Raw genomic sequence first — 112,064 nt, 5'->3', positions numbered from 1 at the left:
GTGTGGCACATTTTTAGATTTACACTACATTTTTTTTGTTTAGTGTCACTGTAAAAGTGATAACGTGCAATTGTAACATTAAGAAACTGTTTACATTGTTTTGTTAGTGTAACCTAATTTTTGTTGTTGTTGTTGTTGGATAATTCAGTGATGTTAATATTTTTAACTAAAATAAATTAATTGTCTTGTCAGCTGCTTTGAACGATAGAAATGTATGTTTTGCAGAAGTACCACTACTTTACCATTGAATAATAATAACAACAACATCAACAATATTAATAATATTGCATTATTGGCTAATCTAATTAATTTTGTTTTGTGCGGCAATTCGTACGAATTTTACGAGGTGGCTAATTCGTACGAATTTTTTCGATTTTTGCTAAATCGTACATATTTTACGAGTTGCCCAATTCGTATGATTTTGTACGAATGACCTACCTCTGACCCCGCCCCTAAACCTACCCATCACGTGGGTTTAGACAAATAGTACAAATTCGTATTCGTACGAATTCATACGAATTAGCCACTTTTTAATCACTCGTACAAATTCGTACGAATTGGTCGTGAGATAGCGTTGCGTACTGTGCAAAAGTCTTAGGCACATAGTTTTTTGTTTTACTCCACACAGAGATCTGATCTCACCATCATAGAGTCTGTCTGTGATTACATGAAGAAACAGAAGAAACTGAGACAGTCTAAACCCAGAAGAACTGCAGCATCGTCTCCAAGACGTTTGAAGAAACCTTCCTGTAAACCTGAAAAACCATGTGCAAGTGTAGCTGGACAACAGCTGTTTTAAACACAAAGAGAGGTCACACTAAATATTGATTTGATTTAGTTAATAGAAGTTAACTGATTAATAAAAACGATTTATGACCTTATTTTTAAAAGCATCCTGACAACTCTCCACAATACTGTAGTTTTGCAGGAAGGTTTATTCAAGTGTCTTGGAGACGTTGCCACAGTTCTTCTGGATTTAGTCTGTTTCTTCATGTAATCACATGGACTCGATGATGCTGAGATCAGATCATGCCAGCTGTTGTCCGACTCCTTGTGCATACAAAAATATCTCTGGATTATTATAATAAGTGGCAAAAGGAATGTTTGGAAATGTAAACTGATATTTCCTACTGACACACTACAGCAAATGATATAAATAACTGGCTTTAAGTAAATAAATAACAAGACTTTTGTATAGTACTGAAATATATATATGCAGTGTAAATATATTGTGGCCTCATTGATTTAGTCATGCAGTATCCCAGTATTTGTGATTAATTCAGTTAAAATAATCAGTTAAATAAATCTGGCCTGTGATATCATAATATCTATCTATTATCTATTAAAATCTCAATATCTATTATCCCATATATGCAGCACTTTGTATTTAAATGATTTAATTATCATAGTTGGACATTATAAGACCATAACTAACTAAGATTAACATGCCTAAGACTTTTGTATAGTACTGATATATACAGTATATGCAGTATAAATATATTGTGGTCTCATTGATTTAGTCATGCAGTATCCCAGTATTTCTGTTAAATAAATATGAGCTGTAATATCTCAATATCTATTTTCTATTATCTATTAATATCTCAATATCTATTATCCCATATATGCAGCACTTTGTATTTAAATGATTAATTATCATAGTTGGACATTGTAAGACCATTGCAAGACTTTTAAAAAGAACAGCAAATATTGGGTGAGAAGTGTCAATGCTTCATCCGGTTGGTGCTGTGTCTTTGGGATCTGATGACTGTGAAATGGAGAAAGAAGGAGGAGTTCAGCATGAATTCTGAGTGTTGGATCGCCCAGCTGGAATATTGAAGATCAGCACCACGGACAGCAACTGTACTTATAAATGCATCACTCTCACAACACAGTGAAATTGAATCCTAAACCTATCGTCACAGAAAACTTTGCATTTTCACATTTTCAACAAAAAAAAAACATCAGCATGATTCATAAGCTGTTTTCCAAAAAATCCAAAAAATTACCAAGGGTACAAAGATTTAGGATAATTGCCATTTTTGTGGGGACATTTTGTCCACATAATGTAGGGTTTATCAGGACACACACACACACACACACACACACACACACACACACACACACACAATTTGTCCTTTTTTTTGAAAGATGCTTATTGTGCATGCATTCTAATTCTCTGTCAGAAGCAATAGATATTGCCTGAGTTCTAATTCAAGTTAGCTTTAGTTTTACTCAACCCAATACACTTTGTAAAGCCTTCATTTATGAGGCGAGACCAATTAGAGCTGATTCAGACATCTCAGATTCAATAAGGGGTCTGTTTGTTTTCAGTTTGAATATTGATTCAAATTGTGGTTGGCCTGCATAAAACATTTGATCATTTTACTTTAAAGCAAACGACCTGAAAATGTATAAAACGGATCATATCTTGTAAATATTGGTGAGCTATATGTGTGAGTATTTACATACAAATCATTGACCCCTGTCAGTGGGACTCGTTTAAAGCATTCTGTGTTAGTAAGATGGAAACTAACACACTGCTCTTGAATTAGTGCAGTAACAGCTGTCAAGAACATTACCGTGCTACAAGATCACTACGCGTGCCATGTGCCAATGAAGGGTACAATAATTGTATTATTTCTTAGAAATACGATTCATCTGCGAAGTGTGATGTCATTTCAGGTAGTAGAAATGATTCGCAGCTTCAAGCCTCGTGGCGCGCGCCTGATACGAGCTTTTGCGCGCGATACATTTTCGCTGTTAAGCATTGCCAACTTTCCACAACTCGCAGTCCATTTCATTGCATCTAATTAAAAACAAGCTACAGTTATTATTGCGACGAAAAAGGTTATAATGGCGCCGTGCACGATGCTGTACTGACGCTCGTCAGGAGAGATGTAGGCCTTTTATCAGGCGTTTATGCCCAAGTCTGTTGAAATGAATCTGACAATGGGTTAACTTTTTGGTTAATTAATTAAAGATATACGGAATAAATGAATGGGGCTGATATAATATGCGTTGACAGTAAACAACTGTGTTTGCTACTTGCAACTGCCTGTCAGATTTCAACGGGAAAGGAAAGCAATAGGCGTGAGCGTTTTCTGCACATCATCAGACGAATTCAGATCCGTTCCGGAATGCATTTGCCAGGTGACATTAACGCTGTGATGTATAGGTGCACTTGCCATAAATGCACGAAATGCTCTGTTCGTTTTCGATAGAGATGTTGAGGTGAGTTGACAGTTTCTCACTGAAACGGAGTCTGAAAATATACATCGGCAAAACGTGATATAATGAACGTGTTATTTTTTAAAACTATCATGTTTTGACCCCATTTTCTCTTGCAAACCAGACCTTCTCATTGGCAGCAATGAGACAGCCCAGCCGTTAAAGCGAGTGAAGGCAATTTCCAAGGATAATTGCGAACATGTTTTAATACATATGCATGAAAAACATGTTCTTTTTTGAGAGAGAGGGAGAGCCTTCAGGTGCTTATGCAGTTGATTGAGGGGATGACCTGCAATTCAGAATGTTATTTGAGCACTATCAAAATGTGCAGACTTGCAAATTGCCCAGCTTGTATCTGAATTACTACCCCATTCATCATCATTATGGGTTGATAAGTTAATTTAACCATTTCATTCCGTCTTAATGAGCTATAGTTAAATTAATGTCACATAATATATGAAAGCAACATTTGAACAGAAGCGTTCATTTGAGACAAACAAGGGTGGCCATAGTTTCAATTGATGCATAAATCTCCTCATCACAGCCGGCGCGAACCTTTTCCCTTCTATTCCCTCGCTTTTCTTTAATGGTGACATCAAAAACCAAGCAAATAGCTAATAAAGCTAAGCCGAAGCTGTTTAACAAACTCAGTAGGCGCGATATTGTTTGGTGCATTTTCTTATTTAAATCACGTTTGGTTTGATCTGATATAATTGATCACATTTGTGAAACACCAAACACTAGGCCTACTTGGTTTCTCTTTTTTTATGACTGCATGTTGTGTGTAATACTGGGTACAACAGGGTTAAAGGTGCACCGGGGTAAAAGGACCACTTGACTTTATTCTCTTTTAACCACTAGATGGCACAAATTCAGCTTAGCACTTTTATTAACAACCGCTTTTCATTATGCATATGGAAATTCGGCTGATACCATAGACTGTAAAAATATATATATAATACAATTATTGTAGGATACCCTTCATTGACTGATACTTGACGCGATCGCGCGCAGCAGCGGTTCTAATCTAATTTGATCTAATATTTAGATCAAATAGAATTGATCAAATTATTGAATACATTTTAAGACTAATGTTTTTCTTTTGAATTATTTTCAGTTTCGTTCAAGGAATTTAAAGCAACAGTTTTTCAATATTGGAAGCATGTAAAAGTATGGTATTTGGGGCAAAAGGCGCAATAATTAACTTATTCAATAATTAATACATATAATCAATAATTCATACATTTCTTTCTTTATTTACTGATTTATTATTGTTGTAAAGCTTTATTTAATTATTATGGGATCTCATTCGATGCTTTCAGAATCTTTACTTTTCTATATTTTTGTTTCTGTATTTTAAAAATGATAATATTGTCATAACAGTATATTTATTGAATAAAAATGGTTTCTTTTATTTTTTTACTTTTATCCAAATAAACCGCAAAATTTGCTAAAGTGATTGTTTTGAAAACTTTTAGGCTAACTTAGACATTATTAAAATATATATGTTAAATTGCTAAAGTATTTGTATCAATAGTCTCTTGCCCCGTGCTGGTTTTGCCCCGTATTGGGGTAAAAGGCCTTCCTCGCCACCTCATATATTTGTAAGATTTTTAAACGGAATAAACCACTTTTATGGTTAATTTCTGTTGGTAATCTGGTGTAATGGTTAATCTGTTGCTCCATCAATGTTCAACACAAACAATCATTTTTCTGCAATTATAAACTATGGGAGTAGTGAAAAATACGGTTTTCTTAGGCTGTGCATTTAGCCCCGTTTTACCCTATAGCCTATAATATCATCCGGACTGAGCAGAACAGATTTAATTTATACCGCGGTATAATCGTTATTGTTTTAGTTCCATCGCAACCACTGGATGGGAATCATGAGATCACCCTCAAAATACAATCTGACAGCGTTTGGGAGGCTTTGCTAAATTCTTCCGTTTATTTTATTAAAACTATGAGCTCTATTTCTCTCTCTCTGTATGGCATCATTCTTGGCCGGACACAATAACAACAATAGTTTTTTTTCTTCACTGAAATCTAATCTTCAGTTCAGTGCACCGTTTCAGTATTTGTGAAGTTCCACCTTAAAACAACAACAGTCTTTTGGCCCCACGTGCTCCCTGTAGTTGTGATTTTGTCCTCCCCGCAGCAGCTGTCACCTCGCATTACTCGCAGTCAGCTAAATGAAACATTATTCTAAACATATGCATCGTAATCAGTTCGGTCACACTTACAAGAACACGCGTTAATAAGGCAATCAATCACGGTGGAACAAGCGAGTTGTTCTGCAACAGCTCATAAACAGTGCGTAATGAAGAATTGGAGGTTAGCATGACACGCGCTGATCAGATAATCAATGTCAAAGATGCGATGAATGTCAGTAAATGTGGTTTTTATGTCGTTTCTATAAAATCTTCAATTTACAACAAGCAGTTCAATTACCCAGAAAATACAGTCAATTAAACGGGCGTGATTGGACAGTAGCGCGAGGATCATCGATCTTTGCATTTCTATCTTGGTGGTGGACATTTAATTTGGTTTTTCTATTAGCACCGAAATAAAGGAAAAATAAAATATATTAAACAAGCCGCAGATTTATTTTCTTGTCAAAAGCAATTCGGCTGAGGTGACAGACAGTTTGCAGCATTTTATGATGAATTCTTTTTTCAGTCTATGCGCATTGGATACAAAACTGATGGCGTTATTCTGGCCAGTGTTTTTCTGCCCTCTGTCTTCTCCAGTTTGCCTCTCCATCTATCTCAATGCCTTTGTTGTATGGGTTGTAACCCTCGCCTTGGTAAAGAGCATAACGAAACATGGCGATACATCACACTCTAATCCCATTTCTTTAATGGGGACGTTCAGAAAGAAAGCAACTTATCTCAAAGTCCCCCGGGAATATCCCGGTATATATTTAACCAGGCTGCAATTAACGACAGTATCAGCTTGTATCATTTAGAGGTAATGTAAAAATAATGGTAAATTATAGGGCCGGAATGACCCGTGATCGCAGACTTCATATTCCCTATAGTTTTAGTGTCGTTTTAATTAATGCCAGACTCACTTTCTAACCAAGGAGAGAAGAGAGAGAGAGAGAGAGAGAGAGAGAGAGAGAGAGAGAGAGAGAGAGAGAGAGAGAGAGAGAGAGAGAGAGGTTAACAGAACAGGATCTCCGCTATTGAATTCTTTTTTCTTTTTCATTGAAATATTATATTTTAAAAGCAAGATGAAAAGACATCAGTTGACTTAAAAACACATTTTCAAAATTTAGCTACTTACAATAAATTGAATTTTCTTGTGTTCATTATGTTTATAGACCGAACAAAAAAACTAAAAAAGAAAAACGAAATCATAATTCGAAGTGAGTGAAAAGGCATAGGCTAGGCCACATGATTCGATTTTGAATTTGCTCGACTTTGATGCGTTCCGTTGGTTTAATTTGCTACGTGCACAATGATAACGATATTAAAAATTTGCGTTTTAAATATTTATTTTCCAAGAACAACACCATCAATAAATAACATAATATACATTTTTTATATTGCACATTTTTCTCAAGTGAAAATATGAAAATTCATACAGCCGGCAATATTCAAAATACAGAGACGTAATGTACAGTGTCGTGTATCACGGCAAATCCCTTGGGAGAGGAGCAAAACACTGGGATTTTAGTATTGTCATTTATTGAACAGACGGCAAACAGCCCCGGGAAACAACTCACTAACCTTTTTTTTAAATCTTCTTCCATTTGAAAATGTAACAGCAATGCAATATGCTTTATTTACAATGAGTCTGATCATTTTGGTTTGCAACATCATTTGAGGCCTAATATTTCTTCGCTTTCGTCAGATTGTTTTAAGTACCTAAAACAATTGCGTAATCCTAACATTAAATGAACAGTCAACAAAATAAATTATATATTTTAAAAAAATGTAAAAGGGTAGGCCTATCTATGCCGTTAATAATTTCGGATGGCAGTCAACATTTTGGTTTAATACAAACGTGACTATATTATGTGCTATGGCAAAATATCTCACCATTTGACCTGTACAAGTGCTATTTTGTTATTTTTAAAATGTGGTTTTATATGAGGCAGAATTGCGCACAGTGACAAAAAATATGTATGCAGACAGAAATGCATGAGCAATTTGTCTGAAGTTTGGGGTTGTGTGGATAATCCCATTATATTGTGAGTGAAGAGTCTCTACTGGGAGTATTATGGAAATATCGGTTTGGATTTAATGAGACTGCTCGCATCAGCGGAACATCTCTGAGAGAAAAGCCTGCCCAGGCCGGCCAACCTTCCAATAAGAAGATCGGAAATAGGACTCGGTGGAAAGGGGATCTTTTTCTTTTTTCTTTTTTTAAATAAAAAAAAAAAATCTCAGGTAACGAATACCACGTTTAATACTGTACAATCTACACACCGAGAGCAATGCGTAATGCTCAAGGTCTTTTATCTATCTTGTCTAATGACTTCCCACAGCGGGTTGTTATGCTCTGACAGCGAGTCTCAGAACGGGAACTTTCTTACATTTCCACATTCAAAGGAGGTCCATCAAGGTACATGATTGGCAATTTTCGTCATAATCTTCACATTATTAACAGCAGAATTGACATTGTAGCAGTAGTGCAGATTTTATGCGACACACTCCTATCAGGGAGAGAGTCCCTCGAGCAGCAACACTTTCAGAGTAGCATCATTATCTCGCGCCTGGTCCCTTAACCGATGCTAAAGTGGCACAACCAGTGTATATATTCTCTTTACTGCACGATCTAAAACAAAATAATATTTGCAAACACTCTTAAAAAAATAAAGGTTCTTTATTGGAATCGATGCTTCCATGAAGAACCTGTAACATCCATGGAATCTTTCCATTCAACGAAAAGGTTGTTTCTATTCAGATTTTTAGAACGATTTTTCTTCACACTAAGGGGAAAAAAAGGTTCTTTTAAGAACTGTTGACTGAAAGGTTCCTTGGGGAACCGAAAATGTTTCTTCTTATGGCACTGATGCTAAAACGCCCATTTGGAACCTTTATTTTTAAGAGTGTTAATTTATAATAATAATAATAATAATAAATAATAATAATAATAATTAAAAACGAAAAATTAAAAGTAAAATTAAGTGTTAGTGTAAATTTGCTTATTATTCAATGCTGTAATACAGTGTGTTCTAAAGGCCTTATTTTAAATATATTTTTATAATTCTTCTGAGCGTTATAGGCCTAATTGGAATGGAAATGCTGTCCTTATACACTCTAAAAATGCTGGGTTGTTCAATTTTGAGTCAAATATGGACAAACCCAAACGTTTGGTTAAAAATTTTAATTTAAAAAATTTAACCCAACGGCTGGGTTTGTCTACATTTTACCCAAAGTTGAGTTGAAACAACCCAGCAGTTTTTAGAGTGAAAATTTAAAAATAACATCAATAATAATACAAATAATTACATGTCCTTCAAATAAAAGAGTGTATGCCAGTTCTAAGCTATCTATTGAGCGCGCTCTCCTCTCTCTGGTCCGGTGATGGCACCGAGGTTTTGCTGAGAACCGCGGCCGAGTATGGCAGAAATCCGCTCTCGGACCTCTGACCGCTCGCAGTGCAGGTGAAGTCAGAGCTGGAGCTCCTGGAGCCGAGGGCACTGGCAGCCTGGCTGCTGTGGCAGCTGAGACACGAGCACGGACCCGCCGCTGACGGCGCACCGACCGCCGCAGCCGCAGCCGCCGCCGCCGCCGCTGCCGCTGACGCCGCCGCGGAGCTGTTCAGACCCGCGGGAGACTGGTACAGTCCTGGGTGACGGAAACTACACAGCAGCTCCGGGCGCGAGTATGGGTGAGAAAGCGCACGGAAAGTATCGAGGGGGCGAATAGAGGTAGCGAAAGGTGAAGACGCGGCTCCTGACGCGGCCGCCGCCGCAGCTGCTGCCGTGACACCGACATGGGGGTAATAGTGTAGTGGCATGTGGGAATGGAAAGGGTAAGGCAGACTTCCGGTGGCGGCCGCGTGCGTCATCATATAGGTGTAGAAACTGGGATCCGCGGGATGTGGCCAGGACATGGCGAGCCGCTGCCGCTTGTCCTTCATTCGTCGATTCTGAAACCACACCTACACAGAAACACACAGGTAACAATTAGGGATGAGCAGAACAAGAGAACTAAACAATTAAACAGTAGGTCAGTATAACTAGCAAACAACCTCAGGAAAAAGCATCTGAAATAATATTGGTTAAAGCTTTTTCATCAGAGAATAATTTACCCAATCCATTAATTCAAATAAATTCTGTAAATGCAACCCCTTTGGATAAGCTGAAAAGAGGCATGTTTCTGCATCAGACAAAATAAAACATATCTTATTACATATGGTCTAATGTGTGTTTAACAGTATACCCCACACATTTTTTTGTAAACAGTACCAGAATTAGCATTAGCACGCAGACATATAAACTTGCCAATTAATCTACTCCTAAACACCTGTGCTGTAAAATATAGCTGAACATTTTAAAAACATTATGAATTAGCAGGAACATATTCGATCTGCTCTGGAAGAGGTGAACCAAATCATCACCATATACCTTTATTGTTGTTTCGGGTAGATTTAATGCTGCGGCCAGTTCACATCTTCTGGGTCTTGACACGTAGTTTTCCCTGTAAAATTCTTTCTCCAGTCTCCCAATCTGTTCCCGGGTAAACGCAGTCCGATACCTCCTCACTTGGTCCGAGCTCGAGCTGGAGTTTCCCATGGAATTACCGTTCAGATTCGAGAGAGACGAACTTGAATTGGAGGCCCCTGAATTACTGTCCGAAAAACCTTAACCGGATAATGAAATAAATAAAACAGAAATGTATACATTTAATTTTTCTTTTATCACGCTAATTTACACATTAAAATAAAAAGACACATATTTGATCTGTGATTTATTTATAAAATGTAGCTATACAGTTCAACGGGAACTTGTTCGGATTACATTTAACTTCATTTGTCACAGAGATGTAGCGCGCAATTATTTTAAACCAAAAACAGAGAATAAACAATTAAAGACAAACGTATCAAACAATTCAAATGCATAATTTTAACATTGCAAAATGAATGCAGTCTACATAATGCAATCACAGATCATTTAATAAAAAGGCAAGGCGGACAGGCTTTAGAAAAATGCCACACTCTAAAAAAAAATAAAGGTTCTTTATTGGCATCAATGGTTCCATAAAGAATATTGGAATATTATATTCCTACAAAAAGGTGGAAAAATGTTCTTTAGATTATTAAAAATGGTTATTTTAAGAAATGTTCTTAGGGGGGACTAAAATGGTTATTCTATGGCACCTTTTTTGAGTCTTTTATTTTTAAGAGTGTTTGAAATAAAATATATAAAAAAACACATCAAATGGAATTTCAATTAGAGCTATACCTTCCAAATTCAAATTAGCATTCGAACGAATGTATAAAGCACAAGCTGAAAGTTTCCATGCGGTTTGTTTACCTTTGCTGTGGTTTTCCTTGTGTTGGCTGATGCTGCCCGGCGAGCGATGAGACGGGCATCCCACTTCCACATCACTGTTCATATCGGAGTCAGGAGAAACTTCGGGATACAGGTTTATTTTCTTCCTGCTTTCGGAGGACGACACTTCAGTGGAGGAGGTATTGTCGTTGTGGTGGTTTCCAAACAAGCTGTCTATCTCGAACTTGCCTTTGGTGGGAATATCCCCGAGCCCGCCGTGTATTCTCGGGCTGAGGCGACCGGCGTGCGGAGAGTTTTCCAGGGCCTCAAGCACCGCGTTCCCGGCAGAGTCAGTGAGGTTGGAGAGCCTCTTTCCCGCCACTGGACTGTGTAGTCCCCTTTCCATCAGAATCATCTCTTTTCTTATCCTCTCCATCATGAAGTCGTGCAGATAAAAAAAGAAAAGAAATCCAAAGTCCCAGGGCTGGTGCTCCGATGACTGGTGGCGGATCTAATCCGCATTCAGCTCAGCTGCCGCCTCTAAATAATATAACACCTTTATGAGCTGGAAGCAAAAAACAGAGGAATGCCAGTGTGGGCAACGAATGACTGCTCAAAATGACCCGCGCATCCTCTCTGGTCCAGAAAGTCATTCATCAAAAAGTGTTTTGCGCCTTCGTCGTTAAAGGTGCGCGTGACGCGGTTCGAATGATCATTTATTGTAACAGGTTTATAAGCAAATAAATAGGAGAGAGACTGTCATCGGTTGATAGAGTCGGCCCTTGATCGGCCAGACGCGTATATCCAGGTGGAGAGAGAGAGGAGAAGTGAGGAGAGCAGCTTCTGATCGGACTCTGTTTTAGATGGCTCCTGGGGTTGGCCTCTGGGGTGAAATTGACAGTCTGATTAATAAAATGAGCGCGGCAACATTTCCCTCTTCATTTAGGAATATCATTATGCTTTGATTCTCTATTGTTCCTTCCTTCTGTTCTGGCTCTCCCACTCCCTCTCCCTCTCTCTCTCTCTCTCTCTCTCTCTGAGCTCTGTTTCTTTTTTCTTTCTCTGTCGATTATTTCACAACAGACGTTTTCGAATGAGAGGCATTAGTTAAAGATTTTTGCATCCAATTAGAAGATCCCGTTGCGAATATTGTTGTTCGTTACAAAATAACGATATGGAGACATTCAATTTTGTGGCATTATTTAAACGCTGCGGTTTTCTTATCGCATATATTTGTTGGAGATAGATGACCCAAACGTTTGCGAATCTCATCTATATTATTACATGGTATTTTTGAATCGTTTGTTGGTAGAATTATTTATTATTTTGTTATTAGTAGACGTTCTCGTGTTACGTTTTATGTAGCCTATCTATGCTGAAATCACGAGATAGGCTATTTTCAAATGTCAAATGATTGATCCTAATTTAACACGAAACATGTAAAACTAAAAAATGTTATCGTTTATTAATTTGTTTAAAATTCATGGAATGAAATACCGAATCAAAAGTATGTAATAAGACGGGGGAAAAAAAACCTTTTATTTATTTTGTATATTTTGGGAAATGGAATCATGTAATCTTTAGGCTACTGTTTATTGCTACGTATTTATAATATGCAGATCTTAAAACTGTATAGAGGTTATAATTATGATCAATACCAATCTAGATTGCCAATCTCGTTGGTCATGCATGCCTATACACAAAAAAAAATCTGGGTAACATTTTTATTGTGACAGTGTTATTGTGACATATGTTACAGTAATTACTATAAATGATGCGAAATTACGTGCAACTAACCCTAAACCAAACCAAACCCTAATCAAAACCCTATAGTAAATGCATGTAGTTAACTAATATTACGCAGTACTTAAATGTATAATTACAGTGTAGAAAATAAATCTGATATCCTGAAGGGTAGGCTATTTCACTTTATACATATTTCTCACAATATCTCTCAAACGCTGTAAAATAGGTAGACTAAGTATTAATTCGTTTTAATATGTGATCCTGGAACTATAGTGTGTGCTCTCAAATCAAGTATCAAGGTGTGGGCGTGAGCGCTGAAAGAGCGCGCGTGACCGAGACGCGCACTCAAACCGTTTGCGCGTCCTCTGGCGCCCTCGCCAGTTTTTCATCAGATAATACAACAACTTGAATTCAGTGAGCCATCATCAACCTGCCCTCCCATTTTGTTCAAATAATTATTTAACCAGTTTGTTAATTTATTGTAACATATTAATAATTTATCAATTGTTACATCGGTAACATCTAATGACATGTACAGATCATTGTAAAAAATATTTGTGAAAAAGAATGCCTTTGATAAGATCGCTAATACGTAGACCGTATAGTATAATTTCTGCTAGACGCATAACTATAATGTCTTAGAGTATTATTGTAAACCGTTTAGGCCTCAATCTGCAAAAAGTATTTGATAGAAACAAAATCGCCTAGCATCTTGCTTGCTCTCGCCGTTAGAGGGTAAGTTCACCCAAAAATGTAACATTTAAAAAAAATCTGTCATCACTCTCAAGTTGTCCCAAACCTGTATGAGCTTCTTTCTTCTGCTGAACACAAAAGAATATATTTTGAGGAATGTTTGTAACCAAAAAGTTGGGGCACTATTGACTTCTATAGTTGTTGTTTTTTCCCTATATGGAAATCAATGGGCGCCATCAACTGTCTGGTTACCAACATTCTTCAAAATATCTTGTTTTGTGTTCGGCAGAAGGAAGAAACTCATACAGGTTTGATTTACAAGGTGAGGGTGAGTAAATGAAGACAGAATTTAGATTTGTGGGTGAACTATCCCTTTAAGGTGACAAACAATCAATGTAATTTGTTAATTACTATTTCAAAACTATTATATTCGAGACTAAAAAAAAGTATTGATCTTTATTAAAACTATACTCACAGTCTTCGAATTTACATGTCAGTTAATAACTTAAAACTTGGGAGACTGGGTGACTGTAACATAGAGAGAGTTGTGACATCACCATCTCCACCAATCAGGGATGAACTTTGAGTCCCATTTTAGTGTTTATCCAATTCCTCCCAGATCCTTTATTCTACTGTATATGATTTATTTGTTTATTTGTTTGTTTACCAAAACTGTATTGTGTTTAGTACTTAAACTTTTGCAAATAAAACCATATTACTTATTAGGGGTGGGAATTTTTTGGTAGGCTATACCACACGTTTCGATTATTAAGATCAAGATCATTACGTAAATGACTGGCAGTCATCTGTAATGAAGCAAGGCATGCAGCCCTGAGACAAATAGAAAAATTACTTAGCACATAAAATAAATTCTTTAATACAAAAATAAAAACTTTTGCCAATATAAAACTGGTAAATAAAATAAAAATAAACAAACAACAGGACACATACAGTACAATAGAAAAAAATATACAAATTAAATAACTTAAGTTTTTCAGGTACAATAACATGTCTTAAGAAATATACAGAAATGGAATGAAAATACTTAAAAACATTTTCAAAAAATACTGTATGAATTAAATATAAATTGATTTATAATAAAGTTACAAAAGTGATTGCCGTAAGCAGAGAGTTATTTTTTTTATTCACATCTTATCTTACAACCGTCCTCTTACATACAACTAAGAATGGTTTCTTTTTTAATAATTTTACATAATACCTAGACAGTGGAAAAGAAAGACAGATATATGTGTCCTGGCCAGTGTTTTAAAAAAAGGTAAAAACTGATGAGGTTTTAAAGTCAAGCTGATCAGTCAGATCAGTTGCAAAGAAAAGATGGTGAGGATTTTGAGACCTCAGACAGCAAACACTTTTATGTTGTTTGTATGAAGCCATTTGGCAGCTCAAAGCTAAATGAAGTGTGAGTAAAATGTGCCCTGTTCAATCTCTGGGCTGAAAAAAACATTGAATTTTCATCATTGTGGATCTGATTGAAACATTCACACATAAACACAGATTTAGATACACTGACAGTGTTTTTTTTTTTTGTTGCTAAATCTACATGTTCTTTACACAGGTACACTGGGGTCAAATGTTCATTAAGTATAAAAAGTTAACCCCTACCCCTGCGTGATTGCGTCTGAAGCACGTGGCGAGAGTGAACATCACGGGCGGGTGAGTCATTGTCATGAATTATGTGGCTGTTGTTCCTTTTTTTGCCATGTGAGGTCCGCAGTGTTTTTCTTTTGTTGTTTTATGCCTGCCACATGTTCTCATTATTGATTTATTAGTTTCACCTGAACCTTGTTAAGCTGCCTATTTAAAACCCTGTTGTCTTGAGTTCTTTGCTCAGTCTTGAGTTGACACCGTGCAGTCTTGTTTTGACTAAAACTGTCCGTGAGTTATTATTCAGAGCATTTCTTCCCCTGTGATTGCTGTTTGTTACCAACCTGTACATGCCTTTTTGGATTACAAGTTTGCCTCCTGCTTCTGGATTATTCACTGATTCTGACTGAGATAGTGGACTTTGACCTTTGCCTGGATTGCGCTTTTTGTTTTTGCCTGTTCCTTGTTGGATACTTTTGCCCTGCTTTTCAAGTAAAGCCCTTGAACTGAGTTACTCTCTCTGGCTCTACATTCTGAGTTGAATACACCACATTGTGGCACCGAGGTAGTGCTTCCCCCTGCTATGCAGGAGACCCGGGTGGATTCCCAGTCGAACATAACAGTCATGACCAGGGAAGGATAAAAGCACATCGGGAATAACTGGAGTTAGCTTCTGTGCCTCAGCTTCTGTCTTATTTATTGTATTGTTGTCTAGACCCAAAAACTTAAGTTGGCTATGATAAAACCGCTTGTTAAAAAAACGCAACTTGATCCTACAGGATTAGTCAATTACAGGCCGCTCTCGAATCTACCTTTTCAGTCAAAGATACTAGAAACGTCATTATCCTCACAACTATGTTCCTTTTTTAGAAAGAAATGGTATCTGCAAGGATTTTCTGTCAGGATTTAGACCGTAACATAGTACTGAGACCGCTCTCATCAGAGTCACAAATGAGTTGCTCTTATCATCATCCGATCGTGGTTTTATCTCTCTTTTAGTGCTACTCGATCTTAGTGCTGCATTTGATAACATTGACCACAACATTCTTTTAAATAGACTCGAAAATTATTTTGGCATTAGTGGAATTGCATTAGCATGGTTTAAATCATACTTATCTGACCGTTATCAGTTTGTTGCATTAAATGAAGAGATGTTTTATTGGTCAAATGTTCAGTATGGTGTACCACAAGGCTCAGTACTAGGACTGTTCACTCTGTACATGCTACCCTTAGGAGATATCATCAGGAAGCATGGCATTAGTTTTTTTACTGTTATGCTGATGATACTCAGCTAGCTCTATATTTCTTCACGCTCTGACCAAACTTACCAATTCACAAAATTAAAGGAATGCATAGCTGATATAAAAAACTGGATGACTAGTAATTTCCTACTACTTAATTCTGAAAAAACAGAGATTCTAATTATTGGACAAAGAACTTCCTTACGTAATAACCTAGAATACTGTCTAACACTTGATGGCTGCTCTGTCAAGTCTCCGCAGTCGGTTAGGAACCTGTATGTGCTCTTTGATACCAATCTTTCATTTGAAAGTCACCTGTCTAGTGTCTGTAAAACCGCATTTTTCCATCTTAAAATTAAATCTAAATTTTATGTCATATGCTCTCAATGACAAATGCAGAACAATTAGTTAATGCGTTCATGACATCAAGGCTAGATTATTGTAATGCTGTTATGGGTGGTTGCCCTGCACGCTTAATAAACAAACTACAGCTGGTCCAAAACGCAGCAGCTAGAGTTCTTACCAGAACCAGGAAGTATGACCATATTAGCCTGGTTCTGTCAACACTCCATTGGCTCCCTATTAAACATTGTATACATTTTTAAATATTGCTGATTACTTACAAAGCACTAAATGGTTTAGCTCTCCAGTACTTGAGCGAGCTCTTAACGCACTATAGTCCTTCACGTCTATTGCAATCTCAAAATTCCGGCCTGTTGATAATACCTAGAATATCAAAATCAACTGCTGGCGGTAGATCCTTTTCCTATTTAGCTCCTAAACTTTGGAACAGTGTTCCTAACATTGTCTGGGAAGCAGGCACACTATGTCAGTTTAAATTTAGATTAAAAACACATCTCTTCAACCTGGTATACACATCGAACACTATTCATTCTTATTATTCAAATCAGTTAAATGATTATTAGGCTGTATAAATTAGGTCAGCCGGAACCGGGAACACTTCCTATAACACCTGATGTACTCGTTACATCTTAAAAAGAATGGCATCTATGCTCATTTTAGTCTTTCTGTTTATTACGAATTTTAATGTAATCAGCTGGATCCGGGCCGTATCCAGATCAGTTGGTGAACCTGCGCCTAGACACGACCACAACGCATCCCTGAAGTGTCAGCAGAGCTTTTGTCAACTAGACTCTCCCTTGTGAAGGCCTCATCGACACGTCAGCCATCAGCACTGATCCTCAACAATCTCGTCCCCATACGTGCATGATGACTCCGATCTTCAACCAGATGAACTGCATAAAATAATGTTCCGATCCAATCTGACTTCTGACCAGTAATTCTGCCTGAATCATAATCATACACTGTTCGTTCGTTGGCCAGAGGAGAACTGAGCCAGGTTTCTCCCAAGGTTTTTTTCTCCATTCTGTCACTGGTGGAGTTTTGGTTCCTTGCCACTGTCGCCTTTTTCGCCTTTCTTTGCCTTTGTCACCATTGGCTTTTGGCTTGCTTTGTTGGGGACATTTAATTCTATATTTAACAATATTATTACAACATTATTTTCCTGTCTCTGGCTCTATCTATCTATCTTTACTGTCTCTGTAAATCAGCTTTGAAACAAACTGCATTGTAAAAAGCGCTATATAAATAAAGGTGACTTGACTTGACATGTCCCAAAATAGTACAGCTCCAATACAGAAATCATGGCGAACAAAGAACAAACATTCAGATTGTGTGTTTCTCCCTGCACATGAGCTGTGTTTGATGTGTTTGGGGGCGGAGCGTGCTCTGTTAGCCTTCAAGGGGGCTGACTGCGAGCATTGTGAGTGGCTGTCGCTTTGCACGCTCCGCTCTCGCCTGTCGCTCTTTGAGGAGAGTGTTCAGTTAGCGTTCCCTGTGGTTCAGGCCCTCAGATGGCAGGGTTCGCAAATGGATCTCATGGAGGGTTTGAGCAGGGGCCCTGTCGCTTTCTCAGCCTTTACCCGTGAGATCCAGTGCTCTCACTCCGGGATCGGAAGCCCGTGCTTTGGCTTCTTCTGCCCTGGAGAAGGTCAGAAGGCCAGGTGCTTCAGCCATCTAGTTCTGAGGAAGTGGATGTGTTAAGCATCGAAACGGGGCAAGAGGATTCGCCATCCCTTTCCCCTACATATGAGGAACTGGTGGAGGTAGTTTCTTAAAGTTAAATATCGAATGGCCAGCCGAGAGACAAGGCACTCGTCCTAAAAGCAAACTGGATGAGCGCTTTCTGATACCAAACACAGTAACTCCACCACAGGGCCTTCCATTTTTTCTCAACCTCCCCAAAGAGATAGAGGTTGTGGAATCAACCATACTCTTCACAAGTATTTAGTCCTCAGGTTTGCGTATATTCTGACATTAGAAGGCAAAAGAGTGTGGTTATGGGGCGATGCCGAAGGGGGAACAGACGCTTGCGAGCTATCTGTCCCCTAGCTCGGCATCGTTCCTGAAGGTCCCGGTGCTTCCCACTAAGCCCCTAAAAACATCATCTACATTAGTGGTGTCAGGGATCAGCCAGGCTCCACCACCAGACAATCACTGAGATCACTATCACCTGAGTTTTAATCTCCAGCACCTGCACGCCATCTGCTTATCACCACAAACACTCTGGCACTTTGTCTGGTCTCGTAAATGAGTAAGGACTTCCTATGTATCCTCGCTTACCTTACACGCTTCATTGGCAAAGTATCTTCATCTCCCAGAGTGTGTCTCTTAGTCTTCAGTGTCTTCCAGTTCGTTGTTGTCTTCATCTTCTTCGTCGTGCCTGCAAAGACTCACCTCTCTTCGAACACTGGTGTGTGCTCCATCATCCACAGTCTCATCTACCATCATAACAGAAAGGACAGTCAGTATCTCCGGTTCTTCATCCTTCATAGACATTCATCCACAACAGTTCCCGCCACTGCTATTTACTTAATATTTAATCAATCTGTTTCTCACCTCAACCATCTTGTTTAGAGTACCTGTTTCGTTACAGAAGACCAGACTAACACCGTTGAGAATGAGTTCTCCCGATTCATTCCAGAATCTCGTGGATGTGCTCAAATGAGCACTCACAGTACCCACTTCTGCATCGCCTGTCACCGCCTCTCCTTCACTACCAGTGGCTCCAGTCCCGTGGCGAACCCAGTGCCCTACTCTGGTTTGGCGGAGGATTGCGAAGGATTTTCTAAGGAGGTGTTTATTATTTCCCTGCTGACGGTGCGAGCACTCAATTGAGCGCCGGGACCCTTTGGAATCAAAATGCTGCCATTACACAGTCTCTGAGTATCTTCACCACTCACTTCCGTGAAGTTTTTGGGATTCCAGATAGTGAATCTTCCGCCGGTGAGCAGTTATATCATCTTCATCAAGAGAAGGATTCTGTTTCTGATTACACCATCAAGTTCCGGACTCTAGCGGCTGCCAGTGGATGGAATGAGCGCTCAGCCTCACCACCTATCGGCATGGACTTAATCCGCGTCTACGACTGCATCTCGCTGCGTACGACGATTCCATGGGTATAGAACGGTTCATGCAGCTCGCCATTTGTACTAATCGTCGTATGCAGCCCTGCATCGAAGATCTACATGGCCAGTCGTCACATTTTCTACCTCACCAACCAGAGTATACCAGCACTTTAGAACCAGACAGCATGCAAGTGGATAAAACCTGCCAAACACTCAAGGAGCGGCAGAGGAGGCTGACTCAGGGTATTTGCCTGTACTGCGGCTCTGGAGGACATATCATTTCAGCATGTCCCATTCGTCCACCGCGACCTATGGTGAGTGTCATTCATTCCTCCTCGGTCAACATAAAACCTCTCACCACTGAATTTCCCCTTACCACCAGTACACGCCCTTCTCAACTCTGGCTCAGCAGGAAACTTAATCTCTGACTCCCTCTGCCGCCAGCTCAATCTCCAGAAAAGGTCTAACGAAACCCACTACCAGGTACACTCGATAATTGGTAAACCTCTCAATAAAAAGAACGTCCGTTTTTCTGTGGGACCTCTCCACCTGCAAGTTGGACAACTACATTCTGAATCCATCACTCTACTGGTTCTGGAGAATTCCACCGCTGGTATTATCCTAGGGCGTCCGTGGTTAGTGCAACACAATCCCGTTCTCTCCTGGGTAACGGGAAAAATCATGAAGTGGGGCGATAGCTGCTTTCTTTGATGCTTCCCACATCTTCCTCAACCGGTGATTCCCCTTCCGATCAACTCCTCTTCCATCGATAGCCCCCTAGAACAGCAGTCTATCGACATTCCGACCTGTTACGCCCCCTTCAGTGATGTCTTCTGTCACAAACGGGCCTCATCGTTGCCACCACACCAGCCATAGGACTGTGCCATCAACCTTTTTCCGGATGCGCCAGTTCCCCACGGTAAAATCTATTTGCTGTCTCTTCCTGAACAGAAGGCCACGGAGGAGTACGTGGAAGAGGCCCTCCAGCAAGGTTACATCCGCCCTTCCACCTCCCCTGCTGCTTCAAGTTTTTACTTCATGGCGAAGAAGGACAGAGGCTTGTGGCCCTGCATCAATTACAGAGCCTTCAACAATATAACAGTCAAGTTCTGATACCCAGATCCTCTCGTCCCAGCAGCCCTGGAACAACTTCGTAGAGCAACCGTATTCACTAAGTTGGACCTCCACAGCGCGTATAACCTCATCCGGATACATGAGGGGGATGAGTGGATGACTGCCTTTGTGACCCCAACTGGACACTATGAAGACTTGGTCATGCTGTATGGGCTGGTAAATGCCCCCTCCGTATTCCAGGACTTTATGCATGAGGTGCTCCGGGAATTCCTCAGTCATAAGTTGATCGTCTACATCGATGATATTCTGATATATTCACAGAGCCTGGCTGAACATCACCACCACGTTGCCGAGGTCCTCCAACGCCTCCGTGAACATCAGCTCTTCCTTAAAGCTGAGAAATGCTTGTTCCATCAGTCCACCATCCAATTTCTCGGCTACAACATTAGTGAACATGGCATCCAGATGGACGAGAGGAAGGTGGAAGCTGTTTGAAACTGGCCAAACCCTTCTACCATCAAAGAACTTCAGCGTTTCCTTGGATTTTCAAACTTCTACCATCAGTTCGTTCACAACTACAGCTTCACTACAGCTCCACTTACCAAACCCCTCAATCTCTGCCTCCACTGAAGCTTTCCAGAATCTCAAGGATTCCTTCACCAATTCACCGATCCTAGTCCACCCAGTTCCCAATAAACCATTCATCGTTGAAGTTGACGCCTCGACCACCGGAGTAGGAGCGGTGCTATCTTAGCTGCAGGGGAATCCATCTCGTCTCGAGATGTGTGAGGTGGTACGACATCGGTAACCAAGAGCTACTGGCAATAAAGTTTGCATTTGAGGAGTGGAGACACTGGTTGGAGGGTACGTAGGAAAGATTCCAGATACTCACCGACCACAAGAATCTCCAAAACCTCCGTGAAGCCAAATGATTTAATCCCAGACAGGCAAGATGGGCTTTAATTTTCAACCGATTCCATTACACAATCTCCTATCGTCCTGGTACAAATTTTTTTAAAGCAGATGCTCTATCCCGTATCCATACTCCCGAAGAAAGACCCGAAAGAACCTGAGCCCATCTTGCCTCAAAAAATCATTGCGCTCCCAATCCAGTGGTCACTCGACCAATAACTTTCCTCCTCCAGTGTCTCCGAGCCATCTCCTGTCCTCCCGACCGCGCCTATGTCACCAGGTCTCAATGCACCAATCTCACTCACTCTACACATACATCAGTGGGCACAGGTCATCCAGGGGCCAACCGCACCCTCTCACTGCTACAAGATCGCTTCTGGTGGCCCAACATGGCCAGGGATGTGGGAAGGTTTGTACACGGATGTCATGACTGCGCCATCTAAAAGAGTCCACGCCACCTTCCATCTGGCAAGCTTCTTCTGTTGCACGACCCTGGTTTCACCTGGGAGTAGATTTCGCCACAGACCTACCTCCATCTGAAGGTAATACCTTGTAAGGGGTATACAGTTAAAGACCCAGAACCAGATATGAAGAATGAAGACCCAGAGTCAGAATTATAAAAACTTAAAGAAAATATTTACTGAAGATAGTTTGCAGTTTCATCAGCAGAAGTCAGCTTCAATACTCGCACAGGAGTTCGTAGGCCGCCCCGCTTACAGTTACAAAGATCACAGCAGTTATACGATTTCCAAGGTCTAAGCTACGTCATTGCTTACAGGATGAATGATTCTCATTGGCTATGAAATAGATAAACACAGTAATTTTACACACATATACAGATAGACTGAAGCATATCTCCATCGATTATGCAGCTGAAGTTAGGCACGTCATGACCTTCCAGGTCGCAGATTTGGGTTGCTGGGCGCCAGCATGTCCAGAACAACAACTCAGTCAATCTCCAATAATGCCAGTGGTTCCTTAACCTGTAACCAAGAAGACTAACACACACACCGACACACAGCTTTTCCAAGGTTGGATTTGGCCAGGCTCTCACTACAAACAGGAGAGTCCTCTCAAAACATCAAGATAATGCGTTCTTTCTCTCAAGGATAGCTAAACTTTAGTCTAGCTGGAAAGAAAGGCTTTAACAAAGAAATGGCCCCTTAAACTATTGGCTTCAATGACCCCTATATGTTTTAACACATTGAAGACCTTTCTCAAACACAAAACAATCCCTATTTCATTTCTGGAAGCTGGGTTAAATAAGCAAGCACTGCATTCAGATATCAAATACAGACATTAAAGAATACATGAAAAGAACATTTCAGTAATCACACTGGTAACTTATATAAATAAAGTAAAATCTCCAGAGAAGTCATTCAACTCATTTGATATTTAGAAGGAAAAATATTGATTAATACCTTAATTATAATCAATCATTACATATACATTGAAGCAGCAGTGGATTCCAATCCACCCCCTTGAACCTGCATACTCGTAATTATTGACAGATTCTCTAAATCCTGCCGTTTGAATCCCTCTAAAAGGTTTACCCACGGCCATGACCACTGCAGAGCTCCTCTTCAATCATGTACTCCAGTGCTATGGAATTCCAGAAGACATAGTATCTGATCGAGGTCCCCAGTTCTTCTCCCAGGTGTGGAGGGCTTTCTTTAAGCTCCTAGGTGTGACCGTCAGTCTTTCATCTGGATATCATCCTCAGTCGAATGGGCAAACGGAGAGGAAATCCAAGAGATTGGTCGCTTTCTACGAACTTTCTGCCAGCCAGGACAGAAGGTCTGGCTATCCACATGGGACATCAAGCTGCACCTGCAATGCAAGAAGCTGAGTCCCAGATACGTTGGCCCCTTCACCATCATCCGACAGATAAACCCTGTCACCTACCAGCTCCAGTTACCCTCACACTATAGAATCCACTCTACATTTCATGTTTCACTCCTTAAACCTTACCACTCATCTGGGGCCTGACGCAGTTCGAGAACTGCGTTGGGCCACAGATTTGTCTCTTCGGGCCACCAAAGAGACTGCTCTCGCCATTGGGCGGTCTATGGCAGCCTCTGTGGCTGCGGAGAGACATCTCTGGTTGAATCTGTCAGAAATAAAAGAAAAAGACGGACGCCGTTTTTTCTGGACGCCCCGCGGTCGCCTCCTGGCCTCTTCGGTGAAGCTGTAAACACTGTAGTGAAGAGGTTTCAGTAGGCTAAAAGACAAGCGGAGGTGTTCAAGCACTACCTCCCTCATTGTCCCCAGGCCCCTGGGGCTGCTGGGCATGAGAAGCCCCAGTCGTCTAGCTTTTCATATTGAGCACAAAAGAAGGAGGGTGTCTCATCTCGTGCCCCCCCCTCAAAAATCGTGGGGTTCAGGGCGACACTCTAAGCCCAAGCCTTCTAAGCAGAAGACCAATCTGAGGAACGTTCTTCCCACGAATTAATGGCGTCAGACTTCTGAGGACATTCCCCTCCGGAGTGGAGTGGTGTACACCTCATTACACGTTGCCTGTGCCACTTCGATGCCCTAAGGAGGCGGTTCTGCCCACCCCACCACCCTTGGTATCCCGGGGCGTAGCGGTTTCCAGCGAGCTTGTGATTCAATGATACCACGATGCTGCATCAGGCTTGCGCGCTCCGAGGTCAGTAGAAAATGTGTCAAATCGGTTGTTTCCTGCCAGTATGCTGCAGGTCACCGAAGTGGCTATTCTAACTACTTCAGAGGCCACCCTCGAGAGGCTTCTTCCCTTAGTAGATTATCTGGCAGAATGGAGGACTCTGCCCAACATATCTCAAAGGGTCCTGCAAATTGTAGAAAAAGGTTACAGAATCCAGTTTGGTTCTCTTCCCCCACAATAAAATTGGGTGTTACTCACACTTTTACATCCAGAGCAGGCTTTTGTGATGGAAGAAGTAGTGAAATCTCTTTTAGCAAATGAAACAATAGAACCGGTTCCTCCACCCTACAGAGACTCTGGGTTTTACAGTCGGTATGTCATTATTCCCAAAAAGGATGGAGGGTTGTGTCCTTTATTAGACCTTCGTTTTCTAAATCGTTCTGTCAAGAAACTCAAGTTCAAGATGTTAATGTTGAAGGAGATCATGACTCCAATCATATCCAAGGATTGGTTTGTTACGATACATCTAAAGGACACATACTTTCATGTCTCCACCCTTCCAAAAGACAGGAAGTTCCTGAGGTTTGCTTTCGGGGGCAAAGCATACCAATATTGAGTTCTTCCGTTTGGTCTAGTTCTATCACCCGCACGTTCATGAAATGCGTAGATGCAGCTCAGGCGCCTGTCCGACTGCAGGGCATACACATTCTGAACTATATTGACGACTGGCTTTTCCTAGCAGAGTCGGAACAGTTGGCAATTCAACTTCGAGATGTTGTTCTCACACATATGAAAAAGCTTGGGTTGGAGACTGAATGCCAAGAGAAGTGTGCTTTCCCCAGCACAGCCTTTGAGTTCTTCCATGTGCCAACAACTATTGCACACCTGGTCAGAAACTACTTGCAATTCTGCCTTACAACAACAGAATACACAACATCACGGCAATCATTGGAAGTGGGAATAACAGCTGGGTGTACCATCTCCCCTCTAGCCTTTACGATGGCAATGGAATTGATCATTCGAGCTTCCAAATGGGTTGTAGGAGGAGAACGTCTCCAGTCTGGACAGCGACTACCTCCCATTCGTGCCTAAATGGATGACATGACCATTGACCTCAGCCATTGCATGTACCAAACACGGGCATGGATGAAGTTAAAACCCAGCAAATCCAGAAGCACATCCATAGTCAGAGGGAAACTTGTCCAGAGATTCCACATTGATGAAACTCCCATCCTGACAGTGTTGGAAATGCCAGTCAAGAGCTTAGGGCGATGGTACAACGCAACAATAAACAATACCTTGCTTCCTGGCAAGCTGAAACTGTGGTGTCTGCAATTCGGATTGCTCCCACGTCTGATGTGGCCTCTAACAGTCTATGAGGTCCCAATTACCAAAATCGAGAAACTGGAGAGAACAGTCAGTAATATCAAGAAGTTGCTTGGACTCCCGCGTTGACTCAGTAATATTGGTCTATATGGGAAAAGTGCACTGGAACTGTCTGTCTATAGCCTTACTAAAGAGTATAAATGCACCAAAGTGAGACTGGACATGACCCTGACCGAGTCTCAAGATGCTATAATACAAGCGGCTGCACCCAGACTGGCAAATGAGAGGAAGTGGAGAAGGAAGTGGCACAAAGGCAGTCTCTCAGGTCAAACAGGGACAGTGGACTAAGTGGGAAAACCTGGAGAAACGTAAGCTCACCTGAAAGGATCTTTGGGAGATGGAAGGAAGCAGACTGAGACACCAGACTGAGTCATCATCAAAGCCACCTACAATGTACTTTCTACACCCAATAACCTAAACCAGTGGACTGGAGAAGATCCATTATGTCCTCTCCGTCAAACAATAACCCTGTCAATTAAATTCTTCTAACGACAGCTCGAGATCTGTAGTTTGTTCCAACTATGGTTTTGGGAAATAGCAAATCGTTCATCTATATTGGTAACGATGGAACTTGCGAGCATAGTTAACTAATGATACTTTTGAGAAAAACACCCATGGTTTAGAATGACATGAGGGTGAGTGTAGTGTAACCAACTGGGCACTAGAGGGCTCTCCAGTTGAGTAAAGGTTATAGAGAGAGTTAAAAAGGGAAGAATAAAAAAAAGTTTAAGAGTTAATTTTAAGAGTTTAAGATATAACCATCTGTTACAGTGAGTACATGCATTTTGGACAACTGTGTGCTTTCAGTTTAGTTGCAGCAGTTTGAGAAGTGTTATTTTTACTTTCTAAGTCACGTCTAGCCAATTTTATTTTAGTTATATAGGGTTTCTCAAAACAGGGATTGTTTCAAAGCAGATTTACATTAAAATATCGCAGTGCTAATGTTTCAAAAAGTCATCAATTATCAGTTTATTTAAAGGTAGCATAACTTTTGGCCCTATAGGGATCTCACAGTCACGTGACCCCTAGCCGCGTGTCAGCCATTTTGATGGAATACATCCATCAGCTACTCACTGGCAATGGATCTATTATTAGGGGTGGGCCACCCCTAATAATAGATCTATTGCCATGGGTAATATATATTATTAGTATTTTATAATACTAATAATATAATTACATAAAAACGTTTTGACATTGGGCTACAGTATGTTAGGTAAATGCATTTACCAGTAACGTTACTGACTCTGAAGCTAACTGAGCAGTTCCACGGCTCTCTTCTCTACTACTACTTTAATACTGTTTCTAGCTAATGTTTTCATTGCTACAAAAAAAACGTATTAACATGTAGTCAACCCATACACCGTTAGAAGAACCGTGAAAAAAATGCACAATAGTTCTATCATAAAGAGCGACAGATAAATGTTTGCTTAACAAATGATTTTCTGTTTAAAGCAAAAAATAAATATATATATATATATATATATATATATCGTCTCGGTTACGTATGTAACCCTAGGTCCCTGATAGGGAACGAGACGCTGCGTCAAGCTGTGGGAACGCCTCTGCGTGTGTGCGTCATGAAGCACGTATGGAATCAGTTCAATGGAGAGACGGAACGTCATAGGCGGGTGACGTCATCGACCAGGAAACTATAAAGCACCCCCAAAACACAAGCGCGACAGCTTCTGATAGGCCTGAAGGAAGCGCTAACGGGCATGCTGGGAGTAACGCCAATACCCACGTCGCCATAGGAGCAAATGACCGTCATGTGGTAACTAGCGCACAGAGGACGAGAGCACCTGCGCCCCAGGAGTGGAACTTAAGTCCAATTCATAGAACTTAACAAATGTATGCGGTGAGGACCACCCAGCCGCATCACAAACATCACTTAGCGATACTCCTGACAACAATGCTTTAGAAGCAGCCATACTCCTAGTAGAGTCGGCTCGTACAGCCAAAGGTGAAGGCTGACCAGCCGACTCATAAGTAAGTGAGATGGCCTCACCACCCACTTGCTCATTCTCTGTTTAGACGCGGGACACCCTTTCCTGGGTGGCCCAAAGCACACAAATAACTGTTCTGATTTCCTCCACAGGGCAGCTCTGTGGACGTAAGCGTCTAAAGCCCTAACCGGGCAGAGAAGGTTAAGTTTCTCCTGATCTGAAGACACAAAAGGAGGAGGATAGAAAGCCTGCAGCACTGTAGGTCTAACAGCAATAGCAGGGACATAACCTGGTCAAGGGTATAGAAAAGCCTTAACCATGCCAGGCGAAAACTCCAGGCACGAGGGTGCAACCGACAGGGCCTGCAAATCTCAGATTCTCTTAAGTGAGGAGATTGCAAGCAGAAAAAGAGTTTTATACGTGAGAAATTTCTCAGAAACTTCCTCAATAGGTTCAAAGGGGGCCAAAGAAAGGCCCTCTAGTACAATGGCCAAATCCCAAGTCGGCACCCTCGCACGAACTGTAGGCCTCAGCCTCAAAGTGCCACGAAGGAAGCCAGTTATAAGTGGGTGTCTCCCAAGAGAAACTCCACTGAAAGGGACATGGAAAGCAGCTAGTGCCGCCACATACACCTTTAGTGTGGAGCGGGATAACCCTGCAGAGAAACGCTCCTGCAGAAACTCCAGCACTGCACCCACTGGGCCGTTAACTGGGTCCTGCCGGTGTTCTGCACACCAAGAAGTGAAAAGTTTCCACTTCAGGGCATATAACTTCCTCGTGGACGGAGCTCTGGAGTGAAGGATGGTCTCAACAACCTCAGTTGAGAGACCAGATTCTATGAGCTGGGCCCCCTCAGAGGCCAAGCCCACAGTTTCCACAACTCTGGGCGGGGGTGAAATATCTTACCGCCCTCCTGAGAGAGTAGATCCCTCCTGATCGGAATCTCCAAGGGAGAGCCGTCCAGAAGAGATATTAGGTCCGCGAACCATACTCTGGCCGGCCAGAATGGGGCTACTAGAAGTAGGCTGACCCCGTCCCGGCGAACCCTCTCCAGAACTCCTGGTAGCAGAGCAGCCGGGGGAAAAGCTTACAGACGTGACCTCAGCCACGGCTGTACCAGAGCGTCCAACCCCAGAGGGGCTGGCTGACTGATCGAGAACCACAGATGACAGTGCGTTGTCTCCTTGGAAGTGAATAGGTCCACCTCGGCGCGACCGAAACTCAACCAAAGGAGCTCCACCACCTCGGGGTGGAGCCTCCATTCCCCCGGCCTCGGCCCCTGCCTCGACAGGGAGTCTGCTACCACATTCAAATAACCAGGAAGATACATAGCTCTCAGAGACCGTAACTTCCCCTGGGACCACAGGAGGATCTGACGGGCCAACTTGTAAAGTGGACGCGACCGCAGGCCCCCCTGATGATTTATATACGAGACCACCGACATGTTGTCTGACTGAACTAACACATGATGACCTCTGAGGTCTGCTAGGAAGTGTTTCAAAGCTTGGAACACCGCCAACATCTCTAGACAATTAATTCACAGCTTGGACGAGGCAGGGGCAAGATTCCACCAGACCATGCCAAACCTTCAACTATAAAATGTGCCTCCAAGGTACTTGTGATATTAAATTAACATAAATTGGAAATAAAACAAAAGAATGAACCAAATCAGTATTTTTCATCATTTGTAAAGTATACCAAGAAATACTATGTATACGTGGAAAGGTACTGAGACACTTCTCCATTACATGTTTGATACCCGGTACCATAACCTGAAATCACAACATCTAATTCAGTATGCGGAGTACTGCAAAACAACAACACTCAAAAGTACCCCAGCCATTCTCTGTTGAGGAGGAGAACGGAGGACAATAGAAGCAATTAAACCAACACAAGGGCAACAATATATAAGTGCTGTGACAAAATAGAAAAAATAGATAGAATAGAAATAGAATAAAAAAGTGTTAGTATTAATGGTATTATTAATAGCATTGAAGTGTTGATGAAAAAGACTGATCGGGTAGAGTTAGGCAGATCATTCCACCAGCAGGAAACAGTCAAGGTAAAGGTCCATAAAAGTAATTTTGTGCTTCTTTGGGATGGAACCATAAGACACGGTTCACTTGCAGAACACAAGCTTCTGGAGGGCATATAAATCTGAAGAAGTGCATTTAGGTATAGGGGTGCAGAGTCAGCGGTTGTTCTGAGGCAAACTTAAGTGCCCCGAATTTGATGTGAGCAGCTATTGGAAACCATTGCAAATTGATGAGAGTCACGTATGACACGTGCTCTCTTCAGCTCATTACAGACCACTCTTGCTGCCGCAGTAAAGACAGTACATGCTAGAAGACCTGCAAAGAGAGTTTAGGTATAGTGGTCTAAGCACTGAGCCCTGAGGCATCCCAGTAGCTAGATGTTGCGACCCCTCCAAAACACCCTGAAGGACCTACCTGAGAGGTAAGACTTGAACCAATGGAGTGTGGTTCCTAAGATGCCCTTTGTCATGAGGGTTGACTGGAGGATCTGGTGGTAAACTGTGTCAAAAGCAGTAGACAGATCCAGCAAGATGAGTGTTGATGATTTGAAAGCTACTCTTGCCAGTCTCAGAGCATCAACCGAGGGCAGGGGAGTTGATGAAGGAGGGGGAGGAAGAGGACAAAGGAGAGAGGAAAAAGTTTTGAAAAGGGTGTGAAAGTCAGAATAATTGTTCATTCTGTTGTGGTAGTATGTCATTTTAGCAGCTGAGATATTAGCAGAGAAGGAAGAGAGGAGTGATTGATACAAACTAAGGTCAGTGGGATCTTTAGATTTGTGCCACTCTCTCTCTCTGCAGAAGTTTAGAACGATGCTTGTGGAGAGCATCCGTGGGTGGCGTGGGCTGGCCTGGATGAGAGGGGGGCAAAAGTTGTTTAAACAAGATGTTAGAGTGGAGCAAAGAGTGTCAGTAGCACTGGTAGTATCAAGTGATGAGAAATGATTAGGGAGATAGGGAGAGAAAGTGAGAATGAAACCATAGAGGATACGTGGGAGGGTGAGAGTGAGCATAGGTTACGCCAAAAGCTGACCTGTGGAAGAGTGTGTGTTGTGTCAAGAGCCAGGTTGAGGTTAAGAGTGAGGAAGTGACCCAAGGTACAGTAGACACTCTTTTGTGGTCAAACGAGGTAAGCAGAGTGAGAAACTCCGGAGCCTCAGGTCTCTCTAGGTGGACGATGGAACATGGCAAAGGCCATGGAGGACAGTAGACACAAGAGCATACCTTGCATGACACATGCTGAAATTGGCTGTGAATGAGGGAGTGTTGAGTCAGTGCATCATATCAGAAATAACAGCAAGATGTAGGAACAAAAAACTGTTTACTTATTCCCGATTACAAACTTTGCAAATACAGTTAGGAATGACACCCAAATGACTTCAGCAAGATGTAGCCACTTGTTGGAACAACACTTACTGTAGGTTAGGAAGTCTTCTTGAACAAAAGGGAGTCTAAGCTGCGTACATGACTGGTCACATTCCATTAAAAGCGTTAACTAAGGAAATAAGCTCAGCTAATTTATCTGTTGTTGAAGTAATTTCCCTTGATTGCAGCTTGGAACATCTGCTAGGAAAAAATGGCGCAAACAGACCATGGTCTAAAAAAACTCAAGACACCAACCCTCTTAGCTGCATTGCAACAATACTAGATCCATGACTTAAAGAACATTTCTTTGAAGCAGAGAAAAGGAGCAAAGTGTCCCAGAGAAACGGTAACATACAAGTGATGAGGCACACACTCCTTCACTTTCTGACATGTTTAATGAGATACAGAAAAGCCCCGAAACCACACCAGCGCTACAAAAAAGTGCAGCTACACAACAACTGGAGATTTATCTAGCTGAACTATCCATCACTAGAAGCGACAATCCCCTTGACTACATGTGTATGAACAAAGATCACTTTCCATTGCTTGCACAGATTGCACGCAGAAATGTATCTGCCCCAAGCACCAGAACAGAGTGAGAAATTATTCAGTACAGTATCTTATATTCTTGATGAGAAGAGGAACTGTCTCTCCTGCAAGAAAGCTGAGAACCATTGTACTTGAAGAGAATCCTGCCACTGTTACTTAAATAGAAACCAGTCCACATTGCTATCTGTAGTTGTTTACATTAAAATTGTGGAGCCCTGTGAAACTTTGTTCTTGGCAACATCTGTTGTTTACCTTTACTAGTGCTCCTGTCCTGGTTCACCCTAATCTGAACATCGCCTTTGTGTGGAGGCCAATACATCCTCTAGGAGTTCCATCCATGCGCTTTCTTTTCCTGTAAATTCTTCCCAGCAAAGCAGAACTATGATATCGGCAACTGGGAGGAGCTAGCTGGTGCTGAAAGAGTGGTGTCACTAGTTTGAGGGTTCACATCCATTTCTGATCACCACCACCTGAGTACCAATGGGAAGCCAGACAGCTGAACCCTCACCAGGCCTGGGGGGCTCTTTTCCCCATGCATGGTACTTACTTACCAGGTCCAATTGTCCTCTCACATCTTTATGCTTCTCTCACCATTCCAAGCCCATGTCCACCCTACCTTCCTGAGCCATCATGACCCCCATCCAATGGACTGGATGAATTCGAGGTGAATGCTGTGCTTCGTTAACATTTGCACTGAAAAAAGTACGGCATTGGATTGCATCCATATTGTGAATATTGGTCCCTGTGCTATATCATTGAACAATACAGTCACATACTGGCTAGATTGGTGGATCTCACATCGGATCCTGGCGGCTCGTGATTAATAGTTTTAGTCATGTGACTGGCACAGAGACCTGGATGGCAAAACAACCATAGAACTGCAGCACAGGCCTGTCAATTTTCCCTCTTTTTCAAGCCTTGAATATTTTAATCACCTCTGAATAGAAAAAAAAAACTAAAATATGTGAACAGAATGCAGGTTTTGGGCGCTAGTCCATATACAGCACCTGATGTATTTCAATTACAAAAAACAGCGGGACATTCTAAAACGCTTAATGTGAAAAACACTTATATTTAAGTGAAATGACTTAAAGGTGGGGTATGTGATTTGGAAAACGACCAGATTTTGAAAATACACAATTCAAAAGGTCCTACCTTCTTTCCTCCAACGCTGGCCCTGACTCCACCCATTTGAAGAACATGGACGCGCAATCATGCACGAGCGAAAACTCGGATGTGCGAGAAATAGTAATGACGATTTACTACTTCATGGAACCGGCTTTACTGACGAGATGCGCATGCGTCACGAGCTTTGAGTATGCGCACAAAGGGGGTCACCCGCGCTGGGGGGAGGGGGGTGTGGTACGACTGTCCAATGATTCTAGGTGGTCTTGGAAATGATTGGCTGGAGTTTTTTGAGTCCTGCCCGTTCCACAGATGATTAAATTGCTTAATTTTCATTTCAGAGCTTCTAACTCAGTGGCTGTAAGTGGGTTAGGAATAGGATTTCAAGTTATTTTGAAAAAATTGACAAAAAAGAGAATCAGATACCTCACCTTTAATGTACTAAAATGGTGACATTTAAAAGATCAAATTCAGCAATTAAAAAAAAAACACGTCTCGAGACTCCTTTCCATTGTATTTGTAAAAGTAGGCTACAAACGCATTTGGTGTGAGCAGTTTGTTCGTTCAGCTCACAGAAGTTTTTATTTTACCAGCCTTTGTTTAGGCCTAGGCCTCAGTGTCCCTGTTCCTGCTGTGGGACTGTCAGTCGTCAGACTTCAGTAAAACATTAGTGTTTCAAAGATCTGTAAAGGTGTTCATCGAAATTTGAAACTTATGTCTAAAGCCTGATTAACTTCTCTGTTAAGCCCACCTACTTTAAGCATATGTCTAGCATTTGTCATCGAGTTAGCCAGTACTGTCTTAAATAGCCGGTGCGAAGCACTTCATCTTTTATAGCCGCTCGTTTTAAAATCTTCCTGGTCTACTGGTCTACATGTTATGACATCCGCTTTAAATATTACAATGCTCAAGATAACTTTCGTTAACTCTACAATAAGTAAATCCACTTCACCAGCTAATACTCTTCAACAAATATGCCATAGAAATATACAGAGCTACTGCAAAAACGTAAATTTAAAATACTAAATACTAAAGATGGCTACGTGCTTGTTTCTCTGGTGCTATATAAGGTCTATAGGCCTACACAAGGATTTTGGATTGAAAAAGTAATTTTCATGCGTCAGGCAGTGGGAAATTTTATGCTAGCTTTTTTCTTTTACAGCTAGCTTTACTACTGTGGTATGTCAACAAACTACAGGAAAAATAACAGCAGGTTGTCTGGTTTCCCTTCCAGCTCTAATTGTGTGCTTTTGAGCGGCTCACAGGTGTTTCGCAATCGGGCCCAAAATCCCCAAAGCAATGGTGAACTCAAGTAGGCTAAATCGTAGAAGCGATAGTAGATCTATAAGTTTTATAAAGGAATTGAATGCTAAAATGCATTTTTTTCTCCTATTTCACGACTTTATTGTCTTCCTCATTTAGCCTACAATAAAGGGCATGCCACAAAGTTAACACTAAACCCTTGGAGCCCCCCAGGTATGAAATCCTAACAATGTATTTAAAAAAAAAAATCTTTTTTATTTTATATATAGATGGTTGACGTGTATCCTAATGACTTTGACATGACATTTTACTTGTAAGAAAGGACCAGTAAAAGATTCTGTCTTTTAGTAGATTCAGTAAAAGATGTCACAGTTATTTTCTTTACATTATATTACAGAGCCACCTAGTGATTGAAATATATTACAGCAGCCATTTCTGACATTTATCAAATTATGGCCTAAGACGCACATCACTAGTTCAGCGTTTTTTTAATAGAGAAATTAGTAGTTTTATTCAGCATAGACACATTACATTGCTCAAGTAAAGACATTTAATTTCTACTTCAAATAAATGCTCTTCTTTTGAACTTTCTATTAATCAAAGAATCCTGAAGAAAATGTCTCATTGTTTCCACAAAAAAAAGCTGCACCACATGTTTTCAACATTGATGATAAAGATAAATGTTTCTTGAGCATAAATTAGCATATTAGAATGATTTCTGAAGGATCATGTGACTGAAGACTGGAGTAATGATGCTGAAAATTCAGCTTTGATCACAGAAATATATCACGGTAGAAAGGTTATTTTAAACTGTAATAATATCTCAATATCACTGTTTTACTGTATTTGATTAAATAAATGCAGCCTTATATTTACACATGCACACAGTAAAATCACATGAAAAATGTAATTTGTCTGACAGAGCATCTGACCATGCCTAGTATGGTTTGCTTTTGCAGGTCTAATATGAGACATATGCAGGTCTAATATGAGACATTTATGCTATGCTGCACAAGTAAGTTTTTGATTCTATATTTTAATAGGCTTTAAATAAATAAATAAATATAGATTATTAAACATATATTAAATATATACAATAAAGATAGAAAAACATCATTAAAACTTGTTAAAATGCCTCGGACCAGGCTTAGCCTACTCATGGACAACGGAAAACTACACTGTGGTGTAGTCCAAGTTCAGCTTAACTATTTGCATGTCACATGGTGACAACTATCCAATCGGGTACTAGGTTATCTGACCTATGTATTTAGTCCGGAAAATAAACATAAAATCTTTACTGTCAACGGAGACTGTTCTCCGCTAACAGATTTATTGGGTTTGAGTCCATATAAAACGATGAGTTAAATTGCAAATCATATACACTGTGTGCAACTAAATATGGAAGTAGTGGGATTGGATGAGGAGTTTAGAAGTTTTTACCCGCACTCGAGCCGGTCTGCGTCAGGAACTCTGCCGTTCTCTTCAGCGGAACGACCTACTTCTATAAACTCCGAGTCTCTTACTCCTTACGGTTCGTTTCCAGACCCTATTGCCCCAAATTCCTCAGTCACTTATGGATTTAATTTCGGAAACAGTTGTTATTGCTGCAAAGTACCACAGAACGCTTTGTTTCCGCCTAGTTTTTTTAAACAACGTGCGAATGGACAGTCTGAATCCGTGGATTATGGTGATGCCTCCAGATGGTTTAAGGAGTTCGCTCTCTACCAAGATTATTCCTACCCAAGAATCCCTGCATGTATTGATTTACCTATAGTTCATAGAGCAGGAGATCACCCACATGAGACGTGTTGGACAATGGAAGACCACCAGCCATGGGACTGGTCAAACAATTGCAGCAGCAGTCAACTTTATTACTCCAAAGACCAGACGCAGAGCCCGCATATCTGGAAACCATCATTGGCAGGTAAAAGACTTGAGTTCTGCTCTGTGAATCACTCCGCGCCTCTCTTCATTAGTTAGGTATAAATTCAGAACTTTTTTGGACACATTAAAGAGGCGCAAATCATGCACAAATTCTCTGATCGAAGGATCAAGAGATTGCCTCATCTTGTGTTCATTGACAGAGGATATCCTCAATTTAAAACATGTATTTTTTTTTCTTTTACTGTAGGCTACACGCTACGGTTTGGCACCGCCTAAATGTCAAAATAATGTCAGTATCAAGATAATTAAATAAATGAATCATTGAAACCAGACGCACATATTTATTACGCTAAACTGAAATTAATCATGACTCAAATTAAAAAGCAAATGCGATATTTTAAACCTGATTTGAGTTTATTTAATGCAAATCTGCATGTCGCTCTTTAAAAAAAAAGAAGTTAAGTTCAATTGCGATTTCCTAAATGTTACATCATTGTTAATCTTGAAATAATAGAAATGTCTTGTAACAGAAGATTGTTTGATTAAAATGACTTGTATTTCCCCAGAGGGAAGAGTTTCGTACTGTCAGCGCGGGAGAAAGAAACGGGTTCCTTACACAAAACTGCAGCTGAAAGAACTCGAGCGGGAATTCACCAACACTAAGTTCATTACTAAAGAGAAGAGACTGAGAATCTCTGCTTCAACCAACCTGTCAGAAAGACAAGTAACTATATGGTTTCAAAACCGTCGAGTCAAGGATAAGAAGAAACCTAACAAAGACATACAATTATTTGAATCCTGTTAAAGATTAATTCATACAATTGCTGATAGGCTATACGAAGAGTTCTCTTTAGTAATGGCTACGTATTAAAGTATGAAATTATCTTTTTTTTTTTAAATAGCCTACTCATGTAGCCTACTCAAAGTCGCAGTTCAGATGTCCAGCTTTGAGTATTGAGATTGTCATTGTATTTCAGTAGTGTCAGATTTAAAAAACAATCTTGTTTTTCAAAATAAATTAAATATTGTTTAAACCATTTTTTTCTGTCATTTTGTAGCAGTGTAGGCTGATTTTTACGCTATATCCCAGACCACTGTTCTTTCCATGCTTTCAAAATATGCAGTTTGTGTACCGTATATTAGCAGTTTTATGGGGAAAATCCATAATACATACAGTATAATGACGTTGGTCTACTGCAAGTAGAATCATAATATCATGGACAGATTTAGTTCATTTCAACAATAGCCTACGACCGTGACTGTTTTTCCCCCGTAACACCATCACGAAAGCCGCAGTCTTTTGATAATAATTTATTTTCGCTTGCATTTGCATTACTCAGAGAGATATGCATGCATTTTATTTAGTTTATTGTCATTGCAGCTACACTATTCATTCAACAATGAATCATTTGCCAAAAAAGCGCTTTCCCAGTCCATGCCACGTGTTTGTTTGAATTTAGTAGGCTATTTGACAGTCGACCTACAATTTTATGTTGGCCTACTTTGATTATAACGAATGAATTCAGTAGACTATAGGATTGATATTCTTAATAGCATGTATTTCACAACTGTTGAGACTTGCAATGGTGTGTATTTTTCACAATGGTGTCCAAATTAGTTGATGTGAATATTAGTTATATATATCAGTTATTTTGATTGAGCAGCCAAATTAAGTTGGTTATTTTATCGATTGATTGATTGATTGATAATCAAATCAAAAAAGCAAAAAAGACACCGTTAGCAAAAAAAATAATAATACACAATTCACAAATCTTGTTACCTTTCAATTTAAAAACCTATATATATTTGAATCATCTTCTTTTGAAACTGGGTGTTCTCCGTGACCTTGAGACACATTGTCAGACTAAACCTTGACTTCGGTTGGTCTCATGAATAATACTTGCCACAAATTCATGAAGCGGCGTCGCCATCTATAGGTCAGCATGTGCCTTGCATTAAGATCATTTTTAATCCAAGAAATACTGTTTGTATTAAAAAATGTCAAGCATTTTGAGAATTTTTTCAACTGCTATGACCATTTAAAAGAGAATATGGCGCTGTGAGTTTTGAATAAATATGTAATATAAAGGTTAGCTGTCACAATTGGGAAAAACGGGCAATCCAACATAAGAAAACACTTCCATCGGAGGGCTGAGAAATCTCAACACAGTAATAATAATTCCTAGCCTTTTTTGTGTTTTGCCGAATTGGTTGGCGAATTCGTACAAAGGCTTTAACAACGACGGCACTTACACTTTTAAAGAAAATGTTTATAGTTCTCTGTCATACTGATTTCAGCTGTTAAAAACGACGCTGTTTCATCAAAGTATCTGCCTTTTTAAATTAATTTGAAAAGAATTAAACTGTTAAACTGTTTTTTTTCTTCTGTTTTTCTGTCTAATTAAATGCACTTGGACTTGTTTTTGGTAAATCTTCGTCTGGACTTTGACCTTGAACTATAGTACTGATGTAGGCTATATCCTTTCCATGTAGGCTAAATATCTTAAAAGTTTGAACGGGTGAGAGTTCTGTGTTTTCAACACGCAACAGAACGTGACAGTCTAAAGCAATCCCATTTTAAATGTTTTCATGCATTTACTGGATTCGTAAAAAAGTGGGAGGTTGTACTGTCTCCACACTTTCCGGAAATTGCCTGTTTATAATAGTCATTTTGTCTGCTCCTTCATATGTGCACTTTCTTTGAAACGTGTTTTGGATCATCTGGACAAACCTTTAGGTAAGATCAAATTTGACTTGCATACCCTGACCCTACTCTGAAATTTTAGAAACCGGCAACTAAGATTATCCGACGACATCTATGTTTAATTTCTTGCACCGATAGCTCGACACCTCAAGACCAACCGACTTTAAAGTTTTCCCTCAATGTATTTTTTAAACGAATTTAGATAGGCCTATCAGCCAATCAATGACGAAATCTTAAAAAAAATTAATTAGTAGGCTAGCTATTTACAATTGTATAATACTGTATCAAAGTTATAAAATATCAAAACCTTTTTCGTTTACACCAAAAAAAAGTGTAAACACGTTTGTGAGTTTAACGTTTACAGATGGCCTTTCAAAGTTTCGCTTAAAAACAGTACACTTTTTAAAAGCATTATAAGCTCTATTTGGCTTCCCACTCGTGTTTATTTCACATTTGTTTGTGTATCGCTTTTCACAATACTTATTGTTTCAAATCAGCTTTACGGAAAATGCATGTTTCTACATTACAATTCAGAGTAATCTGTTATTAGAGGTGACTGTCAAAGAAATGTCCATTTGTCAGAAATGTACAGTACTGAGGTAATAATACACTGTATAAAAAAACCGTATTCAATTGAAAAACTAAGTTATGTGAACTTAACAATTCCCCTTAACTTTATTTTTCAATTAGCCTACGCATGAAATTAAATAATTTTAACGGGTTTCCTCACTTTTTAAGTTAAGTCAAATGATTACGTTTTACAATGTAGCCTACAAATCGTGCAGTTAGCTGTTTTTTTTTAGCTGTATTCATTTAGACAGAAGCAATGACCTCATTAAAGATTTTAGGCTACAATGTATAGAAAATTTGGCAGTTGTGATCATAATATATGGTACAATATATATATAATGTGGCAGTTGCGTTTACGAAATAACACAAACGCGGCTCTTTTGAAAGTCCTCAGAAATGCAGCATTGTAATGTTTTTTATTACAAATTGATGACGTGTGTGTGTGCGTGCGTGCGTGTGTGTGTGCGTGTGTGTGTAATTTACACACAAAGTAAATTATAGCACTGGTCGGTTAACAATTAAATATTTATTTGTATTTCGCTTTTCACAATACACATTGTTTAGAAGCAGCTTTGCTGGATGTTGTATTATAACAGAACGTTATGCATTTGTATGGTATGTATTGTTTGCCACCGTAAGGCTCATGTGGCACGAATCTCACTCTGTAGCCTTAATTGTTAATAAAATATATCTGAATGCTTATGTGAGGTAGTATTTTAGAGAACTGTAAGGGTTTTCTGATTACCTTTTATTACAGCAAAATGATTTTTAAATAAATAAGGACAATTAGGGACAAAGGTAGGCTATATTATTGGGGATTTTTATTGATTTTATGAAAAATAATGGCAGTAGTTACAGTTGCATCAAGAAAAATTGTTCAAGGAAACTAAAGCTATTTGTTATTTCATATGCGTTTCTTTCTGACTTTGCAGCACTTCTAGTCACGTGGGCGTGGCTAAACATTTGACTTTGCATATCACGTGATGGTGCATTAACAAATCAACAATTACCTTGCTCGTATTCTTTAGGGGTAACTAAAAACGTTTTAAGACGCGTTCGGGCGAGCTCGTGAGAAATGTGCGAGCACAATCTCCTTAGCTCTGGCTATGTTGCTCCCCTTTTGAATTTTCACTCTCCCGACTCTCTGTACCTCCAAAACCTGCGAGGCAATGGGGTCCATCTATCTGGCCTTCCGCAGATGTCCTACAGTAGAAGTGAGGTGTGCTCGCTCCCGTGGACTTCTCCAAATGCGTGCACTCCTCCGGCCCAGAGCCGCGCCTACAGTGGCTTCGCTCAGCCGTTTTTCAGCAATTCAGCCGCTGTGAGCGCTAGCCTCAAAAAGGGCTCACTGGAGGAATCCGGGAGGTACTACTTCCAAGATGTCAGCCACAAATCAGAGGAGCCAAGTCGACCTAATGCAGCTTACGCAGGAGAGCAGAGCTCTGTCAGTATCGAAGATACAAACTTGGAAAGGCGACAGCAGAACAGGGTTGAGGCGATTGAACTGACCTCCATTGACCAGCCTGATGCTTCAAAGCCTCCAGTCCAACCATCACTGAGCAGCCAGACTAGGTCAGCCTTCTCCGATGGTACGCAACTTCTTCCTTGACCCATGCCTATGTCATTCTGTGACCTTGATTTCAGCGTTTTTTACAATGTAGACTTGTGTTTATTCAACCCATTCATGAAAATGCGTACCTATATCACGAATTGTATTTATCGTGCAGTTTATACGCAAAAAAAAAAAAAAAAAAAAAGCACTGTAAACACATATGCACGTAAAAAAATTTTTTTTGCGTATAAATTCCACGATAAATACATTCGTGCTATATACGCACTTTCATGTTTGTTTTGTTCAGTTATGGGCAAGCTATTTCAGCCACTCTTAATTTTTCAGATCTTTTGTTTTCACACAATACTGTCTGATTCCATACGCTCCACTATATAGCATTTAAATGTACCTGGGTCAACAGATTTGTGGTTGTCTTTAAGAGTCAACGTCTTTAGATGAAGATGCTGATTCAGTAACATGAATGAAGATGAGTGTATATTCATTTTTTTCTCCTCCCCAGGACTACCATGGTGTCCCTCACAGGTGAGATCAAGAAAGAAGAGAAAACCTTACACGAAGCCACAGTTAGCCGAACTGGAGAACGAATTCATGATAAATGAATTTATAAACCGACAGAAACGAAAGGAGCTTTCGGACAGATTGGAACTGAGTGATCAGCAAGTGAAAATCTGGTTTCAGAATCGCAGGATGAAGAAAAAAAGACTTATGATGCGCGATCATACCTTCACTATATACTAATTTTTTTCCTTCAACAATTGTAGGGTTTGTTTTTTAGGTGGTGACATCATTCATACAAGAGACTTTTCTTGCTAGTCCACCAAATCTGGAAACGATTTTCTCCCGAACACCCATGAAATGTAATTTAATGTACAAGTGGAAAATATTGAAATTGATATTTATTTGGCATATAGAGTTGCTGCATTTATGTGTCTGGTGTATGTTTTTGGTGGAAAAACAAGAATTCCAAAGTTGTAATGTTAGCTTGCTTTATATAGCCTAAAAAAGAATGCTTTGTAGTTTAGAACAGCAGCAAATTTAGAGACGTGAATATTTAATTCATGAAATCATTTAAAACTACACTGGGCTGCTAACATATAACTGGGAGGCATTACATTTTTAATACATTTTGATAAAACCTAATTTGTATCTTGCGATCTGAAATCGTACATTTTACTTTTGTTACGTTTTTAATCAAAACTGATGTGTAATATTTATTAAGTGTTCCTGTAAATTCTGCATTATATTAATCTTCTGCATTCTTGTGTGATATGTGTCTGTTTTAATTAAGTGGGTGATTCTAATAAAGTCCAAGCTCAAGTTCGATCTTTCTTCTGTGAATCTATATTATTTTATATTTTCTTATTGAATTAAACTAGGAATTTAAATAGAAAACTAAGTGCTGTAACTGTTTATGCATTAAGGGTGTATGTAAAGGGAAAATGTACGACTAAACTTATCTTTAACAGTATTTGTAGAAATGTATCGTAGACTTACACAATGTAAAAATGTGTTATAAATGTAGCTCTTTTTATGTAGCTTTAAGAAATAATCTCAAAATATGGTCAAATGTTCTTATTCCTACAAACGAATTTGCTGATTATTCATTGGAATTATTTGAAAAGAGAGTGTACGGAACAGGTAAAAAGGGATTAGTATTATCTTAGTTGCGAATATCTTATACCAAATACGAAAACGTGCCTATATTTTAATACCAGCATGATAAACATGTGATACATGGACATATGTGATAATACCATGTATTATATACTTTGTAAGTCACATTTTTAATGCACATATTCTGTGTTTTCTATATACATCCCATTCTGTTTATTTGCAAGGCATTTTGGTAAACAATGTGGTACAATTATAGTTTATTAGGTTTGAAATGAAAATAATTCTGATTAATAATTTAAGAGTAGTTTGACAAAAAGTAGCCTAGTAGTAATGAGTAAATAAAATCAGATAGGCCTTTAATATTTATTTTTATTATAGCTATATATGCCGATATATTTACCTAACAAAATCTTTACTCTCTGCAGACTAAACATAGGCATGGCTGCCCTGTACACTTTCACCAACTGTGTTTAAGTATTTTCATCCGGTATTATCATTATTTTCATTTAAAATAAATATTTTCTACCTGTCAATGAATGAGTGAATGAATCATTCAATCAACTAATCAATAATACAAAGGTAAGTTTGGTCCAAGTTATTTGTCTTGATAATTCCTTTAAAAGTTAAAAGCAAGCGGAGAGTAAATATCTTGAGGGCTCTGCCAGACGCCCTGCGACCGCTGTAGAAACTGGGGGCGCCAATACAAAGTTAAGGTCAAGTTAGTGGCTTTCTTTCACTGACTTTTTTCTACTAAGAGTACTTTGCACATTAAAGTTAGCAAGAAGCATTTTTTAGCTCTCACATATGGCCAAACCGCGGGACATAACTTTTTTGATGCGCTACCACTTAATAACAAAGTTAGCTTCATATTATTGCGAAAGATTGTTTTATTTCCTTTCTTTTTTTTTTGTTCTTTTTTTTTTTTGCTGTTTAAAAAAAATCTTTGGACATCGACTGGTAAACGGGTCATATTTTGTTGGGCTCTAAAACGTTTGGGTTCTACCGAGAATAAAGAAGCAACAAATGAAAAAGTATGTATCGCAAGATACAAGATAGGCCACGCGTTCTTTGTTAAGAAAGCGCGATACAGCTTCTATTTACGAAAATAAAAATGAAATTGTAAAACTGTGAAAATTAAATAAAGCGTTTCTTGAGTGTTACCCCGCAAATTTAAGTTCTCATTTCGAATCCACGAGCTGTGCTTAAATTAACTAAAGATAACATTATGGTTAGGCTGCTATTTGCATGTTACCAGATTAAAAAAAAATATATAATAAAAATAAACCAGACTTTAAAAAAAACACCAGGCTGTACAAAATAATATAGGCCTAATAACGTTGGTTGTTTATTTGTTTTATAAGCGTAACAACGCCAGCTTTGTGTGTTATGGTATATAACTATGAGACGTAGATATCTGGAGGAAAAACAAAGCGGTAAATATGCAGTTTTCACAGTCTCTCGGTAGGAATGTAGCAGTCACAGTTTACCTCCACCCAGGACAGTACACCATAGCACATCCTTTTGTCTATGCAATAAAATGATTTGGCTGATGGTTATTGGTGATTGCCGGCTGCGCATTGTCTCAGACCACAGACGTTCAAAGCCAGAACAGTTGTTTTGTACTTGGCAGTGTGAATCAGTGTATCTCTTCCTTTTGATAACTGTGTTCGTTACAAGCCTTACTACTGGGATACTAAATCGGACTAAATGCAGATTTTACTTCAAGCTAAAACAGAAAGGTACAGTTATAAATGTTATTACACTTTATTATACGTTGCCCTTTGTCGTTTTTTGGATAAGCATTCTTGTACAATGTTTACATCGTGACTAAATTTGTACTTTCTGTAGACTGTGCAGAATAAACAGGAAATCTGTTTTCGCTGCATCACAACAAATAACTATATTTGGTGAACTGCATTACGTTTCTCTTGTTTTCTGTCTCACCTCTCAAATCGTATTTTCTTTTTTCCCCTTTCTCTTTTTCATTATTTCCTATGGCATGTTTCGTATGTAGCCTAAGGTATAACAGGATATGGACTTTAAATTTCCCAGAATTTCAGTAAAATAGTATATTAAAGGTTAACAAAAGAGATGCAGCAATTCTTATAATAACACACGCGTATAAAACGTGTTTAACAATACAGTGCTTTTTCATCTTAAGGCTTGCAAATCTCAATTTCCGGGCATGCTATAAAGAGAGAGACTCAAAAATTGCAATTTTGCTTCATATTCAAAATTTTTCTTTTGGCCGTGAGGTTAAGTGGTTGGGAAACCTAGAAAAATATAAAAATAAATCAATTGAATAATACAACTTAATCTCGTACATTTGAAAAACATTGTTTAACGTTGCAATGAATGTTTTTTAATTACCTTTTGCATGATTTAAAAAAAATTATTCGACGTGGTATTTCTGTGATTGTTTACTAATGTCTTGCAACACATGGGGGAATTAACATGGGAGTTTCAAAAATGTAGGCAACCAATGACCTGCCTCATGCGGTTACCTATGAGTCGCTCACTTAATGACTGATATTGATATATGGTAATTTTTTTTTACCGGATCACATGACACAATTACCTCAAGAATCGATCAAGATGAATTGCACGTCAGCCTACGTTTCCGATTTTTTCTTCCTCGCGAGTCCTATCCACACGCATATGGTGCAATAGATGGGCAAAGTTTAACAGTCAAGCTGACGATTTTTCCTCTCTAAGGCTTAAGCGAGCAATGACCGACTACGATGATCGCGGCAACTGTGCATCTAATATGTATTTACCGTACTATGTTCATGATTTCTCGTCGGTCTCGTCGTTTTTACCACAAACGACGTCGTGTCAAGTAAATTTCCCTTATTCTTCGAACATAGCGCAAGTCCAACCTGTTCGTGAAGTGACTTTCAGGGACTATGGACTGGATCATCCGAGCAAATGGCATTACAGGGGCAATTACGCTTCGTACTATTCAACGGAGGAGATAATGCACCGAGATCTCCTACAGTCAACAAACAGAGCGGAAATTATTTTCAAAAACGATTCCGTGTATAGCCACCATCACGGTGGTAATAGCTCCTCGTGCAAATTCTTCACCAACGTCGGCCGAAACGGGGTACTTCCACAAGAATTTGATCAGTTCTTTGAGACTGCTAACTCGGAGAAGCCCAACCCTGAGCAGTCCGAACAAAAGCCAGATACAAGTGTCCCCGGAGATGCTGCATGCACTGTGTCTACAGAAAGCGCGGAGCAGACCAAACAAACCCCTACAGAAACCCTGGAGGAGGAATCCTCGATATCAACCTGCGATGAAGAAAAGAACAACGGCTCAAGTAGGTTCACTCGTCTAACACGGTTCAGTCTACCCTAAAGCTTTTATGTGGCACTTTATAAGCATGCAAAAGTTTTTATATAGCTTGTAAGATTCTCTTTGCAGTCGTAAAAAATGTTTACTATGGGGAAGGCGCTTTCGTCGGATCATATAGGCTAGTCAAAACATTTCGTTTATGAACTGTTGTAAAGACTGAAATGATAATCGCTAAATCGAGAAAGACTGCACTTTCTTAGATAGAAAGCCTGTTCTATTTTAGAAACCTTCTGCCTGTCGCTTGTATCGGTGTAATGCAACATTATTACTAAAGATTTTAACTAAAAAGCGAAAGACCTTTAATCAAATTGAAACTATACCGACGGGTTACTCGTGTGCGCGTGCGTGCGTTCGGACGTGAAGTGTGTGTGTGTGTGTGTGTGCATGCGAGTGTGGGCCGTTTGCGTGCTTGTGTTTATTTCATGCAGCAGTGTTTGTCTCGTTGTATTGCCTCTCTAAACATACTTTCGTTTTCCGAGTGTTTTGTCTGTTTTTGTAGTGCCGATTAAACTAAAGTTTTGTGTGAAAACAAATTAAGCATTAGTAGATTCCGAAGTGTCAGATAGACTCGAACTTTTAATGCCATCTGCACAAACATCTGCAGTTGTAGGGTTCAAATTCATTGCAATGTAATCAAGTTGCGTTTCTTTTTGTAGGTGCAACAAAGTCCAGAAAAAAGAGGTGCCCATATACGAAATACCAGATCCGAGAACTTGAACGAGAATTCTTTTTCAATGTGTACATAAACAAAGAGAAGCGTCTGCAGTTGTCAAGAATGCTCAGTCTTACAGACCGACAAGTGAAGATTTGGTTCCAGAACCGAAGGATGAAAGAGAAAAAGATGAACCGAGATCGTCTCCAGTATTTCACTGGAAATCCATTGTTCTGAAAGTCATATAGCCTACTTGCCGTTTCGGGAGACAATGGCTATCCTATTGTGTCATGATTGTGGGACATCATCCATTCGTCGGACACTTGACATATTTTCACGTCAACGCTGTATTTTACTATGCAAAATACTTGCTATCAAAAATTCATTTTATCCGCAATTAAAATTCTGCACAAATTATCTACAACAATGTATCCGACGCAGTGAGGGAAATGATCAGTTATCAGGAACAGGTACCTCGACAATCTCTTCATACTCTGTGATAATGCCATTGAAATTCAGTAGCTTTGTATTTGTATTTATTTATTGTATTTTTGCATTCTCACATTGTAAGCAACATTTGGTTACATCAAATCAATACATAATTACATTGAGTTAGAACTGTGTATGCATTTATCCGTTTGAAGCATGTAATGTATCTATGTATTAAATAAAAATACAGCAAATTATTTGCAGATTTTTATTAATTGTTGTGACGTCTCTGTGTGTATGGTAGTGCGCGCAACAGAATGCATTATTTAACAGTTATTTATTTTCATTGAATACAATTATTTTACAGAGTTGCATTTCAAAATGTTAGCCCTACTCATTTTCCAGATGAATGTTGTTTTTCATTATTACAGATGAAGAAGGAAAGTGAGATGGAGAGCGAAAAATGTACAATGGTAACTTTTATAGGTCTTTGAAAAATGTCTTTCCCTGTATGTTGTTTTACACTAAGGCTATTTACTAAACCTTGAGCAGTCTAGACAGTACAATAAACTGTGGGCAGTAAATTAAATTGGGGCTATTGGACCCTCTATCCACTTCAACTGTGACTTTGCCCTGAAACACAAAAGGTGCAGATGTTTTCTTTTTTCTGTCTAGAAAGAGGAGAACTTAGTGCTATGTGAACAGATAAGAGTGAAAATCTAATAATAGTCTACGTGTTATCTTACAAAAGAGGACTAGTCTTCTAATTGAACTACTATGCGTTAGACATCACCCCATTTCGACAAGCTTATTTGGCTGTTTAAGTCAAATGTAGCACGTGAACATATAACCGTCTTGAACACAGTGGTTTACAAAGTTTGATTTCGTCAACAACTTCGAACGTCGAATTAAATATTGTAGGCTATTTGAACTTCTGTAATGTCAAGGTCGTCACCCTTAACCTTATTGAATAAGTAAAGGCGCCTATTTTGCTGTTCTCTTTGAAAAACTACGCCCTCTCAGAGCCGCCGCAGTGCAGCACGTCCAATATGGCCGCCGCATCCCCTCAAATCCCACTGATCTGCCTTCAAAGGCCTTCACACTGATACCTCCTATGCTATAGGTTAAATACTGCACATAGCCGCCGTTAAGCCTGGTGAAATGCTGTGTAAAATGAAACCATATAATACATATCAAATCCTCCATAATGTTTTTCTCCTACAAATGGGATTTAGGCAAGGGTAACAATGCTGTAAAAGTCTACACTGTTTACGCTTTAGAGCCACTCAGTGGTGTTTTCTTAAGATTATGCTATAAGAACCAAAAAGCTCCCAAAAGACTGTTGGTGCAGAAATTAATTATCATCTTATCAGTGGACATAGGCCTATACTGTAAAGAAGCGGCTACCACAGTGGAGTCAGAAAATGCTGGAAATGCAAACCCGATATTTGCAGTGGAGGCAAACGGAGAATCTTACAAGCTTTTGTTTCCTAGAAATGTGTTTCCTAAATCTCACAGCAGTATGTACAGGAAAATTCCGTTTATAATTACAAATTAACACTGTATTGTTGTAAGTTTTATAATAGGCTTATTCCTCTGCCAGTAATAATAAGGAATCTTAACATAGACAAACCCTTTATTTATGTACATTTTGTTGATACTGCTTGAAGCCACGAGAGGGCGAACTCACAGCAATGATCGGACCTGGTACTGTGTGTAATCCAAGTGTAGTTTTCCTCAAAAACAATGACTATGATCTTGAGCGGAGTTATGTGATCTAATCTAATGTTTTTACGCCCGTTTACTGGCGGTATGTTTTTATTGAGATTCACTCTTAGTCTCAAAGATTTATATTTAGATCTGCATAGTTGAGGAGACAATCAGTAAACATTTTCTCTCAGAGGTTAGCATGCCTCTCTACAGTCCCCTTTTTTGGAAACGTCCCCTTCGATAAAGAGAACATTAGGCTAACAGAACCACCACCACCACCATTATTATTATTATTATTATTATTATTATTTGTCGTTTTTGTTGTTATCCTTAATTTAGCAATCGTATTACGACCGATTATGGCAGACAGATTTTGTAAGGTTTTTGAACATCTTTTAGCTTTGTTATATAGCCTTTACAGTTCGCTGGAAGACTGCAGGCTTGTTTGTACAATAAAAAAGTACAATGAAATATTCCTAATATACCAATTGATACATGGATCATAAAAGTATAGCTATAGTCCACTGCTTATTTATGAAATGTATTATACTGTACACGCATCTACATCCTCTTATCGTATATATTTTTAAAAAAATGCATTAGCCTAGACATAAAGATGACCAAACAAATTAAATAACCAAAAACTCTTTAGAAGATGTAGGTTAATTATAGGCTTTTTAGAGTATTTGCCTATCATTTCATAACCCAGATAATTTATGCATTTAGCATTATAGTTTAATCATGCATGTTTAATCTTGAACACTTCTAATATGAATATTATGTGTACTGCTTTGTGTTTATGTGTGTTTTCAGTCCTCTGCAGTGATTCTTATTTATGTATTTATTTGTTATTTGTCTAGAAGATTTGTCAGTTTGCTATTTTTAGTAGAAAACCCACTGATTTAGCGCATAGGCCTACGTGCCTTCCTTTTTGTCCTTATGCTGTATCCAAATCATAAATGCGTGCGCCGTTACGTTTAGCTAAAATTAAGATTTCTATAAAATAATTAATGACTCAAATTTGATATTTTAGGATTTTGTGTAGATAACGACGATATTATTGGTTTGAAACAATAGATTACACACTTGTAACAAGCACATTGCAGATGATTAATTCAAAGGCATATAAAGATGCAATATCATTTAATTCTCCTTGCGCATTTTCAATGTAGGCTATCCAGTTCTTAAGCAGAGATAATATGATATCCTTTATAAATGCTGATAAATACGGTTTTGCGTATTTAGTTATTGCGAACAATATAGGCTACTAATAATATTCTTGTTTTTCCCACAATAATTTTAAAATGATGCATATGAGGATGGTCATTTGACCGAAATCTTGGTGATTAAATTTGCTTAAAGGATTTAAGTGTGCGGACAGTTTATTTATTTTTTGAGATCTTGAGTCTTGTTTGTCGGGCACATTGATGATCGTGAGTGCGGTGTAACTCCTTCAAAAAATAATGATGCATATAAAGTCCACTACTTATAACATGTTTTCGCTGAGTGAAAATGCACGTATTTCTAAAGGTAATGTGTAAATGCTTATAACAGTATATCGGACTATTTTACCAGAAAAATAGCATACTAGGCTAATTGATAAACTCCACTCTGTTCATATGAAAGAACTGCATTAATTACACAAAACAGAAAAGCCGTTCAAACCTTTTACTTGCGCTATAGCATATTTTATATTTTAAACGAATACCTCACTTCATTATAATGATAATATGACTGATAACGTGATAAAATGCACGGACTGTGATTTAACAAGTAGGGTTTCTTCAAGGTTTCTTTTATTTAATTTTGAAAAAAGCAGCAAACAACAATCAAGGTAGCCTATTACATGAAGTATTAAGTAGTAATGACATTTGAATTTCCTTTGCGTCAGACAAAAAGGTCAATGTGGAAAACATGCAAAATAATTTGTGTCTATTAAAACATAATTCATGATAAAAAACAAACATAGAAAGGATGAATCAGAATTTTGTTTTTCACTCTTAATCGAGTCAGCTGTGTTTAGGCCCGCGTCCACCGGCTGGTTTTGTTCTGCATAGTCCTCTGCATTTTGCCTCGTGAACTTCGAGAAATCTTCAGATATTTCCTATCTTGACCTTGAATTGGGATTTAAAGGTAGCTATACAAAATAGACTGTGCTAAATGCTATAATTTATTTTCCTTGTTCTTGCTCTTTGTTTAACAGCAGACCTATATATATGAGTGCAAGTTCTCATTTTATATGTTATCCTGAAATGGATTTAACAACGTTATCTCGGCAGTCTTGAAACCAATTTCAAGTCCTTGATCTAGGTGTCGCTGTTGACCACGTCTGAAACTTCAAATCATGTGTCAATGCGCCCACGTGACGGGGAAGAGCCTGAGTCTCAAGGCCATTTTCAAATTTCATTGGTGAGAGTGTCATGTGGTTGCAGAGAGACTCGCTGGTTATACAGGGATTGTTTTGCTAGTAATGTCAGCTTACAGAGGACACCTATCTGCTTCTTAAAAAAAGAAACTCTCCAAAATGTCCTTTCCCAACAGCTCTCCTGCTGCAAACACGTTTTTGGTAGATTCCTTGATTGGGGCGTGCAGATCAGATTTTTATTCCAGCAGTAACATGTACATGCCAGCCACTGCAGAAATGGGAACCTATGGAATGCAAACCTGTGGACTCCTGCCGTCTCTTGGCAAACGGGGGGAAGTAAACCACCAAAACATGGGCATGAACGTCCACTCGTACATACCTCAAACTGATACCTGGGCAGATCCAAGCAGGTCCTGCCGATTAGAGCAACCTCTCAACCAGATGTCCACCTGCACATTTTCACAAAGCATTAAAGAAGAGACTAACTGTTGTATGTACTCCGACAGGAGAGCAAAGGTCAGTTCGTCTGAGATACCCGCGTACTCCAACCTGATCCCCGAATCATGTTCCGTTGAGAGTCCAGAAATCCCGGTCCCTGGATATTTTAGACTAAGTCAAACTTACGCGACGGCTAAAAACCCGGACTATGACAACGAGACGATGAGCCCAAACACTACGTTAATGCAGCTGAACAGGGTGACTCCAAAGTCGCAGTCAACGCCCTTTGTCGAGGTGGAAAATAAGCTTGCGCTCGATCGGGACACAAGGAGCTCTTCCCCGGCGCAGAGTCCAGATCCCAAACTCAGCTCGCTGGAGGAGAAGCATTGCTCAACTGAGGCGTCTGTCTCCAGCCCTGAATTGCCACACAGAGAAAGCAAAGGTGAGTACAATAAACGGATTAATCGCGTCTTGGTGTAACGCGAACGCTCTAGCATCATAAAACCCAATATAAAACACAAACAGCCCGAAAGTCGTAATGTTTAATGGGAGTCTTTCTCAGGTTGCAGTAAAAGCTCTAACAGGAAACGGCGCTGCGAGGGCGCGTTAACATCAAATACCTTTTGTTGCAAGTGACTTGACATTCTTCTTTGGTCAAAATAAGAACAGCATTGGTGAAATGTATCTGCGACTTAATCCATTTAGCAAGAGAATTAATGATCTTTTGATGTTCTATTGATTTGACACCGACTGAAGAGCTGATTAGTCAAGTCCTGTTTCTGGTGCAGTATCTGAAAACTTCATATAAAAGTGCATTGGTTATAACATGAGGTAATGGCTTAGGCTATATATAAAAATACAAGATCCTGTGTCAACCAAACGCAAACAACAGAAACAAAACATTAAAATCCATTCGATAAAATTACGTTGTAGAAATTAATCAACACTTTAATACTGGTAACTTGCGGGCCACATGGGCTAGCTATTATAGATATTTTGACTGAGTACGTTACTTCTAATGATCTGTGTAGGTTTAATTATGACAGGCGTTTTAACAAACGTATGCCGTCTATGTTTTTATGTAGAAAGAAAACGTGTACTATTTCCCCTGTTTGTTTGACTGATTCTGTGTTCTGACATATTGTCCTTCTGTTTTTGCAGAATCCAAAAACGACACACCGACGAGCAACTGGTTGACCGCGAAGAGCGGAAGGAAAAAAAGATGTCCATATACAAAACACCAGACCTTGGAATTAGAAAAAGAATTTTTATTCAACATGTACCTGACTCGGGAGCGCCGTCTAGAGATAAGCAAAAGCGTCAACCTTACTGACAGACAAGTGAAAATCTGGTTCCAAAACCGCAGGATGAAACTTAAGAAGATGAGTAGAGAAAATCGCATCCGTGAATTGACGTCCAATCTCACTTTTTCGTGAACATGCAAACAAGTACAGATCAAAAACTTATCCCCCTCATTTCGGTCAGTCCGTGTTCTCCTGTATAATGATGACATGAGGGCAGTGTGCATTGTTTTGGCTACTTTCACGTTCCAATGTTGTGATCGTTGTCATTTGTTGCTACATTTTTGATTGCATTTGAAATGTGAAGCCTGGTGTAATTTCACATGTTTCACAGGGTACACAAGTGGTGTAAGGTCTTAATTTATAATATAAGATTATAGAAACAGGCTGTTCCAAACGGTTTCATTTTAGCGGGAACAGAGCAAAAATGTGCCGCCAAAAAGCCAAGTGAAAATGGACATGAAAGCACATTCGAAAGTGATGATCTCCCATTCTTTCTCCAATGAAAACGTACATTTATCTGAAATAATTACGTTGAAATATTTCTGTATAATAGATGTTTAAATATATCTGTATAAGTGCATGTTTGTGGCATGTGTTAAGTGGTCTAATAAATCGATAATGTCATATAGGGTTTTGGTGTAATATTTTGTATAGGCTTTCTAAATCACAGCTTAATAAAGATCATGTCTCGCCCCTCCCCCTTACAAACACACCCCCTAAAGATAAATTACAGAGATAAATATTTTTTTCTTCTTCAAAGATAGATTAGCCAATACAAACTAATTTACAAATAGGGGTACATGTCATTTAAGGTTTATTTGAAAAATGAAACAGACATTGTATGTTATGATTATCAGAAATGGACTGCTATGTTCTGAAAAACAAAAAAACGTTTTTTGTAAGCCCAAAAAATAAATATATATTTTTTTCTAAATAAAACCTTAACGTAATTCAAAATACGAAAATGTAACCCTATAACCTACAAACTTCAGCGTCAATATCCCACATTTCAAATTATGATACGCCAAAAAAAATCCAAATCAGGCAAATCAGTAGCACATAGAGGTTTGGTAGACTATAGGTGAAAATTATTTGGTCCGTCATCCCATACATTCATAAACAACATTTTGTTTAAAAGTTGTCATGCAGATTTCATTATTTTCGTCTTTTAATACCTATCCTTCCACGCGTCTAAAAAAAAAGTATATTTCTAGCATCGCCCACTCACTCTCTATAATGTGCGCACACAAACACAATGCCATACACCTCTGTAGCCATGCTCAGATGTGTTCAAGACAAGTGTGTGGTCACAGATGGAAACACAGATTATCATTTTGACCGAAATTGTAACGGCTGAGCTCTCAGTGACAACTTGTCGACAACATAACACCAGGTTGTTTTCTTCACACAAATTATCTTCTCAAATTAAGACGAAATATGTAATGCATTCGTCTATATTTTCCTTGTGTTTACATTTCCCTTGACTTAATTCCTTTTTACACAAATTATATATTCTATTTTATCTATATAGAAAATTCTATTATTTCGGTAGATTAACATTTTTACTATCACTAATTCAATCTCGACGTAGGCTAGATTGTTATTTTAATAATATCTGAATATTGCTATATTATTATTTTTATTAATGATAAACACGTAGTCAAGACACTTTGAAATACCAATAGTCTGTTTTATTAAGGGAACATTACATAATCAAATGCACCTCATAAAAATTTTATTGATACACATAAAATAATATGACTCTCTTTTGAATAAGTACCAAAAATATACAAATGTTTCTTCCAGTGTCAATCTTACAACACCTAACAGTCAGCATCAAACTTACAAAGACCGCATAACAGATCTTAACACTAAAGTAGTTTATAAAATATGAGAATCTGTGAGGCTGTGGTGATTCGTTGTTTTACAGCATGTTATTACATTTATTTTACGAGGACTTGCAACTCGGTACTCTATAAAATACTTTACAAGGCTAGACAATGACATACCTTATGCCGAAATTTTTGCAAGATTTTACACGGCTGGAATGGTTTGTTAAGGTAATAGTGAGTGCACATAAATGGGTGCATTAATCTGACCTTGTTATTAAAAAAAGAAACAAACGTAGTTTAAAGAAAAAGATGAATGCAGAATATCACTATAGTTCAGAAAAAAATAACTTGTCTTTTTTTAAGAGTACAAAATCAACCATACCGTTATCAGAGGACTGATTTACTCTCTGTATTAGTAAATATGATCACGTGATTCATGCAACCAATCACTGAAGATGAAGGCAGCAAAAATACTATGATTGTTCAGAGGCAAGGTTTCGGAAACAGAGTAACGTTTTATATGAGTTCGAAGGGATCCAGAAATGTCGACTAGTTCAGCTCTCAGTAGCTATTATGTGGACTCTATTATGGGGCACGATACGGATGATGTGTACGGAGCGCGTTATGTCCAGGGTTCACACACCGCGAGGCCGTCAGGTGTGGGCGAAAATGCGGACTTTTCCTCGTGCAGCTTCGCTCCCAAGTCAGCCGTGTTCCCAACGTCCTGGTCCTCGGTTCATCAGCCCTCTTCTGCTGCAGTGTCCGGTATTTACCATCCATACGTCAACCAGACCCATCTTTCTGAGAACAGATACGTCCGCTCCTGGATAGAGCCAGTCTCGAACCATATCTCTTTATCGGGGTTCCACTCCAACACTCGGCTCAGCGGTACAAAGACTGAAAGTTTACCCTTGAAAAGGACTGAAAGCACCGCGTTTGAAGCAGCGACGCCGGTGGTTCCCGAGTTTCGCTGCAGCGCTGTATCCGTAGACAAAACTACTGAAGAAAGAGTTGAAAATGATACTTCGAGCCACGGCGAACCTAAAGACGAAAAACAGCAACAACAACAACTTGACCCAAGTAAGTAAAATGAATTGCCCTGTGATTTACAACTGTCGAACTGTCCTAAACTGGAGGTTTTACAAACCTATAAAAGTGTCCGGGCTCTTACCACTGGCCTTCATCGGTGTAGTGGCCGTTAAAAAAGAAACTTTGGAAATAATTACATTCACACTAATGTTTAACACCAATTACACAATATTGTGGTGGTTAAATATGAACTTATACCTCGTGGAAGTTAAGCTTATGTGTATGGTTTTCTTTTCACGTTGTTATTATTTTTATTATTATTATTATTATTATTATTATTATTATTATTATTATTATTATTATTATTATACTTTCTTTAGCTTGTTTCTTTCTTTTCAGGCAACCCTGCTGCAAACTGGATCCATGCGAGATCAACAAGAAAGAAACGTTGTCCCTATACAAAATATCAGACTCTGGAATTGGAAAAGGAGTTCCTTTATAACATGTATTTAACGAGGGATCGTCGCTATGAGGTCGCACGAATCCTGAGTTTAACAGAGCGGCAGGTTAAAATCTGGTTTCAGAACAGAAGAATGAAAATGAAGAAGATGAACCGAGAGAGGAGCGGTAAAGATCCTTAGTGAAAGCGTGCTTCAACTCAGCGAATGTGCGTCCCTTTAACATATGCTTGGATTAGGATACAACTTTTGTTATTTTTTTGTTGTTGCTGAGTTACTCAAGCTTGAATTGGCATATTCTATTTAATTGTATATATTGTATATATAGGCTATATATATATATATATATATATATATATATATATATATATATATATATATATATATATATATATATATATATATATATATATATTCTGAGTCCAAATAATTATTTGAGTGACTTGAAATAAATGGGTATTTCACAACGATTTCTGAAATATTACATTTGGCGTAAAACGCCCTAAAATCTATTTCCCAGAACCGTGGTGGAGAATTTCTTACAAGATCTGAGAATTCAGTTTTTTCTTTTGCACGCTAAAATTCAGCATTAGTGGTTACCTACCATTACTCATAATAATAATGTCTTATAGGAAATTAGGATATGGTGATCTGATAGTTCTTAATCTGCTGATCTTTACTTTGTCCATAATGCATGTAAAAACTCTTCACCCTCATGGAGCCACATGAATAATTTACTGTGCCTTTAATTTCTTTCTTTTTAAATTGGACATCGTGTATTCAATCACTTATTTCGAATTTCTCCTTACTAAAATAGTGTATTTCTCGTTGAAGCTTTTGTTGGCGTGTTAGATGCATCAAAAGGTCTAAATTATATAAGTAAAACGAACTCCCTTTTGGTCTATTTTATGTCTTTTATTTTGGTCACAGTGAAGCTCAATTGTCTTCAGTGCTGTATAGTGAATTTGGGTGTAGACAAGCTTTGTTGAATACTCAACTCGTGCACTTACTGTGATAATATGTTTCCTTTTTAGACCAATCTTTACAAATAAATTTCAAGTTCGACATGCGTACTGCTTATGTATTCTGCTGATATTATACATTTCAGTGATATGCGATCAGCCTCATTGTCTTTCATGCTGAACACAAACTAGAGATTCATTGTTAGAGAATATTGCAGAAAAAAAAGTTTATGATTAGGAAAAGGTGTTGCAAGGAACCCCAATTTATCGTCAAACCTGTACCAAGAATAGCTTTAGAGCAGGAAGAAATTGGGTCCAATAAAGCAATAGAAGAGCTAGACGTCTGGTCTAAATGAGTTTATGGTATAGGACTGTTATTGCCCTTCTCTTTGAAACTAACCTCACTGTTTCTTTGTGTCTGTACTTGCACACAAAAACGTAGACACTTTTTGCGGGGCGTCTGGTCGATGTATTGATTGTGAGACTAAAGCGGCATCGACCCCCCAGTAGGCCTACACTGAAAGTCACGTTTATTCTCGAAATGCATTTCCACTCCTAAGGTTTCCACAAACCTTAAAGCTGACAATATTTGTTGATGTTACAACAAAATGCAGCAAGGATTATCAACGTAATTAATTTCAGTCATGCATTCGTTGCAACACTCGTTTTAGATTATGAACAGATAGGCTTCAAAGTGTATAGACGCGAATGCAAAAAAAGAAACATGAATGCATCCCGCTATTTCAAAGAATGCAAAATTAATGAGGGGTGCACATTATTGCCACTAGAGGGCATAGTTGCTCTGTGAAAATAAAGGACTGTATGTGCCCGTGCACACTTACTAACAGGAGCTTAATCAGAATTAAAAAACGGTAATTCAAGTATCTAAATTCATTTGGTTCCGGAAAGTTAATATTTCGGGACAAACATATGCGCTCAGTTCTCCCAATTTATGCGTGGTTTAATGTGTTTCTACAGGGTCTGTTCTGAATAGATATATGGTTGAGAAAAGGACAAGAACAAAGGAATTTGTATCCCAGCATGGAGCACAGTGTGGGCAAATATATTTCAGCTCAGTTTTGGCTAAACGGATAAAACTTTAAGCCTATGAATAGGCCTAGTTTATTATAATGACCCATAACATTTGAGCTAAAAGAGTTTAAATGTTAAGCGAGTTTTCTACAGCTTATTTCTCTGACTTTCTCTTTGACATAATGTTTCTTTCCTTTCGAATGAAAATATCCAATACAAATTGAATCATCTGGAGGAAAACCAGAACTGTCCATTAAGAAATAGCAACACAACAGCAACATATACATAAAAAAAGCCGTTATATTTGTTTTAAGGGCGCACGCACGACAAACATAAACACTCCTTCATACATTTACAGTTAATATATAATTTTTATAATAGGCCTATAATATATAATACATACATTTTGTTGTCATAGCGTATAAATAATAGGCTTATATAGGCTATTCATGCATCTGTTACAAAACAACTAAAAACGTAATGTAGTTTTAAATAGGCTATGTGTTGATTTATTATTATATCTGAAATATTAGCTATTTTGAATTGTTGGGAGATTGGTTACTATATAAACAACTCTCGGTATTTAATGTTTCAGCAAAACAGTGCAACCTTCTTATTAATTATTATTATTATTATTATAATTATTAGTAGCCTATAGTAACAATAGCCTAGTAAATTAATAAATGCAAATGTACAAACACATACGCCGAACAAGACTTTGGCAAACCCCAAACGGAAAAAGAGAAAAACACAGCCTACAGTTAATCTAATTTCCCTCTCCTTCCTCTCCCTCCCTGTCTCTCTGTGAGCTACAACTAAAAACAAGCGTGTTTAGGGTCATGCAGGAGAAACCCTGACCGATGGATTTGGCTCTGGGCCTGGTCACCAAACAAGCTACATTATTCAATAACAGCAGCTCTCAATCATATCTGATTCCACTGGCATTAATAAGTAGCCTAACGATCTGACACCATCAGTTCTCACTTTGTCGACCCTTCACATAACAGTGGGCGAAGTATTTTCTCCTGCGGATCAACATTTCCACAAGATGCTGAACGGTAGGCATGCGAAGGCGCATTTGCACTGCTGCAATAATTTCATCTGTTTGGGAAATCTGTCGTGACACAGAGCGCCAGTTATCAGGCGAATCCTGCTGGAATTACGTGTCACTGCGACCTCTCTTTATTTTACGCACACGATAACTTTCACAGACAGCGGGTTTTTACGACACTGCGAGGCCGACCGGGTCGCTACAATACCGAGCCTGTAAATCGTCCAGTAGTGATACTGGCTCGGAACCAGTATACCTAAATCAGCGCTCGCCCCCGTCTCTCAGATGTTCCCTTGGATGAAACTTCAAGGTTGTCTGCCATAAAATCTGTTTCCAGATTACTTTGATTATAAAGGCGCTCCCTTTTAAGACCCCCACCACCATTACCTTTCCATACCTCCCCATTAGCTATTCTATGCAAACTTGAGATAGGCCCTATATGTCTGTCCATCTATAGAAAGCATGTTCAGAAGCATGTAGCCTATTTATGCAGGCAGCTATTTATGATTTTTTTTGCATTAAATTGCCTGCGGTGACAACATCTCACGCGTAAAAAAATGCAGCTTTTAACTGATGTGTCCAAATAAGGTCAATAAGCTAATTTAGATTAAAAATTCCGGCCAATAATGAATGTATACTATAACCTAGACTACTTATTTTTGAGAGTGTTATTTGATTTCGCATTATCAGCCATGAATAAAGTGATTTGTTAATACTTTTCATTAGGCCTATAGGCTATAGCCTATTATTTGGGTTAAAAAAGTGCATAGCCTAGTCATCGCTATTTATATGTAATATGTTGAGTATTGTAAAACTTCGTCCACTGAATTGTTTATAGTATCAGTCGTTTTGACCCACAAGTAAAAAGTGGCAAATGTGTTTAAAATTTAAACGCCGACAAATTATCTAGATTTCGGAATCTTTTCTATGTTCATTTGTTCGTAGATCGTTTTGCTCAAAGCAGATTGTGAGAACCATATTCAGAACTGTCCATTTTATATTGCTGTTTATAAAATGTATAGGTTAATAATCAATTATTAGGCTAGTATTCTATATTCTAATAAAAAAATAAGGCATTTCATATATATTTAGTTTCCTATCGATTCGAAATGCATTTATTACGTATTCACATCTAATAAAATCTATTGTAAGCATTAACTTAGACTTGAGTTAGACTAGCACATATAATTGACATTCATTTTTATTGTTCGACGGTTCTTGTTTTTCTAGGGAAACATGTGTTTGTAGATTATTAGGTCAGTTTTTAGCTAGGCTTAAATTACATTGAAATAAATTTGAATTATTTTACCTACTCGAAACAGCATATTAAGAATGTTTTGTTTGCAATTTCTCTGTTTCTCTCTCATTCTCACTCTCTCTCTCTCACTGCTATCTCTCTCTCTCTCACACACACACACACACACACACACACACACACACACACACACACACACACACACACACACACACACACACACACACACACACACACACACACACACACACACACACACACACACACAGAGAGAAAGAGATGTCTGTGACTGTATTTTCTTTGCTGAGGAAGTGCAGCTGGCTCAGTCATTATATGCGCAAAAAAACTAGAGGCTTTGCGGCAGCCCAGATTCCTTTTTGTTCGAAGACAATTTACAGCTTTGCAATAGATCTTTTTATGAGCCTGTTTCGACGGTCATTGGATGCCACTGGTCATGTGCAGGACGCAAACGTCTTCGTGACCCCTTTTCCTGATTTCCCAAGCGACTTTTCCACTGCAATCTGTGGCTTAAAGGCTACAAATCCAAAACACACAGTGTTATCATATAATTTCTCTCTCTCCTTTTTTTTTGTTTTTTTTGTCGTGCATGTCTATCCGTGTTAGAGATCGAGAAGACAAACTCGAGGCCGATTGCGTAGGCTGTTGTCAGATCAGATGCTAGACGGCTGCTACAAGAGTTGCATTTCTAAACAGTGCAACGATACAGTACTGGACGACTGATCTCAAACCAGCTTCGCAATATTCAGCAGCAGTGCAGGAGGAAAACATGGATTATAGGGCTTTGTTGGGTAAGTTTATATTTCATAAGATTGAACATGCTTTTGTGTCAGTCAGAAGGTACAGGACCAGCAGGTTATTGGTTTGCGATTATAATTTCAGATTTGGACGGCAGCATTAGCAATCTTATTAAAAACAATCTTACAGTTTTTGCAGTATTTTTTTTTTTTGCAGATAACTCAATTAGTTATTTTTGGATTGTAATAAAAGCTAGAAGAGGGCTGTAGTATTTATTGTGTTTTTTAAATGCTGACGGCTTTCTTCACTAGATCTTAAAATGTGATTTTTACTCACGTTTGATTTGATCTTAATGTGAAAAACATGAACCTTTACGAATAAATTCATACTTCCCAAAATAACTGATATTATTAGCATTATTTTTAGCAGTAGTTGAAGTATTGTTGTCGTTCAAATGAGCCAACAGCAAATCTTCAAAAATTCTGAAATACAAATGTAATGCAAACCTTCAAAAGATGACTGTTCAGCAGTGACGATTATTGCAAGCAGATTCGTGGATTTACAAGTAGTTAACACACAATTTTATTTAAATTAAGGCTATTAACTTAGGCTATTTATCCACAGATTAATTATATATCAAATAATGAAGTCTGAGTAGAATGGCTGTGAATCATTATTTTAATGCACAGATTAAATATAGCCTATATAGGCTATAGAAAATCTTTAATCTGTGCATACAAATAATGATTCACAGCCATTCTACCTACAATTAATTTGTGCATACAAATAATGATTCTTATATATTCAGGCGTCGTTATTTTATATATAATTAATCTGTGCATGGAAATAAAGATCCACAATATAAAATAATGATTTTGAAAGTTTGGAAACCTGTGGCGGACGGTGCAGTTGTGCGTTTTAATGTATGCCTCCCTTAATGGTGAGAATGGCGCAGTTTTTTTCTGGAAGGGAGAGACAGGCTGTGCGGGACAAAGACAGTATTTCACAGTCAGCTGACAGGCAGAGGTATTTACAACCTCACTGCAATGCGGCAAAACAGATAGCGTTAGAGGAGCCTGAACGAGTTCATGCAACGAGCTTCACATTCACTTCACTTCTGAACAATATATCTATACTGCAATACAACAGTTCAAAATGCAATTTATAGTCTAGAATTCTCCATACATTTATAACCACGCGATCTGCATCGCAGCAAAGATTCTCGCTAATTTAGCTTTTAAAAACACAACATTTAAAGGGTTAGAGTTAGAATTAAAACCTAAATCACATTACATTAAATATGCCTATTATCTAAATATTAAATAACAAATATGTTCTGTAAAATATGGCAGTAATATTTATTGTATTTTTTTCATGCATTATTTAAAACACTGATGTGTTATATAAAATATAGTCTATATGTAAAATAAAATAAAAAACATCTTAGTTGTTCAGTTCTCTATTTCTGTATGAGCAGCGGTGCAAAAAGAAAGAAAAAAGAAAGCCCGAACACCCGTGCAGTGTCTGCTTAAGTCGGCAGGCGGCGCTGTTGTCTAACACTCGGGCACTTGCTTGTCCGCTATCTGCATCTTTGTCCTTGAGCTCATTTCCTGTGACTGTGATTGGTTGTCGCAGTCATGTGACACAAGTCACACAGTTCCTTTATTAACTGATAGAAATGTTTTTTTTTAGAACGAAATAAAAAGGAACTGTGTGAGAACAGTTGGAATTAGTATACTTATATTATAGATATTGTATTGAATTATTGATTATGATTGAATCATTTTTCAGTGTTGACATAAAGTCGTTTTACGTTTTAGATCAATATAAAAATAAAAATAAACAATAGAAAAATATCATTTTACAATATTTGTGATTGTAGACATAGAGTTTGAAGTTCCGAAACACTCGGAATGCCTGCACATGTTATGCACTCAAATAACATATTAAATGTATTTAACTGTTCATTTACTAAAATGTAATGTATTTAGATGAATATCGTTTTGAATGTTTAATCCCTTAAAAAAACAGAGGTGAGAACATTTTTCAGTAAATGTTATAATAGCCTATTATTTGCTGAAACTTTCCCAATAGCCATTTTGACTTCACATAAATCGACAACCCGCCATATGGCGCTATTTTATTTCCTCTCAAAAATTTACAGTCAGAAAAATATTCCCATAAGTTCACACGTCAGAGATTTCACAAACACCTCATTTGTCCTGAACTCTGGCAAAAAACGAGCAGACTGAAGTAACACAAGAATACGCTACACCAAATAACTATTAGCCTATTCTATAATACTACAAACAACATACAGCAGACATTAGTCTACTATACTACAATAAATAAACTCTGTTTTTCGACAGTGTGTTTTCCCTGTGAGTGCAGTGAATGTGAATTGAACCCCGTGTCTTTATTTCCTCCTGAGATCAGAGTAATCGCCATTATTGAATAAGTGCAACTTTCAGGATTATTTATGGCACCCGCGCGCTGTCATGAATGGCTGTGGGGAAGCACGTGATACCATTAAACTTTGTTTTATGGCCAGGGAGTTGACAAGCCAAAATATAATTCACATTGTATATTAGAAAGGTCGCTCAGACGGTTTGGAAAAGATCCCAGAGTCGCTGCAGAGGAAAGAGTCTCCACGCGAGTTGTGATCATGGATATTTGCGCTTTACGCGACGCGCCTGCTTCCCGAGGTAAGCGTGTGTTCTTCAGTATATATAGGCAATGCGTCGCTGAACTTGTGCGTGTTGGATTGTGCCATGATGTTTACTGTGGTCTCTTATCCGCCAAACCAGCTCTGATCTCATTCTGTGAACTCCTCTTGTGTTGTTGTGCACAGTTTTGGGTGGTTGGATAACTAGAGAAAAAATAGGTTGTGATGAAGGTGACGTAAATGTTATGCAGTAGTCCGGCTTTGGTGCAAATGTGGCGCCACGTTATGAAATATTACTTGTCAGGGCTTAGCTTGTATTTATTAAATTATTTGTGTTATTATTATTATTACTACTATTCCTATTACTACTACTATTATTGTTATTATTTAAAGAAGGTAAAATACACATTTTTAATACGTGAGCATCAGCATTTTTTCATTAATTGCTTTACTTTTCATGATTTGTTAATAAGAGGAAAGTAAAATAGACCGCATATTAAATATGATTTTCTTCCATGTGTGATATACACATTGGTCTAAATTGAGAGTTGTCTTTTGATTACCAGATATTCGTGTCGGAACTATTTGAGGGTGAGTGTTTTTTGTTTTCTTTGAATTGGCAAATTATTTGTACTTATTTGCACCTGTTATGTATCTCGCTCTGTTTGTTATTAGATAGTGTACCATTCATTTTAATATAACTCAGTTATTCGATGCATGCGCTTTCGTGACTTGTAAGTGAACTCTATAATAGCAGGGTTTTATTGACAAGCTCTCTAGCGCCCCCAAGCAAAGAAACTCTCATTTTGACCCTACCATTCATACTTTACATTAATTTTCATCTCTGATACAATGGCTGGTCAGAAAAAACATCTAAAGTCCTGTTCAGTTAAATTATCTGAATTCAGATTTGCAGAGACGCGCAATTTAATGTGAATGTTATAAAATATAGAATACATAATTTCCACATACAATGTCAGTGAAACAACGAAATTATATTAAATCATTTTAAATCAAACTTCAGTCTAATAGCATATGAAGTTTAAAATATAAGACTATATGTAGGCCTACATTATATGACCAATACTCAAGATATTTTGTAGCCTATTAAAAGGTTTGACATTATATTTCATTCGTTGATAGCGAAACTGTGGCTAATTCCCTTGTGAGTTGAAATTATTATTATTATTATTAAAAAAATGTATTAATGTCGATTAATAGAGAAAGACCGTCTCAATCCACAAATCTGCATAAATAAATCTGCAACTTGGTTAACGTCGCATGGGGGGAAATAATAATTAAAACTGTTTATATCATGGAAACCCCTATGTGCATGCATGTGAATTATATAAATATATATACAAATGGAGATATTTTCATTTAAAATCAGATGTGACTCTGATTCTTTTGTTCATCAGTAACTCGGCTTTGACCTGCCTGAACGAGTCGCAAAGCAAGGTGAAACACGGGTCACGCTGTCTCACAAACATTGATAAAAAACACGTATTAAAACGCACATTGTCTTTATGCTTGGTAAATATAAAAACATACAGAAATTAAGTTATATATTAAACAGCTAATATCACGCATGAATTCCCTGCTAAAAAGTAAAAAGAATGTCACCTCTTTTAAATCACTAGCCTATTATTTTGTTCTAAAATGCTATAATCATCAGTAAATTTTAAAATCATAATGCGTAATATTCTATCAAAATGAACAGACAGCTAATCAAATAAATCAATGAAAATTCATACGACTTTTAATCTGCTTGATTTAAGAAAATTATGGTAAATTCATATATGAAAATAACTTGAAGTTAACGTCGCTGTTAAATTTAGAAGTAGCCTAACAATAAAAATAGATAATTATTCAATTCCTAAGCAGGAAAACGTTGAGCGTTCTTGATTCTTAATTTTTGAACGGATCCCAGGTTTATTATATGTTGGCTCTGGTGACCGAGTGGGAATGACCACAGGAGCTGCTTATCTGAGAAGGTCATGTATTATCCATGAACTTTTCTTCTTTTTCCGCTACTGCTGTCGCCTTACCAAAAATAATGAAACTTTTTGATGTGTGTTGTAAATGATTCTGCTTGACCTCTCGACCTTTAGCCTTCCTTTATATGCTTCTTCACGTGCAGCACACAGTTTTAAAGCTATACCTGATCAATGACAGCATCTGGCACTAAAGCCCTCAATCCTGTACCTGGGTCTGGATGAATATTGCGCTCAATTCTATGTGGTGTTGTTAGAGATACAGATTGAAATAATTAGTAATTGAATTAGTTAGATTAATTTACTTAAAAAATATGAACGCATTAGGCTACACGAGGTCTGGAAATGGAGCTGCGGGCCTCTATCTGATGATTTTTGCTTCCTGTTAAACATTAATAAAAGAGGATTGAAAAAGTACGGAACTTTATTATTATTTTTTTTAAATCAAGGCGAACCTTGTGTGAAACACTAGCAACACTTGATGTTCGAGTTAGAATAACGGCTTCATTGTATTTTTTTCTAAGACGTTTTGTTTGTTGAGCGAATATATGTCGTCGTCTATATATACCCTGTAGAACCGAATTTGTGTGAAAGAATTACAGTCACAGATTCGGTTCTAGGGGAGTATATGGTCGATGCAAGAACTTCGAATAAAACGTCGTCTTATTTGAGTGTTCGACCACTGAATGTTTTTGCCATCTAATGTACGGGCAATATAGTCTGCAATGTGCTTTGGAAAATGGCAGCTGGCAGCGAAGAACCACTTTCGTACAGTGAAGAACATCAAATGAGACGCATATAATTACATAATATGATTATGTGGTTGAACTCAGGAAAAGCTTTGATCATGTGTACTTCGCTTCTGTTCTTACTGAAACAAGTCTCTTTAACCATTTATACAGCGGTTGAATCTTACTAAATGTGTGCATATAATATTTGGTTACACTTTATTTTAAGGTGTCCATATTACAGTGTTTTATACAGTAATTATACAGTGAAGTACTAAGTAATAGCGATTAGCTGTGTACTAACTATATAATTAGTGATAGGGTTAAGATTTGGTTTAGGGTTAGTTGCACCTAACTGTGCATAATTGACTGTTAGTAACTACATGTAAAATGTGTAACAGGAACACTGTAAAATAGTGTTGCCGAATACTTTTATTGAAATTTTGTGCAATATAATATGAAATTTTATTGAAATAAAATCGCCCCTCTTATAAGACAGAGAGCACTAAATAATATTAGCAATATTTTGTATGGATGTTAACAAACTTTGCAAATCCATGTACTATGCCCCTGCTCTTACCTTAAGAACTGGCAAGCGGTTATTGTCTTTTCTGTGGTGTTTGATTATTGATTGGCACGCGCATTGATGGCGAACCAGGGCGCGCTATACAGCGAACTGAAAGGATGAGAAGCGCTGGAATGATGAGACTCCAGTAACTTCTGAGTGACCTCTACATGACAAAGACGCTCTCCAGCAATTGTCTGCTGGCTTTATGTGACTCTTTTTGTGCCTTGGACCGTTTTTTATCTTTTGTCTTGTTTTGTTGTTTACCACTTGGGTTGAGTTTGATTTAGCTTAGTTGAATATTAATTTCTCAATTGGGCTTCCTGCACATATATGCAAGTACATGCTTTTATATGATGTGGTCAAATGTGTGCATTCTTAAAAATAAAATCTGTGCACAAAAATATAGGTTCCAAAAGTTTTTTTTTTTGCACTTATAGAAGAACCTTTCAGTGAACAGTTCTTAAAATAACATTTTTTTTTCTTAGTGTGAAGATCATTCTAATAATGTAAATAATCTTTTTCCACTTGGAGAACCGGTTGTGGATTGTAAAGATTCTATGGATGTTGAAGGTTCTCAATGGAACCATCGAAGTCAATAAATAACCTTTATTTGTAAGTATTTGTAAGAGTCTGGGATCCTCCCATGTGATGGGATTCTTCTTCTTACTCAGACCGGGTATTTAATCAGTTAAATTTGATATTATATTATCACCATTGACAGATTATCACCTAATTGACAGATAATGTGAAGTTTGTGAAATTTACTACTAGGTGTGCACAGCTTCTTCTCTGTTGATGAAGCCCCTCCACCTCGATTGGCCAAGCTGGTCACATGGTAGCCTAACTTTATTCAGTTGACAGCAAGTAGGAGGGCTTTATGGAGGGAGGAAAAAAAGACAACTCGAGAAAAATTAGTATTTCCTACCTTCAGAAATTAATGGCCATGAGTTCGTACATGGTGAACTCCAAGTATGTGGATCCAAAATTTCCTCCTTGTGAGGAATATTCTCAGACCAGCTATATACCTGAAGAGAGCCCGGGCTACTACAGTCCGTCGCAGGACACTGGTTTCCAGCATCCCGGACTCTATTCACGGTCAAACTACTCTGAGCAGCCTTACAGTTGTAACACTGTCCAGGGCTCATCGGTTCAGCCGCGGGGTCAAGCGCAGGATCAAGCCGGCCAACACAGCCCTTTCCCCGCACAGACTGAGCAGTGTCCCGCGGTCCAAATATCCGGACAACCGCAAAACACAAAGAGCCAGAACGGGATAACAGCCAAGCAGCCTGCCGTAGTTTACCCATGGATGAAGAAAGTGCACGTTACTACGGGTAAGATTCACTCTCTTGTAGGCCAGTCCTGTTCTGCTGTTTTAGCCACAGTTAAAACCATTCAGTGAAATATTTATGGGTTCCTCTGAAGGGGCCGCCAATTACACCAGCCATAAATTTTTATTGCTTAGGAAATAGGCCGCTAGCTGTGTTGGCCACTACTGTAGTCCACTTGGCCCAAAGCTTTGAACTGAATCATTTAGTAATGATGAACTTTGATTAATTCACCTAAACTAAAATTAGACGAGTTCTGAGAATTTGTTCGATCAAATTCAAACGAGCGGGCATTGTTTTTATTTTGCAAAAGCTCAAATGAGCGATTTTTTGTTGATAGTTGGGTTATTTTTTTCTAACAGAAATGTGTTTTTGTCTTTCTCAGTCAACCCGGATTACACAGGACCTGAACCCAAACGATCTCGGACAGCCTACACGAGACAGCAAGTTCTCGAACTAGAGAAGGAGTTTCATTTTAACAGGTATCTAACGAGACGGCGTCGCATTGAGATCGCGCACACCCTGTGTCTCTCTGAACGACAGATTAAAATCTGGTTTCAGAACAGAAGAATGAAATGGAAAAAGGACCACAAACTCCCTAACACGAAAGGAAGATCGGCGTCAGTTGGGAATCAGCATGCACAACACGCTCAGAAGGACAACCAGACAGAGATCACAACTTTATAAGTGGATATCTCTTTCTCCCTCCCTCCAGATGTACAGATCAACTGTATGTAGCCTAATAGACAATGCTTTATTTGACAGTGCATGGTAGCAAATCATGACATGTTGGGTACAAGTGCCAAAAACTGAGAAGAAGCACACACTACGACTAAATGCAGCGTGAAAAACTGATATGCGTTAAATATTTCAATTTCCAATATTGTAACCGTTTGTAACCGAAGCAAAGAGGATATGAGGATATGAGGTTCACATGCCACAACGAGGTACAGAATAAAGCCAGAAAACTCACGCTATTTTACACAAACTTGCCAAATTTTTCGAAGAGCATGGTTCTTTTTATTGACACTATTCACAAGTTTTAAAAAAAAATCTCTGTATTTTAATCACCCTTTCCTCTTTTTTAAACTTATTGTGGCAAGTTTACGCCTATGGCGCGACAATTTATCTTAACTTAATCATTAAAGAGAACTCAAGCAAGGAAATGTCCAGTGTATAATAAATTATGTTTTTTTATACTTGAGTCAATTGGGTGCAAGTAATAAAAACTAAATATAATTAGTAAATGATAAGAAGAAAATCGTTTTTTTAAATTATTTATTTGTAGACTGAAAAGCTGAAGAAATTTCATTCTGAACCTCGCGTGTAGTGTGCGCGCCTTTTTAAAGGTTTACTCTCTAAAAGACTATTTCAGTCAAGTAATTTTTAGCTTGTTCGTGATTTTTAAGAATTTCGTTATAGGTGTTTTACAATTGTTTATTGCAGCTTTTTAAAATGACATATTTAATCCAGAAACAACAAATATCCCATGCCTTATACTTTACTATACATCCCGCCCGACATCTTTGTAAACAACATTAAAGAACAGTATATCTGTCTTCCGAATATTACCTGAAAGTCTTGAAAAGCCGCTTTTTATTTCCCATTTTAGACACGTTTAGCCCTCAAGATGTTTGAACTTTCTATTTATTAAATATAATGTTAAAAGCTTTATGTTCTGTGAGAACGTGCTTGTCCGTTCCATAATTAGCTATCGAATTCAGTTTTTAAGTTCTTATATATGTGTATATATTTCTGTATATTGGGCATATTTTCTACAAGCATATTTTGCAGTAATTAAATAAATATTATGCAGAGAGGTTTCACTCAAACTGCGTCGTATTGTGTTGAATCTAGAAACTCATGAGATAGGACACACACGTTTTATCAAGCACTTTCATACACACTGTTATTTGTTTTATTTTTTTAAAGGGATTTGTGTCGAATCTGGAAATGACTTTCCAACAGTGATTAAACTCAGACGCTCTGCTATCTTTGTGGTGTCTTTGTCTCCTTAAACAAAAACACGAGCCATACATGCATTGCGAAGGAGTCTTCACACTGAAGCCTTCACGTTGTGAGCATGAAAAGGTATTTTTACAGAAGTTCAACAAAAGCCTTGCGGGCAGGTTCATCCAGAGGACAGAGTTTCTGTTGCATTTGACGCTTTTGAGCCGCGAGCACTGACCTCTACACCCGTGACCTGATGGACCTTCAGTCGCTTCTCTCAGACGCCTTTTGCACAGAGATGCACCAAAAAAAAAAAAAAAAAAAAAAAAAAAAGTGTGTGTAGCCTACTCTGTAGTAACATTTGCTTTTAAACGGTGATTATTTGCCACACCGCGTGTAACTTTTTCGAATTTGTTATTAGATTCTGCATAATCCTGCACATTAAAAAAGGGCTATAGCCTATTGCACCTAACAACGTGGTAGCCTATGTTACATTGATTTGGGATCATGGTAAAACTACAAATCATAAATAAACCACCATATGTTTTGCTTCATTAAGTCAAAGCTTTATTGATAAACCGTTCATGTAGGCATAGATGTAGCCTAGGTTCCTCTTCTCTTTATAGAGATAATTATGAGCAAGCAATACCACGGGTGTTTTTACATAACAGCAGAGTTCTATCTTTTGAATACAAATTTCTCTTAGTATGAATTATTTTTTGTTCACAGCGTTGTCCATCAGCACCGAAATTGTGTGCTTGGTGTGTGCGTGCGTTTAGCTATACTGTCGTGTTTTATATTTAACTATATATTTGGGACAAATTTTGTAGCCAGAAGTGAGCTAAACCTGACAAAATCTCCCAAAGCCTCCTTTTGGGGATATCCTCATTAGAAAAGATGAAAAAAGTCAAGCAAATGAAGTTCGTGGGTTATGATAAGGCTATAGTATTTATAACTTAGTTTTATGTAAAAATAAAGAAGTATATGCAATGTCCTCATTTTGATAGTTTAGTGTTTGTGTGTGGCCTGGCATAGGGTACGTTGTGGGTACCAAATGTCCCACAAAAATATTAATACCATTAATTTCTGACCTTGTGGGGACATTTTTTGGATTTATAACCTGATTATAAATCATATTGAGTGATGTTTTTTGAAAATGTAAAAATGCTGAAAGTTTTGTGTGATGGGTAGGTTTAGTGGTAGGGTTACAATATACAATTTGGAAACGAGTTTGTGTGTGTGTGTGTGTGTGTGTGTGTGTGTGTGTGTGTGTGTGTGTGTGTGTGTGTGTGTGTGTGTGTGTGTGTGTGTGTGTATGTGTGTGTCTGTGTGTGGTGTGTGTGTGTGTGTGTGTAGAGAGGTTGAGAATATTTCTCTATTTGCTATTATTTTATAAACTTTTTTTTAATTGAGGTTCACATTTAATGTGAGTAAATGCGTGTGTGTGTGTGTGTGTGTGTGTGTGTGTGTGTGTGTGTGTGTGTGTGTGTGTGTGTGTGTGTGTGTGTGTGTAATTTATAAATTACCAATACTTTGTCAATGTAAAGACACTTGAGTCAGAGAGAGAGAGAGAAAGAGAGGGAAACAGAAACAGATATTATAATATCACCAACACACCTCCAGGACAAAATGTAAAGTTTATTGCAGCTTGAATAGGCAAAACATTAACAACCATGTTAGATGTGTCATGTGTGTGTGTGTGTGTGTGTATATATATATATATATATATATATATATATATATATATATATATATATATATATATAAGTTTGTTTAAAGAGCCTTTGAACCCTTGTGAAAACACAGGGGATCTCTCCATTGTCTTTCAGTACGCAAGGCATTCTGAGTATTGACATGGATGTCTGAACAGAATAAATGGGAGCCATACGCGGTTCCATTTGCAATGACTCTGCACCGACTATAGCCTACCGCCGCTCGCACAATGCGAACTCAAACGGCCATTTTTGATTTCCAGCTGTTCGGTGAAAATGTCTTCGCCCTTCGAGACAACCCGTTAAGATAAATCAACCTGCGGTGTCGACATCCCAAGATAGAATTCGGTGTATGGTTCCGTTCTGTATCTTTTTTGTTTGACCACGTGATTGTCTAAATAATTAATGCAGCACGTCCCCTAGAAACACGGCGTCGTCATTAATCGCGAGGACTCTATCAGACTTGAAAACTGAAGAGATCCAAGAAAATAATATCCAAACGGTCCTGTATCTCACACCACCGCAACCTGCACATTCGTACAGCGTTTCAGCCAATGGAAGATCGGTAGGTAAACATTTAAGATTAATATTTGCTGTAAGACATCGAATAAACATATCTGTCAGAATTTTGATAAATGGTGTCCTTTGATTCAGTCTTCCTCTCGGACTGACTGAGACAACTTCAGGCTCATTGTGATTTTTTTCTTTCTTAGCTTCAGCATGGAGCACAATCCTATGTCAATACATAAAAAACTCTCCAGTAACAATACTTTTACTTTTGAAGCGTTAAATGCAGGCTAGTAAATAATTTCTTATGTAATGTTATATTGATGCATCTGTGTAGCGATAAAATTGTGAAGTCCAGTGCGTGAGTGTTTAGCTTAGGGCTTTAACGAGGGCCTATTTTTGATTTATAATCCGTCATAGACGCTGTTCTTTACCGATTTAGTAGTGAGCATTTGTGGAGACATGGTTTGATAAAAAAGGACACAAGCTTGAATTCATTGTAGAAGTCTATCTGGGAAATCATCACATAGTTATTGGCGTGAAGAATTGCCTGAATAAGTGGATTTTGCATACTGACAAACATTATAAAAACAGTAAATAATTATAAAAAAAAAGGCATGCATCCAAATACAATTTCATTTGTGACAAAACTCCACTTGTTTTTAGTAATGGTGCATTGTGATCGTAGATCTATCCACAAAGTGTTTGGAGCTGTTGGAGAGGGATGACGGTGATCTGCATCGTTGTAAATCATGCTCAGTAATTCCTGAAAGGGTGAGAGGCTGTTGGGGGCCGGGCATGGACTGTAAATCTTTCACTTTTATTAGCCCGTGAACATATGCTGCAAGGGGAGAAGACTCGCATCCTCTCCTCAGGACAATCCTGCGCTCGGCCGCCTTCCCAATCGTTTCATCTCCATCTTTCCATCCAGTACTTATCCATACAGCACAGCCAAAAAGCAAGCTTTCGGACTCAGACTACACATACCTAACCGACTTGCATTTAACCGCTTAAATTATGTTATGTTAAAAAAGAAAGAAAGTGAAGGGTGAGAGAGTTTTAATGTATTTTAGAGGTGATTAGAAAACACAATAAAACAAAAATGTATTTAAATGCACAATTATACACTCTTAAAAATAAAGGTTCTTTATTGGTAGCCTATCGACGGTTCCATAACAGTTATGGAACATTCAAGGTTCTTTATAGAGGAAAAGGGTTCTTCAGATTTTTAGAATGTTCTTCACACTAAGGGGAAAACATATTTTTTAAGAACCGATCACTGAAAGGTTCTTTGGGGAACCGAAACGGGTTCTTCTGTGACATTGATGCTAAAACACCCATTTGGAACCTTTATTTTCCAAGAGTGTAGTAAAAATCTAGACATTGAAAATACCTATTTTTACTCTTCATACTCACATATGGGGATCAATACACACTCTTGCTTTTTGAGAAGAACAATATAGAATTTGGGATGATTTTGATGAATCTCTCTGGCTGACGAGGTCATACATTATTACACAGGCTGTCATTGCCTAAACCATAATAGTCAAACAATATTTCAGAGATTTCTTCAAGCCGGATTTCTTTTCAAAACAGCGAGCAAAAAGTAAGAAAAATAAAAAATCACAATATTGCTGCTTTTGAAAGATTGTCCGATCCACAGGCCCATAACACTGCGTTAATAATGATAAAACAGAAATAAAGAAAAATTAAGATATTTAATAAGGCACGATGGAGTGAAGAAAAAAAATATTGCGCGGATTATCCAAAAATTGTCTTTCAAATAAAGACAACGTAACGATAAAACAAATGTTTTGTGCTTCGTTTGAACGTTTTTTTTATTATTCTTTTATTATGCCTGGGTTGCAAGAATATAATAAACAGCAATAGCATTTGCCTTATAATGACACAATCCGATACAGTGGCTGAGATCTTGTGCAAAATCATTGTACAATGATGTGCGGCTGGAGGGAATGTTCGTGCTCTTGCTTTTTAAATGTATTTGTGAGGTGAAGCTGGTTGGAGTAGCAGTCTCAATCAGGACAATCTGCGATCCGGATCACGTGAACAAATATGCTTGTATTTTAAGGCAGCGCCTTTATTTGTCATGATAAGGTTTCCGAAATATAGTAATGTCGACTCGTTCGCTGAGCCTGCCTCTGTAAAACCGTCATTTTTTTCCAATGGGAAGTTGATTGCTAGTAATATTCCGTTTTGGAATAAGAAGACCTTCTTGGCTTTTTATTGGTAGCTGAGTGAGTGGCTCCCATTCTTTCGGGAATACTGTCTGCATTGGTATATGGAAATGACTGGAAAACCGCGAGATCAGTTTTAAGACAGTACTGTCTATAGACAAAGGGTGAAGGATATATCCGAGCAGCTGTACTGAGAGATATTGAGACTAAGAAGCACGGCTATATAATAAATTTACATCACAGGTAAGCAATTGCACGGCAAAACGTAACCTTTAAGCGTGGGTTTACATTAGGCCGGCGTAAAAATATGATTTATTCCATTCAAAGCAGCTGATCTTTATTAATGTCATCGCCTACCAACTAAGCAAGTACGATTTGAAGATATAGAGGTAAAAATGCAAGACTAGTTTTTCAGCATTGTGCAACCTTGTCTATTTTTTGAGGTTTTACATTTAAGGTCATTTCAGTCATACAGTTTTAGAGTTGCTATTTCATTTTACATATTATGGTAGCTGAGTTAGCCATGCACATGATAAAACATCTTGTCATACATTGTGAGATCGTTAATCACTTTAATTTGTATTATAGTCAATGCGATTTTACACTTGACATATGTGCTTAGGGTATTATTTTAAACATCCATGTTTCCATACATTTAAATCAGTCTCTCTGATTTAGATTGTAATTTATACCAAATTTTTGGATTCAAAAACATTACATGCATTTTGAATGGAAACCCTATTTCGCATGCAATATAAGAGCAAACATTCAGTTAAGATGAAATAATTAATTAAGATGTAAAGTTGGTTATTTTGCCACATGAAGCAAAAGCATGCTATGCAATGACAATCTAGAACTAATATGGTTGTTTATCAGGCTTATATTTTTCTAAGCCCGTTTAGCAAATGAGCTCTATTTACGGAATGATTATTACAAATAAATAACAGTTTTTCAACAAGCGCTTTTGATTAGCCTATTTTTATTGTTTCATATGGAGTTCACAAAACATTCAGTTCTGACCTTGCATTTTGCAATATCTTACCAATACGTTGAGGCTCAATCACAAACGTATATGTTTTCGATTCTACATGATTTGTGAGATGATTCGGGATCCCCCACACCCCCCCTCCCCATTAAGTTGGCATTAATGCACACATTATTTCCATTACAACTTCACTAGGGCCTAAAATTATTGCCATAAAAACACTTTTCTACAAAAGAGATACATGCAAATTAGTAGCAGATATATACATGTATCTATTTACAGACCGACTTCCAGGGTCCATTATTTTTTACCGCCTATTGTTCTATTATGAGTACCAAACTTACCGTGGGAGTGCGTGGGCGAAAACACGCTCGCCTGATAAAGGCAGACCTTGTTCGGCTGACTTGTTCGCCACATTTATCCTATTAAGACTTTGAACGTGACACACCAGTTTAAAATACAGGCTACATGCATGTTGCGATCCATCGCCAAATAACAATAATAGTAATAGTATTATTAATCCCATAGGCTAGTTGAAAGGTGTTGTCCTCGTCTCATGTTTTCGTAAGGATTTTCAGAGTGAAACTGAACAGGTCGTCTGTCTGGTAGGATGAGGATTAAAATCTCGTCTTCAGGCTCGCGCTTGGTTTTAAAATCAACGGTGAAAAAGTTGTGTGGTGTGGATTGCATTGTGACTTGAGTCCCTTCCGTCCGTTGTTCATTAATCAGTGAGTTATTGGAGAGGAAGCCAAAGGTCACCCAAAAGGCTTATGAGTGCTAAATATTTTGGCCAGCATCTCTTTGTGTAAAATCGCTTATGTCGGGTTTTTTTCTTCTTCTCTCCCTCTCTCTCTCTCTCTCGCTCTCTCTCTCTCTTATGCAGCTACATCTTTGACTTATCTCAAAAGCAGTCTAATCTTCTAGGGGAAAAATAAATCAGTTAATTAAATAAATGGGACATCATGTAAAAATGTTATAAATTTGTGGTGGCATCGCTGATGGCCGTACATTCACATTCAGAATTAAAGACTCAACCATAGCTGTCATTTTGCAAACGTAAAATAGGCTACTCAGCAGTATAACATATAATCTATTAGAACAGCCCTTATTTATTAAACGGGGAGCTGGATGGGGAAAAAATAACAACAATTAAAATCATTTTTATTCTCTAGGTCGCCGTATAAATTATGAAGATTGCTTGAGGAGAAAGAGGGGAGAGGAAACCACAGACTGCGGTAAGAGATGTCTATATATTTAAGTCTGCACTGAAAATAAACAATAATATGTATTACTCATAACCTGCCGTGCACTGTCTTGTGACTCCATATTTCATAGCTTGCAACACAGCCCATAAAAACTTATGGGCCATAAAAAATAATACGTGTTAAATTAAAATTCCTGTGTCGCTCTGAGCTTAGACAACAAATTAACAATTTTACTTAAAAATCATTTACTTGTTTTTCCCATGCAATTTCAAGTTTACACTTACATCTAGAGCAAAGTATAACATGCAATTGCAATGCTATCTCGTTGATATAGAAAATAATTAAATAAACAAAACAAAAAAGCATGCGTGCAAAAACCAAAACAAATATTCCAATCCGAACTGCACTGTCTTCTTAATTTAGAGTATCCTTTACTAAAATCCACGGCTATCCGCGCAATTGGCCAAAAGTGTGTTCCATTACAAGTAGTTAAAGAAGGTTGAAGACAAGAGTGTGTGAATTAGTGCAGTAGCTGGATTTATACCGGCGGGCTGAGGGCTCTGCTTGTAGCGGGACATTCTTGCCCCCAGCCATCCTCCTACGCTTAGAGTTTTACCACTCTGATGGTCCCAAGTCTTGAGGAGTGCTTTTCTTCTCGCCCCTCTGTGAGGCATTTACGGCTCTAGCATGACCACTCATAAATTTTGTCGGGCTCTACAATGACAGGTGCATTGATATGTATCGTGTGGAGCTTCAGGCCGTCTAATAACTACTGTATTGAGCACGAGCTACAGTCACTTGGGCGAAAACCTATCTTGAAAGAAAGAAAGAAAGAAAGAAGAAAGAAAGAAAGAAAGAAAGAAAGAAAGAAAGTCTGTTTGGTGTGGTGTATTGCACATTGGGCTCTCAGTTTGTGGAAGGACTTTGCTACCAACATTTGCTACATTCGCATTCTTGGTAATCCACCTGATTTTACTACTCAAATCGGTGGGAAACAAGCCTAACATCGAAGCTGACATGTTGTAATGATACAGATACATTTAAAATCTGTATTACAGAGTGTTCCAAAAGCTTTCCAATAAACTAATATAATAATCTAAACATTATAGCCTACATTGTTTACATGTATCAGTTGCGATAGCCTATTATAGAAATCACAACATTTATTTGCGTTCTTATCATTTATATCTCGGATTTTTATGCATTTTCTTTATGAAATTGTATTTTCGTATCATTTTCACAAACAAGAGCAAGGAACAGACCAGTTAAATATGAAACTTAGCAAAAATCAATCGATAAACTTTATTAATGTGAACCGATCAAACTATTAGCCCGAATCTCTAAGTGGTTTCAAACTACGTTACATTTCTCCCCGTTATGTTACGAGTAGATATTTCTTTAAAATATAAGAATAGATTTAAAATAGAATGTTTTCTGTTCTATTCCTTTGAACGACCCCCCCAAAATGTCTAGTAGTGAGCAACGAGTCGGGAAAGAATGGGATATTGTTTGAAGAGAAATGCTGATTCTCCTTCTGCTGCCGTCTCGTTTCACTCAATGGGGTACTTTTAGCATAAGTTAAACTTTAACCGTTTTGTGTCATTCTTGCCTAGAGTTCTGAAAGTGAAAAGATGAAGGGGGTTGGTTTGTCAAAAATAAAATAAAAAAAAAAAGAGAGAGAGAGAGAGAGAGAGAGAGAGAGAGAGAGAGAGAGAGAGAGAAATAGAGAGAGAGGCCTTGCGAAAAATGGCTGATCACAAAATGAGATCTATTACTGTTTAGAAATGGTGAATGGTGATTTGTTTATGTTTTAAACATTCTAAAACATTCAACTAAAAAAGAAAAGACAATGGTGCAAAACTGTGTACAATTTGGCCTTTTCCCAACCTAATTTGCAAAGAGTTAGGAGACCATTTTTCTGTAGAGCAACAATATTTGACTAAAGGCACTATCACAAGATGAAAATAAGAAATTAATGTTAAGTTTAATAGTGCAGCTAAGGAAGCCACATAGAATGAATACCCCCCCCCCCCCCCCCCACACTCTCCTCATAACTTTAGCTTGCCATCTTTCGCATTAAGTGCATTAAGAAAAAAAGAAAACAAGCAAAAAGATAACACTTATGAAATCTACAAATTCAAGAGGAATAGGGAATATTGCTTGACATCTAACACCAGAAATTGCAGAGTTTGGAGAAATGTATTTCCATCTCATATTTAAAAAGTGAAAATGCTATGGGCTGTTTTCATTTGCAGTGGGGTCTGGTTCACCTACATGATGTTTAGACTTGAAAGGGAATGTAAAATGTGAATGTAAATAGGATGTTTTTAAGTCTTTGGAATCTCAAATCAACGATTGTTTCAAGTTAAAATCGCAAAATCTTTTGCTAAAATTGATTCATTTTCTTTCGCAGCAGGTCAAAGGACAGAAAATCTGTGGGAAGCTCCAATCACGTGATTGACAAGTCCATGCAACTGGACAGGAGTTCACAGGCTCTCTTAGTTTGAACCTTCACAATGCAGAAAGCCACTTATTACGACAATGCTGGGCTTTTCGGAGGATATTCGTACCCTAAATCTGACTCCTATACATATGGTTCTACACATCAAGGCTTCTCATCCTCCAGCATAGAGAATGACTATCAAAATCCAATCTGCCCCATTCAAACCACATCAGTCCGGCCACCAGCACATAAAAATGGAGACATCAATGGAAGTTGTATGCGACCAAGTGCCAGCCAGGGCAACAGCCAGCCAGAGAGTATCAGCGAGCAACAGCAGGCCGCTCCTTTAGCAGCCAGCTCACCCAGTCCAAACACCAACTCTACACAAAAAAAGAAATCTCCCAGCTCCACTGGCTCCAGCACTGCCACCCCAGTCATCACCAAGCAGATTTTCCCATGGATGAAAGAGTCCCGCCAAAACGCAAAGCAGAAAAGCACCAACTGCCCAACCACAGGTATGTGTGTGGCCAAGCCGAAATCTACCCAGAACTGAACTTGCAGACAACTATTATCATTATGACCTAGTTCTTTTTGTTTGTCTTTCCTTGGCCTTTAAGTGATGTAACACAATTAATCCATTGCACATTTCTGCTCTCTGTGTTCAGGAGAACCCTGCGATGACAAAAGTCCACCTGGCCCAGCCTCGAAGCGAGTGCGCACTGCCTACACCAGCGCCCAACTAGTTGAACTGGAGAAGGAGTTTCATTTCAATCGCTACCTGTGCCGTCCCAGAAGAGTGGAGATGGCCAATCTGCTCAATCTCACCGAGCGCCAAATAAAGATCTGGTTTCAAAACAGGCGGATGAAGTACAAAAAAGATCAGAAATCTAAAGGCATAATGCATTCTCCCTTAGGACACTCTCCGGACAGAAGCCCGCCGTTAAGTGGCTCGAATCACATCGGATATTCTGGTCAGCTTCCAAACAGCCTAAGCTACGACGCGCCATCTCCGCCGTCATTCGCCAAACCGCAACAGAACATGTACGGTTTGGCAGCCTACACGGCGCCATTGGGCGGCTGCTTACCGCAACAGAAAAGGTACCCGGGAACAGAGTACGAGCACCACAGCATGCAGGGCAACGGCAGCTTTGCCAATGCGAATTTACAAAGTAGCCCTGTGTACGTCGGGGGAAACTTCGTTGACTCAATGCCAGCTTCGGGCCCCATGTTCAACCTCGGTCATCTTCCCCATCCCTCATCCGCTAGTGTGGACTACAGCTGTGCCGCTCAGATTCCGGGTAACCACCACCACGGACCGTGTGACCCGCACCCCACATACACAGACCTCAGCTCTCACCACGCGTCTCAGGGAAGGCTGCCCGATGCGCCCAAACTCACGCATCTGTAAGGATCCCAAGCGCAAAGTCGCTCTTTTATTACCTCACTAGTTAAACTAATTTATAAAACTACACTCTGAGAGGAACATACAGTATTATCCTGTATCATTATTATTATTATTATTGATATGACTATTACTGCTATGATTGTAATTATTTTTAAAAATAGCTGTGGGTCCATTTCTCTTGACTGTTGACGATACACGCGGTTGTTTGTTGTTTGGTTCTTGGAAGAACCGTATTGGCAAAATGAGGGCAATTTCCATAACGTGTTACTTGAAGGTAAGTTCTGTAGATTTTACAGTATAGGCATCCGTCTTTATAGAGATGGGATTTGTAGAGGAAAAGAACCATTGCGTCTTTGTTCTTCTCACGGGTTCTTTCTGTTTTCTCCATTACAAATACCGTTATTTATTATTTCCCTCCAGCGTTTATATTGACTGAGTATTATATTTATTATTTGTCGTTTGTAATGCACATTATTTTTCTTATCATGTATATTATTTATATAACAGTTGTAGAGTTTATTTTGAGCAGAAGCCGTTGAACTGGTGCAAAACAAGGTGATACAATGTGGGACTGGTGTATTTCTTTCTTCATTCAGTAATAAAATATTGTGAAACTGAAGAATTAACAAGAATCTCGAAATTGTAATTATTGTTATTATAGGCTACATTGGGAATTTGGCAATATTTAATTATTGCCATGGTTAACAAACACCAGCACGTAACGACACATCCTCACGTCCATTATAAATGTTATTTTGTAAGTTGCACTGTCCATGCATAAAATGATGAAATGGTAGCGATATGGAAATGTTATATTTTATTGTGTTAAACATTTTGTAAATAAAGTGCTTAAGCTAAACACATGCAATTACAAATGCCACATCAATATATTCATTAATGCATTTTCATATTTAGGATTTAGGATCAATTGAAATTAACATCTTCGTATTATTGTGTGGATATGAATAGATTTCCAACTTGGATATCGCTCAACTTAAAAGGCGGAGGCGCCATTTTGGAAACATAAGGATAGTAAACAAAGGAGGCACCTTCTCTCTCTCTTTCACCCCCATCCAGATGCGCGTGATTGTGCGCGCACCCGTGTCACGGCTGTCCACAAAACACAATAGCAAACCTCAGCAGGCATTGCAATTTAAATTTGGTAATATTAAGTAAAGTGCATCACCATTTAATTAGAAACAGATTAACGATTTTTTTTTTATGATTTGGGAAATTGGGAGATTTCACAGAAAAATTCCCCACTGGTTACTTATTAAATAGCCTACCTAAATGTAAAAATGATGCCATCCTTTGCTAAACTGGTGCGATGTGCAAATCTATAGGCTTTTTTTTCTTGAGCAATATTGGTGTTGCAATTTTTCCAGTTTAAAGTATTGCTAATCATGCTTTTTAAAAGATTGCGATCTCAAAGGCAATTCTGATACAGAGCAAGTGTTTTGTCTTATAAACAGTTTGATATAACATTAACCTACACCACTGCGCATGCATTAATACATATAGGTCTATGTATTTTAAAATGCACCTTATAATGTGGTAATGAATAGCCTAAAGCGGCACTGCCTTTGTAAGCACTGGAAAGCCGTCTCTAAAAGAACAGGCTCTTTCCCGGCTTCCCCTAGCGAGGCATTTCAAAGCTCATTAATCAAAAACTCGTCGCTTTCAGTCTCGCTACTGATTCCAGCTCCTTATGAACAAAGCTTTTTGCTTTCTCAACTGTGGAAACACATTTCAAACTGCAAGAGGCCAAACTTTGTCCTGAGAGAGAGAGAGAGAGAGAGAGAGAGAGAGAGAGAGAGAGAGAGAGAGAGAGAGAGAGAGAGAGAGAGAGAGAGAGAGAGAGAGAGAGAGAGAGAGAGAGAGAGAGAGAGAGAGAGAGAGAAACTGTGACAACACACATGGCGTCAATAGTATTGGTATGGATGAGAGACAACTCAAAGCTGAACTGCAAAGGGCTCAACCACTGAGGGTATGGACATATATATTCTAAATAAAATATCGATCTATTTAATTTAATTTAAACTAGAAAAAAAAAACTCGCATGGGAACCAAAATGTATCCTGAACACAGATTCAAAGTTTTCCAATGATGCACAGGAGGAAAATGTGTTGAAATGAAAAATAAAGGTCTCTTATTATACAATGTGACATTAGATTAGTTTCCAGTGGCTATGTGCAGGTTTGCTCATCCTAATTGAAGCAATTTCATCCACTTTTATAATGAATTGTTTGTTGCGCAAAGTGAAATTACCTCCTGACATCAGCAAGCAAGTTTTGATGATTACCTTTTTTTTTTTAAAGATTTTACATGTATTTCTATTTCTATTTTGCCTACTTATAAACGGGTATGTGAGGATTGCATTGTTATTTTTTTTTTAACGATTTTAGATTTACATATACACTCTTAAAGATAAAGGTTCCAAAAGTTTTTTTTCTCAGTGATTCCATAGAAGAACCATTTTTGAACCTTTCTATGATCAGTTCTTAGAGTAATTTCTTCTTAATTTGAAGAACATTTTAACTATCTATAAATAATCGTTTTCCACTATAAACAACATTTTGTGCAATGGAAAGATTCCATGGATGTTAAAGGTTCTTCATGGTTCCATTGATGCCAATAAAGAACCTTTGTAATAGTGAATAGTCTGAATTTTAATAAATAGGTACATGGATTAAATTGGTACATGTTCTGAAACACACACACACACACACACACACACACACACACACACACACACACACACACACACACACACACACACACACACACACACACACACACACAAAAGTTATAATAAAAAAGTCAGTCCTTACATCTTTCCTCTTCAGTATTTAGGGATAACATGTACAACTTGAGAAATATAAATAGATTGCCTATAAATAGTTTTGCCATATATTATGCTGTTTACAGAGAGATAGGACAAGATCATTTTCAGCTCATTTGGACCATCAACTGGAAGTCAGATCGAAGAGCACCAGATGCTTCTTATTTTATGTAATGCTTTTTCACATATCTCAATGACAAACACACCCACAAACAGGCCAATTAAATGTGACTAGCAGGCAGTGGAGGAGTTCATTGTCTATCGAGGTCTAAAACACCAGCCATCATTTGCGGTCTTATATGTTAAATTTGGGATTTTGACCCGCGCTTGTCTTGTGGACTCAGAAAACCACGCTTTGCCTTAATTTACCCTAGAATGTCACATGCAAGTTTTGAGAAAGCTGAACCGCGCGGTGGCTCATATTATTAGTTATGGGCTTTGAAAGAAGCAACCAATGAACTGATCCCACGCCTATTTCTAAACAAATGTGACCAATTACGCTTTATTTCACTCTGTATCGGCTTAAAATAGGCGCTCGATAACACGCTACAGAAAAAGAGTGCAAGTCGCAGTTTGAGTGCTGCAGTTGTCATGGGTATTTGGTAGCTTGAGCTCATCAATCACTGATTGTGCACAATTTTCCTCGACAGCAGTTCCGAGTCTTCCGAGGGGAGAAGCCAGATGCGCTGCGTCTATCTTCAGCTCAAAAGAGACAAAAACCGCAGAGCCAAGCACTCAATTCATCACACGATATAATGATGAGAGAAGCAGTTATTTTATTTATTATTTTTACTTTTTATGATTGTAGTACAAAGCACACGCTATTGAAATGCACGACAAAAATATCAAACATTAGATTTATTTAGATTGTAATACACTTCAGCGTGGTATATTAATTTATGCATTTCAATTAAATAATGCCTTTCTGTTAGTGGCCTGTGAATTTGATTCTGAGGCCCCTGACAATCCTGCAAAACAATGTCAGTTTGTCAGCAAAGCAAATCATTTCTTGCAAAGATGTTGGGGGGTGGGAATAAAGTGGTAGGCCTATATAAATCCATATGAGTCCAACGATATACACTGAGCACTATAGGCTCGACACATGGGTCGCTCTCGATTGGTCCGAGGAAGGGGAGGCCCCTCCCCTCGTCGTTGAAGGCAATATTTACATGTTGAGCCAGAAAGTACAGTATGAAGACAAGCGACGCGAGCCATCATTCACCGTTTAAAGTGGCGCTTTAAGAGACATAATGACCTCGTTCTTCATCTGTTACCCAGGTGGGAACTTTATGACTTTCACGGCAAAGCACTGTCAGGATCAGAGGAAGACTGCGGCCCGTCTTACCCCGGAGGCACCCGAGAGAGACTGACGAGAAGCATTCTGGATCATCATGTCAACACCCGATTAACCTCGGACAAGGTTCTTTTCAAATGCGTTATGATAGAAATGCTAGTGAGTAATGCTACCGAACTAGGTTTAAGATGTTAAGGAAAAGCGATAAAACAACATATGCATGTCATGTAGCCTATATAACGCGCAGTGTGGCGCTTCACAAAGTTTCTCTCAGAAGTCGCGGCAAGTCTTGGAGATGGCAGCAAACAGGAGACTTGATTTACACGTTCAATTGGAAAAAAATATATCTTAAATTCAGTACGTTTTGTTGGGATTATGTTTTCCGTTTTAAAATGTAGCATATATCCAACCTAGGCTATATATATATAAAAAAGCCAAAAATAAATGATGTCCGTATTACATTGTATTTTTTTGCAGGTAACAGACATGCAAACTGGTCGACCAACACTATTGTCCGCACTAATCTCACCAAACAACCCACTGAACTGGAGAAGGAGTTTCAGTTCCTCAAGTACTGGGCAAATCTAGAAGAACTGCGATATCTCTCGAGAGAGACTCATCTGGTTCCAGAACAGGTCCATGGAGCAGAAGAAGTTTACATTGGAATGGCTTAAATATCCAAGTTGATTGTACTTAAAAAAAAGAACAAGGCAGCTAATATATATATATATATATATATATATATATATATATATATATATATATATATATATATATATATTAAGCAATGTGATAATAAAACTATGCACTTTTTTAAACATAGCTACATATTTTGGTGGAGCTTTCATTTTGCATATGTTTACATTGAGCAGAGAGCTTATAAAGCAGGCTACATTTCACTCAATCACAACTAACTGCTTTTAGATGAGCAAATTATTGTAAGCAAAGAGTTATAATTCCCACACGCTATGTATTTGAAATGTGATTAGATCATTATAAACCCAGGAGTTTGTTGTTATAGGTGACTCAAATTATTAAACTTTTATAAAAAAAAAATCACTGTGTGCTTATTTATTTATTTATTTTTTATGTTGAAGTCATAAACTAATGTTAAAAATGGTATTCCAACCCAAGTGTTCTTGCAAATAATAATTTGAACACATGCAGAATATGAACATCTGTGTGTGTCAGTTCAGAATGTGAATTCTGTCGACATGTATTCAGGACTGCCACACTTTTGCATTCAAGTTATCAGATGAAGAGATTAAAAGATTCTGACAGAATTAATGGTGTGTTAACAAATGGCAAGCCTGATCTTCTTTCAAATAAAAAAAAAAATATATATGAGAAGACAAAATTGTAGTTTGGTGTAAAGTAAAACATTCTATAGAAATAACTCAATAACGGTCATTGCCAAGTCCTTCTTTATCCCATGTGCCTTGAGTTTGCTATAACAGGGGTCTACAGTGTTACTAGCTCAGGAACAGTACAGTCCGTATTAATGATTAAAAAGCAAAGCTTGACTGGTGCTATAGTTGGTTCTACCAGGAAAGAGTATTTTTGGCCTGCTCATCCTAAAAGTTGTCACAAAAGGTCAGACACGTCTGCTGGATTTGCTGTAAAATTGCTGAAACAGCAATTTTGTGATGTTTAGTTGTAAAGCAATGCCCTTTCACCAATGACTCTTTTTAGCGTGAGAAAAAAGCCCATGAAAATAAGTGAAAAGCCTAATGTTAGCAGGTCTCCATACATCATCACATTACATTATGGCCTCCATTTGGGGCGCAGCATCATGCTAGAGTTGTCTGAAAATAATGAAGACTAATAGTTACTAGCTATGAGTTTGCACACACAAACACAGCCGTATATAATAAGTATTCATTATATAGTGTTCATAACAGTGTTATGACAAATGTTTTTAAGTTGCAACAAAAAAGAAAAATGGACAAAAATGTCTTCATATATATATATATATATATATATATATATAAAAAGATAAAATTATATTTTAAAAAGTAAAGTAAAAAGTCCTCTAAAAAGTATAATATATATTATATATAATTTATATATTTATAATTATTTTATTATTATTATATCACATATTTTAGTAGTTATCATAAATTAGGTATAATTTGAAAGCTTGCGAACTCAGAATCCATCCTGTGAAAACCGTTTTGAAATTGGACATTGCGTTACCATAGAAACGGTATTTTTTTTATTAGGCTCCTCCCCTTTTGGGCATCATCTTTCATAATTTATTATCAAAAATTTTCTAATCTTGACAAAACACATATTGTCAGAAAGATCTGAGTCTCAAGGTTCCATATTTAGTGACAGAAGTGATATTTGGATAGAAATGTATTAATTTGTTATGGCAGAATGCATACAATTAAATTCAATGGAATGCAATGGCACCCGGTGGCTATGTTTGGTATAACGCCTAAACAAAATCTCATGGGAACTTCAATTTTTGTGATATCAACTTTAAATTTGGAACACAACTTGGTTAGCTATATAGCTTTCATTTTATAGTAATTTTATAGTAAAAATATTTAGTAAAATATTTATTTTATATTAAAAAAATATTAATAAAGTATTTTTGATTTACTGTAAATTTTAACTTCCATAACTTTTTCATACTTTAATTGTTTGTTTGCTTGTGCTTTCACTTCAGTAATAATCTGCTGGTTGTTTTCTTTAAAACAAGACCAAACTTAGGTCTATATTCCAAAGCATTCTTGAATTACAACCATTTAGGTTTGTATAGTGCATTTTAATGTCAATTATCAAAAGGGGAAGGGGGGGGGGGGGGTGACAGTTAAGGGGTTAATATATAAACTATATTAACTAATGAACCTTATTGTAAAGTGTTACCACATATAGGCTATATCCGTATATATATATGCCATGTATGTTTTTCCACATGTGCAAGATTTTCAGCATAGTGTAAATTTCACTGACCAGCAGTTGATAATTTTGATTTATTTTTATCATTAGGATATTTAACCCAGCCAATGTCTTTCTCTCTCTCTTTCAGAGGCTGGTCCTTCCTTTCTCCTCCACCAACCTGACAGACAAACTGATCATACAGGAAAGATGCCATAAATTACAGAAGCACTATACCACTCCGCATACAAACACCACCCCCACCCTCAATCCATATGGATGTCATCCTTTATGGCATTCTCAGTGGGAAATTATGAAGGAATAAAACACATCTTCATTTGTCTTTTATTTGGCTCTGCGATGAGAGATTCAGACACTCTGAATTCCACAGAACATCATCATATTAGCCCTCAGACGTGCCGAGAAATGGATTGTTCTGGAAAATGAACCTGGCTTAGCTATAAATTACACCGCTGGATTCTGAGCTTTGTGGTATTTTGTTTAAAACAGAGTCTGATTGAATTAATGCTTTAATTTATGTGGAGTTACAAGTGCACCTATTACAGTAACAGGGTTTGGAATTTAATCTGTCTGCTTGATAAAGAATGAATCTCTCTGCTTTTCATTTGTAATCCCAGACACGTTATTTCTGTAAAATGGCCTCCCACTATTAAATATGAAAAATGGCTGGCGGACAGCTTCGTTCATTGGTTTGGGTTTTAAACGTCACAGTCTTTCTCTTCGAAAAGGAAGTTTAAAAATGAGCAATTAAACATCTTATCAAGAGCGGGAGACACCTATGTGGGATCCATTCTGAGTAGAGAAAAGATCTCTATCATCCTCACTTCCACAGGTAACTACAGAACGAGCCTGTTCTTCTATCCATGCACAGCTCTGCTCCACTGCATTACATTAGATGCTTTTATGATCTGTTTCAGAGCAAGAGAGACGATCAGGTTGCATGTTAGTAGCCAGATACAAGCTGCAATAACCCATAATAAGCCCTCCAGTCACGGATTCTTTATGAAAATGAAACCTGAGATTAGTTAGATCTGTCAGTTGTGGATCCACTTCATATGTCTGGTTTGGAAATGAGTTGATATTTTATATTATCTTACATGAATGTTTGAAAAGGGAAAGCAAACAGAAGTATTAGCTATTTGAGATGGAAAGCAAAGACGGTCTGTAATGTAACAAACACAAACTCATGGCAATTTCTAACTATTGTATGGTTTGGTAAATTGGTGGCTAATTCATGGTTTTGTGTCTCGTTTGTACTTTTCTAAGTATCTAAGTGTGTCTAAGTAATGGTTATGTTTAGGGGTGAACCTTCATGTTTTATAAAACATAAAATCACCGCTCTGGTGCTCTTTGGTCATTTCTGACTGAAAAATTGTATGTTTTTTAATTTTTTAATATCTTACTTCATTGGAATGGTACGAAACTTGGTAAAGGTTTTGGCACTATCTATGTGAACAAGCAAAAAAAAAAAAAAATCATGGACATGATTTCGAAAAGGTTAAATGGTCCTGTAAAAAATAGTCACACTCAAAAATGAGCACATAGGAAATTAATGGGAGACGAATTTCATCTAATGGAAACTTTTGATACTGCAGCCAAACAAAATCTTACTGAAAGATTTTTTTTTTTGAGATATAAACACAACTAATTTTTTTCCTTCCAATTTTAGAGTAAATGTGATTTTGAAAATATATTTCATATAAAAATTAAAAATAGTATTTTTGTAAACAATACATAAAATTCTGTTAACTTAAGTTAACTTTTTTAAAAACCTTTTTCATTTCAGCAATAATCTGCCAAGTGTTGTCTTTGAAAAGAGATTAAACCTAAGTCTGTGCTCTAAAGCATTCAAGATTTACGACAGTTTAAGTTGGAAATTAAATTTTAAGGGCTATGCTCAAAAAGTGAATACATGGATTATAAATACAGTGTAAATATAATTTAGTATAAAAATCCCTCCAAAATACAAAATATAAACTAAAAAACATTATCAAACAAAAATATAGTACATTCATTTCATTGACAACCCCCCCCAAAAAATATAATTCGGTAATTTTTGACCGACATGAAGAGCACCACAGTATTTCTGGAAGAATATAAAACACTAATTTCCATTAAGAACTCCTTGTATCTTGGGCCCTTTCCAGTGAGCTCTTGTTCAGGCAAGTCCTCTGGGTTGAGCAAGAGGAGCTCGTCTTTGGGTGTGAGCCGGATGGGTAATTAGTGGTGGGCAGACGGGGTCCATTATGGTTCATGTTATGATCACACAAAATGGCTGAAAAAAGCGCATGTCGTTTGCAGGGGATCTCAGGAGCCTTCATTAGGAAATCTGATTCTCAACGGATTCTCTCTCTCTCTCTCTCTCTCTCTCTACACACACACACACACACACACACACACACACACACACACACACACACACACACACACACACACACACACACACACACACACACACACACACACACACACACACAGAACTTGATGATAATGGAGCATTAGGGGGATATGTCATAATACTGAAAAACAGGGTGTTTATCTTCATGGAAAAGAGAGAGAGAGCATTGTGTTTGTGCAGACTGTAGTGTGAAAGACCATACGTCACCATACAAATTCGATGCATAATGTATGCACAAGGAGGGTGAACAGGTTATTATCTGTTAGTGGCAAGAACATAGTAATGCACTTAATCAATATCATGTTCTCTCACAGGGACAACCTCGCTTACACATGACAAGAAATGACATGGAGATATATTGAACCACAAGTCTGAAATCACTGCCCATTTCTTACACAATCTAGGGCAAAAACTCTAAGTGACATTGTAGTGATAAATTCACAGAGCTTTGGTACGTTGTATTTTAATCATAGTGCAACCACACACACAGACACACACACACACACACAGAGACACACACACACACACACACACACACACACACACACACACACTTTGTGAGGTTAAATTATTCTACACTCTAGCAGTATCCATTTGATTTCATTTGTAGCATGTCTTGTGGGCAGCAGGGGTGAGAGACCCTTGGCAGTGCTGGGAGTGGAGCAGCGCACATATCTAGTGTGTGGAGACACAGAATTGACAATGCATTTATCTTTGAATAATGTAAATGTCTGGAGAATGCAGTGTCTGAGGAGGACAGAGCGAGCACGGGACACTGGGGGTGGGGGGGTGACCAGGACCTGGGCTGTCACCAAACCCTCCCTCCCCCATCCCGTTCCTGCTTCCGTTCCACTCGTTCGGCCCGCGGCAGATCCTCACAGCTCATTTGCGGCAGAAACCAGCAGGGAGTTTGCAGTACAAAATGCAGCCAAGCACACCGTTCATGTTTCTTTTCTTTATCTTGCAGCACATTTTACTATTTTCTTTGAAATTCCATATTCACATACCTAAAAGGTGAACTGTAATTTCTACATGACTACTGTTACCAAACTGAAATAACAAAGCACTTTTCTGACGTTGAACATGATTTCAGCAAGTACAACATCTTTGTTGATCCTGGAACAACATTCTAATCAACCAATCAGATTTGAGGTTTAAGTTTACAGTTTATGTCAAGTTTAGGCTCACAACAAGGATCGAGGGCTTTTGCATTGTTAGGGACGTTATGGTTAGGGTTAGGTGTGGATAGGGTTAGGACTAAATTTTCGGACAGGAATGTTGTTCCAGGGTCAAAAAAATATGTTTGTCCAGGAAATTGAGCATTGCGTTAGTTCTGGCAGGTCACGTTACTCAAGCTTGCATCATCGGCTGACTCTCAGCTGATAGACTACACGTCTAGCCAGGGGGCGGTTCTAAGGTCAGTGGATATTCGGGGCTTTAGCCCAAACTAAAATTGGTGTATTTTTATTTAAATTAATTAATTAATTATAAAAGCGATTTAAGGGAATAAAAAAAAGAAAGTCTTATTGTATTAGTGAAATAATTTAAAGTATTTGCAAATAATCTTTGATTTTTAAGTATGCATACATTATCTCTACACGAATCAAGGAAATTATAGCATATTTTCAATTAAAAAGGGCAAAATTGAATTAAAAAAAATAAAAGTTGAGTAATTTGCGTCACCGGATACTGTCGGTAGTTGAACATTTCTATTGTAAAACAGTTGTCAAATATTAAATCTTTATCTACTTACGTTTTACCAGCCATTCGTTCACTGTTAACGTCCTTCTGTGAACGGTAAGCCCTGCCTTCTTCAATCATTTTGACATTGATGAGCTTGACCGCTGAACTTTTAGTCATCCTAACAAACAGAGCGGTGCGTAATGGAGTGCATCAGAGCAGCATCAAGAATATCAAATACATTGCAGTGAATCACTTATTTGCATCTTAAGTTTATTGCCAATAATAATGAGAGGTTTGCAAAAAGTGTAGAACTCGGTGAGCTCGCGCAAAACACATCTTCAGCACAGCGACTCGTTTAAACGCCTCTGATTGGCCGATGCGTTCAACAGACATGTCTGTGATTGGCTACAATGCTCAACGCTGCAAAAGCACGTTGTAAGTACCTTTAATGCAAACGGAAAAATATAAATAAAACTGTAATATGCACTTTTCATGATTGGGTAATCACGGCAACTGTAATCTTATTCACATTTGTTTTTCTGATTAATTGTTTTGCTCTATGAGAAAGAAAATGCAGCAAAATATTTGGGGCTTTACTAAAAAGATTTGGGGCTAAAGCCCCCTTAGCCCAGCCCTAGCCCCGCCCCTGCGTCTACCTATAGGAATACGATGCCTATCACTGTATACATATATAAGCTCCTCCAGTTTTATCAGCAGCTGTCGCGTTTCTCAGGAGCGAGTTACCCTCCTCCCTCCCCAGCTCCACCTCTCGTCAGTCAGGATTTGGTCTTCTGAGTGCCCTTTGAATCAGAATAAATTCTCGAATGATGTTGTACTTAAAATCTTGAATTAATGATATCTGCAATACATTCATGTTGGTTCTGTTCTGTTTCCCTAAGGGTGTTATTGCTGCTCTCCCTGCTCTTATCCATGCGGCTGCATGAACGGCTGCGCAGAACAGAACCATACCGCCAATCCAAACTGTATGCTAATGGCAAATCGTTTTTGACTATAGTGGTCCTGACAGAACATGTCTTACTTGGCAAAATCAAGGTGACCCTGACTCTGATATAGCGACAAAAAGTTGACAAAAAAAGAATTGTCTCTGTATATTAAACCAACCGGGAATTCGTTAGCATTTTGCGACGTGGCTAATTCTACGATTTTGGCTAAATCGTATTATTTTACGAGTTGCCCAATTCGAATGAATTTGTCCGAATGACCTACCCCTCACCCCGTCCCTAAACCTACCCATCACTGGGGCTTAGACAAATCGTACGAATTGGTCGTGAGATAGCGTTGATTAAACTGGATCACAAAAAATCACACACAAACATTTCAATGTGGAAAACCTGAGTATTCATCTTCCGAGGAAAGTGAAAGGCATGACCTTTAGCAGGAACCACTTCACGTGATTACACATGCTGTTTGTTACAAATGTTTTGCTTGGTTCAGTCAGGTCTGTGCTGCGTACGCATATGTTTGTGTCTGTGGTTCAAGATGCTTGTTTGTTTCAGTGTGTATTGTGCATATCTGTTGGTGCCCGTTCAAACTGTGTGTGTGTGTTTATGTGTGTGTGTGTGTTGTGTGACGTATGGTGCGAACAGTGAAATGGATGGGAGCTGGCAGGCAGACAGTGTTGTTCAGTGAGGCAAAGTGCCAGTAAATTGTTTGTCTTCTGCAGTGCAATCCTATAATTCTTCTGGGAGAGGATGACATTGTGCTTGCCAAAGAGAATAATGATAAATGAGCTAAAATCAAACAGGGAGATTTTGGGATGCGTCCTGAGCGGCAGTATAATCTGAATACATTTGCTGTCCCCTGGCTGATCCTGTTCCCTCCTGCTCAGCACCATGCTACCTTTAAAGTGTCTGACCCGCATTTCCACACAACAGCAGAGGACACGTACAATAGTGCAAGCATTTACATTTTATATCTGTGCCATTAATCAACATCTCCAACAATCTGTATTGTTTTCAGATGGGGGGAGGGGCGTTTCTCGTGTACACGACTGACACATTCGCCTCTGTTTAGCATTGTCCCTTTCGTATGCATTGAAGAACAATATGTCTGCCTGTGTGAGGGCTCCAATGTCCAGTAGAGTGTGTGTTTGTGTGTCTCACCATCTGTTTGGTCCCCCGAGTGTCAAAGAAACATGGTTCCACCTTGCTAGCACCAGTCGCCAGCATGGTGGTAGCTGGTTTTATCCGAGTGAATGGTTTTTATGCTAAATGAGAATGAAGCTTAAATATAGTGAGCATCTTAAACAGCTTCCAGGTTTAGTGTGGGAGTACATGTGGTTTTAGATATTTCATTAGAGGAATATGAGGCAAATCATGTCGACTGGGAACCAGTAAAGCAATGAGGTGTGTCCAGAAAGAGCTTGGGAGCGCTGTTAGAGACGCCCCTGGACCTACACACACAATTTCACAATTCAGCCCATTTAACACATCACCGCAGACACGGGAACACACACTGGTGATGTCACACACTGTTTATTTTAATGCACATCTGCAGAGTACTAAATAAACATCAAGCCCACCTTTACAAAAAAGTACAGGGCAACACAACACAATACATCACAGAGCAACACAGCACATACCATAACAGGACAACACATTGCATAACAGCACAGCACATCACAGGGCAACACAGCACAACACAACATGAAAACACATTACATTATATAATGTAATATAATGCAATGTGTTTTCATGTTGTGAAACATGAAGCAACAGGGCAATACAGCACAACATATTCAATAATAGGGTGACATCACATAACAGCACATCACAGCACAGGGAAACACCAGACAATACAGCATATCACATCACAAAACAGCACAGGGCAATACAGCACAACAAATCACAAAACAAGGCAACTGAGCAAAGCAGGGCGTGGACGAGAGCCGTGAGAACGGAGCGAGTGAAAATGAGTTGTACCGGTCTCCAGTCCCAGGGAGGAACTCCAGAAGGATAAAAGGAGGAGTGACAACAGTGCAAGACGAGAGAGGACTTATGTTGTGTTTTATTCTGTTTATTTGTGGCAGTCATCCGTGAGGCGCTGCTGCTTTTCTTCTGTTTTGTTGCTTGCTTATTTTTTGTTTGTAATTTTACATTGAACTTTCGCCGGTTCCCTGAGGCTCTTTCCCTGAGCCTTTAACTTTGTCATAGCAATATATTACAGCACAGAATAGTATAATACATCACATATTTCAGTTCATCACAGGGCAACACATCACAACACAGGGAAACACTCACATCACATCCACCTCCCATGCTGGAAACAGCAGATCGAATACCACTTGGAGTTTTGAGTAGATCCGGAGGAGCTAGATTGGTGCTGTGACCTGAATGGGAGGGAAGTTTAGGGGGGTGATTGTATCCTGCTGAAAAATACAGCATGAATTCCCAATGCTATCTCATGACCTCCCTCGTACGAATTTGTATGATTTGTCTAAACCCCAGTGATGAGTAGGTTTAGGGGCGGGTGAGAGGTAGGTCATTCATACAAATTCAAACGAATTGGGCAACTCGTAAAATATGTACGATATAGCAGAAATTATACAAATTCGTACGAGTGAGGTTATATGAATTTGTACTAATTAGCCACCTCGTAAAATACGTACAAATTGCCTTGAGGTCGGGTTGGAATTCCATGCTGGTTAGTGCTGGTCTGGGGTGTGTTTTTTACAATGTCGTAACTCGCTGCTTAACTACCATAGTACGATGCATCGCTGAAGAAATCAACACGCCAGTCACGACTGTTTTCCGAAGCACTATTGTGGCAAAGTAGTCTTTCAACCACGTTGGTTAATAATGTCATGCACGCAGCGCCGCCGCTCCCACCACGCGCATCACGCGCTGTGCGTAGGGCACCAAGTGCTGAGGGGGGCACCAAAAATAGCCTAATGAAAAATCAATCATCATATCATAGTCATAATAATTATAGTGCCGATATTATTTCATTATAGAAATATTATTAGGCACTTTTTAGGGATGTATAACAAGACAGGCGGAACAAGAGTATTTAATTGCTCTAGAAAGTAACGATGGTGCCGCCGCCGCCTCAGTGTTCCGTTGGATTGCGCGTTAAAAAGTTAAAGTTAAACCGGCAAAAATAAACGTTTTTTTTTTCCCCCGGGGGCGGGGGGCACCATAAAGGAATTATGCTTAGGGCACCAAAATTTCTAGCAGCGGTACTGCATGCACGCGGTGGAGTAATAACTTATTTTAATTAATCGCTTTGAGATTGAATTAATGATAGATGTTTTGCTTTAAAATACAGGCATCTGACGACTATTTCTTCTTTTTTCTCAGTTATTTTCCTTTATTTCCAGATACAATCATAGGCTCGTTCTTACATCCTAGAGCACGTTCGCACATGCGCGCTCTTCAAAATCAACGTTTTAAATCTCTTGACAAACTAAAAGACGTAAATGATATTTGTATGTATTCTAAATAAAAGATATAGATTGTACTGAATGTCAGCTTGCTTATTTTGCTCAGGATAAGGATGAGTCCACATATCATGCAAACAAGAAATTTGCTTCAAATCACAGGTCGAGAGCTGTGTTCCAATCACACAAATTTGCGATGCTGTTTGCGAATGTTTGTTGGAACTATGCTGATAACGACAGAACTTGCGACAATAGTTGGCTAATGATGCTTTCGGCAAACGCACCCCTGGCTGGTGGACCAGCACATTCATGGTGTCCGCAAGCACAATGAAGCTAGTGAAGCTGGTTCACCAGCATGATCTTGTGGGGTTGAGTGTGGGTAAGCCAATTATTTGCATGCAAGCAGTGTTTTGGGGACGACAATTGTTTTTGCTTGCATATTTAAATATTTTATACATAAAAATATATATTTTATGTATAAAATAAAATATTATATAATACATATAATACATATAATACATATTTTATACATTACTGAAAAACAATGTAAGATTAAAACATATAATTTGATGTAATATATACAGTAAATATATTTCCCTCTGTTGTAAGTAGAACTGAAAATCTTCATTGATTTAGTCATGATTATATTATTAAACAATGTTATCCGACATTTTATATTATAAAGTAAAATGTCAAACTGGTGAAAAGTTTCAAACGAACAAAGGGGTTGTCTCCTGTTTAAAAGGATCTTTACGCAAATCAGTTTAATTCAGTTAAAAGGAGTTTGTGTACAGTGCAAATCAAAAACATTTACAGTAGAGATCTGAAAATAACAACAAACAATCCAAATAACAGCATAACATAAGCAGTTTGTTCAATAACAGGGGTTATTAGAGGAGCTGGTTCATTGGGACAGTGAATAGCAACTTGATAATGAAAGTTAAAAATTGAAAGTTTCAAAATATGTACATAGTAAAAGGTTTGTCACTGGACTCAACAAAACCCTTTAGTCAATAGTGATAGCATGCACGTTCAACAGTTTCTATAAGATAATCAATTTAACCAAAGTCAAGGGCCAAGAGCCCAACTAAATTCAGCACTGATCACCATAATGGGGATCTCTAACAGACTTCAAAAACCTTTATACATGTACCATATGAAAGAAATAGGTCCCACTTTATATTAAGAACCTTTACGTACTATGCACTTACATTGAAACTAATAATTTGATACAATGGACTTATTGTGTACATACATGTCTTTACATTGTACTTATATTTTAAAAATACCCGCATGTAATTACAGCTGTAATTCATGTATGTAATTACATTTGTAATTACACTGTTGACCCTTCCCTTACACCTTAACCCACCCATACCACCACACCTGACCCTAACCTTACCCATATCACACACACCTGACCCAAACCTTACCCGTATCACACACACCTGACCCTAACCTTACCTGTATCCCACACACACCTGACCCTAACCTTACCCGTATCACACACACCTGACCCTAACCTTACCCATATCACACACACCTGACCCTAACCTTACCCGTATCACACACACCTGACCCTAACCTTACCCGTATCACACACACCTGTCCTTAACCTTACCCGTATCATACACACCTGACCCTAACCTTACCCGTATCACACACACACCTGACCCTAACCTTACCCGTATCATACACACCTGACCCTAACCTTACCCGTATCACACACACACCTGACCCTAACCTTACCCGTATCACACACACACCTTACCCTAACCTTACCCGTATCACACACACCTGACCCTAACCTTAACCGTATCACACACACCTGTCCCTAACCTTACCCGTATCACACACACCTGACCCTAACCTTACCCGTATCACACACACCTGACCCTAACCTTAACCGTATCACACACACCTGACCTTAACCTTACCCGTATCACACACACCTGACCCTAACCTTACCCGTATCACACACACACCTTACCCTAACCTTACCCGTATCACACACACCTGACCCTAACCTTAACCGTATCACACACACCTGTCCCTAACCTTACCCGTATCACACACACCTGACCCTAACCTTACCCGTATCACGCACACCTGACCCTAACCTTAACCGTATCACACACACCTGACCTTAACCTTACCCGTATCACACACACCTGACCCTAACCTTACCCGTATCACACACACACCTTACCCTAACCTTACCCGTATCACACACACCTGACCCTAACCTTACCCGTATCACACACACACCTGAACCTAACCTTACCCGTATCACACACACACCTGACCCTAACCTTACCCGTATCACACACACACCTTACCCTAACCTTACCCGTATCACACACACCTGACCCTAACCTTAACCGTATCACACACACCTGTCCCTAACCTTACCCGTATCACACACACCTGACCCTAACCTTACCCGTATCACACACACCTGACCCTAACCTTAACCGTATCACACACACCTGACCTTAACCTTACCCGTATCACACACACCTGACCCTAACCTTACCCGTATCACACACACACCTTACCCTAACCTTACCCGTATCACACACACCTGACCCTAACCTTAACCGTATCACACACACCTGTCCCTAACCTTACCCGTATCACACACACCTGACCCTAACCTTACCCGTATCACGCACACCTGACCCTAACCTTAACCGTATCACACACACCTGACCTTAACCTTACCCGTATCACACACACCTGACCCTAACCTTACCCGTATCACACACACACCTTACCCTAACCTTACCCGTATCACACACACCTGACCCTAACCTTACCCGTATCACACACACACCTGAACCTAACCTTACCCGTATCACACACACCTGACCCTAACCTTACCCGTATCACACACACACCTGAACCTAACCTTACCCGTATCACGCACACCTGACCCTAACCTTAACCGTATCACACACACCTGACCTTAACCTTACCCGTATCACACACACCTGTCCCTAACCTTACCCGTATCACGCACACCTGACCCTAACCTTAACCGTATCACACACACCTGACCTTAACCTTACCCGTATCACACACACCTGAACCTAACCTTACCCGTATCACACACACCTGACCCTAACCTTACCCGTATCACATCTCAATAGCAGCACAAGTGTTTTACAATAAAACATGAACACAATAATTAAAATATTGTACATATTTTTCAATGCAAGTACATAATACTTAAAGCCTCTTAATATAAAGTGGGACCGATTTGATTTTAATTGCAGTTGATTTCATCTACGGTTGTGTGGCTGAAAGTCGGTTGTAGTTGATGTGTTTCTGCTTGTCTCTTTTCTTTGTTCTGTTTTCCTTATTCCTCTTAACTTCAGTGATTCTGCTTGTTAATTGCAGGTGTCTAATGTTCAATCATCACTTGTTGAGTGAATCTAGTTTATTTCACTAACTGCAACATTGCTTTAGCGTTACTTTTACTATAGATTATGGACCATATGAAAACTGAGCAGTGTTTATTTAACACTGAGGATTTTACTGAGCACCATTAAACATGTTACGTGCAACATATGTAATCTTTTTTTTAAATAATCTATTAAAAGTAATTGGATAATTGTCTCGGTCTTTTTTTATTTTTAACCTTGAACACACACTAAGAAACATTATATTTAATGCATGTGCAAATTTTGCTTTTTGGGATCGTACCAGCATCCAAAAAATAACATATGCTGGTCCACCAGCACACCAGTGTCCAAAGCATGTAAAGCATAGAACTACCTTATGCTTTTGAACAGCAATACTGGGCTTTTCAGCAGGGTAGTAAGATCTGTGCAAGTAAACCTTACTCCCCAGGCCTCGAGAGACCAGACAAAAATATACAAAACACATCACGAGATCACAGAGAAATGCGTAACATGAACAGCACAACACACTGCTCACAACACAACACAACACAACACAACACAACACAACACAACACAACACAACACAACACAACACAACACAGCCTACGTGTCTGAATCTGATGCAACATACATGCCACACACTCACTCTATCTCTCTAAGTATAATCAGTCTTATTCTGTGGTCTCTCTGTCTGTTCCGCCATGTCTCTGTGCTATTTTAATATAAAGCTATAAACTCCATTCCCACTATCATCACTCATTCTCTCGCTTCAGTCTCTGATCTATGAGCCTCCGCTGTCAGTGCTGATTACATCACTGTGTCTTAGTGTGTTTACACTGCTGTGTGAGTTTTTCAGCACAGCTGCTCCAATTCATTCATACAAAAGAGAATCAGGCAAGACCTCACATCTACCTGTACATGTGCAATGCACATGCACAACCCTGTTATCATGTTTATAGCAAAAAAAAAAAAAAAAGAAGCTCATAATGAGTAAGGCCTGCAGTTTCAGATCAAAGATGTTTTAAATACATAAAAAAAGCATATAATTTCCTGTGTGGAGGAACAAATATAAGCACATTATAATGTCATTGATTTTAGACCTCATGAAACACAAGACACTACTCAAACATTCCAGCAAGAGACATACACATTTACAAAGAACCTGCCATGAAAGAGAGAGTCTAATCTAACAAAACCATAAAGAAAACATAATATAGATTAAATACTAATTAAATGTAAACCTTCAAGGTTCAAAAAACAAACAACTGGATTGAACCTACGTTAATTTACAATGCCTCATCATAACCATTGCTGGAAAATGAAATCAAGTTATAAGCATTTCCAGATTTCAGTCATTTGGGGAACTTTATGTCTAAGATAAATGAGAGTTGAACAGTTTTTCTGGAGTCAGCGAGGAATGAGGCGATGTGATCTGTTTTTGCAAACAGAGAGATCTGTGCGAAGACAGCCGACTCTGAGCTACTGGCAATATTGTCTCAGACCTTGTGCTGCTATATAAAAAAGTCTCTGGACACAATTTAATTTCTGTCAGAGCTGAAACAGAGCTAACACAATGGATTTCTTTCAGTATTTTGCTACTGCCTCAAACTGAGTGGCTTTGTTATGTGCAATTGTAACCATTCACTGTCTCTGATACTCTGTCTCTATCATTCATTCATTCGTTTCCTCTTTATTTCTCATCCTCTCTTTCTCTGTGTCTAACATGCATAAATGAGAACTGTTTCAGAAGTACTGTACTGTAAGATGGCGTAAGACTGGGTCAACCCCATCTCACAGGAAAAGGTAACTATTTGACCAGGTGGCAATTTTGCATGAATTTGAACAATGTGGTTTGTATGAAAATGTAAGATTTTTAGGGGAAAAAGGTAAGCATGAAGGTTCACCCGTAACTCCACCTCGGAGTGAGCAGATACCATGAAAACATACAAATTCATACGAATTAACCACCAATTCGCCAAAATCTAAAATAGGTATGAAATGCCATTTTATTAGTGTTGAACTGAGTACTATTGGGATATAATTCCAGAGCAAAGAAAGGTTTGCAACAGGTTTCAATTCTGCTATAATGTCATTGATGTTTTGAAAATACTTTGATTAAGCCATTTTTCATTCATGCGTTCATTCGTTCCTTCGTTCTGAATAATTTGCACCAATGAAGAGAATAATGAGTGATCTACATATGATGTAGGGTAGACTAATGTAACTTTATTCTGGCTTAAACCTAATGGTGTTGTGTTATATGAGTAGCATTCCCTCAGTATATGAGCCTCATCATCACTGCATAAAGCTCCATTACGAGTTGTCAGTCTGCTCTTGAATAGACAGTTTAAGGAAAATGTCTTGTCTTCCAAGACACCATAATAGCAACATTTCAGATACGGAAGCATCTCTCTAGATGGGGTTATGTGATCATCTTTCCTTTCTTCCTCAGAATAAGGCAGTGTGTAGAGATGAACCAGGACCTGTTTTGAGTGGATAGTCCTGAAGTGAGAGAGATGTAGCAGGAGCATCTCAAGAAAGCATCTGTGTGCCGAGCTGTAGCACTTCATTAATCCCTGACACACTGTCCCACAAATCAATCTCACAATCTGTGTCCAAGAACAGCTGACCTCCATCTGCTAAAACAGTGGATTCAGCCTCCAAAACAAATCTTTTCCTTATGTGCCCACAAATACCAAAAAGTACAAAAACTGCTATTCTGGTGTGTTTCCCGTACAATGTCGTAACTCGATGCTCCACTACCAGAGTACGATGCAGTGTTGAAGAAATCAACCAGCCAGTCACGACTGTTTCCCGAAACCGTATCGTCACAGATTGGTCGTTTAACACGTTGGTTAATAATGTCACGCACGTGGTTGAATAATAACTACTTTAATTGAATCTGTTTAAGATCGAATTAATGGTAGATGTTTTGAATCTTTGAATCTCTTGACAAACTAAATGACATTTGTATGTAATTTAAATAGAAGATATAGATTGTATTGAATGTCAGCTTGCTTATTTTGCTCAAGATAAGGATTTATTGAGTGCACATGTCATGCAAACAATAAACTCTTCTTCTAACCACAGGTCGAGATCTGTCATTCCAACCACACAAGTCTGCGATGCTGTTTGCGAATGTTCGTTAGAACTTTGTTTTCGGGAAAGACCGACTCGTTGAACTATGCTGATAATGAAGGAACTTGCGACCATAGTTGGCTAACGATGCTTTCGGGAGACGCACATCTGATCTGAAATAGAGTCCAGTTCGCCTTCAGAGAATGTAAGAGGTCAGTGTTTGGAGGTGTTTCATCTATAAGAATAAATGTTGTGTATTTTCAGTTCTAGACGTTATCAAAGAAGTTCTCCTTCCTTGCAAGACTGCGTTTGCTAACGGCCCCACGGACGGCCACCCAGGACTCTCTATTGATCTGGCTGCAGTGTGATTAAGTAGAGTTTTACATTAAGGTCACTCCACTGCCTCTCTTTCTTTCGCTCTCCCTCCATCCTTCTCTTTTTTCCTGTTTGGTAGGGACACATGTGCAATGACAGACTTTTCTCCATTCTAAAGCTTAAGGACTTTCCCCTGGTTTCACAGACAAGGCTTAAGCCTAAAATGTGCGTTTGAGCTGTTTGAAAGCAACTTGCACTGACAGATCTTATAATGTCACTGCCATTGTTTTGTCTCAAGAAGCACACCAGGAATTGTTTTTAAAAAAAGGAATGACCAGTGTTATAGTCTAAGTCGAAGACTTTATTGTCCTTGTCTGAGATCATCGTGAATTCACTGGTTTCTGACTTTTGGACCCCGCTGTACAATTCCCATGAATTTCAGTGTACTTTACCAACATACAGCTTGGGGAAAATGTATGACCAAACATCAAAATACATTTTACTCATATAAACCTGTCCTGCGCAACATTGTTTTAAAATCGATTAATCAGTGGAATGAGAGAAAAGAGACAGGATGAACAAAGAAAGAATATGTGTGAGAGTGTCTGTGTAGTTGTTTGTTAGTTGTGAATTTGGTGTGAAACCGGGTGTGTTCATGTGTTTGTGCATGTGTGTATGTGGTTAAATGTTTTATTTAATTTGGTGCATTTGGTTGTCCTGCCCAGCGGTGCCAAAACGATCATTTCTGGACTGGCAGGTGATAAATAACACTCTGTATTATGATTAATACTGTTTGCCAGAGAGAGAGAGAGAGATAGAGAGAGAGAGAGACAGAGAGAGAGAGAGAGAGGATAACAAACATTCTCAACTAAAACAACACAACCGCCAAGCAGGCGAGGAGTAATTGTTGCAGTATCATGGGAACTAAGAAAAAGAAGGAGAAAAAAAACAACTCCCCTTCTTTCTCATGTAGAATTACTCTACATTCTCATTTTTTATTGCTTATATGAACTTACAGGTATAAAGAAGGCTATGGCCTATGAAACAAATATATTCTTATATGGACTGTGTGTGGGCGAGTATAACCTTTATTTCCTTGCTTTAGTGAACAAGTCATTGGCTTTATATCAGGGTTGAACAGAGGCGTTCCCTCTGAGGAGGCAAGGGAGGCGGTGCCTCCTCAAAAAAATTGGATATGAAATTTATCCATATTTTCAAAAATAAAACAATGTAAATATAACAAAATGTGACATTAAAAAGTGTGAAAGTCACTGTTTTTTCTAAAGTAACAGTGTCCAACAGAGACACCAGCAGGTAAAGCTACAGCGGGACGCTGCGTCTCTCTTGCCTCCCCTGAGGGAGGTATAGTGGGGGGTAATTGAGAATGAATGAGGGAAAGTCACGTAAGAGGAGGCAATGCCTCCATCGCGCTAAGTTTAGGTTTGATTGGTTTATGCGATAACTCTTGTTTTCGTGTGTGTTCTGCGTTCGGGAATGGGAAGGCTAATCAAAAATAAGTAAACGGCTAATATCAAAATCAAGCTGCTCCAGAATAATTGCTTAACCTTCCTATTTCATTCCAAATCTATTGACACCTTTTGCATCCCTGGGTCAGTTTTGACCAAGTTAAAGCTCATAAAGCAGTCATAACATAAATATGTCCAACTAAAACCATGTTATATCTGATCAGTAACATTTAATAAATGAGTGAATGTACAAAAAAAGTAAAGTAAGTCCTCAAGGGGATACTGAAAACAAAAGTGACCTGGAACAATTGATGTTACAATATACAATTTTGCATCTCTTAAAAAATACTTTTTAAAAAAAAATCTGTTGATTTTGATTAATTTCTAATTTTTCTTTAATATATGGTATCTGGTACTTATTGGTACTCTCCCTTGAACAGACTTCTTTCCTGTTCTTCCTGGCGGTTCAGCTAGAAAGCCTTGTTTATCTCCTGCATTGATTCCCTTGTGTTTCATTCGTCTCTCCAACGATCTCCTTCATCTTAATGCCTGAAACCTGTGGAATAAGATTATATTCATCCAGCTCTTCTGTCATCATCACCGTTCTCAACCTACAATGAAAAGAAATGCAAGTTATCCACCAGCATTCATTCAAAGACTGTTTATGTGCCATTTACTCACATGAATTGTGTTTGGATGGGTTATATCTGTCTTTGAGTCTGGTTTACCCCTACAGGTGCATACAGGGATGGGCAGTGTTTCAGATACATGTATTTGAAATACGCATTTAAAATAAAAAATACTATTTTTTGTTGATTAATTTTAAAATTGATACAATCAAATTGGTTTAACTTTTTGTGGTAAATTTAGCTGTAGGCCTAGAATGAAATTATGCCTTCATCATGAACAATGAATCATATTTTACACAATTTTTTTATTTCCACAATTAATCTTTAATGACAATACTGACATTGCTGGCCAACATTGCTCAAAACAGTCTCTATAATCACACGTGATCTCTGACACACACACACACACACACACACACACACACACACACACACACACACACACACACACACACACACACACACGCACACGCACACGCACACGCACACGCACACGCACACACACACACACACACAGCTGTTTTTGCAATTAGAAAGGAATCAAACCTGAAATTGAGTCGATTCCAAAATTTCTGGAAGTAAGATAAATATAATAATTTCTGTCAATTGTTATTTAATTTTAATTAAGGTTGGCTAGGATACTCCTTGCCAGTCAATATAATAGAATATACAGATGAACAGTGAGGAAATCAAAACTAGATAATGACATCTCATATCTCATTAACTCAGCAGCCAGCAGATATCATTAGCTTGTTCACTAGCTATCGTTAAGAACTTTTATTTTATTTTATTTTTTGTAATACTATTTCCTACTGGGCAGGGGAAGGGAAGGGGTAGGTGAAATGAAAACAAAAGTGTCTAAGTAGCTGTAATATGTTCTTTGCATTCAGAATAGATACATTTCATCCTCACAGTGATACCTTCTTTGAATGGGCAATTTTACATGCATTTTGTGTATTTTCAAGATAAAAAAAAATACTGTATTTGTATTTCATTATTATTGTATTATATTTTCATCTGTTTAAATGGATGTATTTAGTTTTTTTTTATTTTAAATACATTGTCATGTATTTGTGTGCCCATCTCTGGGTACGTATAGCTTAATCTGACTAAAAACTGCCCAATTACGCCGGAAATCAAATCCAGCAACTAGTTCTTCCTTTAAAGTGCTCAATCAGATTCAGTGTTTAAGAATCAAAGCTCCTTAGTGATGATGTGGATGAGAGTTTGCTTGTTTCTATGTTATCCCTGTGTGATTTATTATACAAACACGATTTATCTCATTTCCGTCCATCATAATCTCCGCTTGTCTTCAGCTTCTCTCGTCGGTTTTGTTCATCTGTGGCCCACACAATGACCCAAGCCATCCATCCCAGAGTGAATCCTTGCTCTGACCCCAGTGTCTGGTCCAGATAGTGACCCCAGCAGGGTGAGGCGGTGGTCACTGAAGCCCTAATGAGTTCACAGTTTCTCAGCTGAAATGAAGGACTGTTGATTGAACTGTGTGTGTGAGGGCTGCGGGCTACAGGCCGGCTTTGTGCTCTCAGTGCTGCTGTCCAGTGTCACATAGAGGGCAATGTTGTGGCAAGACGACCTGGATGGAGCTCGAGGGTTAAGTGGTGTCACGGTGCATGTTCAGTCTGCCTGTAGGCCAAGCTTGAACCCAGTACTCTGAGAACCAGGCGACATGGTGCCTGACTTGACTGAGCATATCAAGATAGAGACTGACCATCTCAGTCAACAAGCAAAAACATCTCAAATCAGCCCAATACTGGCTATGTTAGATGCAGAGAATGAAACCGTGAAGCACGTTACTGATATTATACCGACTCTAAGTGTCTGGTCACTCCATTGTTTAATTTAACTAATACAATACATAGCAATTAAGAGATATTTTTAAATAAAATAATTTTACTTTAGTCAGGGAAAATCCAGTATCGATTGTGAATAAGACTTTGGCGTGGGATCTTTTGACTTGCCTGTGAACAACCAATCAGGGGTGTGTTTCCCGAAAGCATCATTAGCCAACTATTGTCACAAGTTCCGTCGTTATCAGCATAGTTCAACGAGTCGGCGTTTCCCGAAACTATAGTTCTAACGAACATTTGCAAACAGCATCGCAGACTTGTGTGGTTACAACGACAGCTCTTGACCTGTGGTTAGAAGAAGAGTTTCTTTTTGGTTTCTTTCATGCAGATTTAATAAATCCCTATCTTGAGCAAAATAAGCAAACTGACATTCAGTACAATATATATCTTTTATACAAATGTCATTTACGTCTTTTAGTTTGTCAAGAGATTTAAAGAGTCGTTTTTTGGAGAGTGTGCATGTGCAAACGTGCTCCAGTACGCAAGAAGGAGCCTATGGTTGAATCTGGAAATAAAGCAAAATTATTGCCATGTCTGTAATTTATAGCAAAATAGCATTGATTTGATCTCAGACAGATTCATTAAAATAAGTTATTACTCCACCACCTGGATGACATCATTAACCAAAGAGGTTGAACGACAAATTTACGAAAATACGGTTTTCAGAAACAGTCGTGACTAGTTGTTTTCTTCAAAGATTCTTTGTAGCTACTATGATATTTGAGCAGTGAGTTACGTCTTTGTACGGGAAATGAACGCTTTTCACACCCTATAACGCTCAAACAACCATATAACAATTGCTAAAAACTGCATCAGAGCACCATAAGATAATGTGCAGCAATGCCCTGCTGAACACTCATAGAGCAGTGACTTTTGTTCAGCCAAGCACGTCTTAAATTTCCTCCAGATAATGAAAAAATCTAGTTATAAATGATTGAAGTTATGTTCATGGTACATTAGAGTGGTGTCTTTGTTACACTGATTGTACCATTTAATATCAGAAGTGTGTTTGCAGTCTACTAAGCATTTTCAAGTGCTTCAGGAGTATTTGACATGCTCAGACATGTCAGTGTCTGGCTCTTGTCTAACGTTAGTGTCTTCTAGAGAACCATCACTACATCAGCACTTCGTTTTTTGTGTGATGGTATTGCAAAGCTTAAGTTTTAAGCTTAAAATTTAAAATGGTATATCTTGCTGCTGGCTTTACGGTATGTCTACTGGGACTCCAGGGCCAACCGTTATCTGTAGATCATAGCCTACTACATTTAAATGCTAACTATTTATGTAGTTGTGTATATAATATTTCAATTGTAAACTGGCAAATTTTCTGTATGCATGGAATTCCATTGCCAAAATATGGGGTACTGTATCCCATAATCCAGTACACCTGAGTTGACCTAACATTTGCAGTGACACATTTACCAGATAATGTACCATTATTTTCTCAGATCAGCAGGTTTTTAACCTTTTTTTAATTTTTTAATTTTTTAATTTTTTTTTACACCATCTTGGATTAGTAATTCACTAAACATGCAATAACATGTCCAGTGTACCACTGGATTATTTTTTTTTTAATTATTGGATACTGTTTCACATATGGTATTTATTGTATGCTGGTATTGCATTGCGAACATAGCCCTTGTGTGTGTGTTTCAGGGGTTTTCTCTCCACAGAAGAGGCTTTGTACCACATCAAAGACGAGGAAGTTTCCAGACATTTCTCTCTGTACTGTACGGCTTTAGTTCAACTGTTGCTAATGATTCATTTTCAAACTGAAAGAGTACAAAACTCTGGCACCTTTAACCCGCCAGTGCCCTTCATTGCGCCAAGTAATTTATCAGCATCCAGCCGTGAAATCTCAATACATTGTAGAAGTCTTTCAATTAAAAAGCTGGTCCCTTTACTGGAAAAGGCATCACATGGTCCGCCCAGGTTGCAACCAACATGGACGCTGTGTGAAATGAATTGCTGAATTGGAAAGAAACAAAACATTTTTTTAATTTTTTTGTCTTGATTTATCTTAAACCAACAAAGCAAGGTTTTTACTTGAGAAGAAGAATGCATGAAATATTGTTTTTTAAAAATATATTTTTGCAATTACGTTTATTACTATGTTAAACATCTTTTTTCCCCTCATAAAGTAATGAACTTCATTTGCCAATGAGGGATTCCAACAAATGTAATAATTATATATATATATTTTTTAAGGAAGTTCAGATATTTTTACTGGAAAACGGTGCTACTGTAATTTTGAATAAAATGCTACAGTGATATTTCATGGAAATTAGATAACAGCCCTGAAATGTATACGTAATTAATGGAAACTACAAATTCACCTTGCACCTGCAACCGAGTGCGGATAATCTGTGTGTGTGTGTGTGTGTGTGTGTTTGTGTGTGTGTGTGTGTGTCTGTGTGTGTGTGTCTGTGTGTGTGTCTGTGTGTGTGTGTGTGTGTGTGTGTGTGTGTGTGTGTGTGTGTGTGTGTGTGTGTGTGTGTGTGTGTGTGTGTGTGTGTGTGTGTGTGTGTGTGTGTGTGTGTGCGGCCAGTGTGAGGTCTGATGTTGAAAATGAAGTGTATGGGGAAGCTCTCTGGTCCACATCAGCTGCTGGCATTTTTGTAACTACATTAAATAAACCCTCAGAAGGGTTCAGTGATGCATTTTTATTATCACAATTTATTACACACTCCCTAGCTAACCACAGGTCCAACTGTCATTAACACATTAATTAGAATTTCCACAAATTGTGTGTGTGTGCGTGTGTGCGTGCGTGCGTGTGTGTGTGTGTGTGTGTGTGTGTGTGTGTTTTTGCAGGGGTGAAATGAACCTTCCCTCCAGCTTCCATGAACCACTGCACCAGATTTTTAAAAAAAATTATTATTATTATAATTTTCTGCACAACATTATCTTCTCTTGTAGAACTTGTGTTTGTCTCTCTTGTTTTCTGTAGAGAGGGACACACAAACTGAGTTACTTTACTTCTTTGCCGGCAACTGTCACATCTGCTTTACCTATAACTGTCATGAAGGTACTTAAATTGATCTTGAATATATCCTAAATGGACTTTAAAAAATATCACTTGCAAACTCCTGGTAATTACTTGAAAAGGATTAAACCACACACTCCTCTGTTGAAAAGACCAGCATATGTTGCGGATGCTGGTGTGGTTAACCAGCAAATCTCCCTCGTCCAACAAATTTCCTCAGAAAGACCATTCTGGTTGACTGCATTTTTGGTTTATTACCAATATGGTTGTGCCGGTCCACTGGCTATACCAGCACTAAACCAACTAGTCAGTTTAAACCAGCTTGGACCGGCATATATTATTTCATTTGTGCAAAACCCAAGGTGCATTAAAGCTAATTGTGATCATTTTAGAGATGTTTTACCTGTAGCCATTCTGTTGATTGTAGGTTTAATCCGCAGTTGAAAAGGTTGTGTTTTTCTGACACTGAATCATTTGTAATGCAGCCAAACTTGCGTGTTATGAAAGAACTCAAGTTTAAATTTCCATCACCTATACTGCTGTGATTTTAAATAAGTGATTTTCTCTCATGCTGTTCTCCACTGCAGAAGTCAAGAGTCATTTATTTACCACATGGCTCTTTGTGACTGCTCAGTCTTTGAAGGACAAAATAGTCCTGATGGCCATAAATTGTAAAGATATGTCTATTTTCCTCAATGATACTGTAGGTTCTGGAAGTTTCTAGAAATATGGAAAATTTTACTTGTCTCAAGTGCATTTAAATTAATTCCCAAAGCATCCTGCAATCAACTCCACTCCTGATTTTCCATTTCACAATCTGCTGCCATTGTAGGGTGCAGTCACATTTACTGTTGTTTGATGAATTTCCATGGATGAAATCCAGTCATTTCAATAGAAATCCATGCGATCAGAAATTTCATGTGAGAGCAAACACTTCCCATGCTAATTTCGCAACGGGTTCAAGTTGGTCACTTGGAAAGTGACTTCTGTGTGAGCCGTGCTTCATATATCGCTACACTATTGACGATAGAAAATAGACCTTTTTTTGCCCAGGAAATTTTAACAGTAATTTTTGCTAAAGTGATCGCGCATCTCACTGTATGCATCCAAAATTAATTCAGACTATTTCTATTAATAAAATTAATTCAATCTTCTCAAGTCAGTGAAGTTCGTTTCCAAGGCAAAGAATGCTGGGTGAGATTCTCCTTACCGCTTGCTCTGAAACAGTCAGCAATGTGTGTGATAAATGTATGTTACAGAATTCTGAGTGATAGATTTTGCTCTGAAGAAAAACAGGCAATTGATTTATCTTAGAGTGCTTTTGTACGGATGGGATGCAAGAATGGCTGTGTGAAAGAGTTTTGACGAACTAGGCACAGACCCTGAAAGGCCTCGCTGAACAGGAGAGAGAGAGAGAGAGAGAGAGAGAGAGAGAGAGAGAGAGAGAGAGAGTGAGAGTGTGTGTGAGAGAGAGAGAGAGAGAAAGAGAGAGAGAGAGAGAGAGAGAGAGAGAGAGAGAGAGAGAGAGAGAGAGAGAGAGAGAGAGAGAGAGAGAGAGAGAGAGAGAGAGAGAGAGAGAGAGTAAGAGTGAAGAATAACTTTTTGAATTATAAAACAAGCCCTGCGGAGAACACATGGATCAGCCAGAGGAATTGTTCATATATTGTGTGGTTGCATGAGATCTCACAGGGTTCAAGTCCTCCAGAACAGAACCTACCAGATATTACAGAACAGATCTACTTCAATTACACACCAGTTACCCACTCGTGTTCCACAGGGGTCAGTACTCGGACCATTTTTCACAGTTACACATTTCTACATGTACTTACTTTAGTAAAAACTGTAAATTATTCATAATTACAAGTAAATAACCCTAAACCAAACCCTAACTGTAACTCTATAGTAAGTACATGTAGTTAATTATTATTACTCAGTACTTATTTAAGTAAGTACAATGTAACTACATCACCTTAAAATAAAGTGTAACCAAATAAAGTCTCACATAAATTACATAGGCTACTACATCTTTGAAAAAAACTTCCATATATCAGAAGGAACCTGAACCAGGCCTGGGAATATATATCGAATATATCATATATCGAATTCCATATATACAGGTCCTTCTCAAAAAATTAGCATATTGTGATAAAGTTCATTATTTTCCATAATGTAATGATAAAAATTAAACTTTCATATATTTTAGATTCATTGCACTCCAACTGAAATATTTCAGGTGTTTTATTGTTTTAATACTGATGATTTTGGCATACAGCTCATGAAAACCCAAAATTCCTATCTCAAAAAATTAGCATATCATGAAAAGGGTCTCTAAACAAGCTATTAACCTAATCATCTGAATCAACTAATTAACTCTAAACACCTGCAAAAGATTCCTGAGTCTTTTAAAAACTCCCAGTCTGTTTCATTACTCAAAACCGCAATCATGGGTAAGACTGCCGACCTGACTG

At 38.4% G+C, this 112,064-nt stretch overlaps 8 protein-coding genes across 12 annotated transcripts; 7 read left to right on the top strand and 1 right to left on the bottom strand.

Annotated features, from left to right (window-relative positions):
• Positions 1-8,727: 8,727 nt before the first annotated feature.
• evx2 (even-skipped homeobox 2) lies at positions 8,728-11,141 on the bottom strand. The gene is made up of 3 exons (XM_077206947.1): positions 10,721-11,141; positions 9,812-10,047; positions 8,728-9,345 (listed from the first exon to the last, which is right to left on the bottom strand). Exons 1-3 carry the CDS (start codon positions 11,115-11,117, stop codon positions 8,728-8,730), a joined length of 1,251 nt encoding a protein of 416 aa, XP_077063062.1. The 5' UTR covers positions 11,118-11,141.
• Positions 11,142-34,956: 23,815 nt separating this feature from the next.
• On the top strand, positions 34,957-36,435 carry hoxd13a (homeobox D13a). The gene is made up of 2 exons (XM_077206946.1): positions 34,957-35,590; positions 36,117-36,435. Exons 1-2 carry the CDS (start codon positions 35,065-35,067, stop codon positions 36,353-36,355), a joined length of 765 nt encoding a protein of 254 aa, XP_077063061.1. The 5' UTR covers positions 34,957-35,064; the 3' UTR covers positions 36,356-36,435.
• Positions 36,436-39,766: 3,331 nt separating this feature from the next.
• Positions 39,767-41,700, top strand: hoxd12a (homeobox D12a). Its single transcript, XM_077206948.1, has 2 exons — positions 39,767-40,413; positions 40,897-41,700. Exons 1-2 carry the CDS (start codon positions 39,900-39,902, stop codon positions 41,133-41,135), a joined length of 753 nt encoding a protein of 250 aa, XP_077063063.1. The 5' UTR covers positions 39,767-39,899; the 3' UTR covers positions 41,136-41,700.
• A 2,875-nt stretch (positions 41,701-44,575) lies between these two features.
• On the top strand, positions 44,576-46,609 carry hoxd11a (homeobox D11a). The gene is made up of 2 exons (XM_077206945.1): positions 44,576-45,334; positions 46,026-46,609. The coding sequence occupies exons 1-2, from the start codon at positions 44,740-44,742 to the stop codon at positions 46,256-46,258; spliced, it is 828 nt and encodes a 275-aa protein (XP_077063060.1). The 5' UTR covers positions 44,576-44,739; the 3' UTR covers positions 46,259-46,609.
• A 3,988-nt stretch (positions 46,610-50,597) lies between these two features.
• Positions 50,598-52,891, top strand: hoxd10a (homeobox D10a). Its single transcript, XM_077206944.1, has 2 exons — positions 50,598-51,405; positions 52,125-52,891. Exons 1-2 carry the CDS (start codon positions 50,685-50,687, stop codon positions 52,397-52,399), a joined length of 996 nt encoding a protein of 331 aa, XP_077063059.1. The 5' UTR covers positions 50,598-50,684; the 3' UTR covers positions 52,400-52,891.
• A 1,702-nt stretch (positions 52,892-54,593) lies between these two features.
• On the top strand, positions 54,594-55,875 carry hoxd9a (homeobox D9a). The gene is made up of 2 exons (XM_077206954.1): positions 54,594-55,179; positions 55,528-55,875. Exons 1-2 carry the CDS (start codon positions 54,642-54,644, stop codon positions 55,767-55,769), a joined length of 780 nt encoding a protein of 259 aa, XP_077063069.1. The 5' UTR covers positions 54,594-54,641; the 3' UTR covers positions 55,770-55,875.
• A 4,512-nt stretch (positions 55,876-60,387) lies between these two features.
• On the top strand, positions 60,388-82,353 carry hoxd3a (homeobox D3a). Of its 5 annotated transcripts, none has more exons than XM_077206953.1 (4): positions 60,388-60,695; positions 76,444-76,506; positions 78,893-79,434; positions 79,585-82,353. In XM_077206953.1, exons 3-4 carry the CDS (start codon positions 78,993-78,995, stop codon positions 80,325-80,327), a joined length of 1,185 nt encoding a protein of 394 aa, XP_077063068.1. In that variant the 5' UTR covers positions 60,388-60,695; positions 76,444-76,506; positions 78,893-78,992; the 3' UTR covers positions 80,328-82,353. The 5 variants fall into 5 exon arrangements, with proteins under 5 accessions (XP_077063068.1, XP_077063067.1, XP_077063065.1 ...); XM_077206952.1 differs by lacking the exon at positions 60,388-60,695 and adding an exon at positions 71,897-72,149; XM_077206950.1 differs by lacking the exon at positions 60,388-60,695 and adding an exon at positions 71,897-72,149 and having other exon boundaries at positions 78,890-79,434.
• On the top strand, positions 67,135-69,912 carry hoxd4a (homeobox D4a). The gene is made up of 2 exons (XM_077206955.1): positions 67,135-67,928; positions 68,308-69,912. Exons 1-2 carry the CDS (start codon positions 67,475-67,477, stop codon positions 68,607-68,609), a joined length of 756 nt encoding a protein of 251 aa, XP_077063070.1. The 5' UTR covers positions 67,135-67,474; the 3' UTR covers positions 68,610-69,912.
• Positions 82,354-112,064: the final 29,711 nt, after the last annotated feature.

Source organism: Siphateles boraxobius, unplaced genomic scaffold, assembly GCF_051911475.1.
Source record: "Siphateles boraxobius isolate OS27281-9 unplaced genomic scaffold, OSU_SipBor_1 59, whole genome shotgun sequence".
Classification (NCBI taxonomy): domain Eukaryota; kingdom Metazoa; phylum Chordata; class Actinopteri; order Cypriniformes; family Leuciscidae; genus Siphateles; species Siphateles boraxobius.
This window is presented reverse-complemented; position numbering and strand designations above follow the sequence as displayed.

What these genes read in the sequence shown, in the direction of transcription:
- hoxd10a (XM_077206944.1), top strand. Translation starts at nt 50,685, where the DNA reads ATGTCCTTTCCCAACAGCTCTCCTGCTGCAAACACGTTTTTGGTAGAT. An exon ending in GCCACACAGAGAAAGCAAAG is followed by an intron (nt 51,406 to 52,124) that starts GTGAGTACAATA and finishes CTGTTTTTGCAG; the next exon opens with AATCCAAAAACGACACACCG.
- hoxd11a (XM_077206945.1), top strand. Translation starts at nt 44,740, where the DNA reads ATGACCGACTACGATGATCGCGGCAACTGTGCATCTAATATGTATTTA. An exon ending in AGAAAAGAACAACGGCTCAA is followed by an intron (nt 45,335 to 46,025) that starts GTAGGTTCACTC and finishes TTCTTTTTGTAG; the next exon opens with GTGCAACAAAGTCCAGAAAA.
- hoxd9a (XM_077206954.1), top strand. Translation starts at nt 54,642, where the DNA reads ATGTCGACTAGTTCAGCTCTCAGTAGCTATTATGTGGACTCTATTATG. An exon ending in ACAACAACAACTTGACCCAA is followed by an intron (nt 55,180 to 55,527) that starts GTAAGTAAAATG and finishes CTTTCTTTTCAG; the next exon opens with GCAACCCTGCTGCAAACTGG.
- hoxd12a (XM_077206948.1), top strand. Translation starts at nt 39,900, where the DNA reads ATGTGCGAGCACAATCTCCTTAGCTCTGGCTATGTTGCTCCCCTTTTG. An exon ending in TAGGTCAGCCTTCTCCGATG is followed by an intron (nt 40,414 to 40,896) that starts GTACGCAACTTC and finishes TCTCCTCCCCAG; the next exon opens with GACTACCATGGTGTCCCTCA.
- hoxd3a (XM_077206953.1), top strand. Translation starts at nt 78,993, where the DNA reads ATGCAGAAAGCCACTTATTACGACAATGCTGGGCTTTTCGGAGGATAT. An exon ending in CACCAACTGCCCAACCACAG is followed by an intron (nt 79,435 to 79,584) that starts GTATGTGTGTGG and finishes CTCTGTGTTCAG; the next exon opens with GAGAACCCTGCGATGACAAA.
- hoxd4a (XM_077206955.1), top strand. Translation starts at nt 67,475, where the DNA reads ATGGAGGGAGGAAAAAAAGACAACTCGAGAAAAATTAGTATTTCCTAC. An exon ending in GAAAGTGCACGTTACTACGG is followed by an intron (nt 67,929 to 68,307) that starts GTAAGATTCACT and finishes TGTCTTTCTCAG; the next exon opens with TCAACCCGGATTACACAGGA.
- hoxd13a (XM_077206946.1), top strand. Translation starts at nt 35,065, where the DNA reads ATGGAAGTAGTGGGATTGGATGAGGAGTTTAGAAGTTTTTACCCGCAC. An exon ending in CTGGAAACCATCATTGGCAG is followed by an intron (nt 35,591 to 36,116) that starts GTAAAAGACTTG and finishes GTATTTCCCCAG; the next exon opens with AGGGAAGAGTTTCGTACTGT.
- evx2 (XM_077206947.1), bottom strand. Translation starts at nt 11,117, where the DNA reads ATGATGGAGAGGATAAGAAAAGAGATGATTCTGATGGAAAGGGGACTA. An exon ending in CAAGGAAAACCACAGCAAAG is followed by an intron (nt 10,048 to 10,720) that starts GTAAACAAACCG and finishes TATCCGGTTAAG; the next exon opens with GTTTTTCGGACAGTAATTCA. An exon ending in TACCCGAAACAACAATAAAG is followed by an intron (nt 9,346 to 9,811) that starts GTATATGGTGAT and finishes GTTTCTGTGTAG; the next exon opens with GTGTGGTTTCAGAATCGACG.